Source organism: Condylostylus longicornis, unplaced genomic scaffold, assembly GCF_029603195.1.
Source record: "Condylostylus longicornis isolate FDR11 unplaced genomic scaffold, ASM2960319v2 ptg000049l, whole genome shotgun sequence".
NCBI classification, from domain to species: domain Eukaryota; kingdom Metazoa; phylum Arthropoda; class Insecta; order Diptera; family Dolichopodidae; genus Condylostylus; species Condylostylus longicornis.
The window spans coordinates 2,229,720-2,373,898 of record NW_026578018.1 but is presented as its reverse complement, the minus strand read 5'-3'; the positions used below and the strand labels follow the sequence as shown (position 1 = coordinate 2,373,898).

Here is a 144,179-nt window from a genome sequence, read left to right as displayed (position 1 = left end):
CGAATTTTCATTACTAAAAATAGATAAAAAGTAGAAATTCAGAAAATTTTTTAACACTGATACGACATACGATAAGCATATTGTTAAATATTAATAAATTGAAAACGTAGTTTGGGTACCAATTTCTCCAATTTGCGAAATACCAATCTGCCTCGATTGGACGCGTAAGTACGTCAAAAATATTAAGTGCAAAATTAAGCCGACAGCGATTGTGACAACAAAGTGTCATCTTTAGTTTAAATTTTAATATATATTTGCGATTGTGCTTTATAAAAGATACATTCAATATATAATTTCAAAGCTGCATGTAGCGAATTTAGTGTGTAGCTATTCTCAAATTGCGAGATCATATTATACATATGCATAAATATATATTTAATTTCTGTTATTTTAATTAATTTGGCTTTTATTCGCATAAGAATTGGATGGTGTTCACACAATGTATCTTTCTTCAACTTTCTGTTGCACAAGAATTTCTTAAACAATCTGTATTTTACATACTAAAATATTTCAAATTTTATTTTTTTTATTCTGAAACAGAATATTTAACCGACTTTTGTTTATATTTCTTTCCTTTTTTCTCTTTCTGAACCCAAAAAATATGCAAATTACATGGAAATATAAAACTGCTTTTAAGGAAACGATCTAAAAATGGTATATGCAATTCGTTGAAATCCTTTTTCTTTTTTTAATTTTTCCATCGTTTTCGTTAATTTTTTCCTTTTTTTAAGAGAAATTTTGTTCTTAAAAGTATTTACAGAGAAAAGAAGTAAAGAAAACACTAAATAAGAGAAAAAAATTGATATCCCATTGGAATACAAAATTGTAAAGTTTAACAACTTTTTCCTTCTAAATTTGTTTATTTAGAAGCAAAATTACTACTTCGAATTTCTCAAATAAAAAATAATATTATAATGTTGGTTTTGGATTTTAATACTTTTGCATTTAATGTACATAACTTTTACGCTGATTAAAATACCAAATTTTCTTTTTTTCTTCCCATGTTTCTCTTTTGTGGTAAAAAAAAAGTTTTATATTTTTCAAATATTTTAAAATATATTTTTCGAAATATGCAATTGTATATTGTAATTTTGTTGTATTTATACGAGTATACATATATGTGTATATGCATTTATTTATTGTCACTGTCAGGTGAAGTAAAGTGATTCTGAAACAATTTTATGCAAAAAGCATCCTTGATAACTTTCAAATACAAAATAAAAAAATCATTGCTATTTTTATTTGATGTTAAAAATATTTACAGTTATCGTAGGATTAAGTAATGTTAAAATAAAATGCATTTATTTCTACTTCTGAATGGTTTATATAAGGATAAATTGTTGAGAATTGCAATTTTTTTCAAGAATTATTTACAAAGTCAAATGTTTTCTTTTATTAGCCTTTTGATTAAGTAATAAAATTTTTATTAGTTAAAAAGAAAAATATTATAAAATTTAATATAGAAAAGCAATTGTAATAGAAAATTTTCTTCAATCCCTGCGAAAAAAAATTATAGTCTTAAATAATTCAAGCTGTCAAAATATTACTAACATGTAATTTCACTGATCTTAAATTCAATTCAACTTGAGATCATTGCCCCCCTGTATGTGAATCAAGCTCAAAATTTTAAATGAAAATTGACAATGCTCCATTGTTCAAACGTGTTGCCATTTTATCTTATCTCAATTTAAATTATATTTTCCGATTTTCACCACGATTTACTCTAAGCAACTTATTCGCCAATGGCAACTTATTCGCACTCAATTCTAGTAATAAATAACATTGTAGACTTCTTTCGAATCCAAATTACCTATACAATCCTTTGAATAGTAAAATCCAAGAAGATCTTTTTAAAACTCTTGCTATTTGAAACAGAATATAGTACATTTTTTTAGCATTGCTGCATTTCCAATGCTACAGTCTATTATTTGTCGTCAAAACCACAAAAATAATGTTGCCAATTATTGTAAAAAATTTGCATTCTTAAAATTTGTTTTTGAAACTTTTATTGTAATACAATATAGTTAAAAATTTATTTGAATCAATAATAATAGTAATAAAATTAGTTATTTTTTAAATAATCTTTTATTGACAAATAAAGCATTGTATACGGAATAATATTTACAATTAAAGACTATAAATTCTATTTATACAAGAGATTTAAGTTCCTTTATTCAAATGTATGAGTATAGAATTTTATTGTAAATTTATTTATCTCTAAGGATCACAGGATAATATTATTCTTTTGAATATTTATTTTAACTATGAAAATATTATATAAGTTTAAATTTACAAATAGAAAGAGATAGAATAAGTTAAAAAGTTTATATTGTCCGAATTTTTTTGTTATACTTTGATTTTTCTTTTTGGAACCAAATCTTTAATAGACATTAAAAAGTTGCTTGATTTATATTACGAAGGCAAGGAACGGCAAATAAATAAAAATATTCCTTGTTTTTTTTTCTTCACAAAAATATAACAGAAATATTCTTTAGAAATGTAAACCTATTATTTTCACCACAAAAAGAAAATTCTTTTGTTATTTCATTTGATTTGTCTATGGTTTTTGTGGTATTTTTTTTTGGAATAAATTCAATATTTTGTTTACCAATATTTAAAATGCTCAGTTTTTTTGTTATTTCGTTTTTTATGACTATCAATATATGTTAAACAGCAGATTTCGTATATAGATATTGACAACTGTTCAAAGAAATTGGTTTCTGATAAATTTTAATATAATTGCATTTATTAGTCAAACTCTGCAGCTTTAACTTCTGCATCGCAGTAAAATTTAACGTAAACACATAATAAGCGAAAATGTCAAACAGACGCATTACTTTACCAGCTTTTTATTTAAATTTATGTTCAAGCTTACATTAAAAATGAAATTAAGTTAAATAAAGGGCGCCTTCCAAAATAACTATTTAATTTCAGCAATTAAATATCAAATCAAATTGACATTAGATGTATGCGGCTTTGTTGCTCGCCCTATCTTTGTATTACAGTAATAGACAAGTTGTATTTTATTACTTGCAATTTCATTTAAAATACATTAGGACAAGCAGAGAAAATCAATGACATCATTATTTAAAATAACATCTCAAATTAACAATTGAATTGTTAAATGTGCAAAATATCAAAAAAATATTTCCGCACAAATCTGACATGTTTGTATATTTTTTAATAATTTAAACGCATTATGTTCGATATTTCCATATACTCGTATGCTTGTATATAGGCACATATTATGTAACTAAAATCCTAATACGATATATATCAATATCAGCTATATTGTATATTATAATACTGCTTTTATTTCCTATTCAATAGCCTACTTTTCATTTTTACGAGCATACCTATTAATTATTGGCTACTGCAGGCATTCAACAAATATTCCATTGAAAAAAACAAAAACTCTAGAAAAAAACAGTTATTTATTTTTCGATTGTAATTGATGACTGTTCAGTGAGTTATATAGATTATAACATACACAGTCTTTGGTAATCTTAACTAACATCCCTTTAATAGAATTTTGTACACATTCATTATACTCATGTAAGTATTTTGACCCGTAAAAACAGTCATTTTTCTCAAATTATATTCCAATTTTTGTTTTTGTTTTTAGTTAAAGTACATTTCTAAAACTTTCTGTTTTCAAATAATCCATTAATTTGAATCTGTCAATCCGTTACTATATTTTAAAATAAAACGCTAAAATTTATCGAATACTGATTTAAAGGAGTTCTAATTCCAGAGTCTAATAATTTAAAATGCTTTGACGTTCTATTTTTAAAAATTAAATTATTTAAAAATTTCAAAATTGAAAATTGTTTTGATAAATAATTTTTTCGCTATTTGCCCCCAACCTCAAGCTTATCAAAATATTCAAAATCTTTTTTGTTTGACAACTATAAATGTATGATATCATACCAGAAAATATTTTAGAGCTAACAATCATTCAAGCGAAATTTTCGAGATTGTCAAACGCAGAAAATTTGTGATTTACCTCTTTCAATAGAAAAAAATTCAAGAAAATAAAAACAAAATGTCAAATTAGCTTTTCAAATTAACTGTCATTCTAAAACTCTCAAATTTTTTATGTGATTGTTTTTTCTAAACGGAAACTCCAAAGTGAAGTCCCATTTATCTATAAAAGGATTTCTTTCCGATAAATTTTATAAAGCTTATAACCTTAACATGCTAATTTTCAATTCAAAATTTCTAAATTAAATTAAATGCTGCTTTACAAAACTCACCGACATTTTTCAAAAGGATTTCTTTCCGATAAATTTTATAAAGCTTATGACCTTAACATGCCAATTTTCAATTCAAAATTTCTAAATTAAATTAAATGCTGCTTTACAAAACTCGCCGACATTTTTCTGTTTTCATTCTTACGTATATATAAGTAGATATACTTTCTTTTTGCTTTCTAAAAAAGTACAATTTTTTTCATGCCGCGTTTATCGATTCCATTGTAACTCAAATTGCTTTTTCTATTATCCTTACAATTTTATGTAGAATTTTTTTTTACATCCTTAATTATTCCCGGTATACTACTCTTTGATATGTTTACACATTTACAATTCGTTTTATGTGCAGAAATTCTATATATACGCGCATATGTAATATATGATCAGGAATCTATTATGAAAAACTTTGAAAAAATAGAGTCATGTATAGTAAAGGATATAAAGTAAATACTGTCTATAGATAGTATAGAAGAAAATTGTTAGAAAAATGAATATAACTGCAAGGTAATAATATTTTTTTTTTGTTCGAAAGTTATATGTTATTGTATTACCGTCTAGAGAATAGCCTAAGAAATTTATATGTATACATAATAAGACGTATCTACATATGTATATAATAGCATATATAGGGAATAAAAACGAATTTATAAAATTTTCAGTATACGTTTTGCCTCCGCATACCTTAATTTTTTTCATGTAATAAGTTGAAGAATCGGTGAATATTTGAATCAATGGTAAGTTACAAGAATTTTATTTTCTTTTTCTCAACTTTCTACTTTCTACATGAATAACTATATATTATAAATTATTATTTTTCTGGCTGGTTGATTGGAAAAATACCATACTCTTGAAGTATAATACACAATATTCTTTTTACATTTTTTCCCTGATTTTTTTTTTGTTTGAAATAATATAAGTTACCGCTATTTTACAAGTTGTAAAATCAAACAAATCATACATGAAAAATAAAATAGTAAAAAAATATAAAATTTATTGAACCTATATGGTGAATGACACCGTAATATTATAAAATTCTATAAGAATTAAAGATTAAATTTTGTACACATTTACATCATGTTCATACAGAGAAGAAAAAAAAAAGAATTTATCATACTTTTTTTTATACAGAAGAGGTCCATGTTATATTCACATCATATGTATGTACATAATCTCATATTGTACGTATTCTGTAAGTGCAATAGCTTACAGAATTTATTCAAATATTATGCTTCAGTATGGTATTATAAGAGTGAAAAATACACAACGATTCCTATTATATAGAAATTAAGAAGCTTTATAATAATATGCTTATATTTGTTTATAAGACGTAAGTATTATGAGTGCAATAATATTCTGAATTATATAATATTCTTATATAAAAAGAAAAAAAAATTTGAAATTCGAAAATTTCTTTTTTATTCATAACTAAATTTTGTCAAAACTAAAACTTCTTAAAAATCACATATAACATTATATGACAAAATATATGTTTTTGTATATACATACATACTTATGATAATGTAATGGAATCAAATCACAACCAACTGTACAAAAATTTTAAAATGTAAAAAAAAAATCATTGATCCTTAAAACTTATTTCAAATTCACATTTCCTATAAGTATGTGTAACATATTATAATATGTTATACGTAAAATATATAAAAAAATAAATTTTTTTTTAACGGTATATTAATCCTTTTACAATAAATATGTACATGAATAAAATTTCTTATAAAGAGTGAAGCAGTGAAGAAACAAAGAAATGTTTTCAATTTAATACATATGACCGTCCAATATGAAATTATATTCTCTATTTTTTAATATGTACATGTAGTTTCAAAAAATTGAACATAAAATTTATTTCTTTTTAACCTGCATTACATGTTCCTGTTTGACAAAATTATCACATGACTTCGTCCCTCATGTCTCTTTTGAATCGATATATTTTTCTCTCATAAAGAATTATTGAATGAGTTAAGAGACAAATAATCACCTGAGAAGAATTTCTTTCAATTTCGCTCTTTCTGGGACATTTCTACTTTGAACGATTTGTAGTATAATGCCTGCTTTATGATAGTATTCTAATGAATTACTTATTTTATACAGACCATATAATGTAAATCAATGTTTAAGTCATTTGGCAAAGTTTGCGTTCAACCGACTTAATAATGAATTACAACGTTTAGCACCTTATTGAATTGCATCGTTTAGTTAATACTTGCTGCGAAGCTTCACAAAATTGTTTAAAGAAAAACTCGAAATTTATGAATATCTGCTAAAATTTTTAAACCGGTTCATTTGAAACACTTCACTTATATTTACAAATAAAATTCCTTTCCCTATTCTTTTAGTATTATAAAGAAAACGCTGAATAGAATTAAAATTTAATTCGATTGTATATAAATAAAATATTAAAATATATTTATTCCTACCTTATCGTTCAACCATTTTTCTATATTGTATAAGGAATTATATTTCAATAAAACCCTTGATATCCTGTAGAACACTTTAGAATATTATATAAAATTTTAATATTTTTTCTTATATTTCAGGTATAGGTAAAATTTTCTATAGGAAAAAAAATCTTGTGTTCCGATTATTTTTTTTTACTTTCTATAAGTTCTTTTTTACAAGTCTGTATAAAAGATTGTAAACATTGAATAGAGGCTTACATAATTTACTTGACAAAAAAAAATTCTTTTTCTACATGAATGAAATAAGTTTGACTGTTCTGTTAGAAATTTTGTGGAGAATTTTATATTTTTAAAAGTTCATAATAATTATACCTAGTGTATGGGTTCAAAAAATTATAGTATAATTTGTAACATGCATAGTTTTTTACAACGATCTTTTTAATACATAATGTATTTGTACAATCAAGCATAAGTATTGAAAAAAAATAAAGAAAGAAAATAAATTTGTAGACATTTTACATAATAATGGTAAATATTTTAGGTCATATGCCAGCAACAGGATAATTCAAGGAATAATTTATTATCAAGATTCAATGAAATTTTTATTAAATACATATTAGAATTTTTACGAAAATTTAATTTGAAAATTATACAATTATGTTTACACATTAGTAAATGTTACCATCAGATCCTATAAGGGGCGGCAATATTTGCAACGATGAACTGATATTGTAGTTGCAGTAACTGTATTTTTTATTGACTGACTATTTTGTTTTAATTCAACAACTCTTAAAAGCCTTTATATAGCACGAAATTGAAAAATTTTTTTTCTTATAGTGCGCGAAGTATTTTAATGTCAAGTTTTTAGTAAAAAATTACATAAAGAATTTGTGAACGTTTTATTTTTTGAAATTATTTATTTTAACTTTGAGAGAATCATTGCAAAAAAATTTATTAAGGTGAACATTTGGAAAATGAAAAAGAATTGCTATAATCTTAAAAAAAAAAATAGTAATGATTATTTTGCACTATCATTCAAAAAAACCAACATATCCAACATATCAGCAAACAAACTTAAATACACAAAATTTAAACTCTTACGTACTTATGTAATTAAAACTATCCTATGTAAAATTAAAGTTAATGTTTAATTTTTTTTTAAAGCAATAATAATGCAATTTCGCGATTTAATATTAGCAGCATTTTAACAGTTTTGTAATATTTATTGAGTGGTTGAGAAGTAAATGTAACCACATTTCAGCAAAATTTTCAAATCTAGCCAATTTCGGCCTATTAGCAGATTTTAGTATCTTTGTATCCAAGCTAAATTTAAAGCAATAAAGTATCCAAATGGATACAATTGTATCCAGGTGGGAACGCTGATTGTAAACTTCGTAAATGTCAAATCTACGGCATAACTAATAAAGATGGCAATACTTTCAAGTCTAAATGTTATTTACTATTTCTTTTCATTCTATACCGCCAGTTGTGACCGCTTTAAAATTTTTAAAAACCTCCAAATTTCCTAATTTAAGTTAGTGAATTTATTAAAGTAAATTTATAAAAAATTTTGAGAATTAATTAACTAAATTGTTCAAAATATTAATAAAAATAGTGAAGTTGTTCTAAAGTATCAATTATTTTTGTGTGTTTTAGAAGATTTTTGAAGACTTGCAAATATTGCTAAGAGTAATTGAAAGGTAAATGAATGAGTAATTGAAAGGTGTGAATTCAGTTTAATCTGCAACTTACAAATTTTTAATATATTTTACTAATCTTCATTTTATGTAATATGTACTATATATACCAGTCAACACTTAATCCATGTAAATGATAGGCACCTAATATTTGTATACCTACATACATACATATCTTACTTCTGTACTTGCAATGTAGATCGTCTACAAATTATTTAAAAGAATTTTTGGTTTCAAATTTCAGAGCAACAACTTGTATTTATTTCTTTGCTCTTTTAATTCTTAATTCAAAACTATAAATAAAATATAAGTTTATTTAAAATATAAAATTGAATTCATATAAATATTCAAGCGGAAATAAATATACCAACAACGTAACTCAAAAATTCATTCCTTTTAGAAACAAGCAAATTTACAAATTCCAATATTTCCTTTCTAGATTTTTTATATAAAAGTTTATTTACAAGTTTATATCAACTCAAAAGTGAATAAAATTTATATAAATAAAGTTAAAATCAAAAAACAAAAAAATTTTTAAAAAACTTTCTTATTTTTTAAATCCATTTTATTTCAAATTGCATTTCAATACTTTTTTTTGATTTACATGAATTGTTTATTTAATTTAAATAAAAAAGGAAATGACTTTTCAGACTTTCATTTTTAACATTATAAATAAAATATAAAATTTAGTTTTCCTTTGGATTATTTTCAAATGCGTATAGAAATAATAAAAGTACAACAACCTTTCAAGTGAATTTTAAAAAATTTTATTTATTTTTAAACAATCACTAAATATTTTTAAATATTAGAAAAATATTAACTTTTTAATATATGACTTTCAAATATATTTATGACAAAAAACTTTAATAATTGAAAAATTTGAAAAAAATTTATTTGTTATACCCATGGTATAACATTCAAAGAGGCTTATAATAGGAACAAGTTAAGTGTATTTGTGCCGAATTTATAAAATTTAAATAAAATTCAATACACAGAACACTGGCTTTCGGAAGAGCATGCGGCTAGTTTGGAATTGTCCGTAAACACAACGTATCGCAGTTACCGGGAAATGCACAAAAATGAGACTATTTTTCACTATCTCTATGAGTGTCCGGCTCTGAGCGGGGCCGGACTGGTCCAGCAGTTCAGAACTTGTTTGACGCGGTTGGACGAGATACCGGAAGTTAGCATCAGGGTTTTAAATAGTTTTCTCAAGAGAACCGGTTTGCTTAGATAAACCACCTGTAATCGTACACTGAGTAATGGCTTGTTGATCACAGGCTGGTAGTAGCAAAATGGACATTTGTCTTAATTGGGGTTCGATGGGTGTGCTATACTTGCCACGTCAATCAACCAACCAACCAAGAGGTGATCCTCCTGATTCTTTTTTAGCTGCGCAATGTCATTTTTTCAACTTCAGAAATTAACACCGAACTACTTTGCTTTGATCATAGTAATTTTGTTCTAAAACTCTAAATTCTTTTATTTACTTGAACATGATTTGTTCTAAAACAGCATAAAGAACACTGCAGTACGACAATTTTAAAATTATATTTTACAGCACAACAATGAATCAACAAAATGAGGACCAGAAATCGATCACTACTCCAAATAGTATAATTCCAATATTATATTTTTATTCATATACTAAATATTCCTATCATTAAAATAGATCGTAATTGTCAATATTTCCAAACATAAAATAATACTTAAATTAAATCTTATTTTACCAAGTTTTTAAAGTTTATTATGTATACTCTATTATTCCATATAATAAATGCTATAGTAGAAATTCATACACTTAAATATATGTACAACTTAATGTACAAACTTAATGTACAACTTAATGTACCAAAATAAATACAATAATATGGTAATGAATGCATAAATATATAATTTAAGTTCATTTAACTTTAAATCAAATGGAAATTTTGATATTCAATCTTTCCGTACAGATATAAGTAAATGGGTCCTTTATCCTGAATAAATATCTAAAATCTAAAATCATCCCCGAAGGTGTGTTAAAAGAAACGATTAATGATGAAAAAATAATAATAGTAAAAACTTGAAAAGTATATAATGATAAAAGAATCGAAACATTGAACAAAAAAAAAACACTTAAATAATAAAATTTTCGATTGTCATTTAATAGTGTTCTTCTATAAAATCGATATACACACTTTTACTTGCATAAATTTTAAATGTGTCACAAATGTAAAAGATTTAAAGTTTTTAAAAAAAATAATAAAAAAAAAGGTTTCTAATCGAAAATGAATAAAAAATAGGGGTATAAAAACTCTACATGCATAATTTATAAATGATTATAAATTTTATTGTGATTTCTAAAAGCTGGATAATTTTTTCACTTTATTACACACAATAAAAGGATAGACCTTCGAGCATTATTGAAAAGTTTTTTAAAGTTTTATCGCTTGAATTGTAATAGTTTTTTTTTTGTTTAGTTTGGATAGCTTTTATATTCTTATGTTAAAGCATAATGTTGTAGAAAATTTGAAATTTATGTACTGAAATAAGTTTTATATGTTATTGAATTTTAGGACTTCATTTTAAAATGGCATTGATTTTTGGACATATTACCGGATATAATTTTAAATAGATAAAAGTCCTTTTTGCTTTATGCAATAATACGATTTTAAAATCAAAAATTGGACATGAATTACTTAATTAAGCTAAAATATAAATTTTAGAATTATTTAATAACACAGCATCCTTTATTTTGGAAAGAAGAAAATGTTTATTTTGGCTTTTCACTTTGTTTCTTTATATTTGGTTAATGGAAAAGTTTTCATTTTTTTTCTAAAGTGAAAATAAATTAAAAAATATTATTTTGAAAAATATTAAAAGGCATGTTTTCTTTTCTTATATTTTCATATGTACATATGTATATGAATTTACTAAATAAAATGGTAATTGTTAAACAAATTCAGATACCTCCAATTCAAATGAAAAATTTTGATTTGAGCTAAAAATTTAACATTATGTTATAAGAATAGGTTCTTGAAAACGTTTGTGTTTTTAACTGCTCCTAATAAGAAATGTTTTATTTCGTATGATACATTTGATTATTCGTGCTAATTCTTGTCGTTCCTCTATTTTTGAATTTATAGAACAGCAGAGATAAAGCATAAAGTTTGTGTTTCAAGTGTCAACATTTAAATTTTTCAAATTTCATAGTAGATATTTAAAAAAATAATAGACATTTCAAAAAATAATATGGGCAAAAACAAAAAAAAAGTTAATTAAAATGGACTCGTTTTCCTTTGTTTTAGTTGTTTTAGAAGAAGAAGAAAACCGAGAAGGCGATCTGCGATTGGTAAGGAAACGTCTTAGAGAAAGTTAACAGCCCACTCTTGAATACTGGCTTTCTACGTTTGATTTCAAAATAAATAGAATTTTGACATTAATTTTTATTACGAGTGTGATTCATATTTACTCTATTATAAGTTTCGGAATACAAGCCTACTACTTCGGAATTCACAATATGAAATTCGTAATTTTTCCGAATTTCAACGTTACGAGTGAAATTTACAATTAGGGTGTATATTTCATTTTCCGAATCTTCAAAGTGACCTTCGGGACCTCAACTTAACAAACATTCGAATTTTAATTATCCAGTAATACTTATTAGCTGTTAATATCTGTGATGCTACGATCTTAACTCATTTTTCATTTTAAATCTTTTCACAAGGTTTCATTAAAATTTATGCCATGTTATGTGATAAAAAAATTATTTAACTTGATCGTTTTTTGTAATATTCACAAATTGGTTAAAAAATCTTGATTTAAATTGTTTAAACTTCATTAATTTGATCGGTTAGATTTTTTAATTGTCCCTAACAAAAATTAATTTATTTTTTAAAATTCCATTAAATTTAGTATATGTATGTATATTGATTTGTCATAAATAAGAATATTATACTAGAATACATAAACCAAAAATAAATTTTAAAATTTAAAATTATTTACAAATAAATTTCCAAACTAAAATAATTTTATAGAAAATAACTTGATTGCAAATTACGATGCACTTATGCAAATTAAAATTTTTAACTAAATTTGCCCCACTTTGAAATCAATTCTCATTCAGTTCCACTTGCAATTTAACATGAATATAAGAAGAAAACGTTCCAAATTTCATCTAAATTCACATTCTTCTTAAAATTCTGAATGAGTATTTAAAAGTTTTCTAAAAAAAATTTTTCTTGTATAAATATACATATGTATAGTTTTGTTGCTATACTTCTGGTATAGTTATTTTACTATTACAAATGCCACATTTTACCTTCTTTCTATTACTACATATTTACAATATTGATATCGACACCATCACTTAAATGCCATTATTTCTATAATAACATTCTATTATATATTAGTGTCGTATAGTCGTATATTTATTATCTGAGAAAAAGAAAACCAAGAAGAATACAATTTAAAATCACGATATTTCCTCTAAGGAATCTTAAATTACCATTTTTAATAGGATAACAATAAAAACATTTAAATGATACTTTCAAAATAAAATATTGTGTATAAGTATGTATACATATTATATGACATAAATATCCTGAATATTCTAACAATCGTATGCTAATCTGATTTTTATTTAAAAGGAAGAATAAATAAAGAATAAAAAAATAACACCAAAAATTTGAAGGAAGAAGAAATTTTTCATTGAAAATAAAACGTAGAATGTAGAACAAAAATCAATATTCAATGCTTATGCATAGAAAATTCTTGAATTTCCTCAATTTTCTTCTTATTTTCATCACATTTTGAATTGTAATTTTAGTCTTCTCTATTGCTCCTTGCTATCAAGTATGTATACACCACTTGATATCTTTATATTTTTTTTTTTTGAATATAAAATTTCTATATTTACAATTCAACCATATATCCAATTCAAACTTCAATTCAAATGTCAAATTTTTCTCAAATAATATATACCATTAATTTATGTGTGTAAATCTATTATAGCTATTACAAGAGAAAAAGAAAAATAAACTGAAAATAGTAGAAAATTTCTCTAATAGAGAAAAGAAAGAAGGAGAATTATTTTTGGAGAAACTGTTAGAAAACTTTTGACTTAAGTCTTGTGATGTTTGTCTATCATAGTCAAGTGTTATTGTTTTATTAAACTCAAGAATTTTTTTAAAATTTAAATCTAACTTTTACTTTCACGAATATTTCAAGTCTTGATTCGGTTCAATTAACTTCAATATGATGATGAATTTGGCTAACCGAAAACCAATGCGATAATTACAACTTTTGAACCTTGTCAGTAGAATCTATATTTGAAATAGAATCTCTGCTTATATTACGATTTCGATTAAAATATCCAGAATTTGAACTCTAATCTTTAAACATTCAAAGGTTTAGTGACTCTTATAATTCGTTTTGATATTTTGAATCTGAAGGATTGGAAATATTCATCTATAATTGTAGCATTGTGGTACTGTATATTAAGAGGTAAATAGGTAAATCTTACGAATGGTACGAATTCTTCCTTAAAAATTTTCGAACTATTTGTAACAACGCCACTATTTTTTTGTGATAATGCCATTATTAAGCAATAGAAATATTTCAATTTTTCTACTTAGAATGTTTTTCTGTTGTTTTTTCATCCGTCAACTTTAAAATCTCACAATTCTTCATATTCCAATTTTGTTTCTAGTATTATGGTATCATATGACTTTTTTTTGTAAATTTTTCATGATTTTTATTTTAGAAAATGGAAAATATATTGAGGAAGGAGAGAATGGCAAATTATACATCTTAAATAACGACACCGCTGCTTGTAAATTGAATGATGTTAAATTATTAATCTACGTGTCTTGTGTATAAAAAAATGATGATAAGCAATGGTAAAAATCACAAAAATTTATTTTACATATACAAACGCTCCTTTATTCATACTTGTGTTTAAAAGTTTTTTTGAACATTTTATAAAACTTACAGAGTGGCTCCAGTAAATTGCTTTTTGAAATACAGATACTGTGAATATAGTAGAATTGAATGGTTCTTCTAACAACTCTTCCTGCATAAAAAATGTTAAAATTTTGTAATTTTCTACCTTACATTAAATTTAATAAGAATATTATTTTAATTTTACAAATTGTTGAAAAATTTTTTTTGTTTTAGATTTCGTTAGTGTTTAAAATTAACACATTTTTACGATAGAAACTACCAAGCACGAATATGAGTAACACCACAAATAACAGTTGCCTGGCTGAAAAGGTGCTCGTTGTGCCTATTTGTAGATCAAATTTACATGATCTACAAATAGGCACAACGAGTTGAAGAATTAATTCAGTCCATAATTGACAATGTTCCGTCGTTTTTATGTTTGAATCAATTAAATTTTCAAAAAACTGTTATACTAAACTATTTTAAACTTACTTCTTCTTATACTTCAGCAAATATCTAAAATTTAATTTCTATAATATTGCAGAGCCTATACTCAAAGCTTACTATTCAGTCAATAATATTCGATTCGCTCATATTTTTGATTTAAGTAACTTAAACCTAATAAACTTGATGTAAAATACTTACATACACTGTGTTTAACGCTGACATATGTTTGAATTCATTTTAAAAGTTAAAAAATTACGAAAAATTAAATTTCTTATTTGTATTGTAAAATTTCTTTAAACTTTATAACCTAGGCGAAAAATTTATTTTATTTTGGAATAGTCAGGATTTTTTTCCTTATCTAAACTGTCTAAGATAAATCTTATTTGTTATCATAATTTACAATACAAATTACGACCAGATATTTGTTGACATTTTATGAATTACTAAGATTTTATAAAATTAAATTTTTTTATACGGTTTTGTATTAAAGATTTTTTCGAACATTTTCAGTTTACATCCTAAAATAAAATTAAAACAAACACAATAAAATTTCAATTTTCTTTTCTAAAACAGAACTTGAAGATGCTTTTGAACAATCTTTCAAGATTATATTAATAAGCTTATGAATTGTAATTACTATGATTAGTAGCAAAAGCTATGAATTACTATGACTATAGCATACAAAATTTTTTGCATTTTGGAAATCGTGGAAGCTTTAATTTATATGTTTAAGATTTAAATCTTCGAAATTATAGTACAATTAATTTATAAATCAACTTCATCTTAAGTTTAGTTTGCGAATAATTTAGTGAATTATAAGATTCAAAACTCTTAAATTTGCTCTTGTACCCTTTCAAAAATATGTATAAAATCCCAAATTAAATGTACGCTTCTTTTCGATACAATGATATCAGAATATTACAAACCTTATTCTCTTACAATATTGGAAGGAGTTTACCCTAATACGAAATGGGGAAAACAAGTAAGGAAAATCCTTAACGGTGATCAAAAAGTTATTCTTCTCATAATCGTTATTTAACTAGGTAACTCCATTTTCCATCCTTAATAATAATATCAAAATATTCTTTATATTCAAATCATTTTTCTCTATTATTTTTACTCAAACTTTATACCAGTTATCATAACTTTTATTTTTTGTTCAATTCTTTTTTAATATTTAAACAAAAAATGAAAATTAAGTCTCATGTAATTGAACTTTGAATTGTAAAGGACAATATTTTCATGAACAAACAAAAGAACACAAAAAAAAAATTTTTTCATAATACATGCCAAAAAAAAACCATGTTATCAAAAACTGAAGCCGTTTCTTTTCAAATCATTAAAAATTTATATTTAAATTATCCTGAATTTCATTCTATTCCAAAAAAAAAATCGAAAAAATAAAAGCAGAACTCCCGACATGACGAAATGAACTTTAGTTAAACTGAAAGTGCATTCACTTAACAAAAACAAAAAGTATAGAAGCCTTGAATATAAAATTAATGAAAAAAATGTCTACTCTTTTTTTTTTTAAATTTTCTTAAGGACCTTCTATACTCTTAGTAATCGGCTAAGTAAATATTTAAGTCGAAAGAGGAAAATTTAAACAATAAGAAAAAAAAAATTCTTCTACCTATGTATTTCTTATATAAAGAAGTTTTTTCGTTATGCAAACATTCGAACTCAAACATACATACATACATATATTGGTGAGATTTTTAAAGAAAAATATAATATGAAAATATTAAAAGTATAGAAAATCGATTCTTTGGTTTAAAAAACGGAACTTCCTTCTGTAATTGAGGATTATTTGAATGTACAAACAAAACAGAACTGCGATGTGGCCACCATATGGTCGAATATAATTACATATGATTTAGCTTAGATGTCTATAAGTCAATGGTAGAGCTCAAATATTAAATATGTTAATATTATAAATATGTTAGTCCTGTTAATAATTTTCTTAGATAACGTAAGGAAAATGAATAATCGGCTATTGATAAAAGAGTAGCCTTGAACTCCCAAAAATATTAATACGATGCTCTTGTGAACAAATTTTTACGAATTTTTTGGTAGCAGGCAAAAATTATTAATACAATTTTCGAAAAATATTAAATTTTGACTTTACAAGTGATCAGTTCCTGTGATCTGATGTACTCCCACCGACCAATCTCGGAAATAAACTCAAATATAAATATTATTAAAAATTCGTCTAACCGAACCTGAAGAACGAGAATTGAGAAATGATTTGAAAAACATAAAATATATATATAAAATTTGGTATGCCCACAATACCTTCTTTATTGTACACAATACCATCGGTAACAAATAATAATGAAATGTCTATACAGCATGAAAATATTTCAAGAAGTAAACTATAAGATATCGTAATAAAATTTTTAAAATTGTGAGTTTAAGAGTAATTGTATATATTAATTATTTAATCAAAAATATTTTCATTTTTAAAGCAAGAGACTGTGGAGCATAATTATGACAAATTATTAATTAGGGTAAAAAAATCCTTGAACAGGATGCTTATATTTGTTGTCAATTTAAATATAGTGATATTATATGGATTATATGGATAATTTCGGACTGTCTTTAATCAAAGAAAATTTACTTGATCCTTGAACTTATGGATTATTAAGAGTACTTTCTCTCTCTCAGGGAGCCTGAAAGAGAGATATAACAACAAATCAAAAAAATTAATTTATTAATCTTTAAAATAAGTTTTTTCCAAATTTCCAGAACTAATAAAAATTACTAAACAAAATATACATAATGCCATTCATGCACGAAATTTTATTAAAATTTTACAATACAAAAATTGCACTTGAAATTCTCAAGCACTTCATTTTCGTTTTTATTGGATTTCCCATTCTGTATTTCCTTAAAAAAATTGAAATGGAAAATTCTTTATGTTTACATTTTTATATTTGTGCAATTTTATAAAAAGAAAAATGTAGAAAATTATAAGTTTTTTTTTTGTGATCAAGTCATTATTTATTTTCAATAAATATCATTGGTGAATGAATAAAACAATAAAAGAATAATATTCTCAATTAAATATTCAATTATTATAAAAAGAATTGAAGTAAATTTATTTTGAATGCTATAAGGAAATTGAAAGAAAATTATAAAATAAATACTTTTTAATTGTTCAGTTATTACACTTGAATTGATGTTGTAGAAACAAGAAAGAATCTTAAGTGATAACAATTAAAATATTAAAGTTTTCAAGTTTATTTAATGAAAAAATGCATACATATTTCTTTAGTAATAATTGAATTATAAATTGAATTAAAATAATGGCAGACATTCTGTGTACAGAAACATTAAAATTGTGCAAATTAATTTTAGGCCCGACCCTCTATCCATATATGTATTCTATTTTGTAATCTTTCTAATTTAATATTTAAATTAAGGTTGAATTTGAGATTTAAGACTCAGTTAAGTTAATTCCCCCGCAAATCTGGTCAATTTAAAGTCTTATAGTAAATTTAGTAAATTTCTTTGGAAATTTTCGTAGAAAATTGTTGGATTCACCCTGAATTTGCGTGAAAATTATTTAGCATTTCTATTATTACGTACCAACTTCTTTTCAGATTGAACGGAAATTTTACTAGCAAAATGTCAATCAAATAAACAAATATCTCTCTTCTCTTAGAGTACCTAATAATTTGATTATGAAAGTAATCAAATCCGATCAAATCCATACGGCGATTCTTTTAAAATTTTTCTAACCTCAATAATTTTTTTCATTTCATCTTAAATACCTATTTTTTCATTTAATTTATAATAATTATGAAAATGTAAATTAAAACCTAAAATATAATTTTACAAAAAAAAAACCAAAAGGTTTAAATTACAAAACCATTAAAAAAAAAAGGCATAGTGTTGCCATAATCCCAATTAAAACTATTACGCGTCCATTTAATTCTGTTTTTATTGTTTTCATTTCTAATTATAATCCGATAATTAAAATTTACCTATTTACCTGTCCTACCATATAATTTAATTACACCTACACTTTATACTTTTACTCTCAATACATAAATTTTTGTTATTATACGAGCATAAGTTATTTGAGAGTTTTTTTTTTTTTTGGTATTTAATTAAAACGTGAATTAAACTCGAAATGAAAACGTAATAGCAAAAAATTTACTTTCAATTTTCAAAATCACTGACTTCCTAATTTTTTTTTTATTTTTATTAATAATTTTAAAAAATAGAAGCAAAATATGTGTGTAATTTGCTTTCATTTAATATTTATGGAGAAAAGCAAGAGATTGTAAAAAAAATAGAGGTTCCTAATGAATGCATTCGATCTTTGGGGCGATTAAAGAAAAAAATGGTCTTATGCAATATGTTAATTGAAATTTTGTTTATTAATTGTAAATAGTAAAAGAGAAATGATGTAATAATTTTTGGGAAAAAGTAAAATGTAGGTGAACGAAAAATTTTATTAAATAATCTATTTAATTTTTTTAAATTATTTGGGTAAGAAATATTATTGTTATAACCGAAATTCATAACAAAACTAGGACAAAACTTGCTAATGAAGTAATGTTGAAACGCTTACGTATTCATAATAAACAATTGGAAAACCCTTGTATCTAAATTTAAGATATGCTGAAGTAAATATTGCTTGATTTACTTCTTCATAATGAATTATTTTACAGCCTATAAAGACCATACTTAGTGTACTAAACCTCTTGCAAGAACTATAAAATTTATCGCCAGAATATTTCTATTTTTAAATTTTTGGATCATGGGTACGCTATCTGTGAAAAAGAAATTATTATATATGAAACTGTTAAAAGCTCCATCGCCATATTCTTCAATTATTACTTAAAATGTTAAACAATCTCTCAATTATATAGTTTTATAATGTTAATTTACAAATTTAAAACTCTCTGTCTCTTGTTAATTAATTTTAATAAATGTTAATTTATTTTTTTTGTGCCGTCTTCCTGCTTCAATATTAGAAAATTTTAATAAATCTTATTCTAGATTTCTAGATAATGATTCTTATCGCTTATTAGATTTTGCTTTCGGAATATTAGATTTTACGTAAAATCTTGACAAAATCAAACTCTTCCAGACTTTTTTTTCCAGACTCCAGAAACTCTCGTTTCTTGTCCATGAATTCAAAAGAAATCCTTTTTGATCTAAAAAAATGAATAATATAAAAATTACAGTTTTAAATTAAATAATGATGCACGAAATTATATTTTCCTTTTATATTCCTTACATGGACAATAAATTCGGGAAAAACAAAATTAAATTCAACCAAAATCGTTTTTAACCAATAATCTTTCTTTGTAATTCTAATCACACACAAAAAATAACCCAAAGAAGCCAACAATTTATTTTTTGCTATATGCTTTCAATCTTATTTTGTTTATCAATTATCCCAAATATTCCTCTGACCTGCCGCATCTTCCTAAAACCAAATTTATTTAAAACAACAAAAAATCATTAGAGAAGAGGAAAAACAAAATTTTTATCCCAAAAATTACTTGAAAATTTTCCTCTATTTTCCTATTTTTTCATATTTTTTTTTTGATTAGTTGACGTTGTCAGGATTAAAATCCACCACCATAAATTTCAATGAGCCTAAAACGACAAAAAAAACACAAAAAGTATGTACTAAAAACTTATCAAAGGACTTCTTTTCATCCCAAGGATATACGAAAATTTTTTTGCAATCGATTTTAACCTTTAACCTAACAAACCAAGACAAAGCTATTAAGTTGTTTTTCTTCTTCAACAAACATAGTTAGAAAAAAAAGTACATAAATTGAACTAAAAGACAAAAAAAAATATCCTTTTGAGCTTATAACAACGTTCTATATAAAAATAATAAAAGAAGAACAAGAAAATTTTATAAATTGCAATCCTTAATTTTTTTTTTGCTTCATCTTCACTGACTTTAAAAAACAAGAAAAAAATGCGAACTTTTCATGTTTTTTTTTTAATTTTGCAACTCAAATCTCAACTAATTTTCGTATTTAATGTGGTAGAGAAAAAACAAATATAATAAGACCGCAATCTGTTTTACAATCATGTAAAACCAGAGGGGTAATTTGCTTCTCTATGTTTTGTTACCTATGTAAATTAACAAATTTTTTTTAAGGTTTTTAAAGCAAACAACAAAGTCAAAAGAAAAACAAAAATTATTTTTGGTGAAAATTCTAAAGAAGTACAGAGTTCCTTTTCTCAAAAAGAAAAGTTAAAAAATTTTACTTTTTAAAAATTAAGTTGTTTATAAAAAGGATACCATTGTACTGGTTTAGAAACTACTATAATGTCACTATGAGAAATTTAATTAAAGATTTTCAATTTAAATCTCAGTGTGGGTTTAATAGCCCAATTTTAAATACATAGCAAAGTGAAAGCAAAACTTTTCGTTTTCCATCACGTTATATATGTATATATAATTGATTTTCATTATTGCAAATCTTCGGTCTTCGGCTACTCCGGTCTATATATCGCTAATATTCAAAAATATAAACGAGCCTTACAAAATAATCAGATTTTTTAATAATTTCAAATTTGTTGGAATAGGTGTCATTCAATATTATGCGTTCAATTCTTAATAACATTAAAATTTTCTATTTCCTTGTTAATTTAATCACTTAGACATGACGTTTTTTTCTCGAAACCGTTCAGTTTATAATCGATTATTTTGGAAACGCACAAAAAAAAATTAATATGAGAAAATTTAATGACCAACTCAACATCTTTTAAATTATGAAAAAACAAATGTTGCATGGGTAAATTTTTTAGGAGTTGTGGAATATTTGGACCATTGTATTTGCGATTGTTGTACGTGTAGTTAGGAATACCATGTTATATCCCTAAAAGGAACGTACTCATAGTATTCCAATTTTTCTATAAAACAAAACAAAAATTAACATAGATTATAGAAAATAATTAATTGGTCAGTGTTCATTTTGTAATTTACCTTGAAAAAAAATGTGGCAAATATTCGATATCCTTTTAATTACACCAACATTTATTAAAGAAAATTTCTTTCTTTCCTTAAGCTCAAGGACATTTTCACATAGAAAGTAAAAGTTTTATACAATAAAGTTGGGTCAAACCAATTGTTTGTAATATAGCACCTTTCCTTTCAACAAGTGAAAATACTGCATTTTAAAACATTCCAGCTATGTACTACATTACTAAAATAACTTTCATTCATTTATGAATATATTTCAAAAATTGCATACCTTTAGAATGAGCAATGTATGGTGGCTTTAAAATAGAACAAAAAACAAATTTAAAGAGGCATTAATATAATACTCGAATTTAATATTTTTACCAAAATAATATCACGTAGTCTTGTAGAATTTTTACGAAACTGCTCCTATTTATTGTCTTTGACATTTGATCTTTTTGAACTTCTCAATATACATATATGTGAATATTTTGTTCCAAATACTTTTTAATTTCGGTTTGAATTCTGCCTCCTTCAGAACAAATTTATTCCCTCAAAATGATTTCATGCTATCCAAAACTATATTTTTTAAAAATATAAAAAAAATCCTCTGTATGAATCTAAAATAATGCTACATTCTTTAGGAATTAGTGTTCGTTTTTTTGTTTCATTTCAGAATTAAAAAATTCCTCAAAATAGTTCGAAATTCTTTTGTTATTTTTCACTGCTCCAATATTTCTGGTATAAGTTGATTTTTATTATGTTGATTTCCTTCAAATTCCTTACATTATTTAATTCCTTTTCATTTACATAATATGTATATAAATGAAATAAATTATATTGTTATTAATTTTGTAATTTTAATTTAATTCTAATTATTTTTATATATTGCTATTCAGAATGTTACTCTGATTGAAAGAAAATTTGATTTTGAATTGACAGCAATTTTAAATTTTCATGAAATGTGAAAAAAAAGAAAAAAATTTATCCTTGTAAATTAAAATTTTTTTGTATGTATATATGTATACTAAAATTTGATGGTTTATTTATAGAAGTTGTTCACTGGGAATTAGAAATTTAAGATAAATTCATCACTGGGAATTATAATTGTTTTATGTTGGTAATTGAATAAGTGCCAAAAAATCGAATTTTACAAATTTCAAGAGACGGTAACTTGAAAGGGGGAGGAGACGGAGAAAAATTTTCTTCTAATAAAATGAACTATTTATTAGTATCTAAAAGCTGCTTATCCTTCAGACTTCTGAAACTTGCGATCTTGAAGAAAAACGATATCAAAAATTTTTAGAAAACGGATTTTAAGTAGCAGTAACTTTTAATGACTGTTTTGTTTTTTTTAAAGTGTCGCTGTATCATTATGGTATGCCGCGGTAACCGAAGCCAGTTTCTATTTTCCTGTTTTTATAAAATTTGAAAAATGCTTATGATTTCGCTATAATAAATAGTTAAAAAAAGGCATTTTTAGGTGTTTGAGGGGCTATAACTTTTACAGTTATAGAGTTGTTTTGGAAACAGGCACATGGACAGACGGACGGACAAAGTGAAAACTAATAAGCACTTTTTTTCAAAATTTTTTTTTAGAAAAGTGCTAAAAAACATTCATTTTTTTTTCTTATTCAAACGAGAAAAGGCGTAAAAAAATAAAAAAAACTTTACTTATAACAATTACCAGAGGAATAGTCGGTTCTTAAAAACCACTTTAACATTTAAATTAAATTAGAAAGGATAAAAAGCAAAAGAACAACAACATGGAACAGTTTTTTTTCCTTGTGTGTTGTTGGATGACATTAATTTGAAATTAACATTTTAAGTTTTTTAAGCAATTATAAATCCATTATATAAGATTTCTCACTTTAACATTTTATTGTGGTTCTCATTAAAACGAAAAAAAAAATTTATAGAAAAACAAGAAAAAAATCAAATTTAATCCGTATGACAAATCGGGAATTCAAAGTTTTTAAGTTTAAAAATCTATGCTAAAAAAAATATTCTTAGATTATTAAAAGTAGAACAAAATGTAATTGGGAAACCGCAGAACTAAAACTTTCGAAAACATTTTAATAATGAGTTTCTCTTAATAATTAAGAGATTTTATAAGATTTTGTTCGAAAAACAAAAAAATATTTAAAGAAAATTTAAAATGTTTAAATTATAAAGACTTTTTTTTTGGAATAATTATTGTATTTTTTCCTCTAAATTTGGGAAAATGATTAAGTGTCTTGAATAGGGGCTGACTACAGTAGCTGACCCACTAAAGAAATTTTAACGTTGAGGTAATCGAGTTTTTAAAATTTTGCATTAATTTTTAAATTTAGTTTTTAATTTTAATAGGCTGATCTTGCATACGATAGTGTTATATGGATTAATTTGAAGTCGTTTGATAGTAATACATTTATACATTTGTATAAAGAACTCAAATTCCAATTTGATTATTAAAAGGAAGATTCAGTTCAACTAAAAATAAAATTGTGTTATTACATACATTTTGCTTTCTAAGTTCAATAACCATTTTCTTCGGTTCTTAAAAGTTTAATGATTTTGAACTGAAAACAGTAACGACAAACATTTTATAAATATTTGAGAATCTAACAGAACTCATTAAAAATTAATTGAAACATTAAAATCAAAATAATTACTATTAATTAATTTGAAATTAAAATTCTTTAAAAATTGAACGAAAATTTATGCTTCCGGGCACAATATGTACCAATTAACTTAATTATTTAAAGTGATGACCCAAAAATTAAAATTATAGATTTTCTAAACTATAATTTGAGTCCAAATAATTTTTTACTTTTCAGCATTCCATTGACATATCATAAGAGTCTAGCGAAATTTTAAAAAATTCTGCCTTCCATGTATGGCTGAAAAAAAAAACCAAAAACATTTCTTTCTTATACAAGTATAACCAAAATTTTAATTTAAATTGTTCAACTCCCTTGAATTTTTTTCAACTCTATAATTTTAAAATTTTTTTGAAAAATCATTCAATTCAATTGATATTCTCACATTTATACTATCATTAATTTAAAGTTAAATTTAGTGAAAATTTATTTTATTAACTAAAAGAATTTTTATTTTTTCTAATTTTTTTCTTTTTAGAAAGTAAATTTATATTTAATTTGAAATTTCATTTTGAATAATACATAAATATTTTTTATGTTATAACTACAAGTTCTATTCTATGTACATATACTAGCAATTCTGTACTACTAAATACTAGAGAAGAAATTAAACCATATAACAAATAAAATTAAAACGTCAGAGAACATTAGAAATATCTCTACATTTTTACTATTCAACTGTATATTCAACTTGTATATTCAACTTTTATAATAGTTAACCATTATGTTACATTGTTAGAATTTTAAATTAGGTAAAAAAAAAATGAATCTTAAATATATACAATACAATTATACCTACTTATATATTATATAATATATAACAGTATAATAATACTGTAATGTCAAATACTTATCTTTTGACATTAAGAAATCAACGTAACAATAAAGAAAATAAAATAGTAGATATAACAAAAACCATTTAGAACGTGTTGATAGAAATATCGACACTTCAACACTTCAAAAAATAAAAAAAAAATTATTTTGTTATTTTATTTTTTTTTTTCTATTTTAATTTTACATTTTTTAAAAGAGAAAATTAAGGAGATGAAAATAAATTATGCTTTTGTCCCAGATAAGGTTTAAGAATTAAAGTAAAATTTATTTATTTTTTGCTTTTGTGTTTTTTTTATACTGAAGTAAGAAATCGTGCAAAAACATTTAAATTAGCAAATTTTTTTTTCAAAGTATTTTAAAATATTTTCGTAACATTTGACACAATTTTTGTATTGTGACCTTAAGAAAAATGTTGACACAACACAAATCTGAAAAAAAATTACATTTTTGTGTGCTACCAACAAAAATTAGACATGTTAGTTTTTTATTATTAAATAATTTGATAATAATTTTTTTTTTAATTTGCAAATAATAAGATATTTTATCCTTACAGGAAGGGGACCACATGATCTCCTAACGGCGTGTACTATATACAAAAACTTATAACAGTCAAAACTATATAGAGATTATAAGATTGGTGTTGAAAAATTGTCGATTAAAATTGAAAATTTATGCTCTTTTATACAACATTGCTTTAATTTTAGCCAACATCTGCAAATGAAAAAGCATAAAAATGTAAGCTCTCCACACATTATGCGATACATCATAATGAAGGTGTGATGTTGTAAAAATATTAAAAATTATATCATTAATAGAAACAACATATACGTGATGAAGAATAACATTCACCATTTTAAATAGTACTCAAGAGTACTTCAATTATCATTTCTTCAAGTACTTTTCTCTTACAATCGAAAAAAAAATTTAATTTTAAAAAATTGAAAATTTTTTAAACAAAGTCTACATATTTTTTCTTAAGTCATTTATTTCAATAACTTTAATTTTATGTTCCCATATTAATTTGATTCATTTTATATGTAAGAATTGGAAAAATACAATATTTATTAAAAATGAGAAGTACGTGAAAGTGTGACAAATATTTTACCATACATCATAATGCCCCAGGCGAGATTTTTCAAGAATTATAAGATTTTTCGACATTACAATACTAAAATTCAGAATATTTCGAAGGAAATTTTAATAAATCGTATTTTTTTTTCTAAAATTGAATATTTTAAATTTTTATATTCTATACATTTTAAATAATTAAATTAAAACTTTTCTTTTATCTTTCAAATTTTATTACATTTTAGGTAGAAACAACGAAAAAATTAAAAGATGACACATATCAAGAATATGGTGGTTTTTATATTCACCAAACCTGCCAATAAATTCCACCTCCAGGTTATTTAACATGTTGAAGTCTTATTAAGTACGGATTTATCACTTTGGATTATTTTTAATCATAACAAACAACAAGAAATTCGATAATCTTATCTTAACTATGTGGTAAGCCAAAAAAAAATTTTTTTTCCATAAAATTGTTAGCCAAATTCAACTTGTGTCATTTCATTGCCATATAAACTCAAATAATATCATTACCAACCAATTCATTAGTAAATATTCAAAATAACCTTTTATTTAATTAACTCCTATATGCTCAATTTTTGATAAATTCATTCAAATCCGCAAGGACTTTCTCAAAAATATTTAATAAATTTATTAAGTTTGTTCATTTTTGTACACATGAAGTATTTCGTTTCATTAATTAATTTCGGTATATTAAATAAATATTCAATATATACACTCAAATGATAAGCCTACATACATTTATACATTACATATACTTATTTGTATAAATATAGAATGAGTTTTGCCAATAATTTTATCGTATTTTAATTATTAAAATTAATTTATTAAATGAAATCGTTCTCGAATAAATATTTATTAAATTTAAAGTGTGCATTCACACTGCATTTTTCATATAGATATAAATATCTAAATGGACATAAAATATTAAACATACAGATGAATTGAACAAATTAACACTGTTTGAATTTGGTGTACAAATATATAGACTAGACACACATACTTTTAACTAGCCACAATCATATACTAGATTACCATATACATATTTATACATATGTAGACATTCACGTATTGAATGTCCATTTGAAAATTGCACAGTGAAATGTGTCGAATAGACAAAAATAGCAACACTCTTTCTATATACATATATACTTGTATGATTATGCAACATTTTGAGTCAATTTAATTCCCAGAATACTCAATTGAACCAGAATTCCATACAACATTAACAATATAGAAATAAATTTAATTTTATAAATAATATGAAAATGCTTAACATGGAAAAATAATATTGAAGCCAATAAAATTTATAAAATTTTTCATCTATATACATACAACCTCATGGAATATAAAATTGAAAATGTTCCAAAAATGTTTCTAAAAAAGAAAAAGGTTTAAAAACTTCACTTAAAATATAAATAAAAATGTACCTATAGGGTATCCGAAACTCGATGGTACTTCGTTACATTTTCCTTTTCGAATTATGGGAATCTATTATTTCAAATTATAAGAATTAAAAATTCATCTTACTATAGCTCCAATCAATTTTTCAATTTTTCAACATAAGCGGTTGAAAATCCAACCGCTTATGTTGAAAAATTGAAAAAATACATAATTGTTATTTCTGAAACTTTTATCACGTAGTTGAAACCATTATATTATTAACCATTATACAGGGAAAATATTAGTATACGTTTTTTATAATTTTATAGCTTAGGTTAACCAGACCCGTTGTGGTAATCTGATAGGTTACTAATAAGGAGAAACCCTATTAACTCATTGAACTTAGGTACAGATTTTATGATCCTTTAAAACTAAAATCAATTCAGATAGCAACAAAATATAAACTAGAAAAATAATATATTCATTCATAGTCAAATTTGTGTATTAAAAGTTATTTCAAAAATAAAAATTGAGGTCAAATATGAATTTAATTTAGTACACATACATATATTAAGTTAAAATATAGCAATTAAACATACACACATACAATTAAATAAAACAAAGTTTTAGTATTTTCAATAGGTGCTCTTAAAATTTTAAAAATTTTAAATCCAAATAGTGAACTATGGCAGGATAGTTTCAAAAAATTAATAATTAATTTTTAAAGATTTAAAAAATAAATTTTTGCGGTAATTTTCAAATATATTTGATTCCAATTGTTCCTAAAAATAATTTTGTTTCAGTAATTTAGAAGAGAATTATACTTATACTTTGCTCTTTTGATTTTAGTTTAGTTGGAAAATCTAAAAAAAAAGCTTGCTGAGGAACATTAACCATCCTTCCATAAGTCGAAAGTCGGTGCCAGATTTAAGTATAAATTCTTCGATAACTGCTATTAAATAAGATTCCTTTTAACCAGAGCTACGTACTGGGCTCAAATTTGTAACTTTCGTTTCGATCCGGTCTTCGACCCAGACTCCAATTCTTGTTTCAGTTCTGATATAGACTTTAACTCAGATTTGTCTGCGGCTCTTATCAAACCGACATGTTTTGTAAATAATGCTGCCTCGATCACTTCATATAAAAAATCCAAATAATAAGCTTGAAATTAAAATTGACAAACATTCAAATGATTTTCTTGATTCGGTAACAGTAACATTCCCAGCTTTTGATTAAACACATACTTTAAAGAGTTACATGAATTAATTGATCCAAGAAAAACCCAAAATTTAAATCTGTGTGTCTAAAACTAAAATTTTTTAAAATTTATCATTTTGATCCTATATACATTGTTGAATTCTTTTTATACATCTTTAAAATCCCTTTAAATATCCTTGTTCTTCTCAATGTTTATTAGCTTTTTAACAAATTTACAATTACTTAATTCTCATCTTTTATATCTTTTGTAGGTCAAATACAATTAACAATAGTTCTTTAACATATAGAAAAGAGAACAATCAACAATAATATTGAGCACTTATGGTTCGACATTGAAATCCACAATGTTAATATGTACAAATCTCATATAAAATTTTATTATTACAAAAAAAAATTGTTCAATGTCATTTACAAACATTTAAAATACTTCCAACTCTTGAGAAATATTTTATTAAATTTTAAATTTTGTTCAAAAGCAAATTAAATAGGCAAAAACTTAGTAACATTTTATCAACATACACACACACATCATCACACTATGTAGAATAGCATTAAAGTTTATTTTATGAAGAACCAAATAAAATTCGTTCTTCCTGCCCAATTCAACTCTACATTGTCATTTAATAAAAAAATTGACCATTATAACAAAAACTTTTTAAGATAAAAACAAAAAAAGAGTGTAATTTTTAAAGTTAAAAATTTTATCTAAATAAAATATACTCAAAAATTTATAAAGGCTATAATAGTTCGATAGAACACAAAAAAAATAGAAAAAATCAACATGTTTTATCTCATAACTAGTAACCAACTTAACTATTAAAGTCATTTTCAATTTCCAATCATAATTTTTAATATACTCTCTACCCCTTTTTAAATAATATGAAAACAATTCTCATTTAACAAAATTTTTATTTTTTTGTTTTAATATTTAAGGTCCTGAATTCACTAAAACAAACCCATTTATAGAATATACCAAAAATTCATACTGCTAATATAAATAAATTGATTATATATGCTGTGTGTGTTACTATGTCCGTACACATTTATATTAAAGATACCAAATTTTTGGTATAGTATAAAAATATTAAAATTTCTTCTCTAAATATACAGTCTTCTATAAAATTTTAGAGTAATTTTAATTAACATTGGTTATAAAATACGATAATGAAAGTTTTTGGTTTCCTATAGATTTTGCATCTTCATCAAATTTTATAAGAGAATTTGATCATAACTTCTACTTAATTATGTTATACACGAAATACAACAATATATACTTTTATATATTATAAAAGTTAACCCTATTGTTAATATAATGAAAATTGGATAACTGTGTAAAAAGATTTTTGAATTTTTATTTTGTAGTTCAATGCTTTATTTATTTAAAATCAGTCTTTAAGACTTAAAAAAAAATCTGCGTAAAATAATTAAAAATTCAAATCTCGCATAGGAAATTGCAACATTAAAAATTTTTTCTACTCTATTCTTTCTTTTCTATTTTACTAAATTTTTCTAGTTTACTATTTCTGCTTACATTTACTTTATTTCTTATTCCTATTTTATTCACTCTTCCTTTATTGGTTACCGTTCCTTGTAGAAAGATATAGACTTCCAATTTTTTCGATACATACTTTATTTCAGTTTGCTGAATTCACTTCACTGTTCCAGTTTGTAAATTGTGATTCTAGTGGAATATTGTGCCATCTATCGCCAACTACATTAAACCACGAATTCTACAAAAATTCCAGTAAAAATTTTACTTATACTGATTTTTATGTACTCAAATAATTTTGCAAATAACTGTATTCAGATTTGTGCGGTTCAGATGTAAACTTTAATAATAAAAACTAACCTTGTTGTATAACACTTGAATAGTACAGTTAAAATAAAATAAAAAAACAAGAGAGAGAGAAAAAAAATGAAAATAATTTTACATGTTTATTAAAATTTTACAAGGATTTCGACCTAGTATAACTGCTGTGTACTAAAACTATGCCATGCTCAAATGTAAAATGCATGTTTTGCTGTTTTTATACCCTGCACTTCGTGAAGGGTATATTAACTTTGGTATGGAGTTTGTAACTACTTAAAGGAGTCATCTGCGGTATGGACATATATATATATTCTTGCTCAGCGTAAAATTCTGCGTCGATTTAGACATGTCCGTCTGTCCGTCCGTCCGTCCGTCCGTCCGTCCGTCCGTCCGTCCGTCCGTCCGTCCGATCGCACGATAACTCAAAAACGAATAATGCAATCGACACCAAACTTTCACAAGTTTTTTCTTTTGTGCCAAGGACGAGCCCTATTGTTATTGGACTAATTTGGACAACGGGTTCGGGTAGCTGCCATACAACTCAAAGAGTTTATTTTAAATATTTCAAAAACTAATAAAGCTATAAATATGAAATTTGGTATACATATGTCCAATTATATTCTACACATGCTCTAAAAATTATAATGGGATAGCTGCACCGGTTCGGGTGGCTGCCATACAACTCCAACAGCAAATTTTTTATATTCGGAAAAATAATAAAGTCAGATTCATGAAATTTGGCAGTCATGTGTCGAATTATGGGTCAAATATATTTCTGAAGTTTTAGAGGAATTGCTTGACAGGTTCGGGTACCTGCCATACAACTCCAAAAGCTAATTTTAAGTATTTGGGAAAATAATATAGTCAGATACATGAAACTTGACAGTTGTGTGTCGAGTTATAGGCCTGATATATTTCTGAAGTTTTGGTGGAATTGCTTGACAGGTTCGAGTAGCTTCCATACAAGTCTAAAAGCTTATTTTAAATATTTGGAAAAATAATAAAGTCAGATTCATGAAACTTGGCAGTCATGTGTCCAATGATAGGTCAGACATATTTCTGCAGTTTTGATGGAATTACTTGACAGGTTCGGGTACTTGCCATACAACTCCAAAAGCTTATTTTAAATATTTGAAAAAATAATAAAGTCAGATTCATGAAACTTGGCAGTTGTGTGTCGAGTTATAGGTCAGATATATTTCTGAAGTTTTGGTTGAATTGCTCTACAGCTACGAGTAGCTCCCATACAAGTCCAAAAGTTTAAATATTTGGAAAAATAAAGTTTAGATTCATGAAACTTGGCAGTTGTTTGTCCAGTTATAAATCAAACATATCCGTGAAATCTCTATAAAATGGTTTCACAGGTTTGAGTAATTGCTATACAACAACGAAAGGTGCAGGGTATAATTCAATCGGTTTATACCGACTGAAACGTTTGTACTTGTTTTCTTTTCTATTATATAAAATTTTTATATGATTTTCTCTATATTTCTATTACTCTGTATGCATAAAAATTCGAGTTCAATTTTTGGATTGTACTCTCGTTTTCTGTATATCTACATAATCTTTTTGAGTATGTTTTGAATTAATTTTATGTTACAACTTTAAAAACAAAAATTTTTTTGGTTTTTATATTCCAAAAAATAAAAAATCAGAATAGAAAAAACTGACCCTTTTAAAAAGTTTGCTGATACTACGAGTATATGAAGAGGAAAACTCAAACAAGTTGAACATACACTGATAACGATGAGTCATCATCTTTGTTGTTATACTTTTTTTTCTTTTTTTTGTTGCAGAGAACTGTTAAATTAGATTCAGTGCTTAAATTGATTAAAGTAAAATTTACTTTAAAAGTTTTTATTAAAATTTTTTGAAATCTACTTCTTACTTAGCCTACTATTTTTGGTTTTTTTTACTAACTAATTTTCGATTTTCTGTAATTCGTTAAAAAAAACTTTAAGTGTTATAATTGAATCATTGAGAAAACTAATATCAAATCAAACACATTTTGTTATATTACTTGCATATGAATCTTACCTACAAGTCCCTGACTTTTAAAACCATACCGATGCTTAATATATCTAGGTAACGCAAATTAAGCATGAATAGGACAACCAAAACAGTTAGTTCGCCCGAGTCGGTCGATTATACGAGAAATTCGTAGTATTGATAAAAAAGTCTATATAGTTTTTATTAGCTTTCAGCAATCTGTTATACAATAAATTCGATTGCACTATAAAATTTGGAACTTTAAAGGCAACACTTATGCAATTTAATATTTTATTATACATAGATACATTGCTTGTTTTTAAATATGAAAATACCTTATAGGACAAATTTATACGATATACGATTATGTAAAATGTAAAAAGTTTTAAACTATTCCTGTAAGACCTATTTGAATCATTTGAATAATAATAAATTCAAATCATCAAATCAAGTCGTTTTGTAAAGCAGCACATTTTCCTTTTAAGAATGTACATTATTTAAGAAAGAAGATAGAAAAAATTTTGCTTGAACGAAATAAACTACTATTACTCTGAAAATTTCAGGTTTTACCACCGAAGAAAATTAATTATGAATATCAAAAATCTGATAATAAAAAAAAATATCCAGACAATGGTTGCTTTCCACACCCATCCTTTTAAAATAAGATTCTCTTACAATACTATTTGGGACAAATAGTCGAAAGTAGGAATTTTTTGAACTTTTTAAGGTTAAAATTGTTTGAGTCGGTGTCATAAAAGCTAAACTTTTTTTGCTTGAAAAAAATTCTCGTTTAGATAAAATTCTCTTGTTGCCACTCTTGTTGTCAAACCGTATTGAATATTTGTAAATAAACACATAGACGGACGGACGACGGTACTATTTTGAAGAAAACATTTTTTTTCCACAAAATTATTTGGATAAAAAGAGTTTTAAAGATTTTTAAATTTAAATAAGATTTTGTGTTAAAATTATTGTCACCCTTATATTTCAAGGTCAAAAATGTTGGAAAAGGGTGCATAACACATTCTCATAAGCAATAAACATTATTTTTATAATATAAAGAATTTTAACACTTATGAAATGGATTTAACCAAAATGATATCAACTTCTAGTTAACATCAACTTTTTTTTTTTGTTTCTCCCCTTCAACTTAATTTCACCCACACCAACACATGATTTTTTTCGGAATTTACATAAGCATAATATGTGGTATAGAGCTAAGGGTGAATAAATTATTCAATCAAAATTTTTAAAATAAATTATAAACAAGAAAAATCAAAACAACAAAAATATTTTACACTTTGTATTAGTGATCTTTTAATTAGTCGAGATTCTCTTAATAAATATTACATACGAGCACATTTTACAGGAATAAAGGGGATGATATTTAATTCGAGTTGCTCTTCATAAAGTTTTATAGAAAAATAATTTAGAATATAAAAAATGTAAATTGGAAGCATTTAAATAAAATTTAAAAGAAAAACCTTTTAAACTTTTACATGAATATATGTAGAATGCAAATTGGGAGAAACTTAGTATTCATAAATTCATAAAATAAATGTTGCAAAATATTCAAATAAAATTGTAAACCTCTTATATTGAGAAATTAAAAATTGAAAAATCTGATAAATATTCTAAATAATTAAATTACATTTATTAATATTAATTATTTTTAAAGTTGTTATCAAAATATTTGAAAGTTACGTAGAGATTGAGATAAAACTAAATCGTTTTAAGTATGACTTCTTAAGCTAATTTTCCAATTTTTGTGAATGTATCCCTAAAAATCAATGAATAAAACGCAGTTTGAGATTTAGGGTAACAAGTAAAGGCCCCTGGGTTTAAACTTGACAGCTTTTGGTTACAAACCCAATGCCATAAACACTGCACTACTGGTCAGATCCATTGCTAAATTAGTTTTTGAAAAACTTTATCAGACAAACAACAGCCCCATTCATACAATAAAAGAAAATAATTCGTTGTTCCTTTAATTGATTTGTAATCCCTTCAAGCTGTAATTTAAAGCATATAGGTTTTTAATCACAAAATATGTCGTATATATTTCTTAACGCTAAATGTCTTGGATTTAAAATTTCTTTTAAAAATTCTTTAAATATTCCAACAATACAAACAATTTATTTTTATTATACCATTGAGAATCATAAAAAATCTATTTAAATTAACTTTTATATAAAATTTATTTAATTGAGAAATCTTGGTTTCTTCAAATACTTTTCGTTTTAACATAATTTCAAATACTCTCCGTTTTAATATTCGTATTGAGCAATTTTAATACAAAAACCTAAATAAACTGAAATTTCAGATTGCAGCATGTAGTTCTTTAATTCCAGACATGATTATTTCTTTGTATATTTTTTATAACAATATTTTTAATAAACAATGGATTATGATGAAAATAAAATCAAATATTATCCAAAATTTACAAAACAATTCAATACAAAAGTTAATGAAATTTTAAATCTTAAATTTCAAAATCAAAATTATAGAACATATTATAGATCTTACCTAACGAAATATACATAAATATTGTTGACATAAATTATTAATACAAAACTTGATTAAAATAATTTTCAACAAAAATTATTCCCAACAATATTGATAACTCTCTGGTAATTGGCAACTCTCGATTATGAGATTACGATTGTCATTTTACTGTCAGCCAGAAGTTAAATCTTATTCGTTCCGGTTTCAATTAAAACCGGAATAATAAAATTATTACTAAAGTTGTTATTTATTGAAATCATAACTATTTTTATGAATTTTTAATAAATATTTCACGAATTATTTTTTTATGAAACTTTTCAATTTTAACATTAAAAACAAGTATTAAAAAAAATATCAGATTTATTATTTTAAAAAGTTATAAAAATTTCATAAATTTCCATTTCAAAAGAAAAACAATCTGACAAGAACAACATGTGGTCGATAAGAGTATAGTATACATTTCCTAAGTGATGTTTAACACTCACTAACAAATTTACTTATAGTAAATCAATTAAATAATCAATAATTAAATACCCATGGAGGGTTGTGATTCAAATTATCTCAAAAAAATATATTAATCGCCTTTCTTAAGGGTTCTCTTCCTATAAGTTGTTTACCATATACAGCACTCTCCCAACAAATATATAAACGAAATATTTGTTTACGAAATTTCAAGAAAATGTCTAACTGTATATGATTTTTTAATTATAATGAAATATTTATATTAAACACATGTTAAAAACGAGTTTCTGGGATATAAACCAAAAATTGATTCATTTATTAAATCTATGGTCTAGCTCTAAATTTAAATATAAATTTCCATGAAAATCACAGTTCATAACCGAAACTGAAATTCAAGAGTAATAGGACACCTCATTAAAATAATTCTTTTTTCTAGTAATTCTTTTTTAACATAAAATCGTTCAATTAAAATTTCGACATCTAAAAATTGTTATGTTCACAATACCTCCCGTTACTTTTACAAATGTGACTTGAATAAAACCAAACATAGTATAACGTAACTTTCAACTTTTCACCTTTTTCTCTTATATTTTATTTTTTTACCAATTGAAAATTAAAATTTCAAAAAATCATTACCTTATCTTTATATACTCAATTCAAAAGCAATAATTCATTCACTCACCCCCATATTTACATTAAAATTCAAATAAACAAGAGTAAAAAATAATATTAAAAACCAAAAAACAAAAATCATCATAAAAAGCAATAAACTAAAAATAACAGACTTAAAAGCAAATAAAAACACTACATATACACAACAATCAATCAAAAACATAACAAAAACAACAATAAAGAAAACAAAAATCAAATAAAATAACTTTAAAAATCCTTTTTATCCTTTCTTCTCCTATATTACATTGCGGAAATTGTCAATAATAACGAGATTTTTTGTTCGTATTTCGTTTTTTTTTAACCCCATAAGCTTTCCGTTATCTAACGGTTTGATAAAAAACCACAAAATACTTTTTATCTCTCATTCTTCTTCTTTTTAATTTTTAGTTTTTGAAGTTTTTATACGTTCGCTCATTCTTACAAATATTTTGTATTCAAATCCAGAACCTGAGATGTTTTATGAAAAATTTTATGAGATTTAATATAAACTTAGAATATTTTTGTTAAACTATTCATTCGAATTGATACCCGCGACTATATTATTACGGTATATCTACAATGTCATCATGAGAATTCAAAAAGTAAAAAAAAAATTCTTATTCAAAAATCTTCTGAAATAGATGATTTCAATTAATTTATTTTGCAATAAAAAAATTATTTATTATTTTGTTCAATAAAAATAATCTTTGGAACAGAACAGAACAGCTTAATATTTTACATAATTAGCGTCAATAACTGGTAATACCGTAATACTATATAAATCTTGGTTGAATATTACATCGTGTTCAAAAATACATAATATATATGTACACATACATATGTAAGTAATACATAATATGAATATATTTGCATCTGCGAAAATGTATTCGAAAATAAATTTCAAAATAGCCAGTTATTTAGCAGAAGATTTTCTAATGTTATTAACAATACTATTTCCATGCATAATTTTGCATACATTTAGGAGTGCTTGATTAGAAATTCAAATTTAAAGCATTTTTTGCATTGTATAAATTTACGATAAAAATTTAAATTATTTTTAACTGAAATTGACGTTTAATTATGTTCTAAACATTTTAATTACTACATATTTTGTTTTAAAAACTAGTTATACCAATCAAATTAAAATTAAATATTTGGCTCTTTTAAAATTAGTATTTCTCTTAATTTTATTATGAAAGAGAACAAATATCTATGTAAATGAAGCTGAAGCAAATGAAATTTTGTAAGACATGGAATACAACTTTATATTATGCAACTTTACACTGTACCAATTTTGAATAGCTTAAATAGTGATTGTTTAATAATTTTGTTATATTATTTAATAAAACCGACACTAACACTATGTTTTATCGAATCTGATTTAAAATGTTACAAATATTTCAAAATCTTATTTTCTATTAAATTGTTTTGTACAATGCAAAATTATTCATATTAGTTATTCGTCCGAAAACAACTTGTATTTTGATTTATGGCCAAATAAAAATAAATAATTCCAATTGATTATGAAATGATTTTACAATTTTACATTTACACAGAGAAAAAAGCATACAATTTAAAAGAATTTCATAGAATTCTTTAATAAAATTAATTTCACTCTAAATTTAACATTAAAAACAGGTTTATTTCAAAACAAAATTTTAAATAAAGTATTTACTGATCCCAATTTTTGAATACAAAACTATAGAAACATTACAAGTTCTGCATAGTACAACTCTTACACAATCTTTGTACTTGCTTGTATATAAAATGCAATGTAATAATACACACAAACGATTAAAATAATTGAAATATTTTATTTAAATTTATTGACACATTGACATAATTAAACAAAATATTGACACAAAAATCTTTTATACTGTTATATTCAAAACTTAACTCAGCTTTAGTTACATATATGTATATATTTTTTATAATATAAATATATTTACATACATTTACTTACATGTAAATTATACGGGACGTAACAAAATGCATTGAATTAGAATTCTTACATCACAATTACATGGTGTTCATGTCATGCACACAAACTTGAATTTATTTATAAAATTACCAAATTACGTACATCCCTAAAAATAAAATTACATGTTTCAAAGGCAAAAATGGTACATTCATTTTATTTTAATATTATCCTTGAAAATAATAATTCTTTGAAAAAAAGGAACATCTTTTATTTTTATTTGTTTTTTAAATTTTCTCACAGCAAAATAATTTAAAATACACATACAAAAATAAGTATATGGATATGTATATTTTTTATGGCTAATATTTATTGTCATTTAAAAAAGGATTTATTATTGAAAAATATTCAAAATGCCTTGAATATAAATTCAAGGATATTTTTATAATACAATAGAATGGCCAGTATCGGATAATGTTATTATAGTAGTGAGGATCTTAAACAATACGATGTTTTAAGAAATTGTAATTTTTTTTCATAAATTTAAAAGTATTTTACGATACCAAAAGATAGAAGTGTATACACGATCTAAAGTTATAAATATTTTTCAATTCTTACTTTTAAATTATTTTAGTATCATGAGAGTTTTTCTTACATAAAACTAAAAACTAATCCAAAAAATGTCAATTAATTGAAATGCAATACTTAGCTACCTCTTGTGACAATTTATCTAAATGCCGTTTAAGCGGATTTACGTCATCTATTTAAATCCCCAAGTTGTTCAAACAAAATTCTCACGTTAATTTTAAACGTAGTGTTGTTGAAGATTCTGGTTGAAAAATTATTCTACTGGAATGCGTTTAAATAAATTCTAGTAGCTAAAACTAAAAAAATTTTGTAATTTGTAATTAATATTTGAATAATATCCTTTACTTAATTTCTTATCTAGTCATCATTTTAACGAAAATTAATAACATCGTTGTGATAATTTATAAAATTTACAACAAACAGCGCCACCCATTACGATCACTTGAAAAAATTTTAAAATAAATTTAAAATGATTCAACACTGTTATTTTTTTCCTTATAATATTTTTATTGTTCCAAAAATGAAAATCAAAGGATTTCGCATAAAAAAAAATCAACGTTCTTTTATTGGCAAAACAAAAAAACTTTAATTTTTTCATCATCCAAAAATCCTCATTTTTGTTCTTTTGTGTTTTCCACAAAAGTACCGTTATCCTTTACATATATACAAATAAATCGGTATACGATTATTATAAATGCAAAAAATATTTACTTACAAAAAAAATTTACACCACAATAATTCACAGAATAAATTTTTTTTTTATAAATACAGAGTGGCATAGAATTAACATTCTGAATTGATTCTACTCAATCCATTCCAAATTTTCGTAGCCATCTTTACAAAATCCTAAAAAAATAGAAGAGAAATAATACTGATAAATAAAATTTTAAAATATTGAAAACACTTTTGAGAATATTTTTTAGTAAACTCATTTTCTATTCCACTGTTGGTATAATCAGGGCAAATAAAGTGAAAATTTTATAAAATGTATAGTGTTTTTACATAATATATATATGTATATAGGATAATGTAAATAAAGCCAATAGCATATAAAAAAAATTTAAAACAATAAAAATCCAAAAAAGAGCAAAACAAACAAAAATAAAAACATCATACTGGCCACATAATGGATGATGTTTCATTGATTCGAGAAAAGTCAATAAATTCATCGTCATGAAACATAGAATGATGTGAAAATTGCTTTAGAGAGTTAAAATAGTAGATCTATATACTAATATCGTATGTATAAGAATAACATTATAAAAATATATTTATAATCTATCGGAATAATATTGTAACCATCAAGTACGTATATTTTAAATTCACATACAATCTAACAAAAGTTTTTAGAATTTAGTGAAAAATAAAATTGAGATTTTGAGAATATAAAATTTCTGTATTTGTAGGTATGGTTGTGGGTATGAAAATAATAAAATAAAGTTAATAAAATATTCTAAATAAAGTCAAGTATAGAATTGAGAAAATTTTTAAAATAATAAATGAATAATAAACACTCGATATTAAAAACAAAAAATTTAAGTGATTTTTTTGTTGTCCTTTTTAAAATTTAATGTTAAAATTTTTGTTTGTTTTTAAAACATATAAGTAAAATGAATAAGATGAATGTACCATAAATTAGTACCTAGCATTATTGCTAGCTCACAAATATTATAATATCCTATAGAAATTTATTGTTTCTGCAAAGTGTCGAAATTACTTATTTATATTCAAAATCTTGTGTGTAATAATATGTTTGAAAAAATTGCAAAAACAATTAATTTATGGCACATAGTTTAATTATAGCACAAAAATTTGCTGGAAAAGAAAACATTTGACTTTCTATTGGCTTTGATAGTTTCAATGATTTAAGATACTTACAAATATTATAAACTTACAAATATTGTAAACTGTTTACAGTTCTCATTGCCACGAAAATATCTTGTGCTAATAAAGAAACTACAAAACATAGAATTAATAAAATTTGCTGTCCCCATCTTATTATATCACAAGAGATAAAAACAAATTTTTTAGTAGGACTTCAAAATTTAAGTAAGATTCACATTGAACCCAGTTTTTAAATTAATTTTAGTGTAGGAACTGGGATATAAAAATTTGAATATAAAAAATATATTAAAAACAAATTTCTAATTGTCAAATTTAATCCAAATTAATTGAATACGGGATTTATTTTAACAATACTTAAAACAGAGCTATTTTTTTACACAACAATTGCTTATTAGATGTGACTATAGTTGACAAATTTATTTTATAAATTAGCTCTAAGTTGTCGACCTATCGGCATGATCATATTTACAAATAAATTATATTTATGTCATTTTAATATAAATTCTTTAAGGTTATTTTTTTATTTACTATATTTTATTTTAATAATGCATTTATGGCATTAATATATTTATTTGTAATTCATTTATAATTAATTAAATTAAGAAATAAAATAATTTTCACATACTAAATTTATAATAAAATTGCTCTATATTCTAAATTTATAGCCATTATCAAAACTATTTATCAAAATATATTAAGATTCTTTTATATTTTTAGTATATGTATTTGTATGTTTTATTGTAACATCACGTATTTATGCATGCAAAATTATACTTATTTTCCGATTTTAATATCAAATAGATTGTATAAGACAAGGGATGTATTCATTCGGTACCAAATTTTAAAATTCGATTTTATAACCGGAAATGTGCTCTGTACAACAAAAAGTATTTATTTTTTTAAATATTTAAAAGTATTTTACCATCTCCAGAAATGCGCCTTTTAAATGACAGGCGTAAATGTTTCTGCCATAACGGTTGCGTTACTGAAACTCCCTATTGCTAAGTATAGAATTTGTTTCCGTACTAATTTTTATTTTAAATATAAACATTAAAATCATGTAGAAATGTTTTGGAAAACTACCACACGCAACAGTAATATGAAATCATTTGAAAATAAGTGTACTTACGAGTATCAGTGTGTTAAGAATAAATTTATTAAAATTTCTAAATGTGTGCTACGAGTATGTGCTGACCATATAAAATTTTTATTAATGCTTTCCATTTTTTCTTTTATTTTTGATAATGATATTGGACAATGATTGAAAAGACTTGAATTTTAATGATTTATATTTCATAAATATATAACGTATATAATATAGTACCACAAATACGTGTGTGTATATATGTGTGGACGTATAAGCAAATAAAACTATTGAAATGAAAATAATTATAGTATAGGAAAAAATAGTAACAAAAGAAGATTATCTCTCGTAAATTAAATATTATTTTATACTATAATCACCTTATACACGTATACATATACATATACACTTATTATTAAATACATATAATATTATGCAATTCCATACAAATATATTAAAAACTCATTTATATTGAAATTTTATATATTGGATAATAATATTGGATATAGTATTAAATAAAATTAGAAATGAAAATTAAAGGATAATTGAAAAACTTTTTTCTAATTTTTTTCTTATTTTTTTATTATTTTAGTTTAACTAAAACACCATAACACCCAATAATTTATTTTATTATAGAGGGATAATAATAATATAAGTATACAGATATACACATATAAAACGATTATTATATGAAATTATTATAAAATTAAAATAAAAGAGGAATACAAGTGCAATATATGCAAATTTAAATATAAAAGGACTAAAATAATATTAATAAAATAAAATTTAAATAAATATACGAAAGGTATATAAAAGAGGAAAAAGTTAATTTTTTTTTTTAAATGAAATTCAATGGTATTAACTTTGAATAGATATAGTTAAATAATGAGTAAAATTTTGAATATATGAGTGCCATAGAAGTAGAATGTTAATTGAAAAGTTTTTGAAAAAAGCAAAAAATTTGAAAAGTTTGTGGAAACAAAAAAAAATTTATTTAATTCAAATTGCTACTGGGTATTAGATTTTTAATAAAAGCAATTATAATAAACAAAAATATACTAAAAAATAATAATAATTAATTAATTTTTTTAGAAAAAACTTTTAATTTAACAAAATATTTTTTAAAAATTTTAATTATAAACAATTCATTAAAATTGTAATTTTAGTGCCAGATTTTAATGGTTTAAAATTTGAAAACAATATTTCATTGCTATCTGTGTTGTTTATTAAATTTACGCTTACGATATATGCAATATTTTATAAATTTGATGAAACGAAAATTCTTGTTACATATCACTAAAATTTTGTTCCGTCTTGATGCAATTACCTTACTTAACCCAAAAATTATGGAAGATTTTTTTTCTTTAATTTTTACTGTTGATCAACAAGAAAATTGCTTCAGCAGGGTGTTTTCATTTTAATCAGTTTTCATTGCTATTTACTGTTTTATAAATTTGTAGTCAAAATGCTTGTAATAGCGATAGTTTTCTATAGATTCCTAAGCAAATAGAGCTCAACTGATTCCCAAATACTGTGACTAATAATAGTAAGAGAGAGGGGCTCCACCCGCGCGAGCCCCATGCACTAGGCCAACAGAAAAGGCCCGTAATCGCTGTAAACTGAACTTTATTTTGGAATATCAAACATCTTTATACCTTTCATTTGGTGAAATTTTACAATACAACTATATTATGTACCCTGAAATTCCATTTTATGAAAATAAAATTAACTATTAATAACACAATTATATTCCGAATGAATAAAACAAAATCCGTTTCAGGAGTAAAACGTAAAATAAAAAGATAAAATAAATTAAAATTGTGTTTGCTGAAAAAAAAACGGATTGTAAAATACAAATGGTCTCTGTTATTCATTCGCTTTTGTAACTGCATATAAAATTAATTAATTACTTGAATACACGCAATATGATAGCATGCACCAAAAAAAAAACCATACCTTTACAATTTTATTTGAGAGTTTTCCTATAATTTTTTTTTCTATTAACATGTGAAATACTATACAATTATCACTGCAGGTACTTTATTTGGCTATTTTTTTTTGCTCATTAGCGTGCAATAATGCAGTTTTATTTAAAAATATACTCATTTAAAGCAGAGAAGTAAAGCAAATTTTTAACATAAATATTATGCAATTTAAAAAGAACAAAAAAACTCAATAGAGTTTGATTTGAAAATATTCCCTGAAAGCTGTTTCAAATATCTTTAAAAAATTAAACTTGGAATAAAGAAGAAAGGCGCAGTAGGATGAGCTTTTCTTGTAAAGCTGGAATCAATTTTTTTTATTTTACCGCTGAACGGGATTAGATTCGAACTTGATTCATTGAAATCTTTAATTTTTTATTTATAAGGATAATTTCAATGTTATCATGTTTGGTTTTCAATTTATAGCATATAAATGAGTTGTTTTTTCATTTGTGATTAACTTGTTTTTTATTCGATTAGAAAAATTTTTATTTTAATATTTTATCAAAAGAACAATCACAATGTTCTAAGAAAAATTGCTAATAAAAATAATCTAACCCCAAAATAAATGCAAATCGAATTGAAAAAAGTTTATTTTTCATTCAAACAAATTCTATCTAGCTATACACCTACTCTCAAAATTTTTCCAAAACACATTCAAAATATCCAAAATTTTGCAGTAATTTTTCTAACTATTGATAAAAAAATAGAATTGATTTGAAATAAACTTTTTAATTAATTTTTTTAGAACATTTCTAATGAAATCGTGGAAACAAAAACTCACTGGCGATATGTCCTTTCACCGTCTGGCCAATGACATACTCTGTATTCAAAGAAGGCTTTCGACAAAATAGATAAGAAAATAAAGAGAAAGTATTTTGAAAGAAAAGTAGAAGACATCAAAACCAATTTTGTGATTGTATGTAGCGAAATAGAATTGAAAATTGATCAAAAACGAAATCCCCACAACGTATGCAATATTAATAAAATAAAATTGAAATTGCGTTAAATTGAATTCAAGAGTTACTTTTATCTAAAGTTTCTTGTTCTCATTTCACATGTAAAATATCATAGAACACAGCACATGAATTGCTTTATTATTAATTATCTATTAATTTTATATGCTTGGTATGTCTTAAAAACGGTTTGGAAATTAATTTAAGGAAATTGTGCTTATTTCAAATCCCTTTATTTATTTTATTTCAGAATTCTTAATTGTTTTTTTTTCTCTTTTCAAACAGTTTCTCTATACAAAATTAACTTGATATATTTTTACACATTCACTTAAAATTATCAGTTATATTAGTCATTACTCATTATATAATATGAAATCTAAAATGATTTTTTCTCTTCCATTTTATTCTTTACAATTGTATAAATAAAATTTCATCCTTATACAATCAATGAATCAATGAAATGAAAAATAAAACCAAATTTGTTTTCTATTTGAAAAAAGAAGCATAAAAAAAAGAAAACTTTACTCTAGAAAAGTTTGTGTTTTTTAATTCTCTTAGGAGAAAACCAATCCATTATCATTACTAGGATTTTTTTTTTCAATTCATTCCTATTACTATTGTCTCTTAGTTTCGTATGTATAGATCCAATAGCTCTCTATATTCTTATATACGCAATATACCCTTTCTTTTCTGGATTTCTTTTGTTCATAACAATCATTTTATATTATATACAACTTGTATTGTCCCAGTGTACAAGTTTAGTACAATAAAACTTTACAGTCCTTTTATTAAATCATTGCAATCTTACATGTATATACATATAATTTCAGTAAGTTTATTATATAATGAAAAGTTGTTAATTCGAAAATAATTGAAAAATAAAAACGAAAATGATATAGAAAATTGGCACATTATATTCCGAAAAAACAGTGAAAAAAAAAATTATTTTGCCAAAATGAGAAAGAAAAATACGAAATTAAAAAAAGAAATTTCATTCATTAAAATGAAATGAATAAAAATTGAAAACAATTTTTTAGGAAAAAAAAAACAGAAATTGGAAAAGGATTGTATGCTCTCATTCTTAATACATAAAAAAATCTAAGATTATTTTTCTTCGCATTTACTTGTAGTAAAATCAATTATAGTTTTTCTCCCCTCGAAAAATACTTGTTTACTATAAGATAATAAAGTCAAAACCTCTCCTTTCATGCGATTTAGGAAAAAAATGTCATATAAATGTGCTCAAAAATTTGACGTTCCAAGGTCAAAAATTTCACATATGACGTTACTATTCTGTCATGCTAAGTAAAAAAAAAACAATACATGTATCCTCCAGATTTACAACTTGTAAACGTGTTTTGCTATCTTCACTTCATCTTTCGTGTATAGTTAGAAGAAGAACAAAAACAAAGCATGTTTATAGCAAAATTTAGTGTAGTTTTTATTCTACTGTTCAGTTAGCATATTGTTCCACATATTCGGTGATTTTAAATTTCTTCATTTTGAAGAGAGCAAGAGAAATTAATTTAAAACAAGATTAATTTAGGAGTAAGAATTTCAACCCCTCAATAGCTAAGGATGGAGAGACTAACAATTTTAAATGAATAAATTAAAATGCTGCTTGAAACAGTTCCAAAATAAACATTTTTACAACTTGCAGAATGTTAATTTCCATTTAAAATATTAATTTCAATAAGCAAATTTAAGAATTGTTAACTAGCGAATGCAATACTGTGATATCAAATATTCATGATCTATGTTTTAACACAAGAAATGAATAGAATCCTATATTTTCTAGTTCGCCTAAAATTATTAATAATTTTTGATATATTAACAAAATTTCTAACAAGAAGTTTTCCGAAATTCGATTAAAATTAATGTGCAGCATAAACTGGAACAAATTAAAATTTGAAAAAATATTCAATTTCATTAAAAAAATGATCTCAAACTTTGAATTATAATTTAGATTTATAATGTCCAAACATAGAATTAAATTAATTGTATAGTTGAATAGTTGGCCAAAAATAATTGTAGCAAAAAATGAATTATTTTTTAATCCATCAACTTTTAAATTCTTAAATTACAAGAGTACAGAAGAGAAAAAAAAAATTAAAAATTAAATTTTTCTCTTTTCTTCACAACCCTATATTATAAAAAAAAACCTATTAAAAACCAAGCAAAAAAAAAAAACAAGTGAAAAAAAAATTCAAAAAATGTCCGTGTTTTTCCTTTCGCCTTAATGACAGCTTTTTTTCTTCACTTAATAAAAATCTATTTTTTCCCCCTATCTTTCTCTCTGCATTCAGAAAAAAAATAAAATAAAATTTAATTTATTTATTGTGGAATCTTCAATTTATTTCGGATTTTAGTCCAAAAAAAAACAAAATCATACCATATAAAAATCACATTTAATATAAACGAACAGCAAACTTTAAAAATCAAATATAAATAAAAATTTGTGAAATAAAAGTTAAAAGCAAAAAAAAATTAAATAAAATACTTTGGAAAAATTTCTTAAAAATAAAAAAACAAAAATACTACAATATGTGTGCCAGCCAACATCAAACATAATAAAGAGAAAAAGAAAACAAACAAATATTCTTCATACAACAACATTGCGTTCTATTCTCTCTCTCTCTCCTTCCATTATCCAAGGCGAATAAATAAGAATAAAAAATAAACAAGAGCAACATAGTTTGAAATTTAAACTGACCTATCCAATAGAGAACGATAAATAAGTTAAATAAAGCCAAATACAAGGCATAATAATCCTCTTTTCAACGAAAGAAAATATTTTTGTTTTTTTCCCCTTAAGATTTTCTTCTTAAGAAGGAAAAAAAAATTGCTTTTTTTCTCATAGTTTTGTTTTTTTATATTTTGTTTGTTTTCTTCTTCCTTATTTTTTTTATTTTGTTTACATGTAACAACTAACATGAATTGCTTTTGATTTTTATGTTCTCCATGGTTTTAATAACAATTTTCTTTAGTTTTTCAAGTATGTACATAGTTTAAAAAAATTTTTCGATGAAACTTTGAAAATAATTTAGATCAAGTACCGTACTTAGTTGAAAAAATGAAAGTGAAGTTGTTTTGTTTACTTAAATTCTGTTTAAATGTATTTATTCAATCAATCTGAATCGAACTAGCTAGAACTGAATCGAACCAGTTAGAACTGAATCGAACTAGTTAGAACTGAATCGAACTGTATCAAATTGAATCAAACTATACTTCAACTTAATTTAACAGAAATCAAACAAATTAAAGTGAATCAAACTTGGCCGAATAAATGATATAATTTTACATAAAATTAATTTACAAATTAGGAAGTCTATGTATTTTATAAAATACAAACAAGGAATTATTTAATTTTAAATACAAAATTTTAAGATTTTCTGTAAAAAATACTATTTATTTATTAAATATTTTTTCTAATTGTAGATTGAAATCAACTTTATTATTGCAACTCATTTCATCTAACGGTAATATGTTGAAAGGAACGAAGGCGAAAAAAAAGGAACCACTTATTACAAGTCGGACGAAAAAATTTTTACAAAATTGCATAATATTACCAACAGATGTCGCAGTTTTATTTGAAAATTTAATATTTATGTTTTGAATTGAATGAACAAGTGAAGTCATAAAATAATTCTTCAGCTCCAACTCTTTCCCGTCGTGTTCCATGAATGCAATACTCATATTGCAAAAGACCAAAAAAATTCAGAATATTATTATTAATCATCCAGTCATCGTGCAATTTAAATATACCAGATATTATTCGAATTTTGACAATTAAATGCAGAGATTAATGTTGGCAATTGACAATAGCAGAGCTTTTACCATTTAAAGAAGATTAATGTTCCACAGGAAGGTGTCTCAAAACAAGATATTCCACAACTAGATGTAACCGTTAAAGTTAGAATTTTAATCAATTTCCAAAATATCGATTTGGTTTAAAATTTAAAACTATGGCAACGAATAGATAAGATGAAGAAGAAATTTAAAAAACAAATTTGGCTGACTGTACTTACGTACAGTAAGTATACGTAAGAAACTTCTCTACTAACCAAATTTAAATGTTACTACTACACTGCAATGACACGTACATGTACATACATACATTATACTATTTATTTCATTTTATTTTAATCGTTTTTTCAAAAAAAAAACTAAAATTTAGATTTTTAGTAAAGTTTTCTTTAAAAACTTACAAAACAAAAAAAATTCTTAAATAAACTTTTGATTGCTTTGATTTTCAAACTTTGTTTCTTTGCCAAAAGTTTTTTTCTATAAGAGTAAAATCAAAAGATGAAAAAAAAATTATTGAAAATACAAAAAAAAAATCTTAAGAAATAAAAATCAAACTATCACCTCTTCAAAAACTTAACATTTTTGCTACTATATGGCCAAATTCTGAAGTATAACAATGGCTATAAGCAAAAAAAAAGTTTTCTATAAAATTCCAATTCACTCTTAAAAAAAAAAAAATCCTTACAATCTTACAAAATACTTCAAAACAATAAGTGTAAAATACAAGAAAAATAAAAAAAATTATAATAAACGAAAATTCAAAATTGAGTGAACGTCCTTGCCAATATTATCCTTATACGGATGAAAGCTCTTTTCTTCCACATACCCTCATATATATATAACGATATCAATAACGGAAATTTTTCTTTCGTTTTCTTTCTTATTAAAAAAAATTTTTAACAATCTATTTCTACTCGTAAATCACTCATGATAATAAACCATCCACCACACTATATAACAATAAACTATTCGATCTCTTTTAATTTTTATAAACTTTAAAAATGAACACATATAGCCGCCATATTGTGGTATTACAAGACCTCTTTTTTTTGTAGTTCTATTTTTATTGAAACTTATATTCAATATGGCACAGAAGAACAAAAAACTATATGTATGTATTTACGAAAAATGTAGGAAAAAACTAAAAAAATATTTTAAGGAAAAACTTTTGGTCATTCAGTCATTGATGATAGTAAATGCGATTTTCTATGAAGAGAATGATAATGGTGATAGTGATGATGATGATGAAAGGAATTGAAAATAAAAGTTTTTTTGTTGTATACATGAGGAAATCTATATGCATTGACTAAGAATATTCAATAAATTATTCCAATTGCCACATAATAACTTTTATTTGAGGTTCATTATTGTATATAATAAGGTTTTAAAATTTATTTATTAAAGATCAAGGAAATATAATTGAAACTAATTTCATTTATATAACGAAATTTTGACCAGCTTTTATTCATGTTATAAGTAGAAATAATGTTAGAACAAATTTTCAAACTTTTAATTAATTTTCTAACTTTCATTCGAAAAATTTAAAATTATTTGGTTCCAAAATTATTCACTTTAATAAAAATGGATTACGCGAATTATTTTTGAATTTTAGAAATTTTAATATTTAATTTATTAAGAACTCGAAATTAATTTTTGTTAGAATACCCCTATGGTGCTATACCCCTATCTATACGAATTGCTAGGTTTATTTTAAAAACTTATGAAATTTAAAAAAAAATATTAAAAATCTAAATTTTAGTTTTTTTGTTAGAAATCCAAAATAAATTGGTGTGGTATACGACAACTAATTGAAATTTGAATTGAAATTAAAATTAAAAAATATAGAAAAAGAAAATAAGGCAATTTCAGTTGCAGTTTTCAAAATATTTTAGAAAATTTTGAATTATCTGCCCTCCGTTTTCAAAACACTCTGTTTATTTGCCCTCTGTTTTCAGAACTTTCAAATTCTTTAAGATTTTCTAGGAGACTTCTAGATAATTTAAATTTTTCTGCCGAGATAGACTACTTTTCCACTTCAAATAATAACGGATCTAACATGTGAAAACTAACAATTAAATGATAGCAAAATTTTTATACATATGTATTTCATGTTATTAAAAATTAATATAATGTAACACAGCCTCATATTGCATTCAACCTATACCCGCAATTTACGATATAACTTTGTATACCTTACAAAATCATTTTCATTTATATAAAAATTTTAAGATTTGTCATAATAATAAAAAATTGCATACATTTAGGATAACTTATTTTATATTAAACTAACCTTTTAAGCTAACCAATATTTTCACGCTCAAAACTATAATTGAGTGAAAATTCAAAATTAATGCTCATTTTTTCAAAACTATTAAAATTATGGTAGTGTAGTAAAAAATAAAAAATAAAAGTGGGAATTGAGAGAATATTCGAATGCGCAATTTCATATACATACATACATAAATTAATTTTCATAATAAAAATTAGGGCAGTAAGGTTAAATAAATAAGCATGTGCATATATTGGGAGAATATTATATAAAAAGTCAATATAAAGGAATTAAACCAACCTGTTGATAAAAAAATTAAAGAGAAAAAATATTAAAGAATTCAACTGCAAATGAACGATAAGGCCTAACATTTAACTTACTTCTTTCTGTGTAATATTGCCATTCAGTAATTGTGCCACCTGATTTTAGTAATTTTAAATTCTTGCATATTTAGTTCAAAAGAATTACATAATATAGATATAAATAAGTCCTATATTCCCTAAATAATTAAATGTGATTGTAACTTAAGTAAATTAATTTTGTTCCTTAAAATCAGAATATTGAAAATCTTTTATACATAATTTAATGTCTTTTAACTAAATATACAACTTAATCGGACTCAATTCATAAATATTTAAATAATAACTGTTCCATATATATGCATAAAGCAGAAAATACTTTGAAATTTGTACATTTTTTTTAAATAGAGAAAGTTGTTACTTTTATACCTTCAAAATTAAATTAATTATGCAAAAAGTATTCATGTAATTACAAGGCACTCTCTTCCTCTCAATATCTCATTCAAAAATAGAAAATATCATTTAATAATAAAATACGTAACTGTATATAATAAAACAATAATTATATTATGTAATCCTATGACAAGTATTATATACTGTTGTAAGCATTGTAGAATAGATTTCTTTGAACTTGATAATTAAAAATTTTAACATTTTTATTTAAAAAATTTAATAATAAAACGTTAAGTTTAAAACAATGGTTAATTTACTTAAATAAACGATAATATATGTATGTATGGATATATATATATGTATAATTAAATCTATGAATTTAAGTTTATTAAAATAATTTAACGTAATTGATATTTACATAATGAAAACAAGAAAGGATAAAATGAATCCTTTTATATGATAATTTGTTTGTTTTCACAAAGAAAAGAAAAGAAAACAAAATTATAGTGAAAGTCTTAAAACGATAACAATTAACATAATTTCTTTTATTACTTTACCTACCCACATACATATATAAAACATATACAACGTTATATAAATATCAACCATAATATTATATAACAAGCGTTTTATTTTAAAATCTTTTCTTAAAATTTAATTATTAATTTATTTAAAAAAAATATAACAACAAAAAAGTTGTAATAACATTTTAACTTTTATACCTATATTTTAACCTATAATGTGCGTATTTTTATAACAAATCTTCCATACAATTAATTAACTAACAATTATATTTGATAAAAAATACAAGCAAAGGTACGTTAAATTTAATATCATATTATATAATTGCCAAAAATTAAATTTTTCTATATTTGTAGTGCGTATACATGGAATGATCATATAAGGGCTGTGTAAAAAATACTCGATGATAATTCTTGGATTTAATGTATAAGAGAATTACGTGATTTTCATTTATTGGAAATTTGTGACAAACATATTTTTTTTGAAGGCATCTGGCATTATCTGAAAGTATAAGATCAATCTGGTAATATAAAACAGTTCAGAGCTAAATTGGTAAGATTTTCTGGAAGAGGACCCTCTCAAATACTAAAAACGACTCTAAATGGCTATGAAGACGACAAAGACGACATATTTAAAAATGCAAACCTAACCATAATTTATTTGTAGGTCAAGTTTGACATAATATTATTTAAGTTTAATTCATACATATGTATATGTAGAAAATTTTCTGTAAAATTCTCTATGCACACTACTGAGAAAATTATCACTGAAGCAAAAATAGTGCGGTTTATTATTCGTATATATAAAAAAGATGAAGTCTTAAGAAATGTTTTATAAATTCATACTTAAATATGTAAGTATCCGTTCTCAATTTGATTATATTATATCTTATTATACACGTCTTATATCTTATTATACACGTCTTAAAATATACATGCATATTTATAAATTTTACCTTTATAATGTCAAATAATAAAATTATCATATCTTAAATAGATTTTATAGTTTAAAAAAAGAGCAAGCAAGGATGTTTGTTTTATTTACAGGTATGTACTACATTTTCTTAAATAATATTGCGTATATAGATATACATATATATGTATGTATATGTAATATAAATTTAAGTAGATTACTTTATACTCAGAATAACAATAAAAATATTGGGATATGTTAATTTTTCTAGCTTTAATTATTAATTATTAAAAATAATTGTTCTTTCATGGTTTTGATGAAGAATTGCTCATCTGAATCGTCACTGAACGTATTTGCAGTGAAACCTTTGTAAATTGACTGCAGCTACGACGCATAATTTAACTTGCCAAATAACGTATAATTGTGTATCTCATTTGAAATAAAAGTTTCAGAAATCAACTCAGAATACGACGCTAAACATGAACTATTATGAAGAATTCAGTTGCGGAACTTTTATATTGAGGTAATATTAAAATTCAGTATTGGTACTATAAAATTCCTAAATAATTTTTTTTATTTTAGTAGTTTGGGATTACGCCATTGGATCCATAATTTACTTAGCGACACCGTCATCATTTATTGAAAATAGAAATGTGAAATTAGTTGGGAAAAATATAGGAGAGTATGAAGACATTTAGGAAGAAATTATAGTAAAAGAACGACCCACTTTTATAAAAAAATTTACATCTCTTAAAAATATCGTTAATTATTAATTTCTGCAATTAATTAACAATTAAAATTAAAAATAATTTCTTTCTTAAATAAATTTTTAATTTCTCTATAAAATTTTTATCTCTTAAAATTCTCAAAATTAAAATAGCAAAATAATTTCTTTCACATGTTAAAGAATTCGAATTAAGACAAATTTTCCTCTTTATTTTTTTTTCTTTAAATTTCTTATTTCTTTTGCAATAAAAGAAGTACTCATTCGCTTGTTAAAATATGAACGATATGAAATATTCGAGATTTAAATACATACACACATAAGTAAGTACTTTCATATTAAAGGTAGAAAATAATTATAAAAGAAGATAATCAAGTAGAACAATCACACGTTTTCAAAATAAAATTTGCATAAAAAGCAAAATAATCAAAAGTGAAATAAAACAATTGTCAAAATGTTTGCCTATAATTATGTATATATACAATATATTTAACGCACATTAAGTTATATATATATATACATACTAATGCGAGTTAAAATTAGGTATAGCATATCGTCTTGGTTTTTTAAATAAAATTTTTGTTATTGCAATCACATTATCAAAAGACAATTGATAGGCAGACATAACTTCTTCTTCTTTCATATGTACACTTAACTTGGGTACACGTAATTTATTTTATACTTTAATATGCACAGAAACTTGTATAACATACAAGCAATTTTAATTTTGAATTATTAGATGCACTTGTCAATGAGCTATGCAATGCCCCTCCATATTTGTATACATATAAATGTATGTTAGCAAATTTCAAAATTAGAAACAAATTCCACCAGTTTATAAAAAGAAAAGTTCATTGAAACCCACAAGTTTTAAAAAAGTGGTTGATAGTATTTTTTTTTTGTATTTAATTAATTGGGAGCCCTTGAAAGTATGCAATAATAGAAAAACATATCTTCTACCATTAAACTTATTTGGTAAATGAAATATTCTATTGTTAGCCAAAACATTGAATTATTTCCTAAATTATTTTAAAAATTTGTAATAAAAATAAGCACTTAAAACCTTGAAATAAAAATTTTTCTTTTGCGATTAAAATGAATTCGAAATTGTGATCAACACAATTTTTTTTTTTCCCATACACTTGTCGCTAACAAACTTTTTTATGTAGATTATTCAAAAATTTAAGAAAATATCAACATATGTATGTACATATTCATTTACAGCTACAGGTGCAGCCACACGTAATATATACCAATCTGTCTATAAAAAAATACGCGTGTGTTCGTTTGTGTACCCACATATAAGATTCATCCTTATCAGAGAAACAGTAATTTTCTACAATTATGACATAATCTTCATTTCATTGTCCTTAAAGAAACAAAAAATATTTAAGAAGAATAGTAGAAGAAAAAAAAAAATTTTCTTTGAAAATTTTGTATTAGACAAAAATTTCGTTGTTTAAGTAAATAAACACAATTGGGGCGTACCTAATGTATATGTTTAGATACATACATTTAAAATTTTAAATCCACCATAGCAAAAAAGAGCACGAAAAATAAATTCTTCTTAGATACTCAGTCAATTTTATCTCAATGAAATTTCTTATTTTAAAGATTCAGTCATAGTATTTAAGTGTAGCAGTATTTAATTTTGATTTTTTATAGGTAGCAAATAAGAAACTAAAATCTTGGTTCTCCCTTTGGAAGCAATTATCAATAGCGAGTTGAAATACACATCTTTCTCATCCCGGTATTTGAATGATAATTCTAAACAGAAAAACTATAAATTGTTTAATGCTTAAAAAAAATAATTTAATTTTGAATGTTCTTAAGTTGTTTACATTACAAATTTAATTTAAATTAATTATAATTTTTTTATATATAATTTTTTCCGATAACGTACGTGTTGTGTTCTCAATAAAAATTTTCTTTTTTGCTATTGGAACTTAATTATTATAGAACTGTTATTGTAATGGATTTTGCATTTAAATTCTATTATACAAAGTAAAAATTAATACAAAAATTTAAGGCTCAAGAATTTCACGGTTTTCTCCTTAAAAAAACAATTACATTATCTATTGTTATAAATTTTCTCAACTACTTCAAAATTATTAACTTCTTTTTGCAAATATGTATTAAACTAATTTATAATTTTGTTTTAAAGTTTTTTCTATTACTCACTAGATGTCTCATTTGAAATGTTTTTTTTTTCAATTTTGCGATAACTATTAAGTGCTTTTCTGTAAAATCACATTCAAAATTAAAGCTGATGATAAAGCTTTACATAAAATTTTCGCCGATTTTACAATTTTATATATTATTTTAAAAATTATCCGTTAACAAATAATTTACCGTTAATATTGAACAGAAATTTCCAATTCGCCCATACGCTATTGTTTAATGTTGAATTGTATTTAAATTCAAAAATTGTGAAAACCAATTATTTGAAATTTGAATAAATTCCAGCAGAAATTTCAAATATCATTTTATAGCTTTTTAGTAAAATTTCTACTAGAAAAAACCATTTACATTGATATATTATAAAATGAATTTACCATTAAGGAATTATTTTTATAATATATCCATGAGTCTCTTACTACTTGAAGTATATTACAAAATTTACAAGTATAAAAAATTAAAATTTTATGTGCCAGTTAATGCTATTCAAGCTTACAAATAGTTAAAATTTTTTCAAATCTTCAATTATATTTAACAACTAAGTAATTTTTATAGCTCATATAAAATTTTCTATGTAAATGGAACTTTATTTGACGAAACCCTTCACAAACTACTTCTTCTGATTTGAACTAATTTATATTGGCTAATCGATAATCGTGCTCTAAAACAAAAATTGTAGATAATTCTCAATTCCAAATTTAATAAGAATCCTTCAATAAAAAATGAAAACTGCTGTGATCATAACTAATTACATAAAATATTCTAACGGTAAATAAATTTAATGTTAATTTTCGAGAACCTAAATAATTTGTTCATAAAATTTTTAAAAACAGCCTGATCAACACAATAAATGAAAAAAATATTGTGATCGCACCAAATTTCACACGTCCATCGGTCAAAATAAACTGGATTTGTGCTATTCGCGATTCGTTTGGAAAATTATACACAAAATTTTTCAGGAAAACTGGGTTGTAAAATACTATTTCTATTAATTAAATTTGCATTACTAAGTGTTCTTTTACACAACTCACATCCAAAAGTAATTTGCAAATTTTATTTTGAAAAATTTGCAATTTTCTCAGTTATACTTTTTTGGTTTTATCATCAAACTTCTTTGATTTTCTTCAAAAATCAATAACAAAAATCAAAAGTAGGTCGCTCCAATTAAAAGAATTTTTAATCTTATCTATTTTTCCATTTTTTATTATTCTATTTCTCTATTATTCCTCTATTTTTTCTATTAACATCCTGTAAAGATTGATTACTCGTACTACCAAAATTATCGAGAAAACACGAAAAGAAAAAAAAAACAAATTTTTATTATTAATTCAAAAGATTTCAAATATTTTTCTAATTTCATTTCTCTATGCCTAGTTCTCCTATAATATTGTTTTTCCGATTAATAATAAATTTTTATTATTTCATATTATTAAAGATTTAATTTAACGTCTTTAGACAGTTTGTTAAAAATATGGGTTAAAAATTACTACTTGTTTTTTTTTTTTCATTTTTCATTTTTTCTTTATTTAATTCAATTTTATTATTTATCAATTGTACAACATTTTTTCTAAAATACTTTCAATCTAAAAAGATTTTTTGAATGACTCTACAGAATGAAAATTTTAATCAAATTAAAATAGTTAAGAAGAAAATTTCCTGCAAAAATTTTCGTTGTTCTTCTTAAATTTTCATTTTTATTATTTTCTTTCTCAATTTTAACTTCCTCTCAGCATGAAAATTTTTTATGTAAGAAAAAAAAAATTATTTTTCTTAATTCTATTGTTATTATTTTACATTGAATTCTTCATAACTACACACATTTAAAATTGCCTAGCATTTAATCGTCATCGTTTCTTATTAAAGGTTTTTTTTTCTATATGAATTCATCGTCTCAGAGGGAAAAATATTTTCAATTTTCTTTTCAATGATATTTTCACTGTAGGCATTCTGTATTTGGCAGGTATTTTTAGAATTTTTCAGTGTAAGGGCCATTTTAATTACAAAAATAAGTCGTAATTGTCAAAACTGTTTTACTGTACCTACACAATTGTATGAAGCTGTCAAAGTAGTTTCAAAGCCTAAATGATAAACAGGCGTACATGCTCTTGTTATATAAAAATAACGAAAATTCGAAAACGCATTAAAAAAATTGTAGGAAGTAAAACTTATGCCAATTAAAATCGGAAATATCCAATTATGTTTTCCGCAAAAAGTAGCAGACATATTTTGAACGGCACCTTATTACCTATTTGTTTTTTAACTTACCTTATTTTTGTTTTCAAAGTTGTTGAAATTTCATTAGTGCTTGTTAAAATTGCTGATTATAAACATAGTTACTGAGAATTTTCAACAAATAGTTTCATCCGTTATAATCGTAACATAGCCCTTATGTTACGATTTTCTTCATTCTACTTACAATGAATTAAGCTTTAAGTCCAACTAAATAAGCAAAACGTACTTGTTACAATTTTTCTACCCAATTTAATTTATATATAATCAGTTGAGCCGAATATATCAAACACTGATGGCGAGCCGTACTTTAAAAACCCCTGTTGTATAGCACGAAATTCAATTGTAGTTATGCGAATGCCATTTACTAAACGAAGCCAAAAAAAGAAATATTTAGCATAATAAAAAAAAAATTTCTCTTTTAACTTATTTTATGTTGTATACGTACAAATAAGTATAAACTGTTATAAAGGTATATTACAATAAAGGTATGATCTCCCAATGATAATAATAAATTTGATAACTTTATGATCGTATGACAAACACAATAATAATAATGGTATAACAAATGTTATTGCATTTTACTTTGAGAATATAATACATATTAAAATATATGTAGGTTTGTAAGTGTATGCAAATAATATGATAGAAAACTAAATATATTTATGTTAAGTGAAATGTTATAAAAGAATCAATTTAACCACAATGTAACACGATTGTGGCATTAAAAAAAGTAGTAATAATGGTCATTAAAAATTTGCTATTTTGTTACTTTTTCTTAAAAGAAAGAAAAAGAAACTGTTACGCCGGAAAAATGGAATAGAAAAAAGTGAAAAAAATTATAAAAACAGATTTGATATTTTAACTGGTATGATAATTTAACTGTTTTTCATGAAAATAATAATAGCTTTGCATAATTGTGCGCCAAAAATAATGATTACATATTTATTTAGAACAAAATATTTCATTTATTAATTATGATACAATAAAAGGAATTTGAATTAAGAAGGAATTAAGAAAAATTTATTATTAAAATCATTGTAAAGAATGAAAAATTAATTATAGAAAATGCTAAGAGAAATATCTTCGAAAACAGAAAATTGAATTCCTACAAGAATTACATTAAAAACCTATTTGTATTTCTTCTTGGAAATAAAACAAAATTTTCCAAGTCAGAATGAGTAGTTTTAAGTAAGTTATGAAAAAATTGCAATTATTTTTGGAAATTAAATTAGTTTTGAAATGGTATGGTTAATGGCCCTTTATATCACATGAAAATTCACTGCAATTAAACGTTATTATTTGTTATAGCGTCTTTCCACACATACTTACAAATCTGCTCTTACAATTACTTTAATATTTTACTTATGCAAATTTGTAACATACTTAAATAATTATTCAATATTCAATACTTTTCAACTATATGCTCTTCTTCAAATTTGTAATACTTTTGCAGTAGATATTTTTTCGAAAAGAACTCAAAAAATCTTCTTAGAATTTTAAGAACAACTGTCATTTCCGGACATGCTATTTTTGCAGATTTCGCAGCATTTATTGAACGTGCCTTATATTGAGATTTAAGCTGGAATTAAATAATCGAAAATCCCTAATATTTCCATACTGACCATTTAAATGTTTTAAAAAATTGTACCACTCTAATTCCCTTTCATTAAAATTTGATCTACTTTTATTATGCGCACATGATATCTAAAGTGTGTGTATGTTATAAAACCAACAACAAATTAACGCATCATTAAAATCTAAAACAATTAAATCACTTTCTTTTATTAACAAAATCTACAACATCAACAACTAGAAATCCCAAAAAACAAAAACTTGACTAAATTAAATAAAATTTCTTTTTTTTTTTTACCTTATCCCTATATATATAAATTTCATTTTAATTTCTTCATCTTCCAACTGACTGCTTTTTTTTTATTATTATGTACGCGCATCAATAGATTTTATACTGACCTACATCTTTAAACTAATTTGTTAATTGTGCTGACTAAAATATAAGAAAAATAGAAGAAGATACAAAAACCCTCATAACGAGTACATGTATTTAGCTTTTTATTTATAGTTACCCATCATGCTATCTTCTACATTAATTGTGGGTATGCAAGCAATAATGAAAATAAAAAATGAATTTCCTCATATAAAAGTGAAATAAATTTTGTTTTTATTGCAGGTACCTACCGCATAAATTTTTCATCTAATTTCATTAAATTAACAATGTACGTACAATAAAATAATTCAAAACATTTAATTTTATATAACTTAATAAAAAAGATGTTGATGATGGGGATTTAAAGCGAAATTTAATTGTTTTTAAAGAAAGGAAAGCAGGTGATTTGGAAAAGTTTAGAATATTAATTTTTTTTGAAGAGTAATTTGATGAATTTAGAGCGTTGGTCAGTTACGGAGTATTTGTGTTATAAAATGTAAAATTATAAAAATTTAGTTTTAGCTTTTTTGATAAAATTATGTGTTTCACTTTTTCTTTTGCCGAATGTGATGAGAGTGAATAATTTTGAAGTAGCAAGCACATTTTTTCCATGTTGTATATGTCGATTTTCCCAAAAATGTGACTTAGAATTCTTAAGTCATATTTTTCCTTAGACGGCATTTTTCCTTACAAGTCTTGCTTAGACGGAAAATTCGGATCACTTTGATTCAAAATGCTACAACTTCAATCGATATTTTAAAATTTTTACGTAAGAACCTATTATTAAATGACATCATTTGTTGAATTATTTGAATATAGGTATTATTAAGTTGGAAAAGATGGGAAATCTAATTGAAAAAATAGAAAATGTAATTGAGAAAAACAAAGATTTTAGGCAACGTTGAAGCATCAAACATTGTTCAAGAATTTCTTGTTTTTTTTATCCAATGAAAATGTGACGAAAGTTGGATTTGTAAATGTTCATTGACTACATTTGATTGTAAAATATAAGAATAAAGTCGATATGCGTTTAGGGGCTGACTTAAATTTTAAAGGAGGCCAAAAAATGTGTTTAAATGTTCACTTTATTTGAACTTAAATTTGTTCATAAAATTTTATAATTAAATTTTTTCATTAAATTTTATAAAATAAAAGAAATTTTCAAATTAGCATCTAAATTGAACAGATATTTTTTTCTCCCAGAAACTCAACACATATTTCAAGCAGTTCTTGCACGGATTACTCTTAATTCTCCTACATATATGAAAACTATTTCAGTTAAATTCTTAAGGTTTCGTTTCTAATTTTCCCTTATAACAATAATTCTTTAAATATTTCTTTTAATCTTAGTTAAACTAAATCAATTTTAGTTTTAAAATTGAGTAATTTTTTTTGATCCAAATATATGTGGTAGAACCATTAAGAAGTAGTGTACAAGGATTATTGAATTGAAATCATCAACGAATAGAAGATTCAGCATGAGTCGATAATTTTATAAATATATAAAGCAATTAAGATTTTTTAAAAAATTAAAAAATTTTATTTTGGTAAAATATCAAAAATTAATTCCGAAAATAATTAAAACACCATTATTATTTTCATTATAAAGTAGTACACCAATATTTTACTTACGTTACACGACATTAATAGTGGAAAATGAAATTAAATAATTATGTTTAGTATAACGGAAACACTTAACCATATTTAACCAATATAAAATTTTTTATTTTATTAAGGGTATTAAAAAAAAACTGCTGTATGTTCAGTGATTACAATTAAAACAAAAATTAACCAATTATTTTGGATTTATTAAATAAAATTAATGATGTTTACAACAGAATCTTCTTCATCTTCATCTTTTTAATGTTCTCTCAATTTTGTTTTTTTTTTTCAAATTTTTTAATTCAAGTTTATTTTTTCATATTGTCATTATTTTCTCTTGCGACAATCTTGATATTTCTTTTTTATGAGAACTAAAATTTTTCTTAATATTTATATAATACAATTGTATACATATACAATATTACATACCTACTGCACATACATATTTACATAAATCTCTTAAAGAATTTTATAACACGCAATAACGACGTCATTAATAATGAAAAATTCTTTTTTAACATTTTGCCTATTTTTTTTTTTTTTTTGATCACTCGTCGTAGTTTACCCTACTAAAAATAACTTGTTTCATTGTAATTATTATTATTATATTCTAAAAAAAACACAAGAATAACATAAAAATATTAAAAAGGAGAACAGTAAATTTATAAAGAATCTAGAATTTTTGTATGTAAACTTGAATAGGAAGTCCCAATTCTTTAATTTTTTCTTTTATTGTTTTTTTTTAGTTTTGTTTCTTTGAGAGTTACCCTATATATTTGCGCTTAAATAAATTTATAGGCATAATAATAAGAACAGAACAACAAAAAATGAAAAATAAAAATTAGCAAAACCAACTAACATAGTTATTTTTTTGTTGTTTTTGTTTTTTTTTTTTTATAAATGTGCATTTATAATAAATCTAGTTTTAAGAACTGTTAACGATTCTTTTTTGTTTTTTAATAACAGGTTTATCTCTTGTTTCAAATAAAATATAATAATAAGAAGAAAAAAAACAAAAGCAACCTGTAAAATTTTCCCGTTTATATTTCTTATATTTTTCTCTTCTGTACGTGTACAATGATTTTTTAAATGTTATGTAATATTTATATATATATATAAATTTGCATGAAAAATTCATAAAAATTGCAAGCTTTAGTCTAATTGATTTTTTAATCGACAAATTATTTGTTCAATTATTTGAGTTAATATTAACAGACCATTTATTGGGGTTGTTTTTTGGAAAGCCAAATATTGAGTCAATTGTTCGTAAAATTTCAGTAATTTTCATAAATATTACCATAATGTCGAATATTTGCATTCGACGCCAAATTGTCAATATAAAATTGGATCACACTTTTCGACAAAGAAAATAATCAAGAAACAATTGTTGGAGAATCGTATGATATTGATGAACAACTGACAAAAATCGATAACGCGAAATTAGGTACTCACCGAACAGATCCAAGAGAGAGCATGAAAGATTTTTCATTTTATAATGAAATCTGTTTCACTCCATAAGTCATTTTGTAATGGAATCTAATCAATATTATTGAAATACTGAATAACATTTGAATAAATTATTGAAATATCGAAAATATTTTTTATAGAATTTTGAAATTGCAAATGAAGGAAATAATGTAAATTGTTAAGTAATAAATTTTCGTTTATTTCTGTAGCATCTTTGATATATTAATTTTTATGTCAGATATTTATTTTTTATTACCTTAAAATAATAATTATCTAAATGTGTATACCTGAATCAATAAAAATATTAAATTTTTCATTAAATATTCATGTTTAATAATTCAAATTTCTATTGACAGTCGAAATATGGTGTTGATAAACTTAACTTTTATAAAATTTGACGTTCTAAAAATTACCTGAATCAGGAGTACAAATAAATACACGAATCATTGAAAAAAAATTTTCCACCCTACCACTATGATTTTTCTTTACTTGTCGGGAAAGCAAAAACTCTACTTTTCTTTTTATATTTATTTATTTTTAATTTTATGTTAACATAATTCTGCCATGTATATAACTTGATAGTTGAATTAAATAATGATGATGATTATAATGATGATCATCATCGTCGTAATCATCATCATAATAACGATATCTATCACCTTTGTCTTTTAAATGTACATACACTTTATATAATGAAAAGCAGATTGATTTAAAGTATAAATATAAAGCATAAACACTTCAATCATTGATACTTTATAACCTAGAATTATCTTTTATATAGAGTTCGACGTTCGAGTCGAAGTCTGAGCTGAATTTGAAATTTCAAAAAAAACATTTCGTCTAAATCGAGATCGGAATACGAGTAATAAAACTCTTGAGACGTAATCAAATATGCATTTTACAAGATTCAAGATTAATATGATTATTTGTCATTTGCTGTGTCATTTTCGAAATGATTGCAAACGCAGTCAATTGCATTGATATAAATCGGTAAATAAGTATGAAATTATTTATTTATGGGTACTTTTACAGAACTTATTTAATTGCTGCTAAAATAGGAGCAATTTTGGTTGGCGTTTTTCATTACTGGGGTTATTCATAATTCAAAATATGTGAAATTACAGTACATTATAACATTTAAAGCGTCAAAAATATATTTTGCAACAATAACATGAAATTTTTATTTTCATCAATTCTATAAAAATTATGAATATATACTTATTACATTACGGTAATGAGTCATTCAAACCGATAAGAAATTTTCAAAATATTCATTTTGCTTATTATTCTAAACTTTAACTCTAACACGGCAATTGAATTCACGTTATATAGAAGCTCGTGATTCATTAATGGAGATCAAACTCTATTATAAAAGTTTATGAAATAAAATATACATATACATATATACGAATATACATATAAAATTTAAAGAGCGTATAAAAATAATTCTTAATTCTTTTAACTTCTTTTTTTTTATCTATTTGTATATATTTTACTTTCTTCTGGTATAACATTTTGAGTGCAAATAAATATTATTATTAAGTCTTAAGGAATATAACCCAATAATTGTACATGAACAAATATATATGAATATGTATAAATAGAAACATACAATCTGTTTAATAAGAAAATAAGCTGATTTTTTTTGTGCAAAATTTTATTAATAGGATTTTGTATTTTCACGAGAACTATGTAATAAAAATTAACTGAATTTAGGTTTAATCTTTAAATTGAACTTAATATAATATTGATTGTAAATATACATATATTGAATATTTGTAGTACAATAGTAAAAATATTCACCTTTCATACAATTTATTAAATTTGAATCCTTAATAATGCACTAATCTTATGCATTAAGAATTTAATATTTAATTCACTATAAGTAGGTAATGTAATTTTAATTCTGTAATACATGTTCATCAATTTATAACTTTTAAAATTTAAATCTTTGTACAACAATGTTTTATAGTAAACTGAGCGAATATGTTTAGTACCGTTACACACTAATATTTCTTAAACTGTCATACTCCAATAAATGTGCAATATTTGAATATAATTCAAACTTATGCAATTAATTTGGATAGCTAATTTAAATTTATAATTTGCACAACCAATTTTAATTTGTTATTTGAGGGAATTGTTCCATTTGAAAATCATTTCAAACCTTAATTCATAGCTACTAAGTTTTTTATAAAAACTCACAATTACAAAACTTAAAACTTCATCACTTTTGAAAGTGAATGTCAAGAACAGGTCAAGAACAAGTACTTCAAAGAACATTTAAAATCATGGAAATACTTCCCATCTTATAAAGCTGAAAATTTGTAATATTTGAATATAAATAATGTCATCTTTGCCTCATATTTGTGACCTTTAATTTTTTTGTCACTATTATACAGTTCTCTAATAATCATCCTTGAAATGTTTAAAACAGAGCTAATTTTTCAGCGTCTAATACAATTAATCAATTATTGGAAAAAATTCATTAAAAATATGCTAAGGCCTAAAATCTATTGAAAATTTGTTAAATTATTTAATAAAATTTATAAAGTATGCATTTCTCCAAAAACTTATAACCAACCATACCATCACATCCAAAATGAATGAAGTCAGGTGTATTCGAATAACATTTCAACTTTATATTTCCCTATTCTTATGTTCCTCTTCTTCTTTTCTTTTTTAATTGTTTTTCTAAGTTGATCGTGATAAAAATATTCTTGTTGTTTTCCTTCATGTCAGTTAACAATATTTTTGTTAGTATAATTTTTGCTACCAAATGGCAAGACAGATTAATCACATAATATAATGGTAAACCATTCAGAAAAACAAAACCAAAAAAAAAAAAACTATAGAATCATAATAAAACAAAGCAATTTAAATGTTATGTTCACCAGTTATCATTTGACTTTTCTTTACTACTTTCTACTTTTCTATATTTCTCTTTTAACTATGATTTTCCGTGCATTTCCAACGGTTCGTGTAACACTTTACCTTCTCTTCTTCATTCATATAAAGGTATATATTTACATATATATTTAGTTTTATTTATTATTCGTATTTAGCATGAAATATAAAATATCAAAATAAAATGATCGCAAAAATTTTTATTTGTATATCACATACATAAAATTAAACTTGCCAGATTAATAATAAATGTGGATACATGCAAAACATTTTTTATAGTTTTATCAAATGTTATTGAAATGTCGAAATGAAATAGTTGAATAATATTTGATATTTGAGAATAAAATTTGACTCCAAATTCATTGAGACTAAAGAAACCTTTAAATATCAGATTTTACAAAACACTTACTAAAATGTAATGTCAAAATATGTTTTACCAACGAAGTCCAAAAAAAAAAAAGAATAATAAATCTGAAATCTGCTTTTTATATCTAAATAAATAAGATATTTTATTGGGTCTTTTCCAAATTAGTTTCGTAAATAGTTTGCGCTACACATTTTTATTGTATATTGTATTGTAGCTCAACTTGCCGCATAACTAATTGTGATTAGATTTGGATTTCAAATTTAAGCACCGAAAATATTTTCTGTAAAAATCTCATAGATCCGTGATAATGATTTTTTTTAACTAAACTAGTACATTATGGCCCTTCATACGTCGACTCGACGATATGGTAATTAAAATATACACATATGATAATAATATAAATATAATGATAGGCCGGTTACCCTTATAACATTCATATAGTATTTTATTAACTGATTCACTTAAATTTTTCATGTTATATTCATTTAAAATGTTTTCATTGTATATAATATTCATTTATACTTACATTATGTATATACAGAGTGTTTACTTGTAATAAATATAATATACTTTAAAAAATTTTATAAGTTATTGGTAAATATTATATTTTATTAGAATTAAGTTTCTTTGCAACAGCTCTCCATTCTCTACAAATGTAAAAATGTATAGCTTCTCTTAAATAAATTAATCAGTAACAGATAGCTTTCTGTCAAGTATATTAGCATAAAATTTTGTTTTAAGATTTCTCCAAAGTTTATGCAAAATTATATAGTAAATCGGTTTTATTATATAAACTTTACTAAAGCTAAATAAATATTATGTAACTTAAATTTTGAAAGAGAAATGTGCTATTTTACGTGCTTATTACATAGAATAAAGAAGGGATTCGTAATGTTTCAATAAAATCTACCATTGACAAAAAAAAAATCCACTTGTTTTCAATTGAGGTGCTCAGTACATTAGTGGCCTATCCAACATTTTTGCAAAAATAATTTGTTATGTTCAATAGAGCTGTAATGGCCTATAGAATCGTTCTATATTTCCAAAATACTTAGTTTACTCCTCTTTTCACTGTATTTTGATATAAGTTTGTTTTTGCCTTTTAAAAATTTTCTTAAAAATTAAGTATTTAAAATATTTCAATCGCAATTTACTCAAAATGTGATTTTTACAAGTAGGCCACTTATGCGCTGAGTGTCTCTATTAACAACTTACTTTATGGACACTTATTTAATAGCAACACTCTGTATATACACTATCATAACATAAACATAAACACACAGTCACCTAAATCACTTTATTGTTGCATTATACCGCTTTTTATTCTTTTTTTTTTTTGTATTTAAACTAAAAATGTTACAATCCGTTTAGCTTCTTATTTTGTTTTTTTTTTTGTCTTCTTCTTTTTTATTTTGTGTTTTTATTTTACTATCTATATAGCAAGTTTTATGATGATGATAGTTCTTTAACATGGAAGATCTTGCGCTGTCTGTTATGGATCAACATTGTAAATTTTGTTGTTTTTTCTTTCTCCTCTTTTTTTTGCTCTTTTTTTTGTTTTGTTTATATTCTTAATATTATTGTTTTTGTTTTGCTTTTTCTTTTGTAATATTTTGATTTTTACAAGTTCCGTTCTTTTTTCCCAGATGGCACCTTTAATGTACCCTGTGATTGTTACTATTGATGCCCTCATTTAAGATGTTCTTTTTTCTTTTGTTTTTTTTTTTTTGCTTTTTGTTGGTCTAGAAAGAGGAAAAGAAAATTATGTTTTTTTTTTATTATTATTTTTGTGTTTTTTTTTATGCTTTTCATCAGAATATCGGTAACAGTCAGTCAGCACAGCAGTCAACAGTATCTATTTTGTACATGTTATACATATTTATAGGTAAGTATAGGATAGTGTTACCGATGTTAGCAAAAAGAAGAAAAAAACGAAAATATTAAAAGAAAAACCAAAACATTAGAGTAAGGTTACCTGTTGAGTACAACTATAAGAGTAAAATACAAAATCTGCAAAAACAAAAAAACGATGGTAATAATAAAGAAAAATGAGAAATGAATGTAAAAGATTAAAAATTTAGACTTAAAAATTACCGAGGCCTTGGTATGTTTGTAAAAATTTTACATGCATATTTTCAATAAGTAGAAAAAAAAAAGAAGAGTTTTGTTTTTTGTGATCTTTTTTGATTTTCGATCTTAAATAAATTCTTATTCTATTTTCTTTTTGAATTTCTTTCTTTTCTTTTTGTTATTTTTGTGATTTTTTGGATCTCTTTCACTCTACCACACCATGTGAATGTTATTACTATTTTATTCATCATAGCGATTAGATGAAAATTGAAAGCGCGCGCACACATAATAATTTTTCACTATTCAATATATTTTTCATTCGATTCACCGGAACATAAAGCAAGAAAAAAAATAACGTAAAGTAGCAGTAAAAGAACAAGAAAAAAGTAATAAACAAAAATTTTTTTTTGAAAAATTCTTAACTTTTTTACTTTTATACCTTTTTGGTTGATTTTCAATTTTTTGTTTTTTCATTTCTTTGCGGTGGTATACGCGTTTTGTGTGCCAAAGAAATTAATCGCGATTTTTAAACGGCTTTTAAACGGTGATTTTCCAATTTTTTTTATTATTTAAAATAATTATAGCTGTGTATTTTATGATTTACATTTATGCATATATAAATATAAGTGTATTCACATACAAACATGTATACTCTTACACATCATATTTTGTACATTATTAATGCTGTTTTGTTTTTTATTTCTACTTAATAATTAATTTTTATTGATTATTTTGATTATATTACAAGAGTGTAAATAATTGTTCATAAATGAGAAAAAAAAGGTGTTAAAAATTGAAAGAAAAAAAAATTAATAAAGGGAAAATTTTATGATTTTTTTTTTTATTGACGAGTAATTAAAAAATAATAAGAAAGGAAAATAAGAAAAATAAGATTTTTTTTTTTTCAAGAATTAATTAAATAATCTGTGTGATCTTCTTTTATTGAATTTTAAGTGAATTTTTAGAAAAATTTTAGAATATTTGGAAATTCTAGAATTTTAGAATTATAAACTCTGTGATCTTTAAATTAAATGCAGCAATCAAATCAATTTAGATTAATTTTTGTTTTATTTACCTACTCTCAACTTGCATCTCATTGTTTTAAGTTACTATAAGCGAGAAAAAATATAAAATTTTATTTCTCGTTTTCTCGAAATTTTGAAATTTGTTATTTTCATCAGCTAGAATTGATCTATTTCTCTATGAAATCGAAATTTCATATTGTGATTATTTTAAAATTTCTTAAACAAATTTGTCATTTCTCGAAAAAATTTGTCATTTCACAAACTCTTCATTAAGAAACTGCTAAAAAATTTTTACGTTCATTTTATTCAATTTTTAATTTAAATTCTTATTTTATTATTTAATATTTTTTTTAATATTTCCAATAAAATTTTTGATTTTATCTCAAGAGCAAATAAAAATTGTTTGAAATCGAATGAACGGAAATTTTCTATCATATATTTTCCATTACATTATTTAACAGCTTCATTATTTTCTATATATACTTAATTTATCGATTAAACATTACCGATCAGGCACAAAATTTAAATTATAAAATAAAAAATTACACAAGATCTTCAAATTGTAATAAAATTACGATTATTAGTGTTTAAAATACTATCAATTTGTTAATTAATAATTAACTATTAATAAATTTTAAAATTTCACAATAATTATTGTAGAATTATAATTGATTCCTAAAACTATAATAAATGAACAAAAGTAATTCAAATTAAAAAAAATTGCATATAGTAAGGCGTGAGTATTTCAAAAAGGACAATAAATCAAGAAATTAATATTAATATTTTAATAATAATTTATTTTTGGCAACTAGGAATTAATTAAATATTGTTTGAATATAAAAGGAAAACTTATATTAATTAAGGATTAGTTTAAGAAAATATATAAGTATATAATAAAAATTTAAGCGAAATTCAACATGTTTATTTCCACTCATTAAATAAATATTTAAAATCACATATAAAATTTTAAATAAGATTTTTTTTGTAAACTTAAAAAATTTTTAAAAGCGTACAAGTTAAAAATATAATTTAAATTATTACAAATAATTCTGAAGGTCACAGAGTTTATTTATATGAAATAATATAATTAATTTAATTATAATTGAAAAAAAAATTAATTAAGTGAATTTCAGTAAATGAAAAGAAAAACAATATTCAATAAGAATTTTTTGCTTGAACAATCAAAAGAATAAAATTAAAAAAGGAGTCTTTTTAACTGGTAAGTCCCCTTTTTAATTAAATTTTAATTTATTAATTAATTTATTAATTTTATAAATTAATATTCTATATATATATACATTTAATACGTATATTTTAAATATTACTAAAAGTTATTATTTTTGTCATTGCATCTAAATATAATCTAGGTAAATTGCGAAATAATCATAAAAATTGCTACAATAATTAAATAAAAATTTTAATAAATTTTAAAATTATCATTGACCATTTTATTTCCAACAAAATAGCCAGATAAGCAACACACATAGTGACTATTTTAAATAAATTATAATAAAATTTGCATATATTAAGGGGCAAAATATTAAAATTTAATAAGAATAAATCAGAAATTTAAATCTTAAACATGGAATTTTCATTCTTTTCCGTTTACAGGAAAAAATTTGGAAATAAAGTAATAGATTAAATTGGGTTATTTGGTTGACCTATTTACAAAATATTTAATTTTAATAGCTAAAGCTAAAAAGTTGTTAACTATTTCCAATTTTTTAAAATCATAATTCGAATTTTTTCTCCTTTTATTTTCCTATTTTGAAATTATTACTTATAAGAGTAATTTCCAGAAAATTATCAAAACTAAATCAACTCTATAAATAAGATCAAATTTAATGCTAATTAAGGCTAAATATTATTTTCAAATTTTTTTAAAAAAATTATCACTTAAAACAAAATACAAATTTTTTAGATTTTTTTTTTTTTTTTTACTTTTTTATCACAGTTTAATCAGATCGTGCCCGTAGAAAATGCGGTCACCTTATTATTACATTTTTTTTTTTCTTTTCTTACTTTTCATATGCACATTGCCAGCATAACTTACTATTTTGTACATTATATATACATAACCTACACATATATACATAATTGATGATATATAGAAGACAAGAATAGAAAAGTTACATAGTTTTTTTTTTCTTCTTCTTCACTTTAAATATTTTAACTATTTCTGCATTAATATTTTATGTTAAGCAACTAAAATATGCTCTACTATTATAAAACATAAATATTAGCATGCATATAATAAAATAAAAAAAAAAAATTGTATTTACAATATTTAGAGCACAATATAAATAATAATAGCAGTTATTTTCATGGACACAAATAGAACAAATAACAAATAAAAATTTAATAGATATAGTCAACTACAGTTAGTGATCTGCATTTTAATTTTGTAAATATATTTTAAATTGAGTAATGCTTGTTAATTATTTTATACCAACAGAGTTATTTTTATTATTTTAAAATTTCTTAAATGATTGGTAATACCTTTATCATTTATAATTTATATGAATTTAATATTGTTATATTTAAAATGAATTAATTTATGGTTACTATTTAATGTGTGTAATTTCTTCTTTAGTTTCATATTTTTCGAACTTCAATTAAAATATTTGAGCAACAATATTTTGTTGGTATTTATCTTAATGAAAACTATTGTGCATTTACCGTTATTCCATTTATTATGTAATCCGTTATTTTTATATAATTCTGTTACATATATGCATTTTGGAAGACGTCCTATACCACTTCGCAACTCTAGTTATAATCGCATATCTCATTTATATATGACGTTCACAAAAAATAATCTTAATTAATTTGATATCCTAAAATTTCGAGAAATTTTGAAAATTTTCCTTTTATTTGTAAGTGAACGTAAAACTTAGTTGATTTTGATTCACCATGGGCATTTTATTAAACCACAATAATATTTTCTTATAACAAATATGACAACACTTAATAATTTGTTCAACAATATGCCTAACCCTTTAGAAAGGTGACCATTTTGCGTCCTATACAAATGTTCTTCCACTTCAAAAATTTTATTATCAATTGTTGCAACAGTAATAAATATAGTGAGCATAAATTTTAAAACTCAAAGCAAATTTCTCAAAAATTCTACTGTATACAATATTTACGTCAAACTCTCCTTGCATTTCTAATATTCGAATATCTTTTATTTGTTTCAGTCAATTCGAAATGTAAGCAAGTTAAAAATTTTTAAAATTTCAAAAATAACTATCTAATAGGTATTTTTAAATTTAAATGACAAAATAAGAAATTTTTTTAATTTCTAATTCCGGAAACATAACAAACATACATAATTAAATATACGTTTACAAAACGTTAACCAGAATACACAAATCGTTAAGGAAAATCACAGATATACTTTTAAATTACCCTTTAATTTTATCACTTTCTTGTTAAATTTTTACAAAACTATAATTTATTCTTTTTCTTTCAAATTTCGTGCAATCTATAACCTAAATAAATCAAATCACACAACTTTTAATGTTGTCAATTTTCTTCACACATGTTGTTGTTAAAAAAAAAAATCTAGAACAAAATCGTTTTTTTCATTTTACATATTGCACCTATAAAGATTATCACTGCCATAACATAAAATATTGCAAAACTATGAAGATAATGGTAAGATAAAATTCTCATTCTCTTTTTTGTTTTGAACTAATTGGAGTTGAATTATTTTACGATTGTATTTGAGCGATTTGAACAACTAGTCTTCACGTATAATTTTTTAACGCAAAAAGTTATTTGTTTCTCTTAAATTCGATTAATTTTCGAAATACGTCAGTTTTCAGTCTACCAATTTGAATAATTACAATTTTTAACAAGTCCTTTAAGTTGCTCGTAGTTGATAAAGGGAGTGAAATTAAGAACTTCGAACAGATAGGGCTGATAGTCTAAAGCACTGAAATAATTAATCTTGAATAATTAATCTGAATCTTAAAATTCGGATGTCAAAACATAATCGTATAGAAAAATAAAGAGTAAGTTATATACAAAATTATTTTTTATTAAAAGAGATGCACATATAATGTGAGAGGAGTGAGAGCAAAAATATTAATGAAATATAGAAATCTCATAAAGATAATTTTTTATAAGTAACATTGAGCCAGTTTTATTCTACTGGTGCGACAACTAGAATGTTTTTTTTTCATTTAAATTTTCTTATTGTGCATTGTAAATATATTAAAAACGAATTTTAAGAAATTCAATTATTTTCTTGTTCTATATTTCAATCTTTTTAAATGCAACTCCTATCATATTCTTAGAATATATAGCTGTATATATACAGAGTGATTCAGAAAGGTATACAACAGCATATACTATTGGTTAGATGGTCGAAAATGGGTAAAAATTTTGTTTTGGAAAAGGTGCGAAATCTCAAGGGTTTTCAAGATACAGGGATTTTAACGAATTTTCACGAAATTTCTACTTAACCAAATTTTTGATTATAACTTTCGTTCCGAAAAAGATAAAGGCTTCTTCTAACAAACAGTTTCTAAAAGGCCTAGTAAAGGTCTTAAAATAGTCATGCTGTTTGATTTAGTATTTTATGTGCCTTCGGAATACTAAGCATTCGAACTTTAGGGGAAATCAAATTTTTCATTTGTTTTATTTTTAAGTTTTTTTTTAACCAGATAATTTCGTAAGAAATTTTTTGAAACCTTGAAATTTTTTTATAGAATTTTGCGCAGCTGCTTAAACTTTAATTTAAATAATAAAAATTTTATGCTACAGAAGATATACCACGAAAACCACACATATATTGTGAGCCACAAATTCAATTAAAATTAAACTAGATGTTGATAAAACTAAAATTATATTCAACTTAATATTCCTTTATCCAAAAATTTCCTAATTTCCTAATTCGGAAAAAATCTATATTTTTCTTCTTTCAAATCTATTTTCATTAAATCGCATATTCTAAATTAATTGCTTTACTGGAACACCTCTTTAGTTGCATTAATCGTATACCAATTTCGGAATATGTTGAAAATTTATTAATCCCGCTAAAGTATTTATTATTTATTTATTAGCTTCATTATTTTAATACCATATCAGTTACAAACTCCATTTTGTGTAAAAAAATTAAATTTTCCTAATAAAAAAATTTTTTTCTATTAAAATAAATGTCAAAATTTATATGGCATGTCTTTAAAATTTTGCTCCAGTTGCATAATTTTAATGTTTTCAGATACCAAATGGCGACTAGATTTCAAAAATATTTTTTTCAAATTTTTAAATCGCACCCAATGTCAGAAAAATGCATTTAAAAATTTCAAACCATATAGGTACCGTTTCTTATAAAAATTGGCAAAAATAAAAAATCTAACAATTTTTTTTACCAAGAAAAGTTTCGAAAAAAAATTTTTGATTACTAGATTTTTTTTTGTTTTTCCAAATACAAAATTCTAGTTTTTCTTTTCAAAATTTGAAATTTTTTAAAATCAATTTTTGTTTTTCAAATTAAAAGTTTGTATAAAATTTCGTTCCAATTTTATTACTTGTTACATTTAAATAAGAACATTAAAATTCAGACTTTTTATCAAAATAACGGCTCTTAAAAATATCAACTGTTTTTTCGAGTGACTCTCGTTATCCAAAATTAATGATAGTTGATAATTACAGCGCTTAGTAGTAAGCAATAGTGAAAGATAGGACATTTTAAATCTTGACATAGAAATGGTTTTTGTGCTGTATCTTGCATACCTTAAAAATTTATTTAATGTTTGAGGGCTTAAATTAAAGCGTAAGCAGCTGGATAAACTATAAAAAAAAAAAATTAATAATAAAACAAGGTAAAAATTTGATTTTCCCTAAAGTTCGAATGCTTGGTATTCCGAAGGCACATAAAATACAGAATCAAATAACATGTTTATTTTAAGCCGTTTACTAGGCCTTTCAGAAACTGTTCGTTTGAAGTTCCTATCTTTTATATAAAGATATAATCAAAACAACTTGGATAAGTAAAACTTTCGTGAAAATTCGTTAAAATCCCTGGAAATCGGAAACCCTTGAGTTTTGGCACCCAGTCCGGAACAAAAGTTTTACCCATTTTCGACCCTCTAACCAATGGTATATGTTGTTGTATACCTTTCTGAATCACAATATATATAAGTAAAAATTAATTCAATGTAACAACAAAAGGTAATAAAATATTAAAACCTTTAATATACTCACATAATATGAGCATATAATATGTGCAACTATTTGTGCAAATTGGAAAAAAATGTAAAGTATTTTATTACGGTTAATTAGAAAGGCATTAATTTCATTTTTTATTTTTTTTTTTATAATTCTGTTATTTTGCATACACAAAGATATACCTACTTTCCTTTAATCTTTTCTTACTTCATTCTTAAGCATTATAATAACTTTTCTTTCAACCTACCCATATTATAAAATTATTAGAACAACGTCTTTTATTTTTATTTATCTATCTATTTTTAATCATCTGTTTCGAAAAAGAAAAAAATAAATAAAATTACAGATTTTTTTTTTGTTTGGTTTCTTATAACAACACCGCCTCTTTACACACAAAACAAGAAGAAAGCTATTATTAACTATTTTGTAGTATTAGCCATACATTTCGTATATGTACTATTAAAAATGTTGAACTTTTAACCATTATAATCGCGAAATGACTGCATAAGTAGCTGAGCGCAATATAAAAGCAAAATAAAAAATTAACAATAAAATATCTAAGTTAACATTGAGCTTATATGCAAAAATAAAACAATAAAATAGTAAACTAGCTAGTGAGAAAAAAATTGAAAAGATTACAATAAAACCAATATCCCTCTCTGATTTCCCCCTTTCACTCTTTCTCTTCTCCCATGTTTACTCTATTTATTTCTCTTTTGTTTTAAACTAAATTATTGTAATTTTTAATGATTTTGTTAACATTTTATTGACGCAAATGATCGTATATATAGAATTGACTCTTTGAAAAGAATACGGTCTTAATCAAAATACGAAATATTTGCGAAATTTATAATATCCTTTGAATTTTTGTTCATACAATTCGGACTGTTTTGTATGGGAATTAAATATAGGAATTTGCCTATCGATAATGTAGTTTTTTTGCTCTCATTAATTAATTGTAATAACAATTTAAAAATCTCTTTTTTAAAAATACAAGTGTAAAATTTCAAAATTAAAATCTTATTTAAAATTGTTAAAATATTACAAATAAAATATTACAAATAAAAAAACAATAAAATTATTATAAAATTGTTAGAGAAAACTCTAAAATAAGAACCTTATTTGTGGATCCCATTAAATTTCAAATGCAATTGACCTACCTTATTAATAGTTCTATTGCACTTGCTTATTTGTTTTCTAAACATGATTTAAAAGAGAAGAAAAAATTGAATTTGAAAAAGCTGAAAGAAGATAGAGAAAAACAAAAATAGAAAATAACCAAAAAAAAAAAACTGTTTTTTATTTTTATTTTTCTTTGATTGCTCGATTTATCGTCATTTTATTGAGCTTGTTAAGTTGTAAACTTTTTTTTTGTTCAAGTATATTTTTAAACAAAGTCAAAAAAAAAATATGCTTATTAGATTTACTCTGTGCGTCCGTACGTGTTTACTTACAACACTTCAACACTCTTTAAGAAAGAAACCTGAATTTTTTTTATATGTATAAATGAATTTTGGCAAAAGACCCATTTCAAAAATAAAAGAAAATACATTTACCTATATCCATTACCTTTTAAAGCAGCAGTCTCTCAAAATCGTCAAATGAAACCACAACAAATTTTTTTTTAATTCCTAAAACGCATAAAATAATGAATTTTTTTTACTCTGTTGCAAAACACCATAGTCAAAGATGGTAAAGTTGTCTTATTAAGGATGGCGTTTAAACTAATAGTTGTCTTATTACTAATAATAATAAATATTAGTTTAAACTAATAGTATTCGTTTTACTTCTAAAATTAACAAAATTTGAATTTTTAGCAAAATTCTCTCACATATTATTATAATAATACTTAATGCATCTTTTAATTTTTATTCGACCCTAAAAGTATGCAATTATAATTTTATAATATAATTTTGATATAGCCAATAACATTAATGATAATAATTTAATCTTGTTCAAGAGAAATGTGCTATTTAAAAAACCATTGGTTTGATCTGAATTTATTTAATTAAATTATATATTATTTTACTCATATATAAATCATAAATCTATTATTATCGCTGATCATATTTGAGCGTACATACATATTCTGAATATTGCAAATAAGAAATAATAATATAGTTATTTAAGAAAAGGTATTCTCATGCCTGTTTTTCTAGCTAATATACTTTATAAGAATACACACATTTTCATAATATATGCAATAAAATATTGTTGGTGGTATATTACTGGTATCATAACAAATAATAATTGTGAACTAGTTTCAAAATTTGTTCACTGACCTATATTTCAGATTTTTTATTATATAGTATAATAAATACATTGTAAAAAAAATAACTATGCGTTATTATTAATAGCGTTATATGTGCATATAAGCACAGACACATGTATTCTCTACGTACACACTATAATTTCATAAATATATATATATATATATATATATATATTATTTTATTATTCACAATCAATTTTAATTCACGCAAATATTCACAGTCAATTTGAGTTATCCAAAAGTATATCAAAAGAAAATCAAATAGATTTAAATTTAATGTGGAATTTTTGATTTCTAATAGAAAAAAAAAAGAAAGATTTAACAGTTCAGGATCGAATTTATTTGTAATATCTCCACCTACATAACGTCGTTGTTTCAATCAATTTATCTTGAAAAATGAATTTAGATCCTGCAACGACTTATTTAGGCAACAAAAAATTGTTTATTTTAAGCTTTCTATAAAATGCGCACATTTCTTCAGAAGAAAAGAATTCCGTTTTACAGTTAATATAGTTATATAGTTAATATTCCGTTATTGGGAAATTTACAAAATTTTTAGAAAGCAACTATATGCTTCTTTGTTTTTAATTATAACTGAATTTCTAACAAAAGAGTGTTGATATTGCCTTTATAAAATTTTATCGTAAAAATTCACTTAAATTCAAAATACCAAAAATATAGTAGTGTTTCCTATTTTTTCAAATATTTAATAGTAGAAAATTTCCTGTTATTTCTTTCAAATACTCAAACAAACTTTTCATATTATGCCAATATTTTTAACCAAGGACGAATCTAACATTTTTTATAATTTTATGCCTTTGCTACAAATTTAAGAGTAACAATTTTAACAATCTAAACAATCAGAGTCGGTCCTATTGTTCTTATTCTATATACATATTTTGCTCCATTGTTTTATTTTAACTAAGAAAACATACCTTGTGACAAAATGTAAAAAATTACCTAAAAAGATGAGGAACCTGACAAAAAACACTTTCATTTTAATTTTTGATGATGTCAACGAAATTACTTTAACAACGTTTTATACATAGCCATACAACTTAGTTTTATTTTGTTTCTTCATTTTGGAAATTAATTTCCGAAAAGTTTTGCCAAAAAATTAATTAATTTATTTATTTATTTTTAATTTTATCTAAAGAAATTTAACATTTTTTCTATAAAACGGTCATATACAACAAATTTTCAATTTCCTTTTTAATTTTTTCAGTTTGGTAATGCTATACAACGAAAAAAAATCTGGTAATACTGTACTACAATATTCTTATTGTTAAATTTAAATGTCAAATAATCCTTTCAGACCGTAATATTATTGTAGACATTATAAACTAGACAACAGAATATTTTTTAAAACAAAGGCTTTCTTAATATAGTAAATAAAATTAAATTTAAAAAAAAAATTAAAATGGTAAAAGATTGTGATTATTTTTATCAAAAAATTGGTAAAAAATGTGGTGAAATTTTAACCAATAATATAAATAATAATGAGACATTTTCATATTTATGTACACTTTGTATTGAAATATATGAAAGTCTAGAAAATTTTCAAAATCATTACAAAGAAAAACATTCAGCACAAAATAAAGCAATCAATTCTACTAATTGTTTTGATAAAGAACATAATGATGATAATGAGGATTTAATTGATATTTCATCAGAAAGTTCAATTGATTCATGCGATAAAGTTCAACTAGAAACACAATCATTATCCTTGGATGAAGTCGATTGTACTACTAATAAAAAGAAAATTATTCACACAAAAACTAATGCAAGTAATACAAAGCAATATGTAAAAGGAATAAAATCTATAAAAAAATTTATTTGTTCAATTTGTGGTAAAAAATTTTCTAAAAAAATAATATTTTTCGCTCATAAAAAGAAACATTTTCCACAAAGAATTACAAAAAGGATTTTTAAGAATGAAATTCAATCAAAGTAATTTATATTAAGTATAAAAACCTGCGGATTCCTATAATAATACCAAAGAATTGCTATTAACAATATTAATTATACATATTTATTTTCCAAAACGTTACATTATAAATTAATTTGTATTTTATGTATAAATTTAATATTCAATTGAAATAAATTTTCATGAATGAAAAAGGGACGAAAAAAAACAATCGTTTTTGTTTAACAAACACAAAATAAATAATTACATTCATATACATATACAGATCCTGTCAAATACAAAAGCAAAAAAAAAAAACAGAAAAAAATATAAAATACCACGTAACTTCTTCTTTCTGCAGTTTTCTTTCTTCGAATTAAATGCATAATTATGTACAAGTTTCGCACCGTATTGTGTTCTCTCCAAAAGATTGTTTTTTTATTATAATAAATTTTTCATTAGTTTTGTCAAAATTAAAATTTGTTTGAAATGAAAAATATTTTGTGAGAAGTATTTCGTTTTCAAAATATTTCATCTGATGAATATGTCAGAAACAAAATACAAAAAACAAATTACACTACTGTCAATGTTATGTAATTTAGTTTTCAATAACTCGACAGCCTTTTTCATCTTTTGATTTGTTAATAAATGGTGGTAATCAGGAGCCGCCATACGAACACAGTAGAAAATACAGGCGAATGTAACATAAAACCAAGGACATATTCATATATTTTTCTGTTTAACATAATCTTGTTCCGTTTTATTTTTTTATATTGCTTCATTTTCTTTGAATTTTTCAAAATCGTGTGAAACTTTTTTTCGAGAATCGAAAAAATAATTATGAGTTGATAAATTACAAGTTGTTAGACGGAAAGTTTTTGGTATTTTATAAAATTGGGGAACTAAACCCAAAAGATATTTACAACTATTCACAAAATGTAATTGCAAATACTTGTAATTTAGTGTAAACGGGCACAATAATTGAAAATTCTCTGCTGAAAAATATTTTTAAAATATGGCAATACCGTGTACATAGTACAATATTTTTATTTCACTGCATATCGACTATCGAATTTATTATCATAGGGTTAATTTGCGAAAACTAATTTTAGTTTACGAATCTTTTACGAATAGGTCCTGTTTTAATCTTAATATGTAAACAAATTTACATTTTACAATACTAATTTGATAGGAATGGAACAAATAAAAATTGAATTTAAAAAGGAGTTTGGGCAAAAATGTGGTGAATTATTCATATGTTCTGGATTATTGAATTATCGGTGCCTGTTTTGTGAAAGTCTAAACACAGAACAAGCAAGCTTTCAAAACCATTTAATCAAAAACCATGGACTTATTTTTGATGAATGTATAAACAACGCTTCAAATCAAAGTTGTAGTGATGAAAACTTGGAAATAAAACCTTTTGAATTAATACATGATATAAGTGATGGTATTACAAACTTATCTTCATTAAATGTAAAACAAAGTGCAGAGAATGAAAAAAATTTGGAAGATTCACCTTCAGAAGAGTGTGAGTCTTTATATTCTGAAATTTCAAATAATTTGAGCAAAACAGAAGAAACTCTACCAAAAAATCCAATAATTGAAGAGGAAAGTATTGATACCGAAATTTCTGAAAAACCAATTCAAAAATGTCGTGTTAAACCATTAAGGCAACTTCCCTGTCCACATTGCGATCGAGTATATCAGAGGCCAAAATTATTAAAAGCTCATATTGAAACTCATTCACCTGGATATTTAACTTGCAAAATTTGCAATAAAACTTTAGCAACTAAACAAAATTTGGATACACATATGAAAATACACAGCGAACAATATCAAAGATGTCCAATGTGCCCAGCCAAATTTTCTAGGAAAGGCAATTTAAGTCAACACATAAAAAGGCATTCCAAAATTAAATCATATGCTTGTAAATATGAGAACTGTAATTATAAAGCTTTGTATCCAGCTAATTTACGTAACCATGAAAAATGTCATACTAACTTAAGAAAAGAAATATGTGAAATATGCGGACAAACATTCAAAGAAAAAGGTCACCTTAAAGAACATCAAAAAAGACATAATAATCAACGTGATTTTCAATGTAACAAATGTGATAAGAGATTCTATGATAAAAAAAGCCTTGCTGAACATGAAAATATTCATACTGGTGTTAAGAATTTTGTGTGCCAAGTATGTTCAGTTCGCTTTTCTACTAATAGAAATTTACGAGCTCATATGAAAAAGCATTCAGGAGTGAAATCTTATATTTGCAAGTATTGCGGGGATGCATTTTATTTATATAGTGAGAGGCAATATCATATTAAATCTCGGCATGGAAAACCTAAGTAACGTCATATCCAAACTTTAAAATACTATTATGCATATAGATCGATTTTCATGGAATAAATTTTTTTTTATTAAAAAAGGAAAAAATACAGTTCACATTTTTATTTATTGGAAAATGGAATGTTCTTTATCATAATATAACAATATGTAAATTATTATTAATAACATATAGGTACTTATTTAATTTTATATTATTTCTTTATTTTCTAAAAAGTAAATAGGTATTCAAAATTAGGTCACGGGCTCAGACAAACTGCACTTATTGAATTTGTTTTAATTTCTATACATAAATTGGGATCATATTATTTTTTATTACCTCTTGTTCTAACATATTTGGTAACATTTGTTGTAATGCTTCTAACTTAAAATTAAAGTTTTTAAAAAAAGCTATTCTTGTTAATTTCAAAACTGAATTAATACGATTTTTGGGGTTTAAATTTAATAAACGTTTAAGTAAATCTTTTGCTTCTGATGACAGACAATCAAACTCATATGGAAAAAAATTTAAATCAACATTGTACTTCATTTCACTTTGATCAGTTCCTATTTTTATTATAGATTCGCTATTCAATATTGTTCGTATATCTGGATACTCATTTAAGAGCATTCTACATGTAATTACGCCTAGTGACCACCAATCTGCAGCGTGGTCATAATACTCTTCACGTAAAATTTCAGGAGCCATATATTGAAAAGTTCCACAAATTGTTTTTGTTCTGTTTCCAATCTTCAGCCATTTACTAAGTCCAAAATCTATTAGCTTTATATGATAATTTTCAGAGAGTAAAATGTTTTCCGGTTTTAGATCACGATATATTATACCAGCATTATGTAGAAAATCTAAAGCTAGCGATATTTCAGCTACATATAATCTAATTAATTCGAATGAAAAATTACATATCTTATTAAAAAGTTCTCCTTTTGGCACATATTCCGAAAGTATAAATACATTATGACGATTTTGCCAACAAGCTATAAAGGTTGCTATAAAAGGATGGTGACTACATACCTTATGAATATCAACTTCTGTCTTAATTTGTTCAACACAATTTTCTTGAATTATAAGGGATTTTTTTAATATTTTTAAAGCATATTCTTGATTACATTCGTCTAAAACTTTAATTACAGTACCAAAAGCTCCTTTTGCAATTAAAGTCTGTTTAGTGAATTTTTGCTCCTCAGATGATAATTTAAAATGCGTTATAAAAATAGTTATATGTGATGGCCTAGGCCATCGTGTTTTTGAACATCTAACAGATGACACTGAAAAATTTGTCCGATTACTTTGAAATGATCGATTGGAAAAAAAACTAGTTGATTTTGAACCATACGCAAAAAATTCAATTTCTCGTTCTTCACAACTCGACTTTGCAATTTTAACCCTTGATAATTTTTCAGGCTTTTCAAAAGCATTTCCCATCAATTTTTAAAATAACATTTATTTATGTACAATTACTACTTGGTTAGATACTTCAAAATATATTTACATGTTATTATTTTTGACAATGCTTAAAATGTTATTTATATTAAATTATCTAAGTGCCAGGCTACCAGCCGTCACAATTAAGTTCGATTGCTCCGATCATCGTGTCATAAACAAACAAAATATATAAAATTTCCTTTATATTTGTTTTCTAATTGTAATTGTGCCACGTCCGGTGACATGATAAATAGTTGCGTCTAAAGGTACAGTACAAACGTTTTGCCGTTATATTATAGCCATTCAAGCAGTGTCACCTGAAAATTGGGCTCTTTATAAAGGAAAAAGCATGACTGTAATCAAAACTGTCAAATATCGTAAAATATAGTAAATAGTAAATGTGGAAAAATAATAGTAATGAAGTGTTCATTTCTTTTGAATTAAAACTTAATCCAAAAAACTAAATTTGAACTCCATTTAATAACAAAATTATATTTATTTTCAGGATTTGACTTTTTAATAAAACTTACATGGATGTTGAGACAAAAATTGTCTTTTTGGGATAAAAAAAAATTAAACCAGACAGGAAACTTAAAAAAACTTTTAAAAACTTTTTTATAGACCTTATAACAGACAGACCTAAAATGAATGCACTTATGTAGAAGGATAAATATATACATACAACAATAAAGAGCCTACTTCCAAATGAAAAATGTAATCTTTATTTCAAATTGTTTATGTATGCATTTGAAAAAAAAATTGTTTTTAACTTAAAGTTAGCTGGAATTATTAAAATTTTTTTATTACAAAATTGTTTTGACAAGTCACTTAAAAATTTGATACCAGTTTTTTCTCAGTTATCAGTTTTTCTCTTGACATAAAAAAAATTATCTCAGTCAGTGGTGGTTTTACTTAAGTGAAGTGAAGTTCTGAACAGATGTCGCTGACAGCTGAGCTGTGATAAGAGTATATAATATATTTGATGCATTTTAAAAAAAAAAGCACGAATTTGTGGAGTTTTTTTGTAAATTAATTTTGTAATATTATTATGAGATAAAGCTATTTGAACGTTTGCTCTAAAAAATGCACAAAAACTAAATTTCAGGAATCTAGACAAAAATTTTAGAAAAAATAATTTTATTTGAGATTAATCATGTTAGAAAATGCTCTTTCTAACTTTTGTCTAAACAAGTATAAAATAAATATTTGTCGTTGATGAATTGTCATACTTCCTCAGTGTCCATTATCGAGGGCTATCTTTGCCAGTCGTGATACAGATTATAACTTAATATAAGAAGCAGCAGATCAAAGGTAATTGCAGTAGAATGAAGTAATTTTTGCTTTCGGCAAAGAGTCTAACCTGCATATGTATGTACATTTTTACTTATGTATGTATATCACCAAATATTTGTCTTGTATCTTTGTAGGAGTCTACTAAGTTATTTTGTAATTCTGAAAAATTATATGGGCTAGAAACAACCCATTTTGTTTAAAACCATGTCTTGTAGAAAGTGGTTTAATACAGTAGAAGAATTTATAAGCCACCATAAAAGTCATATATCAAGTGATAATTCAGATAAACAACAAAGCAGTGAAGAGGAAACTTTTCACTTTCCCAAATCCAATGAAAAAAATTTAAGAAAAAAGCAATTTGTGAGTGAAGAAGACAAAAAAATTAAAAAACTCTTTATTTGTAAGGTATGCAACAGAACCTTTCAACGGCCAACCAAATTTGCAGCTCACGAAAAAGCTCATTTAAATAAGGACTTAAATTGCAAAGAATGCGGGAAGATTTTGCTTTCTGAAAAAAGTTTAAATCATCATGTAGCATGGCATTTTCGCGAAAAATTTTTTTGTACAATTTGTCCTAAAAAATTTTCTCAAAAAAATCATCTAGTAGATCATCTTAGAAGACATGCCGATGATAAAGTAATCCGATGATATGACCAATATAAATTATAAAAAAATGTTAATCTTGCATGTACCGAATTAATATTGTGCTCTTATTTTTACTCTTTATAGCCGTTTAAGTGTGACGTATGTAACTGTCGTTTTTTACATAGAAGCCATCTAAAGCATCATAAACAATCACATTCCAGCGAAATAAATTGTATTTGTGAAGGTTAAAAAGAAATAAAAACCATATATATATATAATTTATATTATTTCTTTACATGATTTACTTTGCAGAGTGTGGTCAGCAATTTAAAACATTTTATAATTATAAAGAGCACATGAAGAGACATAAAGGCCTTCGAGATTTTGGTTGTGAAAAATGTAGTAAGTTACATATTTTGCTTAAAACCAAATGTAACATTCATTGTATATTTTGCTCATATTTTTAGATAAAACATTTTATTCAAAACGAGCTTTAAAAGATCATACAATAACACACACGGGAGTAAAGAAATTTGAATGCACAACATGTAATTTAAAATTTGCGAGAAAAACATCATTAAACGTCCATTTAAAAACCCATTCATAGCAAAAAATTTTGTAACGAAACAATAAAATTAAAATGCAATAATTAAAATTTTATATTTAATAATGGAATTTTAAATTAGGTTTTAGTTGAAATTGATTGAACGCCATGCTTTTTCTTCATATGATAAGAGATATCGTTGTATAAAGCAAAAGATTCACCACAAATTTTGCATTTGTAATTTCTAATGCCAGAATGTTTTTTCATATGGCAACGTAAACTTTTCTTTCTAAGAAAATACACGGAACAAATATTGCATACAAAATTTTTTACACCGATATGTCCAACTTCATGGTCTTTCAATGCCTTTTTATCAAAAAATTTTTTCTCACAGTGTGAACATTTAAAATCTCTTTGATTAGTATGTCTTTTAATATGTTCCTTTAATGCTGTAATATTTCTAAAAGAGCGCCCACAGAATTCACAAACCTAAAAAAAATAAAAGTATTAGCTTAATCTTATAAGCGTATATTTTAAACATGATTACTAGTGGTTTCTCTCCAGTATGTGTTAGTTCATGTGCTCTTAAAGCTGAACTAGTTACAAAACGGAAATCACAATTTTCATATTCACAAGCATATCGCCTTTCATTAGGATTTTGATGGCGCAACATATGTTGCGTTAAACTACCCCTTCTTGGAAACTTAGCATCACACACATTGCAACTAAATCCGTCTCCTGTATGTATTCGCATATGCGATTTTAAATTAACTTTTGTTTTTAAGACTTTTCCACAATCGGGACAAGTTAAAAAACCTGGAGTATGAATTTCCATATGAGCCTTTAGTTTTTTTGGTCTTTGATATATTCGTCCACAAATTTCGCAAGGAAATTCCTTTTGTTTCTCTTTTTTAGTAACTTTTTTTCTCCCACGGTTAACTTGCTCAGTCTCTTCAGATAATACATTTTCTTCAACTTTACCTATATCAGTTTTAATATCGTCTTTTTCACTTTTCAATTCTGTTAAAACCTCCTGGTCATTCTCGGATTTTTCACATTGAGAAACACGAAACGACTCAAATTGAAATTGAATCTTAATTGAACTTTATTTATAAAGAAATTCTTTAAAAATAAACCTACTTCAGTTCCGCTTGAAATATCTGAACCATTATTTGAATAAATTTCCTCTTTACTTTCTTCTTCTGGACAAACTAATTCTTCATTTGCTTTCAAAACTTCTTGAAACTCATCCTTTTTTTCACACTCTAAATCCAATAGAGTTGAAGAAAATGAGGACTTCAATTCATCAGCAGAAGAGTTTTGCAAAATATGGGATGATTTTGATAATAAATCAACATCGAATTTGATATCACTTAGTTTATGCTTTTGGGTATAGTGTGTTTGAAACTCGTCTATGTCAGAAATATTCTTGTTGCAAAACAAGCAGTTATAAGTAAAAACATCATCAATACAATATATATCACCACATTTTATTCCAGGAGAGCAAAACATTATACACGAAACGGAAATTGCTTCGATTGGTTCAATTGCTCTTAAATTAGTTTATTTTATAATTTGTATTTCGAACATATAAGTCAAATTTTTTCCTTAAAGATGTTTGTAAACAAGTTCATTGAACTTCAAACATTGTATCGGTCGTTTTCGAGAATCGAAAAGAAACTTCAAAAACATATGTGATACGGTGATATACCAGGCAAGTATGTCATTCTCTGAGTTTACACCGCATAATATAACTTTGCAGTAAATTTGTACATGGATATTAAAGCGTTATACCTATTCGAAATTTAATATTTTTCGTTCATTATTTAATTTTTTAAGGCACGTTTGTCTTAGACACAAATTAAATTAAGTTTTGATCAATTATAGATCGGTGGTAAAGGTTATTAATTGCATTTATGCTTTTTCTCACGTTTTAGTTTTCTTCTCCATACTTGAAAATCAACTTGAGCGAAAAACCCATACAAAGCTTTAGGCAAGATTTACAAATCAAGCAAAATTTGACAACTAAATTAGTTTAAGTTTTCTGTTACTTTAATTGTTTTTTATGACATATTTGACATATGGAATTTATGTATGTATATGAATGTATACATATGTAACAAATATTCTGTAAATGGGTAAAATTAAAAAAAATTGAAATCAGTACAATTTAGTTTGATTGGGTATCAAAATTTGATTGGTTTTGCCGATGTCTCAAAAACAAAATTAATTTTCAAATTCAATAAATTTATATAATACTCGGCAATAAAAAAGAGCAATAGAAAAACGATTTTTTAAGACGTTTTAAAAAAAAACTAGCTTCAATGCTTTGCTTTTTCCATTTTTCTCAGTTATTTGCCATTTCACAATTAATGTTATATAAATTTTTTGCCAGTAACTTGCCTGTGTAAACGGACTGCAAGATAGAAGAAAAATTCCAAGTGTACATACAAGTTTTTTTTGCAAAAACGGAAACCCGTAGTTTTTATTTAATTCAACGTCAATAAAAACTAAAACTGTTGATAACGCAAGTTTAATAATTACTGAAAGAGTTTATTGACAAATAATTTTGAAATATTTGGAAAAACTTTTCTTACTTTTAAAATTTTATTCCTATTGTCTATATGAATTTATTATTGAAGTCTTAAATGGATAATCGCTTTTATGATGAAGTTCTTATTAAAGCGGAGATTGAAAATATTTCTGAACCAATTGTATATTTTGAAAATTTAATACCTGCCAAATGTGGCATAATATTTATTTGTTCGAATTCAACTTTTTATATAAATTGCATAGTCGAAAACTGTACATTAAACAAAAACTTTTACGAAGTTAATTCTTTTATTGAGCATATCGGAACTAATCATCAACATTTAATTTTTAGTGAAATATCAAATAAAACCGAACCATTTGAATCTGCGGAAGCGATACAAAAAGTCAATGCAGAGAATGACAAGCTTTTGAAAAAGATAGATGAAAACAATGCAATTGGAAATGTGAAAATTTTATTGGACAAGAATCCCTTACAAGAAGATATTCAAAAAACAAGTGAAGACAATTTAACAGATCTCACGTGTAAAATATGCGGGAAATTATTCCTAAAATCTAGCTATTTAAAAAGACATTTGAAAAGACTTTGTAATGTTGAAAAAGTTAGATGTCTTGAATGCAATAGAACTTTCAAAAATGATTCCTACTTGCGTTTTCACATGGTTGTTCATAAAAAGGACAAACCTACAAAGGTTAAGAATATAGATACTCTTATTGAAAGTGCAACAATTATCAAGCAGGAATTAAATGAAACTGCAAATATATGTGAAGTTGCAGGAGAAAATAGTATGGAAAATTCTACGGATAATTATTCCAATAATGCAAATGAAGAAAATTTTATAAAACTTGATCTAGAAAGTATATTTCCATCACAAGACAAATCTACGCCAGGGAAAAATACAAAATTAACTAGGACGTGCCACATATGTAACAAAACTTTCCAATCTCGAAAATACCTTAGAAGACATATTAAATTACACAATAATATAAAGCCAATTAAAATTATACCATGCCCAAAATGCAATAAATTATTTAAATATGATCATCATCTAAGATTTCATATGGTTGTACATGATGTTGAGCATAAATGTACCGATTGTGATAAAGTTTTTAAAGACCAGACCGGATTGCAAAGACATGTGGTTTCTCATTTAGGGGAAAAGCCCTTTAAATGTGAACAATGTAATTCAAAATTTTCAATTAATAGAGATTTGCAACGGCATATAAGAAATATTCACGAAAAAAGAATATACGAATGTTGTGAATGTAGGCAAAATTTCATTAATAAGAAGCAACTTCAATCTCATAAACTGGAAGAACATGGAATTTACATGTAAGTTTCTTAAAAAGTTTTTTATCAAATAATATAATAAATAATAAACGCTTTTTAGGACTAATAATTTAAATGAAAATCTTGATTTAGTGAAAGAACCAAAAATTTATAAATGTATTATGTGTAATAAAATATTTAAAACAAATCGATTACTTAAAAGGCACATAGGAACGCATAACAAAAAATCAGAAGAACCAATTCCATGTCCTAGATGCAACAAATCTTTTAAATATGAGCATCACTTAAAAATGCATGTTGTAACTCATGACAAAATACATAAATGTTCGGAATGTGGAAAAATTTATGCTAATAGAAGAGCTTTAGTAAATCATATAGCTTGTCATGGAAGCGAAAAGCATCTTAAATGTGAGCTTTGCGAAACTTGGTGTTTTACGAAAATTCAATTAAAGCGACATATTTCTGATGTTCACTGCGAAAAAAAATATGAATGTGAACATTGTGGGAAAAAATTTAGGAAAAAGCATACTCTTATTGGACATATTAGAACCCATACTAAAGAAAAGTAAGTTTAAATATGGTCAATATGTTGCAAAAAATTGAATTATTATTTTTATTTTAGACCATTTATATGCGAAATTTGTGGAATGGGTTTTTTCACACCATTTTTGCTAAATAATCACATTAAGCGTCATAATAATCAGAGGGATTTCAAATGTACATTTGAAGGTTGTGATAAAACGTTTTTTAACAGAGGCGCTCTAGTTGATCATGAAGTTACTCATACAAAACTTAAACCTTTCTTTTGTACTGTAGAAGGATGCCATTCTAGGTTCACTTTGCGCAGCGGTTTAGTTAAGCATAAAAAATTACACAGTAATATAAAAAACTATATTTGTAAGATATGTGGAAAAGCTTACGCTCAGAGCCCAGGTTTATATGCTCATATGAAGACTCATGGTCAACCGTTACCAACTGCTTAGATTTGTGCTAATATTCTGTCAAAACAAAATAAATACCTACATATGCAATGAAGTTTTAAACAGTTTTAGTTTAAAAAATTTTATTAAAATTACCTTGTTCTATTTAATTTATATAGTTTTATTATAGTCTTTAACTATAAGAAAACGAAATATAACTATAAAATCTCATTTGAATTTTTACTAAACTCAAAAATTTACCAAGACTAAAGCCATATTCCTTAGATATTTTGCAACTTCATTATGTATAAAAATTTATCGGATTTTTCTTTTTGATAGAAAACTAGTTTAATCTTTGTAAATTGCACAATTAATCATATATATTATATGAACATATATTATCAAAAAACAATTATATATTTTCCTGAATTTATTATTACATTTTATGTTTCTCTTGATGCTCTTTCTAACGAATCTTCCCAAAAAAATTTTTTTCTGTAATTCAAATTTAATTTGCTAATATCTCAGGGCAAATGCTTTGTTATCATGAGGCATTTGTAACACAAAATGAACAAGAAAAATGCTTTTTGCATGTATTTTCATATTATTCTTAAGTTTTACTAATACTAAAATTTCTATCAGAGCATAAGATTAACTAGAATTTAATTTGATGCTATTGTTCTACTATAGTTAATTTAATTCTCATCTTAAGAACACTACAAAAATTTCAGTAGAAAATATTTTCAGACAGCATTGTTTGATGAAACAATTTTTACGACTCAACTTTTGAGGTAAAATTTGAAAATTTCTATTTTATACACAAATGAGCTGAGTATCACATTATCTCGAAAATATCAATAATACAACCCGAATAAAGAATATAAAGATCGAGGAATCGAAATATTGGAATAGAAAATAATTAAGATATTGATCATTGTGGTAAATAGGTATACATAAATTACATTCAAAGGCAGGCGGACTTTTTGAAAGATATTTTAATTACGTAATGTAATTAAAAATTACATCATTGTTTTGATAACTCATGTTAATTTTTTAAGAAATCATTTTTATGCTGATTCCTTAAAAATGTATGTGTTACAAATGTAGAAAAGCTTGTTCATATAAAAAAAATTGGGGAAGGATTCAGTAAAATGTAACATATGTACATAATAGATATGTGGCTCATTTCATAAAAAAGTTTTTTCGTAACATTATTTATTATAAATTGAATAATATCTACATTTATATATTTTTTAAGCTAACTTACAATACTGGAATATTTATGTTCTTATCTTCTGCAATATTGTGAGATTTCATATGTGCATATAATCCAGGACTTTGAGCGTAAGATTTTCCACATATCTTACACTGATATTTTTTAATACCAGAATGCAAATTTTTATGTTTTCTTAATGCAGGACCGCTATTAAACCTGGCATTACAAATATCACAACCGTATGGTTTTTCATCTGTGTGAGTTACTTTGTGATCCCTAAGATATGTATGGTTAAAAAACTTTTTGCCGCAAATATCACATTCGAAACGTCTATCGTTATTATGTCTTTTGATGTGATTTTGTAATAAACTATTTGTTTGAAATGCTGTTCCACATTGTTCACAAATAAATGGCTTTTCTCCTGTGTGAATTCTTTCATGAATTTCAAGACAAGATCCTGGCCTAAATAATTTTTTACAATACTTACATGGAACTGTAAGAATTTTTAAAAATCATAGTAAATATTTTCATAAAATAGTTTAACGTTTACCTTTTGGTGTCAAGTGTGTTTTTCTAATGTGACCTGATAAACTTGTTTTTGAATAAAATGCTGCCGAACATCGATTACATTTAAAATCCTTGGTACCAGTATGGGTTTTCATATGAGACTCAAGGTAAAATTTTGAGCCAAAACTTTTATCACATAATAAACAAGGAATTTTCTCTTTATGTGCACGTTCCCTGTGATTTCGATAAAGTCGTTTTTGTTCCTTAGAAAATTTTTCATGACATATTTTGCATTCATATGTTTTATTATCCTTTTTCATATGAACATTTAAATGACGACGCAAAGTTGATGGTTTTTTAAATGTTCTATTACACTTTTCACAATGTCTTGGTAACAATCCTAATAAGAGAGCAAGATTAAACTACATTAATTTAAGAAAAATTGTACGTAAAGTAAAAATAAAATCTGTAAATTTACCCTTTTTTTTAACATTCTCTTCCAATTCGACATCATCAGTCATTTTAATTATATCTTTATTTTCTTCTAAGGTCTCCATAAATGATTCATCGCTATCACTATCTTCAGCATCGCATGGATCAACTTTATATTCTGAATCACTCTCGTCATAAGATTTATTTGATGGCGGATCATCAAAGCATTTGTTTTCAGCATTTATATTATTAGCATTATCGTTATAAAAATGTTCAATTTCTGTTTTAAGGTTTTCATTGGTTTGTTTATTTAAATGCGTATTAGTAACATGATCTAAAAAGGTCTCAAAGTTATTGAACCTATGTGGACATACATTACAGTCAATCCACCACGAAAAAGGGCCACCATCCTGCTTTTCAATAATAAATACTTCTCCATAGCTTAAAGCGAAAGGCGAAGATCCCTCTTCTGCTAATACCTCTAGGTTTTCAGTATCAGGGTCGAAATTTGTTATCTCTTCTTTTATTTTAAAATTACTGCTTCTCAAATTTAAAGGATTGTTTTCCAAAACTTTTTGTTCATCCATTCTAAGCTGTTTATATTTAATTTTATTGTTTTCTCAATTGATATAAAATTGTTGACAACTGACGGCTGCTGATTAGTAACCCCGTGGTCACACAAGATTTTACTTATTTTGTTTTCTTCGTGTCAAAAAGCTCTTGGTTTTTCAACATTTTGTGCAACAAAATAATCAAAGTAACTCTTCAAAAGTCTCTACATCATTTACTTTTTTCATTCATGTTGTGTTGTTGTCTTTTTCTAAATTAGCAGGAACAATTGCCCAGTACTATTATATTATTTGAAAAAATTGCAAATGCTGCATTTGAAAACTATATGATATTATTTGTTAATTATTTTTATAGCAATATATTATTTTATATTCAAACAAAAAATAAATACATATGTATTATATTCGCAAATATTTTTATTGTTATATTAAAACTTCGTACGCATCTCGTAACACGCGCATAAGGTTTATTAAAATTGCTAATTTTTGTGTTCATACCACTATCCATTTTGTCTTTACGTTTAAAATCGGAATTGAGTTTTCTAATAATTGCATCAAACTAATGTTAAGTTTTTGTTAAGACGATGAATTCAATATATCCACATTTGAACTAAAGCATTCGTTTTGCTTTATTTGATCTTTTTGTAAATATTTTTTTCGTGCAAACTCTACATTTTTGGCATTACCTTAATCTGTGGACAGTCCTTTGAAAAATGTTGTTACTGAATTATTATAAAAATTATTCTAAGCTATTCTACAATTTCGTTATGTTGTGAGGAGTTTCTATCGAGTTCGCTTTTCATTTTAGTACTATTTTCCTATAGGTTAGATACCAAATATTGTTCATGACTATTGTTTGATGATAATTGAATGGAATATTAGGTTTGTAAACTTTTTGAACAAAAATGGGAGAAGTGATGAAAATTTAGTGTTTTAAAAAATTTTAAAATCTTACAGGTGTCGAAACATATGTATGTTTTTCTTTGTTATTTCAGAAGTTTTTATTTTTGAAAAAAAAATTTTTCATCAACAATAACTTTTTATTCAAAATTTTTCAATTAAAAATAAAATAACCAAAATAGGCTCACAAATGGTTTTTTTTAAGTTTCACACTTGTATTCCAAAACCAAAATTTTCGGTTTTTGGTGTAACCAAAAAATATTTGCTTTTGTTTGATAAATATTTTGAAATTTGCCGTTGATCATATATTTATAAAGTTTTTAAAAATTTTTCCAAGTTTTCCGTCTGGTTTATTTTTTGTTTTAAATGAGATTTTTTTTTTGAGAAAAAGTTCGTCATTGTTTCTCTTTTTAAAGTTTTTTCAAGTTTTATCCTAGACAGACCTATTATTTTTCCATCAAACAACGAACGTTTACACTTTAATCGAATCAAAAAAAAAATCGTAAACAAACTTTGATAGTGTAAAATTAGATACTGCTGACAATTAAATTGTGTTATATACGATATTCTCTAATAATTTACAAAGTTCGTGTGTGTCTGCTGCCATTATTAAAAATAGGTCATTGGGAAAAAAGGTTTTTATTTGCATTGTTGTGCTTATATTAAGTAGTATAAATCACTTAAATATTTTGTATTTTACATTATAACGAAATGCAAAAAAAAATTTTTTCTGTAATTTGACCACCTCTATATGATGACCAGTTTTATTCCGGCCTTGAGTAGTCAACTTATGGAGGTTCTACTGTATTATGTTTTCTCTTGTGAAAAAACGCAAAAAAAAACAAATTAAAAGTAATCATAAAATTCAAAAACAATAGTGCTAAATTTCAAAAAAACCAAATTTTCTCCCCGATGACCTCATATTTTCAGACGTTAAAACTGTCAAGCAAATCTTGATATTTTGAAGTGTGTATATATACCTCTATACTTCTAATCTTTAAATGCCAAAATTTTTGTTATTGAATCAACATTAAGCATTTTCTAAATGGATGAATCGATGTTTCTCAAAGGCAAGGATTTGTTTTTACAAAAAGATCATATTAAAATAAAGGAAGAATTAGAAAATGATGATAGTCAAAGTGTCAAAATATTAGAAGTTGAAATTTCTCATGATGCCTTTAGTTGTGGTGAAGTGTTCATCGCCGAAAACCAAGAAGAAAATTTTATATGGTGGATCAATTGCAACATTTGCAAAGACAGATTTGATAGTTTCGATTTGTTTTTAAATCATGCAACTAATATGCACTTAAATAAGGAGAAAATAATATATATTAAAACAGAGTCAAAAAGTGATTACACTGACAATGATTTTAGAAATGAATGTCATTCAGAAAAAAATAATGATATAGTAAATAAAAGAGATGAAGTTGAGGAAGAAAGTTACTCAGAAGATATTACTGAAATTGGTGATTTGTCGAAAGAAAGTGAAACTGAAGCAGGAGACGAAAATGTATCTATTCTAGACAATCAAATAAAAGGTTAAATTTTTTTATCAAAATTTAAATTTTATTAATGAATTTGGTACCTACTTTTGTATCGTTAGAACGAAATATGAAATGCAGTAAAACGTTTGAAAAATCCACAACATTTCGAAGACGTTTAAATGAGAACCTAAGAACGGATGGCAAAGTTTACCAATGTAAAGTATGCCATGAAACTTTTGGAAATGATCAGAAAAGGCAATATAGAAATCATAGAGACCGGGCACACAAGGAAAAAATTCCATGCTTATTGTGTGACAAAACTTTTAGATCAAAATATTACCTCGATGCGCATATGAAAACCCATTCTGGTGTAAAAGAATTTTCATGTAGTCAATGTTCAGCAGCTTTTTACTCAAAAACAAGTTTATCAGAACATGTTAGGAAAACTCATTTGACACCAAAAGGTATTAAAATAGTAACTATGTATATTTACAAAATTTTTTATTTTAGTGGCTTGTCGGTTTTGTAATAAGTTATTTCGAGCGCAAGGAATTCAAATTCATGAGCGGATTCATACGGGGGAAAAACCTTTTATATGTGAGCAATGTGGTACAGCATTTCAAAGGAATAGTTTACTACAAAATCATATAAAAAGGCATAATAATGATAGGCGTTATGAATGTGATATTTGTGGCAAAAAGTTTTATAATCATACTTATCTTAGGGATCATAAAATAACACACACAGATGCAAAGCCATATGAATGTTTAACTTGCAATGCCAAATTTAATAGCGGTCCGGCTCTGCGAAAGCACAAAAATCTACATTTAGGTATAAAAAAATATCATTGCAAAATATGTGGCAAAGCTTACGCACAAGGTTCGGGTTTATATGCTCATATGAAATCTCACAATTTAGCAGAAGAAATTCATATGAAGTCTCACAATATAGTGGAAGATGTTCAAATTAAATCTCAAGATCTAAATGTTTAAATAGCTTTAAAAAATGTATTTGATTTTTATTGATTGAAACAAAACTTTTTTTATTAACTTATTAAATTTTTTATTAAACCTTTAAAAATTACTTTCAAATGAGCTGCAGCGTCACTAAATTATAAAGAAAATGTGTAAAATATTAGATTATTTTAATTTTGAGCCCTTGGTCTTGTACTGTTATAACAGGTTTCACTCATCAATACGGTACAATTGGCTCTATCACAAGTATGTTGTGCCAGCTTGTATTCTTTGTGTTTCAGTTGCCGTCTTTTTCATGTATTTGTTTACCTAAATCAGAATAATAAATACTTATTTCTTCATTATTCTGTTAGGAGTTTTTAATGAAATTTTATTGTGTATTCGTCTTATTTGTTTTAATTTTCTCAATCCTGTTTACACAATTAATCGGTTATCAATAATCTTTATATCTCATTTTATATAACCCATGTAATTTATTTTCGTCCTCTGGGACCTTTTGGAGTATAGTTATAACTAAGTGGAGCAAATTCATGTTTTTTTTTAATATGGTAATTAATGGCAGCATACGTTTGAAAACTTTCATCACAAATTTTGCAATTGTAGTCTTTTGATTCAGAGTGAATTCGTTCATGCGTTCTTAAATTCTTTTTTCTACCTAAATTTACAATATATAAATTTATGTAGTTCAAAATGTTTGTATGATTATTTTAAAATTTCAAAACTAACCGAACCTAGCATCACAAATTTTGCATACAAAATTTTTTTCATTTGAGTGAACAACTTTATGTAGCATCAGCTGTTGATTGTTATAGAACGATTTTTCACATATTTCACAGACAAATGGTCTAAAATTTCTATGTCGTTTGTTATGCTCTGCTAAAGTCGAAGAAGTTTGAAATTGATCACCACAGGTTTCACACTGGAAAGGCCTTTCGCCTTGAATAAAAAACATTTCAAAAATGTGCCTTGAATAGCTTTTAGATCTTAGGAAACTAACACAATTAAAGGTACTAACCAGTATGTATTATCTCATGCCTATCTTTATTATCTCGAGTTTGGAAAAGTTTTCCTGTAATAAAAAGAAGAAACACTATTATATAATGATCGGTTAATGACAATATTTTTAATGATTAATACCTACCACAAAATGAACAAGGAAAGTTTTTTTTTCCTGTATGCACGATCATATGACCAATTAAACCTGGCCTAGCTCGAAAAGTTTTTGAGCACAAATTACACTTGAAAGGTCTAAAATATTTAAGGAAAAATAATTATATTATTACGTTTAATCTCTTTTTAAACCTTTCTCCAGTGTGAATTCTCATATGAGACTTTAAAGTTGATTTACTTTTTAAACAAGCACCACACTGTTCACACTTAAAAGACGGATTTAATCCTAAATGAGAAGCTATATGATCTTTCAATATACTTTTTGTTGAATAACTTTTATTACAATGTGGACAGAGATGCTTTTTAACCTTTTTGTCATCATTTCTTTTACTTTTTTGATGTGAAACTTTGACTTTTGTTTTTAGCCTATTGATTGATTGTGTTGGAATATTTTCCACTTCAATTTGTAATGGCATGCCTATCTTATTTTTTGCTTCTGAGTCTGTTAGTCCATTATTACTGTTTTCATCATCCAATATTTCAACTTTGTAACTTTTTTCGCTATCTATTATTGTCTCTTCGATATTGATATTTTTGCTTTCAGCACTAATATTTTGTGGATCTTCATCACATACATTTTCATTTTCAGTTTTTAAATATTCCTTTGTTTTTTTGTTCAAATGCATATTGATAGCGTGATCTAAAAAATTTTCACAGCTATTAAACCTAACTTGGCAAGCATTGCAGCTGATCCACCATATTAAAGAACCTCCTTGGTTATTTTCAACAATAAACACTTCACCATAACTTAAAGCAAGAATAGACACTTCATCCGTTTCAGATATTTTGCCATCTTCGGTAACATTATCTGTTTTCTCCTCTTTGATTTCAATAATATTTTTGATATTCAAAGGATTGTTTTCCATTCTTACAGCTTTTAATCATTAGTCTACAATAGTGAAATTATTATACTATACCCGACATTGTATTCAATTGTAAGCATCTAACCGCCTTGCATATGTAAAAACAAAACAAAAAAATTATTGACATTTGTAACTACATAGAACGAATTAGAAATATTAAAGGAAGGAACATCTTAAAAAAGAAATGAATGAATGAAGCTGAATTCTTTCTAGTTGTCTTTTTCTTTGTTACAAGGATTGTCAAAGCCGTAACCGGAGCGAATTTTTCTTTTATCTCGCCCTAAAAAATTTATTAATTTGAAATATATGTAAAAAAATCAAATTTTAACAAAACTCTTTATTTTTTTTTGTAAATTTATTTTATAAATTGAAATTAAATATACATATGTACGTATTTTAATATCACAATATTTTCTACCTTATTACCCTTAAAAATAAACATAATGTTTTTGTTTAATATTTTGTACAGACTTATAATGGCTGTTACCAATCGCGGTACACTTTTCTGCAGTGGCCTTTTATTAAATTTTTGAATTTCTGACATAAAATTGTTCTAAAACTATTATAATTCTTACCAAATTTTAATTAATATTTTGGTTATTACTCACTGAAATAGGTGGTTTATTGTCGTATACTTCCGCACGATTAATTGAGTTTCACATAATTGTTCATTCTAAAACAAAATATTTCATTAATATATCACGCTAATATTTTGTAATGCTTACTGCATCCAATGGCCACGATGTGTTTTCATATATTTCTTTGATGACCAAAATCATCACTTTATAGAAAATGTTCTAAAACAACATGTTTACGAAATAATTCACATATAAAAAAAAATATTATTACTATTAAAATTAATTTCTTTTTATTTAACACATACATATAATTCATTTTCGTCCTCTGGGTCCTATTGGAGTATAGTTATAACTAAGTGGAGCAAATTCGTGTTTTTTTTTAATATGGTAATTAATGGCAGCATACGTTTGAAAACTTTCATCACAAATTTTGCATTTATAGTCTTTTGATTCAGAGTGAATTCGTTCATGTGTTCTTAAATTCTTTTTTCTACCTAAATTTAAAATATATATGTATGTAAATGTATGAAGGTCACAAAATGTCTGTATGAGTATTTTGAAATTTCAAAACTAACCGAAACTAGTTCCACAAATTTTGCATACAAAATTTTTTTCGTTTGAGTGAACAACTTTATGAAGCATCAGCTGTTGATTATTAAAGAATGATTTTTCACATATTTCGCAGACAAACGGCCTAAAATTTCTGTGTCTTTTGTTATGCTCTGTTAAAGAAGAAGAAGTTTGAAATCGATCGCCACACTCTTCACACTGGAAAGGCCTTTCACCTTGAATAAAAAACATTTTGAAAAGGTGCCTTGACATACTCTCAGATTCTAAGTAACTAATATAATTATAGGTACTAACCAGTGTGTATTATCTCATGCCTCTCTTTATGATCTCGTGTTTGGAAAAGCTTCCCTGTATCAAAAAAAAAATTCTATTATTCAATGGTTAATTAATAACAATATTTTTCATGATTATCACTTACCACAAAATGAACAAGGAAAATTTTTCTTTCCTGTATGTACGATCATATGATTTATTAGACCTGGCCTAGCTCGAAAAGTTTTTGAGCACAAATTACACTTGAAAGGTCTAAAATATTTAAGTAAAAATAATTATATTATTACGTTCTTAATCTCTTTTTAAACCTTTCTCCAGTGTGAATTCTCATATGAGATTTTAATGTTGATTTACTTTTCAAACAAGCACCACACTGTTCACACTTAAAACACGGATTTAATCCTAAATGAGAAGCTATGTGATCTTTCAGTCTACTTTTTGTTGAATAACTTTTATCACAATGTGGACAAATATGCTTTTCAACTTTTTCGTCATCATTTTTTTTACTGCTTTGATGTGAAACTTTTACGTTTGTTTTTAGCCTATTGATTGATTGTGTTGGAATATTTTCCAATTCAATTTCTATGCCGATTTTTTTTTTTGCTTCTGAGTCTGTTTGTTCATTATTACTGTTTTCACCATCTAATACTTCCACTTTGTAACTTTTTTCGTTATCTATTATTGTCTCTATGATATTTTTGCTTTCAACACAAATATTTTGCGGATCTTCATCACATACATTTTCATTTTCAGTTTTTAAATATTCCTTTGTTTTTTTGTTCAAATGCATATTAATAGCATGTTCTAAAAAATTTTCACAGCTATTAAACCTGACTTGGCAAACATTGCAACTGATCCACCACATTAGAGAACCTCCTTGATTATTTTCAACAATAAACACTTCACCATAGCTTAAAGCGAGAATAGACACTTCATCCGTTTCAGATATTTTGCCATCTTCGGTAACAGTATCTGTTTTCTCCTCTTTGATTTCAATAATATTTTTTAGATTCAAAGGATTGTTTTCCATCATACTTCCGCTTTTTAATCATTAGGATACATGGATGGATTCAATACTCATCAGTAGATTTATTATAGCTATACTTTATACAGGCAATATCTATAATTATATTCAATTGGAAATATCAAGTACCTACATCAAAACAAAAAAGATTAATTGACGTAATACACATACAAAAAGCATAACAAGGCTACATAGGTATTACCAGTTGTAAAAATATTGCGTAAAATAATTCGATTTAAAAAAAAAACAAAGCTGAATTTTAATTTTAAAAATGAAGTTTAAGCTAAAATTTACTAACTAGAAGATAATTTTTTTTAATATAGCGGAATATTTATGTGGACTGTTTATATTAAATCATTTTGGAATACGAAATAAGCCAATTTAATAAGCAATAATAAACAAAAAAGAAACATATATTAATTTATGAGTTGAGAAATAATGCCAACTTTTTAATTAGTACACTGCCGCGTGGACTGGTATAATTTATACGTGGTACTATTTGGTAATACTGTTCTTATATGATTCTTATTAATTAATTTTAAATTACGTGAAGTGTCGATTTGTCGAAGTATAAAATGTTCATATTGAAAGAGTGTCCAAAAATAGGTTTAATATTATCAAGATCATGTAGAACCTTGAGTAAAAGAACTTTTTTCGTTTCTCAAATGATTCAACAACAAAAATCTACTGATTTGGCATCATTTCCTGGAGCAAAAGCACCGTTTGTTATTAACTCGAGTATAACACTTCCAGAAAGTATACCACCTGTTCCTATATTTAGAATAATAAATTCAAAAGGAGAGGTAGAAGATGGAGCTGTTGCACCAAATCTTGATAAAGACTTTGTAGTTAAAATGTTTGAAAGTATGGTTTTGTTAAACACATTAGATAAAATTTTATACGAATCGCAACGACAAGGCAGAATTTCTTTTTATATGACAAATTTTGGAGAAGAAGCTTCTCATGTTGGAAGTGCAGCTGCTCTAGAATCAGATGACTTGATATACGGTCAATATCGTGAAGCTGGTATTTTAGTATGGCGAGGCTTTACTTTGTCGCAATTTATAGATCAATGTTATGGAAATGTAGATGATGATGGACGCGGTAAACAAATGCCGGTTCATTATGGAAGTAAAGCATTAAATTTTGTGACAATTTCTAGTCCTTTAGCTACACAAATTCCACAAGCCGTTGGTGCAGCTTATGCTTTTAAAAGAAATAAAAATAATAAAAATATTGTAGTGTGTTATTTTGGAGAAGGTGCAGCTTCTGAGGGTGATACTCATGCTGCCTTTAACTTTGCTAGTACCTTAGAGTGTCCCATAATCTTGTTTTGCAGGAATAATGGTTTCGCTATTTCAACCCCATCGTTCGAACAATATAAGGGTGACGGTATAGCGGGTAGAGCATCTGGCTATGGAATGGCGACAATTAGAGTTGATGGTACTGATATTTTAGCAGTGTATAGTGCTATGAAAGAAGCTCGAGAATATGTCCTCAAAAATAATAAACCAATAATTTTTGAAGCACTCGCTTATAGAGTAGGACATCATTCTACTTCAGATGATAGTTCTTCTTATCGTTCCCTTGAAGAAGTTGAAATATGGAACACTATAGAACATCCAATCAATAAACTGAAAAACTATATGGCTAAAAAGAATTGGTTTGATGAAGAAATGGAAGTAAATTTTGTAAAAAACGCCAAAAAACAAATTATGGCACAAATTGCACTTTCAGAAAAAAAATTAAAACCAAATTGGAAAGAATTGTTTGAAGATGTATATTACAAAAAACCAAATATACTAAATGAACAGAGTAAACAATTGGAAGAACATCTTAGAAGACATAAAGAACATTATCCTTTAAAAAATTTTAAATGATGCATTTACATATTATGTATATATGTATATAGGTTTCAGAAATTTTTTATAGTAAAATATAAAAATTTTAATGCATTTATTAGGTTTTAAATTTTTTAATAGAAAATAAATTTTTTTCTTTGTTAAAAAAAATATCAAACATGAATTTTATTTATTACACATAGCTACATATGCATACATACATAGGTATTATCTATCTTGTTATTCTTATTATATAAATGTAAATAACTTATACTAACTTTTAAGTTTATAACATTTACTGCAGATTACATTATATTGGATTTATTATTGTAGGTACCTAATTATTTATTTGGATTGTATTTCAATTGACTTAATCTTAATATAAAATCTAAGAGATGCATCTGAATTTTTATGTCTTTTGCATTTTCAGTCACAAAAAAACCTGGAACTCCTATAATTTTGTTTTTGTTTTAAAATTTAATAAGATTATCAGAATAAATTTTTATATGTAAACATACAAAAATATATACATATATATTAAATATATGTATATATATTAAATATAAACATATATATTTAATATATATATTATATTTTTTGAAGTGTATATTTAAATTTATAAATTTTAGCAAATTTACCGGCTTTTTCCAATGTTGATTGTTGATCTCGAACTTTCTGATCAAGATGTTGAATCAATTTTATATCAGTTTCTTTTAATTTTTTTTCATGTTTTATTTTAAGTAAAGTAATTATATGTTCTAGCTCTTCTGTATCTGAAATTTTTTCTTTCCATTGTTCAATTTCCAACTGATTTTCGTTTTCAACCTAAAAAAACTTTCGGTTTAAATTTATACGTGCGAATTTAATTTTATAAGCTTATAATAATTTTATACATACACATGCTTTATATAATTTAGAAATCTTAAAGAATTTTATACGCTTTTACAGAAATCAATATTTTTGTTTCTTACTTGTTCACGCAGTTGTTTCAAATGTTTTTCTGTTACATGTTGTATTTCCATTAAACTTTTAACAATTTTAAATAATGTATCATTCATTAAAGAATTCGCAAGTACAGTAAGAAGCTCATAAGATCTGTGAATTAAATATACTATTTATAAATAAAATAAAGCTATATAATTTATTTTAGCTAACATTCTCATCTGATATATTTCTGGTAAAGCTGAATGCATTGATTTAAGATGGTCCAAAAAAAAATACAACTTCTTTTGAAGAAATTCTGGTGATAAATCTTCATCTTCCTCCATTGTAAAATTTGTATTAGTGAAGTGATTATATTTATTATTTTCTTTTGCAACAAGAATTTAAGAATTAAGAAAAATATAAATATTACATGCTAAATGCAAAAATTAATTGTTATTTATTTGTAAACTTCAGAGATTGTCAAAATTTTAATAGATGAAGAATGACAAAATAGCTCTCATTCTTCAACTTTCATTTTGACTTTGAAGTTTGTGGTGAAAAAAAATTATGGTTATGTATAGGTATGGTACATTTGTGCATATTATTTCATGAAAACATAAGTTCAGCATCTTAAATGTAAACTCAAAAATATTAAATTAGTATATTCCTCATATTTAATAAAAAATTAATATAAACTCTCATATGTAAAAATTTATATATTTTTAAAAATATTAAAAATACACGCAAAACATTTGTGGAAAAAGATATTTAATATTTTTGAAATTTTGTTTATTTATTTACAATAAACTTACATACCTATGTGAAAGTATATAAACAAAAAAGTAAAATAAGTAAACACGTACATACATCCACATATATATATATATACAGTAAGTGCTTTATTACCATTATCTTAACTTAAAAAAATATTGGGTAAATTAAACTTAAGGAAATTTCTTTTTATAGGGAAATGGTAACGGAGTGTGTGGATATTCCCGGGTATATAGGAGAAAAATGCGGACAAATATATAGGAAAGATTCTAATTTTTTTTATAAATGTTTAAATTGTTCACTTGTATTTGAAAATTTCGATTTCTTTCGTAATCATGTTTTCGACTACGACAGTACAATAAAATCATGTAAAGTTGAAAAAGAAATACTATATAATCCAGTAAGTATACTCTTATTAAAATAAATTTAAACTGTGTATGGCTTAAGAAAAGCTTCTTATTTTTAGAGTGAGTCAGATTGCATTAATAAAAAAATTGAATCAAAAAACCCAGAGAATCAATTGCTTGATGAAATTTCCCGTGTTGCCAATATTACTTTTACTAAGTTAAACGAAACTGAAAGAAACCTAAGAAAAAGAAAATGTTTAAAAATAAACTCCGAAATACCGGAAAAAAAAAGGTCGCTAAAAGTAAAAATTACAACAAAACGACGTAATGCAGATAAGATTCAGTGGCAATTAGACAAAATTTTTTCAAATGAAATTGATGCTCAAAATTACATATTATCCCAAAAAATATGGAGTTTTTTACACAAAAATTTCACCAAAAAAGGCATAAAAAAGTATTATCGATGTAATCGTGTTAAATTTCGTGGCCAGCAATGTGCATCATCTATGTTATATTTTTTAAATGAAAAAATTGGAAAATGTGAAGTTTATAAATCCAAATCTGATCATACTTGTGATAGAATAAGTTCTTTACAATCCAATTCTCGAATAACCACCGAAACTAAATTGAAAATTGAAAATCTGTATGAAAAGGGAATGAAACTAAAAGATGTAATACATACAGCAGAAAATGAATATAAGGTAAAATCCGGGCAGGTTAAACACTTTTTAAAACTTTTAAAAATTAAGAAAGAAAAATCTTTGAAAACAGAAATTGAAGAATGGATTAGAAATAATGCAAGTTTTCCAGAGTTACATCATCAGGCATTTGTTGTGAACTGTGAAAGCGATGAAAACTCTTTAAGAATTTTTATATCTTCGCGACACTTGTTGTCTAATGCAATTAATACTGAAGTAATTAATATTAATGGTGGAAAAAAGTTGAATTGGCATACATATTCAATATTCTTCCCAGGTACTATTGACTCTAATAATCAATTTAAGTGTTTTGGGATTGCAATATGTCAAAAGGATGAAGTTGTTGATTTTAATTTTGTATTTAATTCTTTAAAAGATGCATGTCAAAATTATTTTAAGGAAAACCTTTCTCCATCGGTGCTTATTAGAGATTCGAATTTAAATGTTGAAAAAGCATTTAAAAATGTGTTTGATGGCACAAACTCGAAAGTAAAAATTTGTTGGAATCACGTAAGAAATAAGCTAAAAATTAAATTAGAGTATTTGCTTCCAGAACACCACAATAAAAAAGATGAAATTTTGAGCGAACTGGATCTTATCCAAAAGTCAAATACGTTTGAAGAATTTAAGGAAGCAATTGATGATTTTGAAAATAAATGGGCTTTATATGTTGAATTTATAACTTATTTTCATCAAGAATGGATTGATAAAAATTTTAATTGGTATGAAGGAATAGATAGAGATATTATAAGAAGTAACAGAACTATTGATCAATTTATTAAAAAAATTCAAAATGATGAACAATTCAGAGAAAGACTTCCTTTTCAGCTATTTAAGTGCAAATTTTTAGAATGGATTGCTGTGTTGTCAGGTTTTCTTACTAATGTAGGAAGTGTTAATTCCTCAATCCAATTAAATATTGTAAACTCTGAATTTTTTCCTGAAGAACATTCGATAAATAATTTAGAATATAATGTAAATCAAACTAACCAAGACAATAATTCGAAGCTAATTGAAATGAAACAGAAAGGACCTAAGACAAGTTATAAGACAACAATTAATACTAAAACTGCAGCCGTAAAGAGTTCCCAGAGAGAAAGAAAAAAAAGGTCTGAAAAATTATGGAGAGAAGAAATGACCTTTAATAGCTTGGCTGATGCAGAAAAAGTAGTTGAATCAGAAAAAATTTGGAGTCTTTCAACAAAAAATCGAACAAAAGCTGGAACAAAAATATATTTTCGTTGCAATAAAGTGCCTTTTCGTGGAATACAATGTAATGCTTGCATATATTTATTTTTGAAATCAGATTGCACTGAAGTAATTTTGATGCGATCTGGTTTATCACATAATTGTCATGAAATAGCATTTAAAAGCCGTGGAATAGAAAAAGAAATACGCGCTGAAATAGAAAGACTAAATGATTTAAGTTGGAAACCATCACAAATATTAGATTATATTCAAGAACAAAATTATAAATCACCACCTACAAAAACACAAATTAGTAATTATTTAGCTGTATTGAGAGAACGAAAATATGGTGCATCAAATTTGGATCAAGAACAATTGAAAAACTGGTTAAGTAATTGTACAGAAGTTCCTGATAATGATAATAAAATGTTTATCGTAGCATATGAGTGTATAAATGGACAATATCAATTTTTATTTTCATCGAAAAAGTTACTTAAAAATGGGCTTAACATTAAAAGTATCCATATTGATGATATACATAAATTAGAGTGGATACAATTTTCAGTATATTTTCTTGGGGCAAGTGATGATCAGTTTAATTTTTATTCTTTAGGTATAGCAGTTTGCTATAATAATAAAGAGAGTAATTTTAATTTCATATTCAGATCATTAAAAGAGGGAGTTTTGAAAAACTTTGAATACCTAATAAATCCAAGGATTTTAGTTACTGACACAAATTACAATTTACAATTAGCATTTAAAAATACGTTTAAAGAAGGAGAGGTTAAAATATGCTGGGATATATTTCGAAAGAAAATAAGAAAAAAATTGGATGAATTTTTAGTTTCAAAGGAAAATAGTGGCAAAATCCAAAAAGATTTAGAAAATTTCCATCAATGTGTATCCAAATTAGAGTTTGATAAAGCACTAATGAATTTTAAGAGCAAGTGGTCAGAATATAAGGAATTCATTTATTATTTTAATGAAGAATGGATTATAGCAAATACAAATTGGTTTCAAGGATATAATATTTCGTCCCCTATGACAAATACAAAATTAGGAGGATTTGTAAAATCATTCAAAAATGATCAATTATATCGTAAAAAAATATCAATAGAAAGCTTCAATAAAATAGTAGCTAAGTACATTAGGGTTTGGTCTTTAGACTGCAATGAATATTAAAATTAAGAAATTTTAAATATGTAAATAAACAGTATTTAATTGAAATGATAAAAGTATTAATTTAACTTCCCGAATTCTTTTTTCGTTTAACAATTTTTTTCCTTTTTACAATTCCGACTTTATGACAACAAAAAGTTTTAATTGTCTAGGGCTCTAGGCAGTTTGTCCACCAAATGAAAAAAAATTGTAGTTATAAAGATTATTAAAATTTATTGAATTTAAATAATTAAAAATTTAGATTATAAAATTTGAAAATATTTTTGGCAGGCACTTTTTTAATATAGTATTTTTTCCATTTTCCGAATTAATAATATAATTGATGTTCTCAATTTTTTTTTTATTATGCTTATTACTAAGTGTAAAAAATTTTATATTATTTGTAAAAAATTTTTTGGATTCACATTAAGTATTGATTTCCAAATTGATTGTCAATATGTAATCAATTTTAAAAGTAATTTAATCGTTTTCCTTCATCAAGCAGTGCTATTAATGAATCTATAATTTCCTGACCTGTTGGTGTAAATATTTATAATTATCAAAATAATAATTAATATTAACACAAAAATTAATTTTAAATTTACCAGTAGGTATGATCTGGTTTGGTGGCAAAATAAATCCGTTCCAGCCAAAAGAACTTGATTTTGGTCGTAGTTCATAACAGTAGGATAATTTGATATTTTCAATATCATAAGCCCATTCGATACTTGATCCAGACGCAGGATAAATTGTTTCATAAATATTTCCAACTTTATACTGTGTTCCATATCTTTTTGATAACGCACTGGCTGCAATATCACCAATTTTTTGTAAATCATCATGATTTGGTGCCCTTTTATCTGTATAACCGTATGGAAATAGTAATAATTGAGAATATGAATGAAATGAAATATATATATTAATTTTTCCACGTAGACTACTTATAAAATTAGAAAATGTTCTAGTTTCAATTTCTGAAAATGGTTCCTTTCCAGCATAAGCATCTGAACAAGGATTCGAAGAAGTTCCTTGTTCATTCCAATGATAATCAAAATTGCGATTAGGATCTACTCCTAAACATCGATAATTTCCATTATATGAACGTGTTTTTCTCCATAAACGATCTTTCGTATGCGTATAAACGTATCCATCAGGATTTGTATGTGGAAAGATATACCAATTAAAATTTTCGGCAATATAACGAATTCTAGAATCAGTACTGTGAAGTAATTCATTTAAAATGTAAGTAGTTGTTGCTGGACTTATCCATTCTCTACAAATTATTTAAAAATTTTTACTTTAAATATTGAAATAGACTTTTATGTAAATCAACCTTGCATGTATTCCACCTTCAATTAAAACACCCTTATTATTTTCGCTTTTATATGATATTTTTACTCCTAAAATTTCTCGACCTTCATATGTAGAACCTGCTGATAAAAGTTCAATATATTCTGGATATGTATTACTCAAATTTTTCATCCAGTCATATGTTTCTTCTAGAGTATGATAGGTTGTCCAATCGTATTGTTTTTTTGAATTTGATCTCCCTAATATTTTCTCTTCTTGATCTAAAGTTTCTTGAACATTTTCATCATACAATCGAAATGTAATATTATGTTTTGTTAATAAAGATTGAAAATTATCTTCTTCTTGCGGTGATACAATAATATTATTGCTTCTTTTAGAAGTGAGGGTTGAATCTATAAATATTAAATTTCGGTCTTGAATTTCATTTTCTAATTTTTTTAAAACAAGAATGTGCTCTTCAGTAGTAGGTTGAACATTGTAAGCTTTAAAGTTTCTGTAAGAATGTTTTTCGCCATAAGACGATATTATATTTGCAAAAATTAAAATTAAAACAAAATAGTTTTGCAAATTCATTTCGTATTTAAATAAATAAGACAATTAATAATTAACTGTTAAGAAGTTTACTTGGAAATAAACTAAAACTGTCTGTGTAAGCTATGCTTATTTAAATAGTAATGCATGAAAATTTTGTTTTATCTAAAAAAAGGGTATTCGGATAATAGATAGGTACAAACGTAATCATGCCTTTCTATATCCAGCCGAGTTAGTATTTTTTTTTTTAATTATAATCCAATTGTATTTGGAAAATTTTGATAAAAAAAAAACAATAAATTACGGTGTACTTTATAATGGTACATACTTCTAAAACAATAATAGTTATTGACCTAATTAAGTTAAATGAAATAAAATGTTGTAGTTACTAAGATAAAATCCAATGTTTTTATTTTTGCATAATGTTATATAATAGGTGTAATAAGAGTTATAATATATATATACATATAAAAAAAGTATGTTAAAATTTTATATAATATTACAATAACGTTATTAACTCTTAGTTTTGCATTCATCTTTGCTACAAAAGAAAATCTAAGAGTTAATGCATAAATATTGATGCATTTTTACGATATAGATATACCGTAAAAAAATAAAATAAAGGTAATTATTACATACACAAACCAATTTAAATGATTCGTGTCTATAAATTCTTTAACAATACATATTTTCTACAGCATTTCATCAAGGCAATAAACCAGTGTTTACAATTGTATAATATTAAATTATTATTGAATACAAAAAATCTACAAATAAGTTGTAGTATAATAATTTTTTGATATACTTGTGACAATAGTAAGACATTTGACGTAAATTTCGTTTTCGTATGAAATTTTTCTATTTTTTTGTATTACTCTAAATCTGTCTGTTTATGACAATCAAAAACAAAAAAAAAATTGTTCTTTTAATTAATTTGATTATTAAAATATAAAGTTTTTCGTTGGATATTGCATAAGAATATTTATAATATCTTTTATCTCGAAATATTTTCAAAAATTAAATTCATAATATGCAAATTATACTAAAAAAAATATGCGCCAAATTAAAAATTGTCCCGTAATTTAGGGGGCCATCATTACATGTGCCATACATCACATTTTTTGCGTATTTAAATATTTTATTACATATTAAATCTTTTAAAACCGATATAAAAAAGCTTAATATTTTTTATAGTGCATTCACTAAAAAAAAGCTTTATTTGAATTATTCTTTAAATTTTTCGATTCAATTGAATTCAATTTTATTTAATCGAAATCGCTTTATTTATTGTAAATAACTTTTAATTGAAGAACTTCACTGTTTTCTATATTTAATAGTTTACATAAATATTTGAATTCCAAAGAAGATATTTTGGCATTTATGTCAGAAAACTTCTTAAATATATTATTAACAATTTTATATATGTATGTAATTTTACAATATTATTTCTTGGCCTTGTTTCTGGCTGTTATTGCTCCGTAGTTCGTTGACTCAGATATGTATACTAAAGCTCAATTATTCTTATGTTAAGTGCACGGTAATTTCAGTTACGGCCTTACATTTGCTTTGTACAGGCAGAAAATTATGTTTAGAAAGTTGACAGTATGGTGACGTTTAAAATAGTTTTCAAATTATTATTTTATTTATAAATGGTATCATTAATTATTTAGATTATCTTTAATTCATCTCATAATTAAGTAATGATTAAAAGTTCGGAGTCTAAAACATGTAATAGTTCTGTTACTTCTGTTGAGGTGGAAAATACTTACTTGGGTCAAAAATGCGGTGAAATTTATAAAGATGGCTTATCAGTTATGTTTCGGTGTGAATTTTGTTTACAAATATTCAAACAATTGGCTAATTTTACAGCTCATATTGAGGAACACATTGAAGCTAGCTGTTATGCGGTAATTTTACTTTTATCTGAATTTGAAAAAAATTCATTTCAAGAAATTTAAGGATACTAGTGGTACAAACTTAAATCAATGTGATGTTTCTTCAAGTCAGTGCGATGGTATTTCCAAAAATTTGAAAGACGAATGTACATCAAAAGTTAAATTTTCAGTTTCATCCAAAATTAAATTTTCAGATTCTGAGAAATATCTTCACCAAAAAGGTTGGAGAATTGAAAAGATATTTCTAACTGAAAGAGAAATGGAAAATTACATCAAAAAAGAAAATACGTGGAGTTTAAAAAAGAAATTTTACACAAAAAAAGGTTGCAAAAAATATTTTCGATGTAATAAAGTAAGATCAAGAGGAGAAGCCTGTGCAATGAAACTTATGACATTCAAAAATAATTACATAAATGAATATATATTGTATAGATCGAGATCGAATCATTCTTGTGAAAAAATACTTAAAAAAAATTTGCAAGCAATTGATAGAAAAATAATGTCGTCACTTCCTAATGAAATCAAAAATGAAATAAAAAATCAGTTTGCAAGAGGCCTTAAAATAAAAGAAATTATTGAAAATGTGGAAATGGGTTTTGGACAAAACAAGTCACACCAAATAAGAAAATATATAAAAATATTGCAACTTGAACAAGAAGCGTTGTTACGAGAAGATATTCTTGCAAATTGGCTTAAATTACCAGTAAGGGAGCAAAAAAATGAAGAAGAACCATTTATTGTTAATTATGAAGTTAATAATAATATTTTGAGATTTTTTTTGTCCTCTCAACGTCTTTTAAAAAACATTTTAATGGTAAATCATATAAATCTAGTTGGAACAAAGAAAATTACATGGCATCACTATTTAGTATATATAGTTGGAGCCACAATCACAGAGAAAGAAGAGTTCTTATGCTTTGGTATCGCAGTCTGCAAAAGTGATTTAGTTGAAGATTTTGAATTTATATTCCGTTCTCTTATAAAGGCATCGAAAACGTATTTTCAGATTGATTACTCGCCGACTTATCTTTGTAGAGATTGCAACGAAAGTTTGGAAACTGCATTTAAAAATATATTTCCAACAAGCAAGGTAAAATAGCCTACTTTCATAGAAAATATTTAAGTTTAATATATTTATCATATGAAAATAAAAACAGAACTTCAAAATTTTTTAGGTAAAAATATGTTGGGACCATGTAAATAAATCAATCAAAAGAAAAATGGAAGATTTATTACCTAATCAAAACAAAAAGGAAAACATATTGTCCGGAATTTCGTTTATACGGAAATCTAAATCTGAACATGATTTTGAAACAAGAGCAAACATGTTTTTGGATGAGTGGGCAATTTTCGTAGAATTTACGACTTATTTTCATAATAATTGGGTTACCAAAAATAAAAACTGGTATGATGGTGTAGACTTTAACTTTATCAGTACGAACAAACCAATTGACTTAATTTTAAAAGAAATAGAAGATGATCATTCATTTCGATCGAAAATTCCTCTTGAAAATTTTAAGCAAAAAATGTTTGGGTTAATTATAAGGTTTTCTAATTCAATTCCAGAAAATATTTTGGAGAATTCTGGTTCAATCAAGTTAGAATCAGCTGATTATACTGTATCTGATGTTCAAAATGAAATTACTTCTATTTTTGCCTCTGATACTAAAAATATTTTACATAAAACTCCTGAATTAAAAAAACATAAAAATACATACAAATCACATATACTGCCACTTAAAAAATTTAGTTCGAAATCACAAAATGAATTGAAGCGAAAAAGTTCAGACAGAATGTGGAAAGAGGAAACCACTTTCAGAAGTTTGGCGGAAGCTGAGAAGGCAGTAGAAATGGAACAAACATGGGGTTTTACCACAAAATCAAAATCGAAATCTGGTATTAAAAGGTATTATAGATGTAACAGAGTTCCCTCTCGAGGCAAAAATTGTGAGAGCGGATTATATCTCTTTCTTAAAGCAGATTCAGAGGATGTTATTTTGGTGCGATCTGGACTACCGCACACGTGTCATGAAATTCCATGTAGAAATCGTGGTTTAACAGTAGAGATAAGAGAAGAAATCAATCGTTTAATTGAGTTTAACTGGAAAACGAAACAAATATATGATTACTTAAACGAAAATAATTTTTCCCCCATGCCAAGTAAAGTACAGGTCAATAACTACATTGGAGTTTTGAGAGAACGTAAGTTTAATGCATCATCTTTAAATTTGTGTGAAATCGAAAACTGGCTGAAAAATAATTCTAAAGTTCCTGATTGCGAAAGTAAAATGTTTGTTGTGTCGTATGAAACTAATATTGAAAAATTTAATTTTTTTATTTCATCTAAAAAACTTTTACAAAATGCTATTGAAATAGAAACTTTGAATATAGATAGTACAAGAAAAATTGAATGGCTAAAATTTCCAGTTTATATTTTAGCTACAACTAACAATCAAAACAAATGCAAATGCTTAGGTATATCTGTTCTGTCTAAAGATAGTTTAGAAAATTTTGAATATATATTTAAAGCAATCAAAGATTCTTGTTATAAATTTTTGAATCAGCATATTAATCCTACTATTTTAGTGACTGATTCTAATGCTAACATACAATCAGCTTTTCGGAATGTTTTTGGTCAATTTGTTAAAATAAAAATATGTTGGGACACTGTCAAAAAATCGGTTAAAAAATCACTGGAAGAATTAAATGTTGAAAAAGAGACTATATTTAATATAATACGAGATTTAGATTTGTTGCATCGAAGTAACACTTTTGAAGAATTTGGTGAAAATGTTAAAAATTTTCAAGAAAAATGGAAATCGCATGTGGATTTTTTTATCAAGTTTTATAATACTTGGATAAAGAATAATAATAGTTGGTATCAAGGATTTATTAAATCATCTTGCACCTCAAATACAAGATTAGATAGTTTTGTAAAGTCTATCAGAAATGATCAAATGTATAGGAAAAAAATTTCTCTATGCGATTTTGGTAACATTTTAGCCAAAAGCATTGAATGTTGGTCATTTGAAAGCGAAAGTCGTTATGTTTGCTGAATAAATATTTATGGTATTCGCGTTGAACATCTATATGCATATATGCATACCCCAAATTATTATATACATATACCATAATACCAACTGAAAGGTTATCGTACTGAAAATTTGAATCGTGTACAATATGAAATGATTCAAATATAATTTAAGGTTTTTAAATTTTTAAGCATATTATTCAGTTTAAGGTTTTTATAAGAAATTGTGATATAGGTTTTCTTAAGTTTAAACTTCCCTTTAGTTCTCTTTTCATGAAATTTCTACGCTGTATTTAATTGCTTTACAATAAACATTTTTTGCTGTATTTAATTGCTGTATGTAATTGTATATTGCTTATAACAAATAAAGATCCAAATTTTAAAAAAATAAATTTATTTTGTTATGTACAATTAAAACTGAAGCGTGCAAAAGTATGAATGTAGATATGCATGCACTACATAATTTAACTAATATACATACATGTATGCACTTACAAAAACCCTTTTATACATACTTACATATATACAAACTTGTTTATTTACAATGTGCCTAATTTTTAAATTACATATTAAATATTTTATAAATTAAAAGAGTGACAACCTTATATCCCCTTTAATCTCAAATATTCTAAACCTTATATCTTCAGTAAAAGCTAATTGTTTCATTTAGTTGAGATAAAAACGTCTTTTAGTAGTCTGATTTATGCACTATGTGTGCGTAAGTATTTCGAAATTAGAATTTCAACAAACGAGAAAAACTTGCAGCCCAAATTTAGGTCTAGGTGGCAATACTGTGCATGTCATAGTATTCAGCTCATGTAACCATAAATTTATTTTATTATACTTCAAACATTTTTCCAATCAGAATTGTCAGAATTTACATTTGAATGTCCAGATGTTTAAGTAAACAAAAACATTATTTTCTTCTTCAAAACAAAATAGAGAAGAAACTACATTACATATATACCTACATATTACAGAATAAAAATAACTAAATACGAAAATAAATAAAATTGCAATACAAAATAAGAAAAGGCTGTAAAAATTATTAATGGTTTAAAACATGGAATTCGATTTAATTAAAACAAAATTGGATACCCAAAACAATCAAATGTATAGAGAAAAATGTGGTGAAATTTACAGAATTAAGTCTGAGTTTATCTATTATTGTTGTTTTTGTTTTGAAAACTACTATGATATAATAAAGTTTCATATCCATATTCATCAAAATCATCACGAATGTATGGATGCTTCTAAAGAAATTCCCAACTTTCATCCAGAAGCAAGTGAAAATGATTTCGATGCGGTAAGTAATTCAAACAAAATAAACAAATTAAAAATAAGTACGTATTTAAAAATTTTAGACTGATTCAATAAAGTTTAACTTTGTATCAACCAACCAATATTTAGATACGAAGATTGAGGAGAGCACGAAAACTGTAATAGAAAATTCATTTTGTAATGAACAGGTGAATAGGTATCTAGGATTTCTCTGATATATCAAATGAATTAAATAATTGTGTTTAAAATTTAGGTGATTGGTTCAAATTCAAACAAAAATACGAAATGCAAATTAGAGATAGACAATGACAAAGAAGTATGTAACTTTCAGTTTTCCATATGTAACTTACGTTACTATATTAATAATTTTTATATATGAATGTTTTAGAATGATCTAAGCAAATGTAGTTTGGAAAATGTAAATGAGTATGAAGAATTCCATAATGAAAAATTGACTAAGAAAAATCGTACAAATTTTGAACGAATAAAATGGAATGAATATAAAACTTTCAAAAGTAAGCATGATTTTCAAGTATTTTTGCAGGACGAAAAAATTTGGAGTTTAAATTATAAAAATATTTCAAAAAAAGGATTGAAGAAATATTATCGATGTAATCGTGTAAAAAAACGTGATGGAAAATGTGAAGCAGCTCTTTGTTTATTTGAAAATACAAAAACAAATGATTACGTGCTTCTCAAAAAAAATTCTGGACATACTTGTAGCGAAAAGGATGTAAAAAAAACTTTTAGAATTAATAATGAAGATTGTGACTTTGATATCAATACTGATTTAAAAAATGAAATAAAAATTTTATATCAGCCAGAAATGAAAATTAAAAATATTGTAAATGAATTAGAAAAAAAATTTAAGGACGTAAACGCCAGGAAAGTAACAGACTACTGTAAATACTTAAAAAGTGAAAATGAAAAACAACTCAATTTGGCCATACATGAATGGATAATTGGTCAAACAGTTGATTTCAACTCAGCCGCATTCAATGTTCCTCTAATAGTACATCATGAAAAAAAGGGAGAATGTATCAGGTACCTAACATAATTACTTACCATAAGGTTCATACCTTTTTTTTTAAATCGGTACTTGTTAGTTTTATGTGTGAAACTTTAATTTTTAATTTAAAAATATGTTTCAGATTATTTGTTTCAACAAAAAAATTGTTAAAAAATGCAATTTGTACAAAACATTTAAATTTGAATGGTATCAAAAGACTTACATGGCAGAATTATTGTATTTTTATTGTTGGTACTACAAATGATCAGGGAAATTTTTTAGCGTTTGGTATAGCAGTATGTCCAAGAAATGAAATCGAAGATTTTGAATTCTTATTTGAATCAATAATTGTAGGTGTGAAAAAGTGCTTTATTTTAAATTATTGCCCAAAACTTTTGTACAGGGACTCAAATCTTAATGCTGAAGTTGCATTCTCTCAAATATTTGGGTACGATAAATATACAAAAATATGTTGGCATCACGTTAAATCTAAAATATCAAAGAAATTAGAATATCTTCTCCCAAATCACCATAACAAAAAGGAAAATATTTTGGCGGATTTAGATATTTTGCAAAAAAGTGAAAATTTAAATGCTTTCAAGGATGCTTTTAATTTATTCGAAAATAAGTGGGCAATTTATGTAGAATTTATTACTTACTTACATCAAGAATGGATAAGCGAAAATTACAATTGGTTTGAAGGAATCTATTCAGCTATAATAAGCAGTAATATGGCCTTAGATTGTATAGCAAAAGGAATTGAGAATGATGAAGAATTTCGGTCAAGAATTCCATTTTCACAATTCAAAGTAAAACTTTACCAATGGTTAAAGAATTTAGATAATTTAGAATATAATGATTTAGTATTAAATTACAATATTCACAAGAAAAGTAATTCAGAAAGCAAAAATATTTTTAACCACGATTTTAAGGAAAAACATTTTTGTGAAAATATACAGGAAACGAATTCAAAAACAAATAGTAAAATGAGAAGGTGTAATTTTCAAAGAACTATTTCTCAAACAGAACAAAAAGAAAATGAAAGCAAGCTAAATCGGGTATGGATAGAAGATTGTACGTTTAGTTCGTACTCTGAAGCGCAAAAGGCTATTGCTTCTGAGCAAACTTGGGGCTTTTCGTTTAAAAACAAAAGTAAAGCTGGCGTTAAAAGATATTATCGATGCAATAAGGTACCAAGAAGAGGTAAGGGTTGTAATGCTTCAATTTATTTACTTTTGAAGTCAAATTGTACTGATGTTGTCTTGGGACGATCCAACTTACCACATACATGTCATAAACTAGTATTTAAACCTCGGAAATTGGATGACTCTGTACGAAGTGAAATAGAGCGTTTAACTGAATTGAATTGGAGACCACGTCAAATATTAGAATTTTTTCATAAAATAAATTTTACTCCTATGCCAACCCGTGTTCAAATCTCTAATTATGTAAATGTTATTAGAGAAAAAAAGTATGGAATAATTAATTTAAATAGTGAGGAACTTGAAGTTTGGTTTAAAAATAAATCTGAGCTCCCAGTTAATTTATTAGAAATGTTTATTGTGTCTTATAATTTTAGGAAAGAAAATTTTAATTTTTTTGTTTCATCAAAAAAACTACTTCAAAATGCTAATAATTTGAAAATAATAAATTGTGATGGAATTCATAAATTAGAATGGATTCAATTCCCAATATATATTATAGCAACAAGCGATTCAAATGAAAAATTTAATTGTTTAGGAATTGGAGTTTGCTCAAATAATAATATTGAAGATTTTGAATTTTTATTCAAATCATTAAAAGAAGGAATTTTTCGTATATTTAGTATAGAGATTCATCCTGAAATATTAATTACGGATACAAATTTAAATATTAAAAAAGCATTTCAAAATATTTTCGGTTCTTTATGTAAAATTAGAACATGTTATGATTTAGTACGTAAGGAAATTAAAATAAAATTAGAAGAATTATGCATTAAAAAAGAATTAAAAAATAATATATTAAAAGATACAGATTTATTACATCGAAGTTGCAATCTAAATGAATTTCAATCAAATTTAATCAATTTTATTCAAAAATATTCATCCAATAAAGAATTTTTAAAATATTTTCAACAAGAATGGATTGATTCCAATAGTAATTGGTATCAGGGTTATTGCGAAAATGATTTTAAATTAAATTCAAATTTAGAATTGGAAAATTTTTTAAAATGTATAAGAAATCATAAATTATTTCATAAGAAAATGTCTCTCAGAAATTTTAGTAAAATATTAAGCGATTGTATAGAAATGTGGTCAACATAAGCATAAATTAAATAAAGAAACAAACAAAAATATGAGAATATAAAAGAAAAAGATTCTACTTAATTTTTTTTTTTTTGTTAAATTAGCCTTGACGACCTTTACAAAGCCCGGCTTCAACTAAAAAAAAGTTTTATTTTTTAATCTAAATTACGGTAAAAGAATTAAAAAAAAAAATTATAATATATTAAAGTTATATAACTGTGTAATTGTACTACTATATGTTAGGAAAAATGATAAACATATCACTTTCATTATTTTAATGGGTAGGTATTTAAACTTAAATGCAATAAAAAAAAGACTTGACTGAACATTACGATTTTCATATTAATTTTTCAACAAAATTTAACGTTATTTCACATTGTCTCAAAAAAAAAAAAATTCTTAAAAAGTTAATGTTTTTAATCATAAGTTTTTTCTTCTTTCGGAGTTCTCAAGTGTTTAGGTCGTAATGGTTGTTATACGGAAATAAATATTATGCGTTCGTGGAAGTTACATAATATTTTCATACATTTATGCACATATTTTGAATGGTAGTAATTGTACTAATATTTTAATATTAAAAACAAAAATAAAACATTATAAAATTATGTTAGTTAACACATTTGCAGAATTTTTAAAGATCATAGCTATTTATTTACTATTACTAATGCAACAACTAAGTACAACTAGATTAAACGAAATTAATTGGGACTCCATATAATTTTTATAATACATATGTATCCCTAAAGACCATACAAGTCTAATATTTTTGTTCGTAACGGTATGCATTTCTTATAAAATTTGCCATCTTTATGAATCAATAACAATAATTTGAAATATATTACTTATATCTAATTTATTTTTAAAATTTTCCTTATTATTGTTTTAATAAGATCGACATAATTATATGAGCAAGCACTACTCACAATACATACACACTTATCTTTCCTTAAAAACTAGATTTGTAATTAGGGAGCATTTTACGGGGGAATACAATATAGAGGGACACATAATATTCAAATAGTTGTTCTTTAATTAATTAAAATTATTTGTTTCTTTTTACAAACTTTGTACCTATGTATGTATAATAAAATCAAGAAAGAAAATTTCATTCATAATTTAATCATCAGATGATTCTTGATTCTCGATTTCGTTTCTCTCCTTCATTAGTTAATCTTCTTTTGTTTTTATTTTTCTATTTTACTGCTAAACTATTTGCTATAAAAAGGTACAGTAGTCCAATATAAAACTAAAAAAAAAAAGTTGTGAAAACATAAAAAACCAACAAGTTTTTATATACAAACATAATAATATTATTAATCGGTAAATTTAATTAAACGCAAGTAGACGGCGGATCACAGTACTCAAAATAATATTATTGTTCACTATAGAATCATATTTTGCTTTACTTTTGTAATTTTTGATGCGCGCATTTTATAATAATTAATAATATAACAATATACTAAGCAGGTGACCAGTTACTTAAAAAAAAAATGGAGGACGAGAAAATTTAAAAAACCGTAGACTATTTTTTACCATATCTATTATCAATTATTTAATAAAGAGAGTATTTTTCTATTAAGAAAATTCTTTTCATCGCATAAGAATTTATGGCTTAATCATTTGCAAAATCATACATAATTTTTATATAATATGGTATTGAATGTTCCTAATTTTAGCTTATGCCATTTTTAAAATTTAAAAGTCCGGATGCATTAAAATTAAAACTGTTTGCAAAAAAAAGGGCATATTAGACTTTTAAATTGATTATTTATAATAGTTTCTGTTTATTTGTACTACACTTTGTACTACATATTCACTAATTCCGTTATACGTTAAATTAAGAACAAAAGAATAAATGTTATGTCCTTCTTTTTGCTTTCCAGGGAGGACAAAACCTCGAAAAAAAAGGACAGTCCATTCTATATGTTTAAACGGCTCTCTCTGATATAATACGTAATTATGAATGTTTTTTATATACAATCACAATATGCATTTACATATAGATATACTTTATAATATATAGGCGGTATATGCACGTACTATTATGGATTGAATCAACGAAGTGATGCTTAGCATCATACCGTCTTTATAGTTGCATTTAATACGGTTAACCATTTGAATACAATAGAAATTATAGATGAATATTAACAAAAAAAAAAAAAATAAAGTTGTTTGTAAAGATTAACTAATACCATTATTGTTGGACACACAATGAGATATACATGCAAACAAACATACATAATTTTCCTTGTTTGTATGCTATTATACATTTTTTTTTATTGTTCTTCTCTTTTATATTAAATTTTTCTCTACTTTTTCATTTTAAAATTTTTAACATTTTGAATTTTAAAGATAGATAATATGGCATTACCACGGAGTATAGCATTTTATTTGCGGTTTTGTCTTTAACGTGTTAATATCGTAAGTTTTATTTTATATTTTTTTTTTCTGTGTTTCCTTACAGTGTATAAAGGTATAAAAACTACGGTACTTACAACAATAATATTTTAAATGGAATTTATATTTTCGCTTCTTCTGCGTGTTTACTTAATGGGAAGGAAATAAACAAAAATTTTTGTTATTTTTATTCGTTATTATTTTATTTTCTTTCCTTTTTTACTATAAAATTGTGATTCTTTTTTTTTGTTTTTCGGAAGTAATGTTGTAATACGTAGTTAAACATTGTTAACGGTTGCAAAATTAAAATTTTTATAAAAAAAAAAAAAAAAAATTTTATTTTTTAATTTGAAAATTTAAATTTTTAAAATTGCATATTCATTTTTATGCACAGTGTGAATGAGCATATAAATTAAAAAATAAATAATAATTTTTATGTTATAAAAGTGAATTAAAATCATTAAAATATATATCAAAAAGAAAATATTGTGAATTAATGTAAAACTCAATTTAGAAGAAAAAAATTAAGGAAAATAAAAGTAAATATTTTGAAATAAATGTTCACATTTATACGTACATTTAAATATTTCGGGCATTAATAACAAGGGGTAAAATATCTACACATAGAGGAAATTTCAGTGTCCGCGAAAACTATTATTTTCTTTCTCAAAGTAAGTGCTGTACTTCTCAGTAATTCACTAATATTTTGGTTCTATGTAGCATACTAATAAAAATTTTAGGGTAGTTTGTACTTAAAACAATTGTAAATTTTTCTCAATTACAATTTACATATTTATAATATTTTAGTATGTTGAGTCAAAACAATTAATCTTGCATATAATCAAGTTCACAATAAGTAAAAAAAATTAAAATTGCAACTGCATTTTTTTTACAATTTATTAAATATATAAATAATATGATGTGCTCTGTTTAGAATAAATTTAATAAATGTGATTTTTTAAGATTTGTTTAAATATTTTTGATTAAAAAATTCTATTTTTGTTATCACATTATTTTCAGCTGATTATACACTATTTACTCATGTAATATTTTTCTCATCAATAAAATGTTCTGTTGTTTTCTAAAAAAATCAGACATATTTAGAATAATTAAATGAAATTTGTTTCAGAATTCTTAAAAAAATGTTTCATTTTAATACTAAATTTTACAAAATTAATGCATAATTTATGAAATTTCATTAATATTTTTAAGATTTATTTATTTATTATAATTATTATTGAAATTTTTAATTTACTTGGCCTATATTAAAATGAGATTTTTGTTTTACTTCTTGTTTACTTTACTATTAAGTAATTTAAATATTTGATTTAAATATTTTTATTTGCCATCTCTGTTTCTGTTGTTTTTTTTTTTTTACTTTGCAAATTAAATATTGAATTAATTTTAATGAAATTCTTCAAGATGAAAATAAAATATTTATGTAATTATAATGGGATTTTTGTGTAATATGAGTGTACGGAATTTAAACTATATTATTGTTTGTTTTATTTAATAAAAATACAAGCACCTAAACAAGTATAAAAATCATTGAATTGTTTTATCAAAATAATCATTCTGTAATTCCAGCTTAATTTGCAAGGCATTTTTGCCAATTGATGCTCGATTATTTGGAAACGTCAATAAATGGAAATCTTTTGTTATTGGAGTGAAACAAATTCCAAAATTGTTTATATGAATAATCTTAACCGTTCACTGCCATTGAATTGAAAATATGCTTAAAGTTCTAAAGCATTTGCAAAGCTCCTTTTCTTTAACAGCATCTATAAAATGAGAAACTATTTAATTTTTCCAGATTTAAAATTTGTTAAGCTATGCAAAAAAGAAATTTTTAAAATTTAAATTAGAACTTTAAGTGAATGTGTCGGAACTATAGAAAATCCTCATAAATTATTATTTGTGAAAATTTTTATTTCATTCTAATTTAAACATAAAACTAATTTAAACATGAGATGAATCTCGCTTGATGAAGTACGAGTAGTAGGAACATTATTTATTTAAGCTTTATTGGGCTCCAATAACTATGTATGTAAAATGAAATTTTAAATTGAATTAAGTATTGCTATTTTGTTGATTATGGAAAAAATTTGCTTCGGAGTCATTCGTTGCTGTTCAATATTTCTCAAACAAGCAGTTTATTTTGTCTTTGACTATTTAATTACAAAAAATAAATATAGTATTTGTTTTATTGAAAAAATTCCAATAATATTCATCGATAAATAAATTTAGTTCACGTATATTAAAATTAGTTAAAAATCGTCATGCATGTGTATTATAATTCAAAATTTTAAAACAAAAAATATGTTAACAAAATTAAATAATGAATTATTGCATAATTATGTTTTAAAATAATAAATACGCAAATTTGCAATACAGATATTATATCGATAGCTTTATCAAATTAAGTAAAATATATAAAAAAAAAAAAAAAAACAATTTTTATGTAATTTAAAAATTATTGCAGTCATTTGTAGATGAAAAATTCAAATTTATTTATTTTAGTTTTTTTAAAAAAGACACTAAAAGATCTCGTCAAAGATTAATGTTTCAAACAATTTTCAAATCATAAAGAAATAAAAAAAATTACAAATTAAAAGCCTATATACATATGAAAAGTAATATGTTGAATTGCAGTCGATCAAATCTGAGGGTTTTGTAAAACAGCATATTTCCAATTAACTATATACGTCTAGAAATTTTTATTTATTACCTTGGGTTAAAATAATAAAATGGTTGTATATTGAATAAATAACCGTATTAGATTGCATAAATTTCGGAGGAATCGGTTAATTTGACAATATTGTTTTCAAAAACCTGCACTAGTATGAAGATTTATTATTTAATTAAACTAAATAATTCAGTTAATGGCATACGATTATTCCTTTGTACACTTTTGGATACTTATCTTTTTAAAGAAGTTCAATGGAGTTTATGGAAAGAAATTTAGTTATTATTATTATTTTTTATTATAATTAAGAAGGGAACGAAGTGATAAATAAAATATTTATTGATATCCTGTTAATTATTAAAATAAGAAGCTACTGTTTCGAGAGAGTTGCCTTCTAGTTTAGAAAATATTGCAAAAATTAGTTTAAAGAGCCAAAATGTTGATATTATAGTTTTTTATGATAGAAGAAATGAGCAATTTAGAAATTGTGTTTGGTTTGAACGCAATCCGTATAACAGTAAAAATTTCGTATAACAGACAATTAATGTGTACACTAAAATTTATTATTTCATTTATATTCAACTGTTCACATTGAATTGTGTGCAAGTTTTGTTAACAAATGGACAGAGAGACAGAGTGAAAGTAAAAGGCAAATTTTTTCTAAAATCTTTTTGGAATTGGATTAATAATTATACGTTTATATTTGTATAAATGTAATAGATTAAAGATAAATTATATATAAGATTATATACGTATATAGATTAAACTATTTGGATCATCTTCATCAATTTCATCTCACGGATAATAATTGTATAGCAATAAGATTTTTTCTTTAAATCTTTTGTTTTATATTTTGTACTCTTCTTTTTTTTTTCTTTTTGAAATCTTTTTTTTTTATTTTTTTTGAATAAAGGAGAGCAACATAAAATTGAATTGCATAATTGTGTGTTTTTTATCTGCTTAAATCGTTGGAAATTATGAGTTGTTTTTTATCTTTGATTTTATAAGTTTTAATTTATGCAAATCGGTTGTAGATTTTTCAAAAAAAAAAAAAGAAAAAACAATGCATAAAATAAAAATATCACTTTGAAAATTTTTTATTTTTCTTTACAAATTTTATACATAATGATTTTACTTAGATTATAATATTACTTACATATAAAGAAACGCAGTTAACTAACTAAGTATCATAACTAAAATACATCACCAAGGTTTACGCTCAAAATTTAAATTTTTAATTTAGTTTCTTTATTTAAAATATAATATGTAGTTATAATAATAAACGAGTTTTTAAATAGGCAGACATGAGTGTAAAATTATCGGCACAAGATTTTTTAGGGAAAAAATTTCACACAATTAAATTTTACTAAAAGCTTTAAAGTATTGTGTGAAAATTGAACACAAAATAAAGAAATGTGAGCAACAAAGTTTTCCAATTTTTAAAAACAAATTTTTATTTAAACTCAAATTAATTGAGATTCGAAATTTTTAGTTTTTCCTTTAATTGGGGTGCTTGCAGATACATGAATTAAAAAGCTGGATTTCGGATAAGTATAATTAAATTGACATTGTAGTCATACGTTTTGCAGGAAATTTCTTGATTTCCTTTAAGGTTTAAGCTAGCAAAATCAAAGTTACATACATTTATTACATTACGTAATATTCATATTATAAAGCATCATACTCGTATTTTACACATTTTGTGGTTTAAATAAAAAATTGTCTAAATCGAAAAAATCGAATTTTGAGTAAATTTAAAAAATAAAAACCAAAGGATTACTTTACTTGTTAGTTGCCGTTTTCAGCGATTCCATTTAGATTGGACGACTTCCATTTTTGAAAAAAAAAACCAAATTTGAGAACTTCTATTGATCCAATTTCGATTAAAAACAAACAAAATTAAAAGAGCAACAAAACATTTAAAACAAAGTTAAACAACACAAAATTTAAGAGAGTTTAGGAAAAAATTCGAAGCATGTTTTAACAAATTAAATTTGAAGTTTATATTTAAATTTTGAAAAAGTTGTAATTTTTCCCACTTTTCGATAACTTTTGGTCAAATTCCCTTACACTGATTAGATTAAAATTATTCGATGTCGAACCGATGTCAAACATTTGTAATGAGAATTGATGTTAAACCGTGGAAAACATCAGTTAATAACAAAATTAAAAATTATCAAACACAAAGAAATATGGAGTTTTTGATGGCAATCACAGAACTGCTAACTAACATGTGAATAAATGCATTTGTATTTATTCACATAAATAATAAATAATACATAACGTGTGTATTTTATCCTATTAAATTAAATATGGGTATTTGCATAAATTTAAATAAAATGTAAAGTGGTTTTTTTCATGAATTTACTCGAATTTATTTGTGCGGTATCAAAACATCACTATTATTTGAACATATATACTTCGTGTATATTTTTTCAATGTGCTTTTTTCACCTTGCAACAGGTAGCTTTACTAAAGTAAACAGACTTGATACACATTATATAATTGGAGGAGTTTTCTGTGTTTTTTTTTTTGTCCTATAGGTATTTAAGAGAAAGTTTTGTAAAATTCAATAATAATAGATTTATATAGTTATAAGAGAGATTTTTATATATTGATGTGCAGGTACATTTTTAACAGGTTGTGGTGATATAGAAAAATATTATAGATTTGATAAGTAAATTTATAACGAGTCATTTTTTTTGCTGTTTAGTTTTTTATGTTATTTTTGAGGCTTCACGCGGGATTCTTTTAAGTTGTCAATATCAAATAAACAATTGTGGAGCTCTCTTATTCTATTACGTTTCATTCTATGTCGATGACTTAAGGCGTACAAAAACTGAAATCATGTTCACAAGAACTGAATCCAAGGGATCAGCATAGTGTCAAATTCTTGAGGTTTGAAGAAATTGTTTTAAGCGATGAAATTCGTCCATATTATGATTTATTAAATTTGTTATTAATTGGAAACGAATCATATTGCAAGAGTGGCTGAAAAATTCCAAAAAATTAGTGCTTTGAATATTTATGTTTAATTTTTTTGTGTTTATTAAGTGTAATTTCAATGCACTGGAAAGTTTTGACAAACAATATCCAAATAAATTACAACTTTCCAATTTTAATTAACATTTCTGTTAATTCATATTGAAAATTTGTAAATTTTGTCTGTTCGTCAATCAGTTTGCTAATTAGAATGAAGAAAATTATCAAAAATCTCTCAGTTAAGGAGTTTGCAACCACTTAATTATTAAAATGGCATAAAAAGTGGCTCAATTGCAGTTTCCTATATATACAGTTGAATGAATCAAAATTACTACATTCACGAGCATAAATAGCAAAAGTGTCATAGTAGTGTCATATTAAACAATAAAACTGAAATTTTGAAGGAAAATATTTTAAAACTTTGACGTATTACAAAAAAGTAATTTGGTAGTCAAATGAAGTATAACTGAGTATGCATACCAGAATTGAACCCCTCAATTTCATAAAAAAATTATTTATGATATGTGTGGAGTTTGGACTATGACTATGCGATATCAATAACAACGGTACTTTAATTACAGAATTTCTTATATTGTAAAGTGCATTGGTATCATATGTAAATATATTTATAAGTTTATGTAACTGTAATAAGCGATGTATATATTATATAGAAATTCACTTAACCGAAAATAATATTTAATTCATGTTATATTAAACATTCATTAATTATTCATTAAATCATTTAATTTAATAATTTTCATGATCTTCCATAATATATAAGTTTTATGATTCTATAAAATATTTATATTGTGTTGTATGGTATAAAATATTGAATTTAAGCATAATAAAATTTAACTATGCATAAAAATTATTGTAAATTAATAAACTGTAATTAAAATCCAAAAATATACGTACTTATATTATTTGTATTGTTTTAAATACTTCTTAGAGTTTTATAATTAATTTATATGCAATTATTAAATAGACTGAGGGCAAGCAAATTTTGTTTCCGCTTATTTGAAAATAAGGATTATTTTAGCGAGACAATTTCTGGTTTTCAAAGTTTTTTTCCGGAAATATAATTTAATAGTTATTGTTTAGGGATAAGGTATACACTAACTAGTTGATAACACTTATTCATAAATTGGGTTTTTATTGACAGGAAGTGAAGTAAAATAAATATTGAAAAATAAGTATTGAAAATGTAAAATAATTTTTGCCGTTTTCTCGTTATTTTCTGAAACATGACAAAAAACTCACTTGTCATATGACTTCTGCAAATGTATTCCTAAAATCCCATTACTATTTATGTGTAACTCAATAGCAAAAATTTTGCTATGTGTGAATTTAAATCAAAAAATATGACATTTTTTGCCGCTTTTTAAAAAATGCAGTGACTTCATAAATTCATAAAGTATTCATAAATTCACTGCATTGTATTCAGACTCCAAAGCAAATGACCTATTAATGTGTATAAATTTAATAAATACTGAATAATAAAGAACCGGAACATTTTTAAAAGCAAATTAATTTATGATTCTACATACACATTTTGATTATTTTATAAAATATTTAAATATCATCCAATAAAAACTATAAATTTATAATTAAATAAGTAAAATATAAAAACTTTTAATTAATATAGAAAATTTTATTTGTTTCTTTTCATTTCAGATGTTCTAAACTTATTACGAACAGAGCTAAATATTTTATTAAATGATCATTACTTTATTTCATAATAATATAGTAATAAATTAATATAGAAGAATAACGTTAATAAAATTATATACAAATTTTATATACACAACCTACCAGTTTTATTATCTACAAAGAATTTAAAATTAACAATAAAACACAAACAAAACAAAAAAGGAGAACCGAATATATAAAAATAAAAAATATATGTATATAATAGAGAAATCATGGTAATGCAAAAAATATTGGTAATATTATTTCATCAACAACTTATTTTACGTTATGGTATCTGGGCATTAAGAACAACTGAAACGCAATCATTGTACTCTACTAAATTACCAACAACAATATTTATAAATTATAATCAACACCAGCACCCTAATGAAACAACTATTATACAAACAGCAAATCATATAACATTAAATAAAAGAGATGATAATAATATAACAGAATTAAATAAAAATTTAAAAAAAATAGAGGAAAATATGCAACAAGAAAATGCAACAGATTGGAAATTACAAAAAAAAATTATAAAAAATTCTTCAACAATAATTAAAGAACAAAAAACTGTGCCACCAGTTCATTCTTCTTTATCATCATCATCATCAAAACCAAAAAAAACTACTACAAGTACAACAAAACGTTCTACACAAACAACACATCATTATCATCCACCGTTAGGAAAAATGATGAAAATTAATTCAATTGTAACGAATTGCACTAGAGATTTATTTCAGATTAATGTTGATTTAGGTAAAAAATTTCGTGGTATATTCTTTGCTAAAGATTTTGTACATGAATGTCGTATACATGGTAATTATAGTACATTTATTACACTCCAATTACCAACATCTGGTTGTGGTGTTAGATCCGTACCAAAAAATGATGGTACATTAGAATATTCTGTTAAAGTAATGTTACAAATGGATGAAAAATTACGTCAAAGTTCTGATATATTAAAAATAGTTAAATGTACATTACCAACATCATTAATGAGTATGGATGTATCAGGTGAATCAATTATTGATGACGATGATATGAAAAAAATTTTTAGGTAAGTAATTTTTTCTGTCTGATTGTTTCGATATTTTTTTGTAAACAACAAACGATTATTTTAGAACTGGTGTAATGCCATATATATCTATCAAGCCTCCAAGCTGAAAATATTTTCGAAATTTTGATATATGTATATGGCGTTAACTGGTGCAATGCTTTGTGATAAAAGTGTTACTCACTTTTTTTTTAGAAAACAGATTCCATATTTTTCGCTTCAAAACTCTCTTTCAAATTTTAAATTTAATTTCTTTTTAAAGTTTTCCAAAGAAAAGAAAAGTACCTATTAAAAAGTAAAGGCCTTTCTCTGTACTTCACTCCTTTTTCTGGGTGAGAGGAAACGACAACCATCATTTCATATGATTGCGCAAAGTAATTTTCAAGTACGAAGAGTTTGTATCATGTTGGCATTTCGAAAGAAAAATTATTCTTTAAGTTTTGAAGTTGGGGCTCTGTAAATATTAAAAATTCGTGTATGGTACTCAGTTTTCGCTTACTTGGTCACAGATTTTCTCGCGCTGGTTTTTTTTTTGTTCCTATGTTAGCAATATCTGATTTTCGTTTGTATATTTTAAATTCGGAACTTAATTGGTTGGTGGATATATAATACCACATGTGCTTACATATTTATATTGTTTTACATCTTCCATATTATGCGCCAGTTCCGTTAAATTGCACTTATATATCTATAACATATACATGTAAATATAGGTGATAGGTCTATATCTATAACATATAGAGCATAATGTAGGTGATAGGTCTGACAATACCTACAATGATAATGAAAGAAAAGAAATTATTTTTTGTTTAATTAAATTTTGCAATTAAAATCAATTTCAAATAAAATAAGATATTAAATTCAATATTAAAATTTATAGAAATTTTTTGTTATTTAACCCATTTTTTCCTAGTTTAATATTGTTCTAGATTTTAAAGGCGAATCAAAAAAAAATTACCTTAAAAACAATTCAAAAAACAATTATACGACGCTATACTTAAAACTGTTCGACAATTATATTAGAATCTGTTATACATTTTAAAAAAACATCAGTTAATTAATAATGTCTTCATTTAGTTTTTCATAAAAATCATACATGTTAAGAATTGATAAAAACAAAAAAAAAATAATAAATAGAAAAAGTTACAAAATTTCACACATTAAAATTTATTACTAATTTTAAAATCTAATGGCGCTTTCCTTATATAAAAACGTATACATATATAATATAATAAATATTTATTATTTTTCTTTTTTATAATTAAATTTAAAAAAAAAACATAAAAGAAATGGCCGAATGAGATTATCATCAACCGCAAATCATCATCATTTAAATAATCATAAATTTTCATTACATTCAAATTCAACTGGTATTGATGAAACAACAGATACATTATCATCATCATCTACATCATCATCATCGATACCAAGAGTTAGAATATGGTTAGAATTAGGTGCTAATAATGCTGATAATGTTGATTCTGGTGCAGTACAAGTTGGTCAACCAACAACATTAGCTATTCGTGCTGTATTACCGGGCACAATAGGTGTTCGAATTATTGATTGTGCTGCTTTAGATGGTTTAGGTGATTCATCACAACAGCTTTTAGATCAACGGGGTTGTCCAGTTGATGAACAGGTTAGTTTTATAAATATAAAGAAAGAGAAGGAAAAGAAATTAAATTTTATTTTTTTTTTCTAAACGCTTTATTATGCTTATGTTGAAATGAATTGTTAAAAATATTGCTCTTCTTTTTTTTTTATTTTTTTTTTGCGTCGTTTTTTTTTTATTTTCCGACCTCTATAAGTATGTATGTATGCTCGTAGGCATTGACAACTCAATTAAGTTAAAGATGGCAAAGCATTTGTTGCTTATAGGTAAAAAAATAACGAAAAGCAATTGCTCTAATAACAAGTGATTTGTAAGGAAATCAAATTGCATTTTCTTAAAATATGTATATATTTAATATGAACTTGGCAATGGAGTATTAAGAAATTAATAAAGTCATATGCTGATTAGTTTGCATTTAAAAAAATTGATAGAGTTGAATACATTTTATTTAATAAATAAGTGAAAAATCTTAAGAATTTGAATGGAATCTTGTGGATCAAATTTGAATGAAAAAAAGATCAATATTGTTGGTATAAAAAACAATAAGGCCGTATAAGGTTAATTAATTTGGTTAAATTTAATGAGTATTTAGTACCTTAACTTAATTAATTTAAAAATAGTTTTATAAAAAATTATTTAAGAACTAAGCCTAAATTAGAATAAAAATATTCACAAAATTGTTTTCACTGGAAAAATATACAGAACTAGTCTATTTTGAATAGCTGATCTCCAGTGTTTTCTTTGTAATAATTGGTAATAATTAATTCCATGTACATAAAAATCAGTTTTATAAACATTATGAACGTATCATTAACTTTGTAAATATTTTATATCTTTTATTAAAAAGAAAAAATGTGTATTATTTCGAAATGAAACTTGAAAGTGTAAAAGGAAATTTGTAAGAAAAAGTCATTGCATTACACATGCTCATATACATGTAATAAAATACAAGTTAACTGAGTTCATTTCTAATAATATTAAATTTAAACACTGTGCGCGTATTACAATAACTGTTTGTGGGGTCTTGAAATCTAAGAAGTTTATATTACACATGATATTTGATCTACAAATAGATTATAATAAATACTGTTATACTGATGATTTTTTAAATTTATACGGTGACGAACGACGATATAATATAACGTTTTATTGTGTGTGCGCGCATAGGTAAATGAATTTCTTAATATTTAGAAAATAAAATTTTTCATTTAATAAATAATTTAAAAAAATTTCATTCATTTTTCAAAAGAGAATTGAAAAAAAAAGTTATGCTATAAAATACGAGCAGTTTCATGTTCACGAGATCGGTTACTTACAAATTTATTAAATTCAAAATTGCTGTATCACATTTCAACTCTTTTAGTACGCAATATACCCCTTCAACAGCAAAATCCATGTTTTACAAGAATATTTTCTAATTTGTATATCAGGGGTTATGTTACAGGGATGAAGTTATATCACTTAAATTAAGAATAAAATTAGGAGCTTTAATTATATTATGCAAATTGTAGGCATAAAGTGTTAAATTTAAATTAAATTTAAGAACATACATATAATATTTACGTATAAATTATAATTAAATTATTTATTATAAGAAAAATATGAAATTATTAACCTTAACATGTGATAATCAAAAAAAATATGCCATTCTTTGGGGCAGTATGTTTTTTTTTTAATTTATAAATAAAGAATTCAATGAGAATTTTTGTTTTCGATTTTTCCCATACATTGTAATTTCAAAAATAATTTTTCAAGGGACTTTCACACTGTTAAAAATTTGGTGTAAAATTGTATTCGATTTCATTCTATTTATGTAGTATATGGTAGTATGTATCCATGAATGTATGTATGAATATTGAATTAATTCGTTGCATGAGTACGAAACGTTGAAAATATGCATTGGCAAATTTTTTATAAAATTTCTATAAAACTGAATTATTTGATACTTCAAATAAACGGCCTTCAATGCCTTCATGCCTTGAATATTACTGTAATATATATACATTTATGTAAAATTTAGCAATTACAACTCAAAAGTTGAAGACCGTATTACTGCAATTTTGAAGTTAGGTTACGGTGACATGTCTACCAGAAAGTACAAATAGGCCAGTATGACCAGTTTTTATACCGCTGGATCAAAATTATCCGCCAGCCTCATGATAACCAGCCTGAGCTTTTTTGAAACCGGCTAAGGCTCTTGGCATTTGAATTCGCCAGATTCGTTGTCTGTGAAAAAAAAAATTACATAAGGTATCTCAGAGTTTCTGCCAAAGCCGGACATCGTCTCCTTTTCCTGGAATTTTGCAGTTAAAGAAATCTAAAAAATTTACATAATTAAATAAGAAATTGCAGTATACATACATATATGAGTAATTTATGAAGCTCATTGGATAGCAAATATTGTTATTGAATTTATATTAAAAAATAATCTATAAATTCGCTATTGCTTATAAAATTATTACTACAGTATAATCATTTCATGTTAAATGTTTAACTTCATTACATATTCATTCAAATAAATTCATGGTAAAATTAACAAATTTGATTCTTGAATTTTTGACTGTATATTTCTTTCTTCTCGAATAAATTTCTTAATTTTTGTATTTGGTTCATCTTTGCTGTTTAAAAAAAAATTTATAATTTTGTAATTAAAGAGAATATTTTTTTTCTTTTAAGGTTATGACATTACATATATTACAATAATTATATTGTAGAAAACAAGTATTTGCGTTAGATTAAACTGACCACAGATTTATTAATACAGTTAAAATCATAGTATTCTAAATATATACATACATACATAGATAATTAAAACAAGGAAAGAGAAAAAAAAACGAATTATAAAATTTCGCATAAAGATTAATATCTTTGCATATAAACTTCTGAATCATAAATTTACAAGATGATTAGCTATTGTTTGAAAGTATTATTGTTGTACTAAAAAATTTTTGAACAAATTTTCAAAAATAACAGAGGTAGGCAGACAACAATAAGCAAAAAATTGTAGTTAATTCAATTTTTTTTACAAGTTGATGCGGTTTGTAAAATAGCACATTTCATTTGTGTCAAAGTGAGGGACAAAATTTGAGCTACAGCTAGAATTTACATTATATTTTTCCGATATAAATGGATTCGAAAACAAAACAAGATATTGTACAATTAAATTAATTCTTATATAATTGTACAATTAAATTAGTTCGATAGAGTTTATTATTTCGTAAGAAAATATGTAGCTGAAAATTAGCATTTTCAAAATCGTAATATCTGTTTGAATTGTAAGAGTATATACTTTGAAGGGGGTGTGCCAAATATTAGTAAAATAAAATTTTGATGCACATTACTTATTCTTTAAAATCTAATTGTCAAATATTAGCTTTCTATTTTTTACCTTTTGATAGACAGACATTAAGGACAGAGTAGAATCCATAATATTTTTTTATTGTTTAAAAATTTTTGAGAAATTTACTTAAAACCAAAACGTTTACAATTTAATAAATTAAAAAGAAAAATTTGTACAAGTTTAACAGTAAAAAAGTATATGAAAGTATATAAAGTTATTAAAATACAAAAGGGACTTACAAAAACAAAAAACATATATTGTTGACCCAATTTTTCGAAGTTTCTTATATTATATAGTGGAATTGTCTATACAGACACGATGTTTGATTAATGCTATTATAACAGATTTGCTCTCATTAAGTCTTCTTTTTCTTTTTACTCTTGATTAGTAGTATTATGTATTTAAGGTATATAGTTATAACTTTCTGCAAATATTTATTCTTTTGCCAGAGTACACAGTGTATAGGTAACAAATTTAAAAAATTTAAAGTGAATAAATTATTTAAAACCTAGTAATAGTAAAAATACAGAAAACAATATGCTAATTTTGTTGTTATCAATCTAGTTTGAGAAAGTAATATAATAAGTAAATTAAATTAGATGAAGAGATCAAGAATTAAAAAATAAAATGTTAAGGTAAATAATGGGAAACTTTTCAGTGTAGATAATTTTTTCTACATTTTAGTTAAAAAAGAATTTAGTGTAGGTATAAAACATAAAATTCATAGCTTGAAATTTACCGGACCCAAAAGGTGTAAACAGTTTTACATTAATCTGATAATTCAAACACTTTCTACACCTCTTTTGAAGAAATATCAAAAAATTTCTACCACCATAATTTCAAAGTATTTTAACATATTTACAAATTTATGATTTATTTAAAATATTTTTTTTAATAAATTTGGAATTCTACTGATTCTATTGATTTTATTAAAACACCAATAAAATTTGAATAATTGAATTAACACAGATTTAAAGCCCTTTTATTTAGATCAATCAATTATGTTACGAAAACTTTTTATATTTAAAATAGGGTGATTTTAGTTCCAGTATTTTCATTTTTTACTTTTGTAATAGTTTCCAAAATGAATTCTATTCCGTTTAGTTTGTTATCTCATAGTGTGGAAGTTGATAAGTTTATAGTAATTCATTAAAGTCACTTACTGGATTTGTTAAGTGATCGTCGACATCTTACGATTTTACTCTTTTTTTTGAATAAGTGTTATTACAGTTTCAGAAATCAATAGTGGACGTGATATTGTTAGTATTTAGGCCGATATATGAGAAAAATCACCTCGAAATTAGACCATTCGAATATCAGTCCATCTAAAATGTAATAATACCCAAATATTTACATATATTAAATTGTATTTTTTTTAAAGTAAATGTAAAAGATTAATTGTGAAAATTTGAAATTTTTCTGTCTTACTTTAAATTAAAAAACCAAATGGCTTACAAAATCACCCATTATAAAAATTATACACCAATATAGTAAGGGTCTGTCAATATTCCAATTCCAATTCAAATATATACTAATTTATTACATTGACCGCAAATAAAAAAAAAGTGAAATGAATAAAAAAATCAAACTAAGATAATATGTGTGATGATTTATCAATTCAAATACCTACATTACCTTTTTTTATTGTCTCTTTTTGGAGAGTTATTTGTTTAGATTTTCTTTTAAGCCGGTTACTTAATCATTGTTTTTTTTTTTTTTGAGGAAGTACACAATTCATTTTAGCTTTAAGGTGTTAAACATTATCACTTTCATTTCAAAAATTTCTTTAACCTTGTATTAAGATGATGTGAAATTTGTGTAATATGTAATAATAGAGACTTTTATAGATACACATATGTATTTTAGTTTTTTAGATGCATACGTACGTTTTTATGCGTGATTTGAAAATACAACATTGAGGTGCATGTATGGTAGAGTTAGAGTAACCATACTACTCACATATTATTTTGTTATAAAAATAAATTGAAGCTCAATATTAAGTCCTATTTTGAGTGATATTTGTTCAATTATTTAAGCTATATCACATCAGATACATTATTTTGTAACCCCAGACGTGATTATTTCAGGAGATTTCTATTAGTTATAATCTAAGAAATATATGTTTAACTCTCTGATGTACGTTATCAAGCGACGTGTTATGGAAGGAATAAGCCTAGGACGAAAATTATGTGTAATGTTATTTCAAATCTTTAGTTTTCTTTATATTAATATTAAACTGATTGACTGTTGAAGTAGCTCCTTACATTAATTGTCAAAACATTAAATTTTTGAAGCCATTTTGCAATAACTCATTCCGTCTTTCTTCGAAATCAAGTAAATTGAATGTAAATCATGAATGTCCAGACCAGTCGACAGAATCTCATATAAGATTGTAAAGTGAATTTCATGCCAGATTGTAAATTGAATCTCATATGATACTTTCATAATTTCAAAATATTAATTTTAATTTTTGCAGACCATTTCTTTATTATTTTATTCATGCAACGTTTTATAAAAATCACCAAAACTATTGATTATAATTTTCAAAATCATCAAAAAGTAAAATTATTTTTTTTTAATAGATAATTAAATTATTGAATTTACAATTTTTTTGAATGTTATATTTGGTTGGTTTTATATAATATTGTTTTATTAGACTACGCTTGAATTAGCGTTCGTGCCAATATGAAAAGAAAAAAAAAAGGAGTATTCTTGTGGTTTTTTAACGCCTCATACCCATACTATTTCTTGCAATTGAAAAGAAAAATTTAAACAATAAAAGCTTTACTATAATTACATATAATAATAACACGTTAGTACGGTATAGAGAAATGGTAATACACAAAAAATCAAAATAAAGAGCAGCATGCATTTTTATAATTGGTTAATTATGAAATTTGACAAGCTGTGCAGTAGGTATATGTACACTGGATATTAAAATGTGGAATATTTGTATAAAACTACATGCTTAGCTGTGTATTGATTATTTGTGCATATTTTATTTTATACATAATTCGAATTTCAATGACTAAATATGTAAGTGCATTACTATTATATTTTCTTTTGTTTTCAAATGATTTTAAACTGTTGTTTATATAAAGTGTAAAACACCGTGAAAATTTAAAACTTTTGTATAATTATTATGGCATGCAATAAAGGTGTAATACACATATGTATATACACATGGCTAAAAATATTAGAAAAACTAAAATAACTAATTACCTAAGTAAGCGCCAAAAATGTTTTCAAAATATATTTTTATGATCTCTTTAAAGCTTGAAATCTTCGTTTATACCTTCTTTTCTTCCAAAAAACCTCTTGTCCGGACATACACATTGTAATTCGCTTCGGTTTAGAAATTGATTGAGAGTCTTTGAAAATTCTTTCCATAACCATTCTTTCTATTATTGGCCCCCAACATGCTTGTAAACTTAGGGGGATGTGAGTATGGACATCTTTTAAAAGAAATATGTGTCCATTCAAAGGATGATATATTTAGTATTTAACCGCCAATATTGGTGTAACTTTAATATTCTGCTCATATGATTATTTTATGTAATGTTATTTATTCATTTCCCTAAACGTAGATTGAACGACTGCTACGTTGCAATCCCAACGAATTGTCTCATAACGTTAATTTACATTATTTAAATGAAGGGAATATTGTAAATATGCATATGATGTAGATATGTACAAAATGCAGGTGCACGATCCAGTGCTACAATGACTATCTTTAAAAATAAAATATATTGACTTGGCTATTAATCTAAAATTATTAGAGTAATAGATTTAAATTCTTCATTTTTCACAGTATTTTAAATATTTTACAATATTTCAAACTTCTTCAAATTAAAAAAGATTTTTTTTTTCAAATTTATTCAAACTTGCCTAGTTATTTTAAATTTTGACATTTTATCAAAATTGTTAAATATGTAACTTGTTTACACAATAAATTTACTACTCTATATTATGAATTTTGAAATGTCACTTTAACTTAACGTTAAAAGAGTCGTAATGAAAATTGCACTTTGCACTATCAATTTTTGAAAAGGAAATTTGTTTGTTTCTTTAGAGAAATTCGTGTTATATAAAGGGCTATAATTACAGAATCAGTAAATGACCTTTATTTAAAATTTTATAATATAATAACCGAATAATGAAGTTATTTATTATATTGGATTTATATAATATTTTCGTTATAATCACATAATTATCATTTTTTTAATACATTAATACATACATATAAACAAGCTATATATACATTCATTGATAATAATATAACCATAAACTAAAAGACATAAATTTTAAATTTGATATGAATTCAAGTACATCCTATTGTCTATAATTCTTATAAAATATTAAAATCTCATAATTATTAAGCATAACAAAAATTATAAAACCATAAACTACACTATTACTAAATATTAAATGTACGTTTTCTTACGTACGTTCATATGTGTGTATTTGTATGTACGCATAAAATATGAGTATTTAAAAGATTGTTATATTAAGATCACAAAATTAATTTCCTTTTTATAAAAACTTAATGGTAATTCTTAGTATACACAATAATAAGTAACAACACCAAAATTGAAAAAAAAATATCTGTTTCACCTTAAATAATGTTTTGTTTATAATCAAAACATAAACGTCATAATTAATTATTTATATGTTATGACAGTTAAACACATATCCGTTATATCCATGCCCGGTAATACACACGTCATACTGATTTGTTTTACCTTTTCAATTTAGAAAAATATCAATTATTTGATTTGGCAAATATAAAATTTAACATTTAAAAATATTATAAAAATTTAAGGTAATGCCTGCACTTCAAGTTCGTATAACACCGGCTGAAGAAGGATGGTCTAAACCACATCAAGATGATTTAGTTGAAAAATTATTTACTGCAACATTTCCAGCTTTTAAGTTTCCAGATCGAGAAAGATTACATGTCAGTTGTGGAGTTCAATTATGTAAAGGAGCATGTCCAAGTGTATGTAAATAATAAGGAGTATATAGATACTACTTTATTAATAAATTATTTTATTCAAAAATAATTGGTGAATCATTTACTTAAAAATTATCATTAAAGGTTAATTGTGAAACAGATGAAAATTTGATATTAACACAAGAAAAACAACTTGCAAGAATAGAAGTATTCAATTCATTGGCAGTTACAGCACCACAAATCGAATTAGATCGATATAGGCAATATGATCGTAGATATAACATTAGTGGTATAAAAGTTTTTTTCTTTTTAATTATTGAATGCAAACCTAAACTAAAATCTTTTATACAATTTTAATATAATTTTATTTATAGCTGAAGAATATCCACCAAGAATAAGAACATTACATAGTGATGGAACATTATGCCTATCCATATCAAATTTAGCATTGGCATTCTGTATATTAGGTTTAATATTTTTATTAGCTGTAATTGTAGCTGTATGTTGTTTAATTAAATCACGTTCTCATACAAAATCAAATAATTCACATAGAGCAGCTAGTACAAGTGCATTCTCTACAAGGTATTTATTTATTTAAAGATGTAGTAAGTACATAATACATTTGTACATTTGTATACGATATGTGACATTTTACTTTTTTTCCCCCTCCTTTTCGAGATTTTGAGTTTCAAGGGGTGGTATTTCTGAAAAACTTTCAATTTTATCTCCTTACAAGGTGGAAAATATAAAAGGTAGAATTTTAGAGTTTTAGGTCACCACATTTTAGAGTTTATAAAATTCCCTTTCAATAATGATTTAGTGTCAATGATATTTAATAGATATACTTTGTTATATTGATTTAAATTATTTCGGACACCCTGTATATAATCATATCTGTACTATTATTAAATAACCTTAAAAATATTAATTAATTAAAATTTTCTTTTTCTTTTCAAAATTAAAGCAGTGATTCAGCACAATCAGCAAGAGGAACAACTAGTAAATTATTAATACCGTATTATGCTGGAACCTTACCATATGGTCGAGTTTACTAAGGAAAAAATAAATATTTTATTAAGAATGTTTTAATTATTTAATTTTTTTTATATAAATGATTTTAACAACGTTAAATATATATTTAGAAATCAAATTGCGGTCAGAATGTATAATTAAACATTTTTATGCCTACATATAAATATTTATACAAATGGTTTCTACAATAAGAGAAGACTGAATCCTGCATGTAAACTTACAATGTATACGTACATAAAAAAAAATATATGTATATTTTTTTATTCTTTCATATGCATAATACATACATAGGCATACATATATAAAAAATCATTGTAGATATAAATTTAATAATAAATTATAATCTTATTTATATGAATTGTTAATCATGAAATAATTAAAAAACTAAGGAGTACTTAATAAAATGATTTTGAATTATTTTTGAAATTACCGTTATATATATATATATATTGATACACACATACTTTATATCAATATCATTTTATTGAAGAAAATTATGAAATATGACAAAATTTTTCTAAACTTACGAATATGCAGAGCTATAAATTTAATATTCTAAGAGCCAACGATAAATGGGATTCCAGAAATGAATGAACTCTCGATTTTCAAACAGCCCTTGGTTGCAGTCTCATGAATAAACAGCCTTTGATTCCAGCTTCTTCTATTGCTTGCTTTCAAAACTAATAAATTTTCTAGCTATTCTTCAAAGCTTTTAATTAAATTTCGTTTATAATTCAAAAAATTCAGTTCTTAAATTTAGAATTGCAAAGAGTGTTAAATTTTTTTTTAGAAAATTAAAAAAAATTTAAGGCATTTAATTTTGGTGATGGTAAAAAAAAATTCTAAAAAAACAGCAAAAAAAAATAAAAAATTTTATAAAGTTTGGGTCAACAATATTTTTTTTAAATTTTTAATTAAAAATTGCTTTGTGATAACAATTATCATATTTTGAAGTATGAAAAAATAATGGAATTTTTAAAGTATTAAAAAACAAATTGCAATGACAGATTTATTTTATGAATAAATATATTTTATATACATACTTATATTTAAGGTTTATAATTATAAATTTTCGAACAAAATTGTAATTAAATAAAGTAATAAATATTTATAATATAAAACTCCAAACTTTATTATTTAGTTCTTCGTTTTTAATCAAATTTATTTATTATTTATTGAACCATTAATTATTTCTAGACCATACCGACGAATCCCAGTATATAACGTCCACTGGGAATCGTGGGGGCTCCGAAGAGATCACAAAACTCCGCTAAAAGCGTACTAGCCTGAAGCGACTCCCAGCCTCCCATTCGTACAGCACATGGTATACCGCCTCCTTCTTTTCCAAGCAGAGTCAAAAAAGTTCACTCTTGCTCAACTTGCGCATTCTTTCCAGGAGAACCGCCAAGATACAATGCCCAGTAAGCACTCCAACCACCATCCTCAATTCTGAACTATTTGATCAAAATCAGTATAAAATAAGAATTAATACCGAAAAAAAAATTGCCGTCAATGTGTAATTAATCGTTCTTTTAATTTTTTCTAAATGAACCTTTCCGTCTTTAGAATTGAAAGCTATTTTTGACAAATATAAAGTAGCAATCAAGTAAACCTTTCCATTTTGCAATCAAGTAAACTTCTGTTCGATCATTTATCAGATTTATAAATTTATCAGAGATTTTTAACAAATTAAAAAATGAAAACACAAGAGAATCAAATCAATAAAAAAAATATCGAACAGATTATTTTCATTCATTTTCTGTACCATGCAGTATTATCTCCTAAATAATAATTTCGATACACAATATAATCAGTATGAAAAACGTAGCAAAATTATCGATAAAAATGTGGGTAGTATTTTAATTTCCTAACTCTACCTAAAATTTACCGTACAACTTTACATAGCTAAAATTTTTTTTCAAATTTCGAAACAGAATAGCCATGAAATATTTTTTACTATTTTCTAGAATATACATATGTATAAAAAAATTTTAAATTTATTTCATAATTAAATTTGGAACTGAAATTACAGAAAATTTTGAAATTATAATACAAAATGCTTAATTTAAATAAAAAATGGCAAATGAAACAAATTTATTTTGAGAATAATGCTTGTAAAGAAATATCAGCCATTCAAAAATTGAAGAAGTATTTGAATTAATGGATTATTAATACAAAATGGCAGCTGAAAGGAAAAAATATATTTGAATATACAAATTTCATATCATATGCAATTAGAATTCCTAGAAATTGTAATGATGATGAATATAAATTTATATCAAGTTATGATATGGATAAAATAAAAATGGAGACCTCATGATGTGATCAATTTAATTGGTGTAAAACAAAATACCAGTTGATATGAATATTTAATGATCCTGAAAGAACTAGAAGAGTTTATTGAATTTGAAATAGAATTTCACAAAAGAAAATAATTTATTCATGGTAAGTGCTTATTTGATTTTTTTAACCTTTTTTAATATGAACTACAAATTTAAGCTTTATTATATAATAGGGTACACAATTTAATATTCTAACTAAATAATTAGGGCTCTTAAAAATTATTCTAAAGATATCGTTCCTAACATCAACGATAGACGTTTTAGTTTCCTAACTAAAACGTCTTTTAAGACAACTTCAAACAAATTTTCTTACAATCGCATTTTTTTTGTTATGGTTAGTTAAGTTACTATCATGAACACAAACCCAAAACAATATGATTTATGTATATAGTAAATACTTCAATAAATTAAATTTGAGAAAAATTGGGAACAGTTCACATGAAAATGGAATATCAGAAAATGGATTTTACCTTAACTAAGAGTTAATATCGTATACGTTATCAATTTAACGAATATGTACTTACTAAAACATTCGTCATATATATTCGACATAAATACAATTCGAAATTATTCGAAATTTAAAAAAAAATT

The 144,179-nt window shown here is 24.6% G+C and overlaps 14 protein-coding genes across 15 annotated transcripts; 9 read left to right on the top strand and 5 right to left on the bottom strand.

Annotated features, from left to right (window-relative positions):
* The first annotated feature begins 67,732 nt into the window (after nt 1–67,732).
* Nucleotides 67,733–79,778, top strand: LOC129611459 (uncharacterized). The gene is made up of 2 exons (XM_055524637.1): nt 67,733–67,769; nt 79,255–79,778. The coding sequence occupies exons 1-2, from the start codon at nt 67,733–67,735 to the stop codon at nt 79,761–79,763; spliced, it is 546 nt and encodes a 181-aa protein (XP_055380612.1). The 3' UTR covers nt 79,764–79,778.
* A 1,065-nt stretch (nt 79,779–80,843) lies between these two features.
* LOC129611406 (zinc finger protein OZF-like) lies at nt 80,844–82,080 on the top strand. The gene has a single exon (XM_055524549.1). It carries the CDS (start codon nt 80,910–80,912, stop codon nt 82,065–82,067), a length of 1,158 nt encoding a protein of 385 aa, XP_055380524.1. The 5' UTR covers nt 80,844–80,909; the 3' UTR covers nt 82,068–82,080.
* A 260-nt stretch (nt 82,081–82,340) lies between these two features.
* On the bottom strand, nt 82,341–83,557 carry LOC129611407 (serine/threonine-protein kinase S6KL). The gene has a single exon (XM_055524550.1). It carries the CDS (start codon nt 83,482–83,484, stop codon nt 82,345–82,347), a length of 1,140 nt encoding a protein of 379 aa, XP_055380525.1. The 5' UTR covers nt 83,485–83,557; the 3' UTR covers nt 82,341–82,344.
* A 1,357-nt stretch (nt 83,558–84,914) lies between these two features.
* On the top strand, nt 84,915–86,044 carry LOC129611408 (gastrula zinc finger protein XlCGF62.1-like). Its single transcript, XM_055524551.1, has 4 exons — nt 84,915–85,413; nt 85,507–85,606; nt 85,675–85,764; nt 85,830–86,044. The coding sequence occupies exons 1-4, from the start codon at nt 84,982–84,984 to the stop codon at nt 85,967–85,969; spliced, it is 762 nt and encodes a 253-aa protein (XP_055380526.1). The 5' UTR covers nt 84,915–84,981; the 3' UTR covers nt 85,970–86,044.
* Nucleotides 86,001–93,427, bottom strand: LOC129611458 (zinc finger protein 845-like). Its single transcript, XM_055524636.1, has 6 exons — nt 92,869–93,427; nt 92,434–92,790; nt 91,935–92,376; nt 87,047–87,458; nt 86,454–86,981; nt 86,001–86,395 (listed from the first exon to the last, which is right to left on the bottom strand). The coding sequence occupies exons 1-6, from the start codon at nt 93,407–93,409 to the stop codon at nt 86,045–86,047; spliced, it is 2,631 nt and encodes an 876-aa protein (XP_055380611.1). The 5' UTR covers nt 93,410–93,427; the 3' UTR covers nt 86,001–86,044.
* A 1,893-nt stretch (nt 93,428–95,320) lies between these two features.
* LOC129611405 (zinc finger protein OZF-like) lies at nt 95,321–97,017 on the top strand. The gene is made up of 3 exons (XM_055524548.1): nt 95,321–95,829; nt 95,895–96,239; nt 96,286–97,017. Exons 1-3 carry the CDS (start codon nt 95,337–95,339, stop codon nt 96,765–96,767), a joined length of 1,320 nt encoding a protein of 439 aa, XP_055380523.1. The 5' UTR covers nt 95,321–95,336; the 3' UTR covers nt 96,768–97,017.
* Nucleotides 97,018–97,220: 203 nt separating this feature from the next.
* LOC129611457 (zinc finger protein 271-like) lies at nt 97,221–101,353 on the bottom strand. The gene is made up of 10 exons (XM_055524635.1): nt 100,512–101,353; nt 100,349–100,455; nt 100,225–100,278; nt 99,936–100,145; nt 99,678–99,854; nt 98,052–98,793; nt 97,891–97,997; nt 97,765–97,818; nt 97,476–97,685; nt 97,221–97,404 (listed from the first exon to the last, which is right to left on the bottom strand). Exons 1-10 carry the CDS (start codon nt 101,234–101,236, stop codon nt 97,223–97,225), a joined length of 2,568 nt encoding a protein of 855 aa, XP_055380610.1. The 5' UTR covers nt 101,237–101,353; the 3' UTR covers nt 97,221–97,222.
* Nucleotides 101,354–101,780: 427 nt separating this feature from the next.
* LOC129611342 (2-oxoisovalerate dehydrogenase subunit alpha, mitochondrial) lies at nt 101,781–103,246 on the top strand. The gene has a single exon (XM_055524434.1). The coding sequence runs from the start codon at nt 101,803–101,805 to the stop codon at nt 103,105–103,107; it is 1,305 nt and encodes a 434-aa protein (XP_055380409.1). The 5' UTR covers nt 101,781–101,802; the 3' UTR covers nt 103,108–103,246.
* Nucleotides 103,247–103,280: 34 nt separating this feature from the next.
* Nucleotides 103,281–104,450, bottom strand: LOC129611343 (gonadal protein gdl). Its single transcript, XM_055524435.1, has 4 exons — nt 104,224–104,450; nt 104,040–104,163; nt 103,707–103,893; nt 103,281–103,519 (listed from the first exon to the last, which is right to left on the bottom strand). The coding sequence occupies exons 1-4, from the start codon at nt 104,334–104,336 to the stop codon at nt 103,410–103,412; spliced, it is 534 nt and encodes a 177-aa protein (XP_055380410.1). The 5' UTR covers nt 104,337–104,450; the 3' UTR covers nt 103,281–103,409.
* Nucleotides 104,451–108,623: 4,173 nt separating this feature from the next.
* On the bottom strand, nt 108,624–110,322 carry LOC129611455 (zinc carboxypeptidase-like). Its single transcript, XM_055524634.1, has 4 exons — nt 110,301–110,322; nt 109,488–109,857; nt 108,760–109,427; nt 108,624–108,688 (listed from the first exon to the last, which is right to left on the bottom strand). Exons 1-4 carry the CDS (start codon nt 110,320–110,322, stop codon nt 108,624–108,626), a joined length of 1,125 nt encoding a protein of 374 aa, XP_055380609.1.
* Nucleotides 110,323–111,696: 1,374 nt separating this feature from the next.
* Nucleotides 111,697–115,049, top strand: LOC129611454 (uncharacterized). The gene is made up of 3 exons (XM_055524632.1): nt 111,697–111,903; nt 111,956–112,981; nt 113,067–115,049. The coding sequence occupies exons 1-3, from the start codon at nt 111,697–111,699 to the stop codon at nt 114,945–114,947; spliced, it is 3,114 nt and encodes a 1,037-aa protein (XP_055380607.1). The 3' UTR covers nt 114,948–115,049.
* Nucleotides 115,050–115,829: 780 nt separating this feature from the next.
* Nucleotides 115,830–116,520, top strand: LOC129611437 (uncharacterized). 2 transcript variants are annotated; one of them, XM_055524593.1, is made up of 3 exons: nt 115,830–116,228; nt 116,287–116,399; nt 116,457–116,520. In XM_055524593.1, exons 1-3 carry the CDS (start codon nt 115,986–115,988, stop codon nt 116,458–116,460), a joined length of 360 nt encoding a protein of 119 aa, XP_055380568.1. In that variant the 5' UTR covers nt 115,830–115,985; the 3' UTR covers nt 116,461–116,520. The 2 variants fall into 2 exon arrangements, with proteins under 2 accessions (XP_055380568.1, XP_055380567.1); XM_055524592.1 differs by having other exon boundaries at nt 116,287–116,508.
* Nucleotides 116,509–127,575, top strand: LOC129611453 (uncharacterized). The gene is made up of 5 exons (XM_055524631.1): nt 116,509–116,544; nt 116,592–116,718; nt 116,794–117,247; nt 117,355–118,946; nt 127,409–127,575. The coding sequence occupies exons 1-5, from the start codon at nt 116,509–116,511 to the stop codon at nt 127,573–127,575; spliced, it is 2,376 nt and encodes a 791-aa protein (XP_055380606.1).
* Nucleotides 122,441–141,396, top strand: LOC129611359 (uncharacterized). The gene is made up of 7 exons (XM_055524463.1): nt 122,441–122,565; nt 129,237–130,311; nt 131,596–131,947; nt 140,083–140,259; nt 140,359–140,503; nt 140,589–140,796; nt 141,179–141,396. The coding sequence occupies exons 2-7, from the start codon at nt 129,485–129,487 to the stop codon at nt 141,267–141,269; spliced, it is 1,800 nt and encodes a 599-aa protein (XP_055380438.1). The 5' UTR covers nt 122,441–122,565; nt 129,237–129,484; the 3' UTR covers nt 141,270–141,396.
* Nucleotides 141,397–144,179: the final 2,783 nt, after the last annotated feature.

What these genes read in the sequence shown, in the direction of transcription:
- LOC129611453 (XM_055524631.1), top strand. Translation starts at nt 116,509, where the DNA reads ATGACAAAGAAGTATGTAACTTTCAGTTTTCCATAT. An exon ending in TAACTTTCAGTTTTCCATAT is followed by an intron (nt 116,545 to 116,591) that starts GTAACTTACGTT and finishes TGAATGTTTTAG; the next exon opens with AATGATCTAAGCAAATGTAG. An exon ending in TGAATATAAAACTTTCAAAA is followed by an intron (nt 116,719 to 116,793) that starts GTAAGCATGATT and finishes TTTCAAAAAAAG; the next exon opens with GATTGAAGAAATATTATCGA.
- LOC129611407 (XM_055524550.1), bottom strand. Translation starts at nt 83,484, where the DNA reads ATGGGAAATGCTTTTGAAAAGCCTGAAAAATTATCAAGGGTTAAAATT.
- LOC129611405 (XM_055524548.1), top strand. Translation starts at nt 95,337, where the DNA reads ATGGATGAATCGATGTTTCTCAAAGGCAAGGATTTGTTTTTACAAAAA. An exon ending in TCTAGACAATCAAATAAAAG is followed by an intron (nt 95,830 to 95,894) that starts GTTAAATTTTTT and finishes TTGTATCGTTAG; the next exon opens with AACGAAATATGAAATGCAGT. An exon ending in AACTCATTTGACACCAAAAG is followed by an intron (nt 96,240 to 96,285) that starts GTATTAAAATAG and finishes TTTTTATTTTAG; the next exon opens with TGGCTTGTCGGTTTTGTAAT.
- LOC129611459 (XM_055524637.1), top strand. Translation starts at nt 67,733, where the DNA reads ATGGAAGATCTTGCGCTGTCTGTTATGGATCAACATT. An exon ending in GTCTGTTATGGATCAACATT is followed by an intron (nt 67,770 to 79,254) that starts GTAAATTTTGTT and finishes GTGATTATTTTT; the next exon opens with ATCAAAAAATTGGTAAAAAA.
- LOC129611342 (XM_055524434.1), top strand. Translation starts at nt 101,803, where the DNA reads ATGTTCATATTGAAAGAGTGTCCAAAAATAGGTTTAATATTATCAAGA.
- LOC129611454 (XM_055524632.1), top strand. Translation starts at nt 111,697, where the DNA reads ATGATTAAAAGTTCGGAGTCTAAAACATGTAATAGTTCTGTTACTTCT. An exon ending in TTGAAGCTAGCTGTTATGCG is followed by an intron (nt 111,904 to 111,955) that starts GTAATTTTACTT and finishes AAGAAATTTAAG; the next exon opens with GATACTAGTGGTACAAACTT. An exon ending in ATATATTTCCAACAAGCAAG is followed by an intron (nt 112,982 to 113,066) that starts GTAAAATAGCCT and finishes AAAATTTTTTAG; the next exon opens with GTAAAAATATGTTGGGACCA.
- LOC129611455 (XM_055524634.1), bottom strand. Translation starts at nt 110,322, where the DNA reads ATGTACCATTATAAAGTACACC. An exon ending in GTACCATTATAAAGTACACC is followed by an intron (nt 109,858 to 110,300) that starts GTAATTTATTGT and finishes TAATATTTATAG; the next exon opens with ATTCAACCCTCACTTCTAAA. An exon ending in AAACCAGATCATACCTACTG is followed by an intron (nt 108,689 to 108,759) that starts GTAAATTTAAAA and finishes TTACACCAACAG; the next exon opens with GTCAGGAAATTATAGATTCA.
- LOC129611359 (XM_055524463.1), top strand. Translation starts at nt 129,485, where the DNA reads ATGGTAATGCAAAAAATATTGGTAATATTATTTCATCAACAACTTATT. An exon ending in GATATGAAAAAAATTTTTAG is followed by an intron (nt 130,312 to 131,595) that starts GTAAGTAATTTT and finishes AAAACATAAAAG; the next exon opens with AAATGGCCGAATGAGATTAT. An exon ending in GTAAAGGAGCATGTCCAAGT is followed by an intron (nt 140,260 to 140,358) that starts GTATGTAAATAA and finishes TTATCATTAAAG; the next exon opens with GTTAATTGTGAAACAGATGA.
- LOC129611343 (XM_055524435.1), bottom strand. Translation starts at nt 104,336, where the DNA reads ATGGAGGAAGATGAAGATTTATCACCAGAATTTCTTCAAAAGAAGTTG. An exon ending in GAAATATATCAGATGAGAAT is followed by an intron (nt 104,164 to 104,223) that starts GTTAGCTAAAAT and finishes TTTAATTCACAG; the next exon opens with ATCTTATGAGCTTCTTACTG. An exon ending in ATCAACATTGGAAAAAGCCG is followed by an intron (nt 103,520 to 103,706) that starts GTAAATTTGCTA and finishes ACAAAATTATAG; the next exon opens with GAGTTCCAGGTTTTTTTGTG.
- LOC129611457 (XM_055524635.1), bottom strand. Translation starts at nt 101,236, where the DNA reads ATGATGGAAAACAATCCTTTGAATCTAAAAAATATTATTGAAATCAAA. An exon ending in AGAATTCACACTGGAGAAAG is followed by an intron (nt 100,456 to 100,511) that starts GTTTAAAAAGAG and finishes TAAATATTTTAG; the next exon opens with ACCTTTCAAGTGTAATTTGT. An exon ending in GCATGAGATAATACACACTG is followed by an intron (nt 100,146 to 100,224) that starts GTTAGTACCTAT and finishes TTTTTATTCAAG; the next exon opens with GTGAAAGGCCTTTCCAGTGT.
- LOC129611408 (XM_055524551.1), top strand. Translation starts at nt 84,982, where the DNA reads ATGTCTTGTAGAAAGTGGTTTAATACAGTAGAAGAATTTATAAGCCAC. An exon ending in AATAAATTGTATTTGTGAAG is followed by an intron (nt 85,607 to 85,674) that starts GTTAAAAAGAAA and finishes TTTACTTTGCAG; the next exon opens with AGTGTGGTCAGCAATTTAAA. An exon ending in TTTTGGTTGTGAAAAATGTA is followed by an intron (nt 85,765 to 85,829) that starts GTAAGTTACATA and finishes TCATATTTTTAG; the next exon opens with ATAAAACATTTTATTCAAAA.
- LOC129611437 (XM_055524592.1), top strand. Translation starts at nt 115,986, where the DNA reads ATGGAATTCGATTTAATTAAAACAAAATTGGATACCCAAAACAATCAA. An exon ending in GTGAAAATGATTTCGATGCG is followed by an intron (nt 116,229 to 116,286) that starts GTAAGTAATTCA and finishes TAAAAATTTTAG; the next exon opens with ACTGATTCAATAAAGTTTAA.
- LOC129611406 (XM_055524549.1), top strand. Translation starts at nt 80,910, where the DNA reads ATGGAACAAATAAAAATTGAATTTAAAAAGGAGTTTGGGCAAAAATGT.
- LOC129611458 (XM_055524636.1), bottom strand. Translation starts at nt 93,409, where the DNA reads ATGGATGAACAAAAAGTTTTGGAAAACAATCCTTTAAATTTGAGAAGC. An exon ending in AGAGAATGTTAAAAAAAAGG is followed by an intron (nt 92,791 to 92,868) that starts GTAAATTTACAG and finishes CTCTCTTATTAG; the next exon opens with GATTGTTACCAAGACATTGT. An exon ending in ATATTTCAAGCGGAACTGAA is followed by an intron (nt 86,982 to 87,046) that starts GTAGGTTTATTT and finishes TTTCAATTTGAG; the next exon opens with TCGTTTCGTGTTTCTCAATG.